Genomic DNA, 144,179 nt, shown 5'->3' with positions numbered 1-144,179 from the left:
CTCGCTACTAAATGCAATGGCCTGTTATTCTGCAGCTACACCTGTGTTTTATATGCATGCTCACCAGTGACTTAATTCCAAGTATTAAAGACAGAGCTTCAGAGACGTTTTCTCGCTACTAAATGCAATGGCCTGTTATTCTGCAGCTACACCTGTGTTTTATATGCATGCTCACCAGTGACTTTCTTTCAAGTATTAAATACAGAGCTTCGTAGACATTTTCTCGCTATAAATTCAATGGCCTGTTATTCTACATTTACACCTGTGTTTTATATGCATGCTCACCAGTGACTTAATTCCAAGTATTAAAGACAGAGCTTCAGAGACGTTTTCTCGCTACTAAATGCAATGGCCTGTTATTCTGCAGCTACACCTGTGTTTTATATGCATGCTCACCAGTGACTTTCTTCCAAGTATTAAAGACAGAGCTTCTGAGACGTTTTTTCGCAATTAAATGCAATGGCTTATTTTTCTGCAAGTACAACTGTATTTTATATGCATTCTAACCAGTCACTTTCTTCCAAGTATTAAAGACAGAGCTTCATAGAAGTTGTCTCGCTACTAAATGCAATGGCCTGTTATTCTACATCTACACCTGTGTTTTATATGCATGCTCACCAGTGACTTTCTTCCAAGTATTAAAGACAGAGCTTCAGAGACGTTTTTTCTATGCTAAATGCAATGGCCTGTTATTCTGCAGCTACATCTGTGTTTTATATGCATGCTCACCAGTGACTTTCTTCCAAGTATTAAAGACAGAGCTTCATAGAAGTTTTCTCGCTACTAAATGCAATGGCCTGTTATTCTGCAACTACACCTGTGTTTTATATGCATGCTCACCAGTGACTTTCTTCCAAGTATTAAAGACAGAGCTTCATAGAAGTATTCTCGCTACTAAATGCAATGGCCTGTTATTCTGCAGCTATACCTGTGTTTTATATGCCTGCTCACCAGTGACTTTCTTCCAAGTATTAAAGACAGAGCTTTAGAGACGTTTTCCCGCTACTAAATGCAATGGCCTGTTATTCTGCAGCTACACCTGTGTTTTATATGCATGCTCGCCACTGACTTTCTTCCAAATATTAAAGACAGAGCTTCATAGACGTTTTCTCACTATTAAGTGCAATGGCCTATTATTCTGCAGCTTCACCTGTGTTTTATATGCATGCTCACCAGTCACTTTCTTCCAAGTATTAAAGACAGAGCTACATAGACGTTCTGTCGCTACTAAATGCAATGGCCTCTTATTCTGCAGTCATGCTCACCGGTGATTTTCTTCCAAGTATTAAAGACAGAGCTTCAGAGATGTTTTCTCGCTACTAAATGCAATGGCCTGTTATTCTGCAGCTACTCCTGTGTTTTATATGCATGCTCACCAGTGACTTTCTTCCAAGTATTAAAGACAGAGCTTCATAGACATTACTCGCTACTAAATGCAATGGCCTGTTATTCTGCAGCTACTCCTGTGTTTTATATGCATGCTCACCAGTGACTTTCTTCCAAGTATTAAAGACAGAGCTTCATAGACATTTTCTCGCTACTAAATGCAATGGCGTGTTATTCTGCAGCTACTCCTGTGTTTTATATACATGCTCACCAGTCACTTTCTTCCAAGTATTAAAGACAGAGCTTCATAGACGTTTTCTCGCTATAAATTCAATGGCCTGTTATTCTGCAGCTCTACCTGTGTTTTATATACATGCTCACCAGTCACTTTCTTCCAAGTATAAAAGACAGAGCTTCATAGACGTTTTTTCACTACTAAATGCAATGGCCTGTTATTCTGCAGCTACTCCTGTGTTTTATATGCATGCTCACCAGTGACTTTCTTCCAAATATTAAAGACAGAGCTTCAGAGACGTTTTTTCTATACTAAATGCAATGGCCTGTTATTCTGCAGCTACATCTGTGTTTTATATGCATGCTCACCAGTGACTTTCTTCCAAGTATTAAAGACAGAGCTTCAGAGACGTTTTTTCTATACTAAATGCAATGGCCTGTTATTCTGCAGCTACATCTGTGTTTTATATGCATGCTCACCAGTGACTTTCTTCCAAGTATTAAAGACAGAGCTTCATAGAAGTTTTCTCGCTACTAAATGCAATGGCCTGTTATTCTGCAGCTACACCTGTGTTTTATATGCATGCTCACCAGTGACTTTCTTCCAAGTATTAAAGACAGAGCTTCATAGAAGTATTCTCGCTACTAAATGCAATGGCCTGTTATTCGGCAGCTACACCTGTGTTTTATATGCCTGCTCACCAGTGACTTTCTTCCAAGTATTAAAGACAGAGCTTCATAGACGTTTTCCCGCTACTAAATGCAATGGCCTCTTATTCTGCAGCTACACCTGTGTTTTATATGCATGCTCACCGGTGACTTTCTTCCAAGTATTAAAGACAGAGCTTTAGAGACGTTTTCCCGCTACTAAATGCAATGGCCTGTTATTCTGCAGCTACACCTGTGTTTTATATGCATGCTCGCCACTGACTTTCTTCCAAATATTAAAGACAGAGCTTCATAGACGTTTTCTCACTATTAAGTGCAATGGCCTATTATTCTGCAGCTTCACCTGTGTTTTATATGCATGCTCACCAGTCACTTTCTTCCAAGTATTAAAGACAGAGCTACATAGACGTTCTGTCGCTACTAAATGCAATGGCCTCTTATTCTGCAGTCATGCTCACCGGTGACTTTCTTCCAAGTATTAAAGACAGAGCTTCAGAGATGTTTTCTCGCTACTAAATGCAATGGCCTGTTATTCTGCAGCTACTCCTGTGTTTTATATGCATGCTCACCAGTGACTTTCTTCCAAGTATTAAAGACAGAGCTTCATAGACATTACTCGCTACTAAATGCAATGGCCTGTTATTCTGCAGCTACACCTATGTTTTATATGCATGCTCACCAGTGACTTTTTTCCAAGTATTAAAGACAGAGCTTCATAGACATTTTCTCGCTACTAAATGCAATGGCCTGTTATTCTGCAGCTACTCCTGTGTTTTATATACATGCTCACCAGTCACTTTCTTCCAAGTATTAAAGACAGAGCTTCATAGACGTTTTCTCGCTATAAATTCAATGGCCTGTTATTCTGCAGCTCTACCTGTGTTTTATATACATGCTCACCAGTCACTTTCTTCCAAGTATTAAAGACAGAGCTTCATAGACGTTTTCTCGCTATAAATTCAATGGCCTGTTATTCTGCAGCTACACCTGTGTTTTATATGCATGCTCACCAGTGACTTTCTTCGAAGTATTAAAGACAGAGCTTCCTAGACGTTTTCTCGCTACTAAATGCAATGGCCTGTTATTCTGCAGCTACACCTGTGTTTTATATGCATGCTCACCAGTGACTTTCTTCCAAGTATTAAAGACAGAGTTTCATAGACATTACTCGCTACTAAATGCAATGGCCTGTTATTCTGCAGCTACACCTATGTTTTATATGCATGCTCACCAGTGACTTTCTTCCAAATATTAAAGACAGAGCTTCATAGACATTTTCTCGCTACTAAATGCAATGGCCTGTTATTCTGCAGCTACTCCTGTGTTTTATATACATGCTCACCAGTCACTTTCTTCCAAGTATTAAAGACAGAGCTTCATAGACGTTTTCTCGCTATAAATTCAATGGCCTGTTATTCTGCAGCTACACCTGTGTTTTATATGCATGCTCACCAGTGACATTCTTCGAAGTATTAAAGACAGAGCTTCCTAGACGTTTTCTCGCTACTAAATGCAATGGCCTGTTATTCTGCAGCTACACCTGTGTTTTATATGCATGCTCACCAGTGACTTTCTTTCAAGTATTAAAGACAGAGTTTCATAGACGTTTTCCCGCTACTAAATGCAATGGGCTCTTATTCTGCAGCTACACCTGTGTTTTATATGCATGCTCACCGGTGACTTTCTTCCAAGTATTAAAGACAGAGCTTCATAGACGTTTTCTCGCTACTAAATGCAATGGCCTGTTATTCTGCAGCTAAACCTGTGTTCTATATGCATGCTCACCAGTGACTTTCTTCGAAGTATTAAAGACAGAGCTTCCTAGACGTTTTCTCGCTACTAAATGCAATGGCCTGTTATTCTGCAGCTACACCTGTGTTTTATATGCATGCTCACCAGTCACTTTCTTCCAAGTATTAAAGACAGAGCTTCATAGACGTTTTCTCGCTACTAAATGCAATGGCCTGTTATTCTGCAGCTACACCTGTGTTTTATATGCATGCTCACCAGTCACTTTCTTCCAAGTATTAAAGACAGAGCTTCCTAGACGTTTTCTCGCTACTAAATGCAATGGCCTGTTATTCTGCAGCTAAACCTGTGTTTTATATGCATGCTCACCAGTGACTTTCTTCCAAGTATTAAAGACAGAGTTTCATAGACGTTTTCCCGCTACTAAATGCAATGGGCTCTTATTCTGCAGCTACACCTGTGTTTTATATGCATGCTCACCGGTGACTTTCTTCCAAGTATTAAAGACAGAGCTTCATAGACGTTTTCTCGCTACTAAATGCAATGGCCTGTTATTCTGCAGCTAAACCTGTGTTTTATATGCATGCTCACCAGTGACTTTCTTTCAAGTATTAAAGACAGAGCTTCGTAGACATTTTCTCGCTATAAATTCAATGGCCTGTTATTCTGCAGCTCCACCTGTGTTTTATATACATGCTCACCAGTCACTTTCTTCCAAGTGTTAAAGGCTGAGCTTCAGAGACGTTTTCTCACTATTAAATGCAATGGTCTGTTATTCTGCAGCTATACCTGTGTTTTATATACATGCTCACCAGTCACTTTCTTCCAAGTATTAAAGACAGAGCTTCAGAGATATTTTTTCGATACTAAATGCAATGGCCTGTTATTCTGCAGCTACACCTGTGTTTTATATGCATGGTCACCAGTCACTTTCTTCCAAGTATTAAAGACAGAGCTTCAGAGACATTTTTTCGATACTAAATGCAATGGCCTGTTATTCTGCAGCTACACCTGTGTTTTATATACATGCTCACCAGTCACTTTCTTCCAAGTATTAAAGACAGAGCTTCATAGGCGATTTTTCACTATTAAATGCAATGGCCTGTTATTCTGCAGCTACACCTGTGTTTTATATGCATGCTCACCAGTGATTTTCTTTCAAGTATTAAAGACAGAGCTTCGTAGACATTTTCTCGCTATAAATGCAATGGCCTGTTATTGTACAGCTACACCTGTATTTTATATGCATGCTCACCAGTGACTTTCTTCCAAGTATAAAAGACAGAGCTTCATAGAAGTTTTCTCGCTACTAAATGCAATGGCCTATTATTCTGCAGCTACTCCTGTGTTTTATATGCATGCTCAGCAGTGACTTTCTTCCAAGTATTAAAGACAGAGCTTCATAGACGTTTTCTCACTGCTAAATGCAAAGGCCTGTTATTCTGCAGCTACACCTGTATTTTATAGGCATGCTCACCAGTGTCTTTCTTCCAAGTATTAAAGACAGAGCTTCCTAAACGTTTTCTCGCTACTAAATGCAATGGCCTGTTATTCTGCAGCTACACCTGTGTTTTATATGCATGCTCACCAGTCACTTTCTTCCAAGTATTAAAGGCAGAGCTTCCTAGACGTTTTCTCGCTACTAAATGCAATGGCCTGTTATTCTGCAGCTACACCTGTGTTTTATATGCATGCTCACCAGTGACTTTCTTCCAAGTATTAAAGACAGAGCTTCCTAGACGTTTTCTCGCTACTAAATGCAATGGCCTGTTATTCTGCAGCTACACCTGTGTTTTATATGCATGCTCACCAGTGACTTTCTTCCAAGTATTAAAGACAGAGTTTCCTAGACGTTTTCCCGCTACTAAATGCAATGGGCTCTTATTCTGCAGCTACACCTGTGTTTTATATGCATGCTCACCGGTGACTTTCTTCCATGTATTAAAGACAGAGCTTCCTAGATGTTTTCTCGCTACTAAATGCAATGGCCTGTTATTCTGCAGCTAAACCTGTGTTTTATATGCATGCTCACCAGTGACTTTCTTTCAAGTATTAAAGAGAGCTTTGCAGACATTTTCTCGCTACTAAATGCAATGGGCTCTTATTCTGCAGCTACACCTGTGTTTTATATGCATGCTCACCGGTGACTTTCTTCCAAGTATTAAAGACAGAGCTTCAGAGATGTTTTCTCACTACTAAATGCAATGGCCTGTTATTCTGCAGCTACACCTGTGTTTTATATGCATGCTCACCACTGACTTTCTTCTAAGTATTAAAGACAGAGCTTCATAGACGTTCTCTCACTACTAAATGCAATGGCCTGTTATTCTGCAGCTACACCTGTGTTTTATATGCATGCTCACCAGTGACTTTCTTCCAAGTATTAAAGACAGAGCTTCATAGACGTTTTCTCACTATTAAGTGCAATGGCCTATTATTCTGCAGCTACACCTGTGTTTTATATGCATGCCCACCAGTCACTTTCTTCCAAGTATTAAAGACAGAGTTTCATAGACGTTTTCCCGCTACTAAATGCAATGGCCTGTTATTCTGCAGCTACTCCTGTGTTTTATATACATGCTCACCAGTCACTTTCTTCCAAGTATTAAAGACAGAGCTTCATAGACGTTTTCTCGCTATAAATTCAATGGCCTGTTATTCTGCAGCTCTACCTGTGTTTTATATACATGCTCACCAGTCACTTTCTTCCAAGTATTAAAGACAGAGCTTCATAGACGTTTTTTCACTACTAAATGCAATGGCCTGTTATTCTGCAGCTACTCCTGTGTTTTATATGCATGCTCACCAGTGACTTTCTTCCAAATATTAAAGACAGAGCTTCAGAGACGTTTTTTCTATGCTAAATGCAATGGCCTGTTATTCTGCAGCTACATCTGTGTTTTATATGCATGCTCACCAGTGACTTTCTTCCAAGTATTAAAGACAGAGCTTCAGAGACGTTTTTTCTATACTAAATGCAATGGCCTGTTATTCTGCAGCTACATCTGTGTTTTATATGCATGCTCACCAGTGACTTTCTTCCAAGTATTAAAGACAGAGCTTCATAGAAGTTTTCTCGCTACTAAATGCAATGGCCTGTTATTCTGCAGCTACACCTGTGTTTTATATGCATGCTCACCAGTGACTTTCTTCCAAGTATTAAAGACAGAGCTTCATAGAAGTATTCTCGCTACTAAATGCAATGGCCTGTTATTCGGCAGCTACACCTGTGTTTTATATGCCTGCTCACCAGTGACTTTCTTCCAAGTATTAAAGACAGAGCTTCATAGACGTTTTCCCGCTACTAAATGCAATGGCCTCTTATTCTGCAGCTACACCTGTGTTTTATATGCATGCTCACCGGTGACTTTCTTCCAAGTATTAAAGACAGAGCTTTAGAGACGTTTTCCCGCTACTAAATGCAATGGCCTGTTATTCTGCAGCTACACCTGTGTTTTATATGCATGCTCGCCACTGACTTTCTTCCAAATATTAAAGACAGAGCTTCATAGACGTTTTCTCACTATTAAGTGCAATGGCCTATTATTCTGCAGCTTCACCTGTGTTTTATATGCATGCTCACCAGTCACTTTCTTCCAAGTATTAAAGACAGAGCTACATAGACGTTCTGTCGCTACTAAATGCAATGGCCTCTTATTCTGCAGTCATGCTCACCGGTGACTTTCTTCCAAGTATTAAAGACAGAGCTTCAGAGATGTTTTCTCGCTACTAAATGCAATGGCCTGTTATTCTGCAGCTACTCCTGTGTTTTATATGCATGCTCACCAGTGACTTTCTTCCAAGTATTAAAGACAGAGCTTCATAGACATTACTCGCTACTAAATGCAATGGCCTGTTATTCTGCAGCTACACCTATGTTTTATATGCATGCTCACCAGTGACTTTCTTCCAAGTATTAAAGACAGAGCTTCATAGACATTTTCTCGCTACTAAATGCAATGGCCTGTTATTCTGCAGCTACTCCTGTGTTTTATATACATGCTCACCAGTCACTTTCTTCCAAGTATTAAAGACAGAGCTTCATAGACGTTTTCTCGCTATAAATTCAATGGCCTGTTATTCTGCAGCTCTACCTGTGTTTTATATACATGCTCACCAGTCACTTTCTTCCAAGTATTAAAGACAGAGCTTCATAGACGTTTTCTCGCTATAAATTCAATGGCCTGTTATTCTGCAGCTACACCTGTGTTTTATATGCATGCTCACCAGTGACTTTCTTCGAAGTATTAAAGACAGAGCTTCCTAGACGTTTTCTCGCTACTAAATGCAATGGCCTGTTATTCTGCAGCTACACCTGTGTTTTATATGCATGCTCACCAGTGACTTTCTTCCAAGTATTAAAGACAGAGTTTCATAGACATTACTCGCTACTAAATGCAATGGCCTGTTATTCTGCAGCTACACCTATGTTTTATATGCATGCTCACCAGTGACTTTCTTCCAAATATTAAAGACAGAGCTTCATAGACATTTTCTCGCTACTAAATGCAATGGCCTGTTATTCTGCAGCTACTCCTGTGTTTTATATACATGCTCACCAGTCACTTTCTTCCAAGTATTAAAGACAGAGCTTCATAGACGTTTTCTCGCTATAAATTCAATGGCCTGTTATTCTGCAGCTACACCTGTGTTTTATATGCATGCTCACCAGTGACATTCTTCGAAGTATTAAAGACAGAGCTTCCTAGACGTTTTCTCGCTACTAAATGCAATGGCCTGTTATTCTGCAGCTACACCTGTGTTTTATATGCATGCTCACCAGTGACTTTCTTTCAAGTATTAAAGACAGAGTTTCATAGACGTTTTCCCGCTACTAAATGCAATGGGCTCTTATTCTGCAGCTACACCTGTGTTTTATATGCATGCTCACCGGTGACTTTCTTCCAAGTATTAAAGACAGAGCTTCATAGACGTTTTCTCGCTACTAAATGCAATGGCCTGTTATTCTGCAGCTAAACCTGTGTTCTATATGCATGCTCACCAGTGACTTTCTTCGAAGTATTAAAGACAGAGCTTCCTAGACGTTTTCTCGCTACTAAATGCAATGGCCTGTTATTCTGCAGCTACACCTGTGTTTTATATGCATGCTCACCAGTCACTTTCTTCCAAGTATTAAAGACAGAGCTTCATAGACGTTTTCTCGCTACTAAATGCAATGGCCTGTTATTCTGCAGCTACACCTGTGTTTTATATGCATGCTCACCAGTCACTTTCTTCCAAGTATTAAAGACAGAGCTTCCTAGACGTTTTCTCGCTACTAAATGCAATGGCCTGTTATTCTGCAGCTAAACCTGTGTTTTATATGCATGCTCACCAGTGACTTTCTTCCAAGTATTAAAGACAGAGTTTCATAGACGTTTTCCCGCTACTAAATGCAATGGGCTCTTATTCTGCAGCTACACCTGTGTTTTATATGCATGCTCACCGGTGACTTTCTTCCAAGTATTAAAGACAGAGCTTCATAGACGTTTTCTCGCTACTAAATGCAATGGCCTGTTATTCTGCAGCTAAACCTGTGTTTTATATGCATGCTCACCAGTGACTTTCTTTCAAGTATTAAAGACAGAGCTTCGTAGACATTTTCTCGCTATAAATTCAATGGCCTGTTATTCTGCAGCTCCACCTGTGTTTTATATACATGCTCACCAGTCACTTTCTTCCAAGTGTTAAAGGCTGAGCTTCAGAGACGTTTTCTCACTATTAAATGCAATGGTCTGTTATTCTGCAGCTATACCTGTGTTTTATATACATGCTCACCAGTCACTTTCTTCCAAGTATTAAAGACAGAGCTTCAGAGACATTTTTTCGATACTAAATGCAATGGCCTGTTATTCTGCAGCTACACCTGTGTTTTATATGCATGGTCACCAGTCACTTTCTTCCAAGTATTAAAGACAGAGCTTCAGAGACATTTTTTCGATACTAAATGCAATGGCCTGTTATTCTGCAGCTACACCTGTGTTTTATATACATGCTCACCAGTCACTTTCTTCCAAGTATTAAAGACAGAGCTTCATAGGCGATTTTTCACTATTAAATGCAATGGCCTGTTATTTTGCAGCTACACCTGTGTTTTATATGCATGCTCACCAGTGATTTTCTTTCAAGTATTAAAGACAGAGCTTCGTAGACATTTTCTCGCTATAAATGCAATGGCCTGTTATTGTACAGCTACACCTGTATTTTATATGCATGCTCACCAGTGACTTTCTTCCAAGTATAAAAGACAGAGCTTCATAGAAATTTTCTCGCTACTAAATGCAATGGCCTATTATTCTGCAGCTACTCCTGTGTTTTATATGCATGCTCAGCAGTGACTTTCTTCCAAGTATTAAAGACAGAGCTTCATAGACGTTTTCTCACTGCTAAATGCAAAGGCCTGTTATTCTGCAGCTACACCTGTATTTTATAGGCATGCTCACCAGTGTCTTTCTTCCAAGTATTAAAGACAGAGCTTCCTAAACGTTTTCTCGCTACTAAATGCAATGGCCTGTTATTCTGCAGCTACACCTGTGTTTTATATGCATGCTCACCAGTCACTTTCTTCCAAGTATTAAAGGCAGAGCTTCCTAGACGTTTTCTCGCTACTAAATGCAATGGCCTGTTATTCTGCAGCTACACCTGTGTTTTATATGCATGCTCACCAGTCACTTTCTTCCAAGTATTAAAGGCAGAGCTTCCTAGACGTTTTCTCGCTACTAAATGCAATGGCCTGTTATTCTGCAGCTACACCTGTATTTTATATGCATGCTCACCAGTGACTTTCTTCCAAGTATTAAAGACAGAGCTTCCTAGACGTTTTCTCGCTACTAAATGCAATGGCCTGTTATTCTGCAGCTACACCTGTGTTTTATATGCATGCTCACCAGTGACTTTCTTCCAAGTATTAAAGACAGAGTTTCCTAGACGTTTTCCCGCTACTAAATGCAATGGGCTCTTATTCTGCCGCTACACCTGTGTTTTATATGCATGCTCACCGGTGACTTTCTTCCATGTATTAAAGACAGAGCTTCCTAGACGTTTTCTCGCTACTAAATGCAATGGCCTGTTATTCTGCAGCTAAACCTGTGTTTTATATGCATGCTCACCAGTGACTTTCTTTCAAGTATTAAAGACAGAGCTTTGCAGACATTTTCTCGCTACTAAATGCAATGGGCTCTTATTCTGCAGCTACACCTGTGTTTTATATGCATGCTCACCGGTGACTTTCTTCCAAGTATTAAAGACAGAGCTTCAGAGATGTTTTCTCACTACTAAATGCAATGGCCTGTTATTCTGCAGCTACACCTGTGTTTTATATGCATGCTCACCACTGACTTTCTTCTAAGTATTAAAGACAGAGCTTCATAGACGTTCTCTCACTACTAAATGCAATGGCCTGTTATTCTGCAGCTACACCTGTGTTTTATATGCATGCTCACCAGTGACTTTCTTCCAAGTATTAAAGACAGAGCTTCATAGACGTTTTCTCACTATTAAGTGCAATGGCCTATTATTCTGCAGCTACACCTGTGTTTTATATGCATGCCCACCAGTCACTTTCTTCCAAGTATTAAAGACAGAGTTTCATAGACGTTTTCCCGCTACTAAATGCAATGGCCTGTTATTCTGCAGCTACACCTGTGTTTTATATGCATGCTCACCGGTGACTTTCTTCCAAGTATTAAAGACAGAGCTTCAGAGACGTTTTCTCGCTACTAAATGCAATGGCCTGTTATTCGGCAGCTACACCTGTGTTTTATATGCATGCTCACCAGTGACTTTCTTCCAAGTATAAAAGACAGAGCTTCATAGAAGTTGTCTCGCTACTAAATGCAATGGCCTGTTATTCTGCAGCTACACCTGTGTTTTATATGCATGCTCACCAGTGACTTTCTTCCAAGTATTAAAGACAGAGCTTCAGAGATGTTTTTTCTATACTAAATGCAATGGCCTATTATTCTGCAGCTACATCTGTATTTAATATGCATGCTCACCAGAGACTTTCTTCCAAGTATTAAAGACAGAGCTTCATAGACGTTTTCTCACTAATAAGTGCAATGGCCTCTTATTCTGCAGCTACACCTGTGTTCTATATGCATGCCCACCGTCACTTTCTTCCAAGTATTAAAGACAGAGTTTCATAGACGTTTTCCCGCTACTAAATGCAATGGCCTGTTATTCTGCAGCTACACCTGTGTTTTATATGCATGCTCACCGGTGACTTTCTTCCAAGTATTAAAGACAGAGCTTTAGAGACGTTTTCTCACTACTAAATGCAATGGCCTGTTATTCTGCAGCTACACCTGTGTTTTATATGCATGCTCACCAGTCACTTTCTTTCAAGTATTAAATACAGAGCTTCGTAGACTTTTTCTCGCTATAAATTCAATGGCCTGTTATTCTGCAGCTACTCCTGTGTTTTATATGCATGCTCACCAGTGACTTAATTCCAAGTATTAAAGACAGAGCTTCAGAGACGTTTTCTCGCTACTAAATGCAATGGCCTGTTATTCTGCAGCTACACCTGTGTTTTATATGCATGCTCACCAGTGACTTAATTCCAAGTATTAAAGACAGAGCTTCAGGGACGTTTTCTCGCTACTAAATGCAATGGCCTGTTATTCTGCAGCTACACCTGTGTTTTATATACATGCTCACCAGTCACTTTCTTTCAAGTATTAAATACAGAGCTTCGTAGACATTTTCTCGCTATAAATTCAATGGCCTGTTATTCTGCAGCTACACCTGTGTTTTATATGCATGCTCACCAGTGACTTAATTCCAAGTATTAAAGACAGAGCTTCAGAGACGTTTTCTCGCTACTAAATGCAATGGCCTGTTATTCTGCAGCTACACCTGTGTTTTATATGCATGCTCACCAGTGACTTAATTCCAAGTATTAAAGACAGAGCTTCAGAGACGTTTTCTCGCTACTAAATGCAATGGCCTGTTATTCTGCAGCTACACCTGTGTTTTATATGCATGCTCACCAGTGACTTTCTTTCAAGTATTAAATACAGAGCTTCGTAGACATTTTCTCGCTATAAATTCAATGGCCTGTTATTCTACATTTACACCTGTGTTTTATATGCATGCTCACCAGTGACTTAATTCCAAGTATTAAAGACAGAGCTTCAGAGACGTTTTCTCGCTACTAAATGCAATGGCCTGTTATTCTGCAGCTACACCTGTGTTTTATATGCATGCTCACCAGTGACTTTCTTCCAAGTATTAAAGACAGAGCTTCTGAGACGTTTTTTCGCAATTAAATGCAATGGCTTCTTTTTCTGCAAGTACAACTGTATTTTATATGCATTCTAACCAGTCACTTTCTTCCAAGTATTAAAGACAGAGCTTCATAGAAGTTGTCTCGCTACTAAATGCAATGGCCTGTTATTCTACATCTACACCTGTGTTTTATATGCATGCTCACCAGTGACTTTCTTCCAAGTATTAAAGACAGAGCTTCAGAGACGTTTTTTCTATGCTAAATGCAATGGCCTGTTATTCTGCAGCTACATCTGTGTTTTATATGCATGCTCACCAGTGACTTTCTTCCAAGTATTAAAGACAGAGCTTCATAGAAGTTTTCTCGCTACTAAATGCAATGGCCTGTTATTCTGCAACTACACCTGTGTTTTATATGCATGCTCACCAGTGACTTTCTTCCAAGTATTAAAGACAGAGCTTCATAGAAGTATTCTCGCTACTAAATGCAATGGCCTGTTATTCTGCAGCTATACCTGTGTTTTATATGCCTGCTCACCAGTGACTTTCTTCCAAGTATTAAAGACAGAGCTTTAGAGACGTTTTCCCGCTACTAAATGCAATGGCCTGTTATTCTGCAGCTACACCTGTGTTTTATATGCATGCTCGCCACTGACTTTCTTCCAAATATTAAAGACAGAGCTTCATAGACGTTTTCTCACTATTAAGTGCAATGGCCTATTATTCTGCAGCTTCACCTGTGTTTTATATGCATGCTCACCAGTCACTTTCTTCCAAGTATTAAAGACAGAGCTACATAGACGTTCTGTCGCTACTAAATGCAATGGCCTCTTATTCTGCAGTCATGCTCACCGGTGATTTTCTTCCAAGTATTAAAGACAGAGCTTCAGAGATGTTTTCTCGCTACTAAATGCAATGGCCTGTTATTCTGCAGCTACTCCTGTGTTTTATATGCATGCTCACCAGTGACTTTCTTCCAAGTATTAAAGACAGAGCTTCATAGACATTACTCGCTACTAAATGCAATGGCCTGTTATTCTGCAGCTACTCCTGTGTTTTATATGCATGCTCACCAGTGACTTTCTTCCAAGTATTAAAGACAGAGCTTCATAGACATTTTCTCGCTACTAAATGCAATGGCGTGTTATTCTGCAGCTACTCCTGTGTTTTATATACATGCTCACCAGTCACTTTCTTCCAAGTATTAAAGACAGAGCTTCATAGACGTTTTCTCGCTATAAATTCAATGGCCTGTTATTCTGCAGCTCTACCTGTGTTTTATATACATGCTCACCAGTCACTTTCTTCCAAGTATAAAAGACAGAGCTTCATAGACGTTTTTTCACTACTAAATGCAATGGCCTGTTATTCTGCAGCTACTCCTGTGTTTTATATGCATGCTCACCAGTGACTTTCTTCCAAATATTAAAGACAGAGCTTCAGAGACGTTTTTTCTATACTAAATGCAATGGCCTGTTATTCTGCAGCTACATCTGTGTTTTATATGCATGCTCACCAGTGACTTTCTTCCAAGTATTAAAGACAGAGCTTCAGAGACGTTTTTTCTATACTAAATGCAATGGCCTGTTATTCTGCAGCTACATCTGTGTTTTATATGCATGCTCACCAGTGACTTTCTTCCAAGTATTAAAGACAGAGCTTCATAGAAGTTTTCTCGCTACTAAATGCAATGGCCTGTTATTCTGCAGCTACACCTGTGTTTTATATGCATGCTCACCAGTGACTTTCTTCCAAGTATTAAAGACAGAGCTTCATAGAAGTATTCTCGCTACTAAATGCAATGGCCTGTTATTCGGCAGCTACACCTGTGTTTTATATGCCTGCTCACCAGTGACTTTCTTCCAAGTATTAAAGACAGAGCTTCATAGACGTTTTCCCGCTACTAAATGCAATGGCCTCTTATTCTGCAGCTACACCTGTGTTTTATATGCATGCTCACCGGTGACTTTCTTCCAAGTATTAAAGACAGAGCTTTAGAGACGTTTTCCCGCTACTAAATGCAATGGCCTGTTATTCTGCAGCTACACCTGTGTTTTATATGCATGCTCGCCACTGACTTTCTTCCAAATATTAAAGACAGAGCTTCATAGACGTTTTCTCACTATTAAGTGCAATGGCCTATTATTCTGCAGCTTCACCTGTGTTTTATATGCATGCTCACCAGTCACTTTCTTCCAAGTATTAAAGACAGAGCTACATAGACGTTCTGTCGCTACTAAATGCAATGGCCTCTTATTCTGCAGTCATGCTCACCGGTGACTTTCTTCCAAGTATTAAAGACAGAGCTTCAGAGATGTTTTCTCGCTACTAAATGCAATGGCCTGTTATTCTGCAGCTACTCCTGTGTTTTATATGCATGCTCACCAGTGACTTTCTTCCAAGTATTAAAGACAGAGCTTCATAGACATTACTCGCTACTAAATGCAATGGCCTGTTATTCTGCAGCTACACCTATGTTTTATATGCATGCTCACCAGTGACTTTTTTCCAAGTATTAAAGACAGAGCTTCATAGACATTTTCTCGCTACTAAATGCAATGGCCTGTTATTCTGCAGCTACTCCTGTGTTTTATATACATGCTCACCAGTCACTTTCTTCCAAGTATTAAAGACAGAGCTTCATAGACGTTTTCTCGCTATAAATTCAATGGCCTGTTATTCTGCAGCTCTACCTGTGTTTTATATACATGCTCACCAGTCACTTTCTTCCAAGTATTAAAGACAGAGCTTCATAGACGTTTTCTCGCTATAAATTCAATGGCCTGTTATTCTGCAGCTACACCTGTGTTTTATATGCATGCTCACCAGTGACTTTCTTCGAAGTATTAAAGACAGAGCTTCCTAGACGTTTTCTCGCTACTAAATGCAATGGCCTGTTATTCTGCAGCTACACCTGTGTTTTATATGCATGCTCACCAGTGACTTTCTTCCAAGTATTAAAGACAGAGTTTCATAGACATTACTCGCTACTAAATGCAATGGCCTGTTATTCTGCAGCTACACCTATGTTTTATATGCATGCTCACCAGTGACTTTCTTCCAAATATTAAAGACAGAGCTTCATAGACATTTTCTCGCTACTAAATGCAATGGCCTGTTATTCTGCAGCTACTCCTGTGTTTTATATACATGCTCACCAGTCACTTTCTTCCAAGTATTAAAGACAGAGCTTCATAGACGTTTTCTCGCTATAAATTCAATGGCCTGTTATTCTGCAGCTACACCTGTGTTTTATATGCATGCTCACCAGTGACATTCTTCGAAGTATTAAAGACAGAGCTTCCTAGACGTTTTCTCGCTACTAAATGCAATGGCCTGTTATTCTGCAGCTACACCTGTGTTTTATATGCATGCTCACCAGTGACTTTCTTTCAAGTATTAAAGACAGAGTTTCATAGACGTTTTCCCGCTACTAAATGCAATGGGCTCTTATTCTGCAGCTACACCTGTGTTTTATATGCATGCTCACCGGTGACTTTCTTCCAAGTATTAAAGACAGAGCTTCATAGACGTTTTCTCGCTACTAAATGCAATGGCCTGTTATTCTGCAGCTAAACCTGTGTTCTATATGCATGCTCACCAGTGACTTTCTTCGAAGTATTAAAGACAGAGCTTCCTAGACGTTTTCTCGCTACTAAATGCAATGGCCTGTTATTCTGCAGCTACACCTGTGTTTTATATGCATGCTCACCAGTCACTTTCTTCCAAGTATTAAAGACAGAGCTTCATAGACGTTTTCTCGCTACTAAATGCAATGGCCTGTTATTCTGCAGCTACACCTGTGTTTTATATGCATGCTCACCAGTCACTTTCTTCCAAGTATTAAAGACAGAGCTTCCTAGACGTTTTCTCGCTACTAAATGCAATGGCCTGTTATTCTGCAGCTAAACCTGTGTTTTATATGCATGCTCACCAGTGACTTTCTTCCAAGTATTAAAGACAGAGTTTCATAGACGTTTTCCCGCTACTAAATGCAATGGGCTCTTATTCTGCAGCTACACCTGTGTTTTATATGCATGCTCACCGGTGACTTTCTTCCAAGTATTAAAGACAGAGCTTCATAGACGTTTTCTCGCTACTAAATGCAATGGCCTGTTATTCTGCAGCTAAACCTGTGTTTTATATGCATGCTCACCAGTGACTTTCTTTCAAGTATTAAAGACAGAGCTTCGTAGACATTTTCTCGCTATAAATTCAATGGCCTGTTATTCTGCAGCTCCACCTGTGTTTTATATACATGCTCACCAGTCACTTTCTTCCAAGTGTTAAAGGCTGAGCTTCAGAGACGTTTTCTCACTATTAAATGCAATGGTCTGTTATTCTGCAGCTATACCTGTGTTTTATATACATGCTCACCAGTCACTTTCTTCCAAGTATTAAAGACAGAGCTTCAGAGATATTTTTTCGATACTAAATGCAATGGGCTCTTATTCTGCAGCTACACCTGTGTTTTATATGCATGCTCACCGGTGACTTTCTTCCATGTATTAAAGACAGAGCTTCCTAGACGTTTTCTCGCTACTAAATGCAATGGCCTGTTATTCTGCAGCTAAACCTGTGTTTTATATGCATGCTCGCCACTGACTTTCTTCCAAATATTAAAGACAGAGCTTCATAGACGTTTTCTCACTATTAAGTGCAATGGCCTATTATTCTGCAGCTTCACCTGTGTTTTATATGCATGCTCACCAGTCACTTTCTTCCAAGTATTAAAGACAGAGCTTCCTAGACGTTTTCTCGCTACTAAATGCAATGGCCTGTTATTCTGCAGCTACACCTGTGTTTTATATGCATGCTCACCAGTGACTTTCTTCCAAGTATTAAAGACAGAGTTTCATAGACATTACTCGCTACTAAATGCAATGGCCTGTTATTCTGCAGCTACACCTATGTTTTATATGCATGCTCACCAGTGACTTTCTTCCAAATATTAAAGACAGAGCTTCATAGACATTTTCTCGCTACTAAATGCAATGGCCTGTTATTCTGCAGCTACTCCTGTGTTTTATATACATGCTCACCAGTCACTTTCTTCCAAGTATTAAAGACAGAGCTTCATAGACGTTTTCTCGCTATAAATTCAATGGCCTGTTATTCTGCAGCTACACCTGTGTTTTATATGCATGCTCACCAGTGACATTCTTCGAAGTATTAAAGACAGAGCTTCCTAGACGTTTTCTCGCTACTAAATGCAATGGCCTGTTATTCTGCAGCTACACCTGTGTTTTATATGCATGCTCACCAGTGACTTTCTTTCAAGTATTAAAGACAGAGTTTCATAGACGTTTTCCCGCTACTAAATGCAATGGGCTCTTATTCTGCAGCTACACCTGTGTTTTATATGCATGCTCACCGGTGACTTTCTTCCAAGTATTAAAGACAGAGTTTCCTAGACGTTTTCCCGCTACTAAATGCAATGGGCTCTTATTCTGCAGCTACACCTGTGTTTTATATGCATGCTCACCGGTGACTTTCTTCCATGTATTAAAGACAGAGCTTCCTAGACGTTTTCTCGCTACTAAATGCAATGGCCTGTTATTCTGCAGCTAAACCTGTGTTTTATATGCATGCTCACCAGTGACTTTCTTTCAAGTATTAAAGAGAGCTTTGCAGACATTTTCTCGCTACTAAATGCAATGGGCTCTTATTCTGCAGCTACACCTGTGTTTTATATGCATGCTCACCGGTGACTTTCTTCCAAGTATTAAAGACAGAGCTTCAGAGATGTTTTCTCACTACTAAATGCAATGGCCTGTTATTCTGCAGCTACACCTGTGTTTTATATGCATGCTCACCACTGACTTTCTTCTAAGTATTAAAGACAGAGCTTCATAGACGTTCTCTCACTACTAAATGCAATGGCCTGTTATTCTGCAGCTACACCTGTGTTTTATATGCATGCTCACCAGTGACTTTCTTCCAAGTATTAAAGACAGAGCTTCATAGACGTTTTCTCACTATTAAGTGCAATGGCCTATTATTCTGCAGCTACACCTGTGTTTTATATGCATGCCCACCAGTCACTTTCTTCCAAGTATTAAAGACAGAGTTTCATAGACGTTTTCCCGCTACTAAATGCAATGGCCTGTTATTCTGCAGCTACTCCTGTGTTTTATATACATGCTCACCAGTCACTTTCTTCCAAGTATTAAAGACAGAGCTTCATAGACGTTTTCTCGCTATAAATTCAATGGCCTGTTATTCTGCAGCTCTACCTGTGTTTTATATACATGCTCACCAGTCACTTTCTTCCAAGTATTAAAGACAGAGCTTCATAGACGTTTTTTCACTACTAAATGCAATGGCCTGTTATTCTGCAGCTACTCCTGTGTTTTATATGCATGCTCACCAGTGACTTTCTTCCAAATATTAAAGACAGAGCTTCAGAGACGTTTTTTCTATGCTAAATGCAATGGCCTGTTATTCTGCAGCTACATCTGTGTTTTATATGCATGCTCACCAGTGACTTTCTTCCAAGTATTAAAGACAGAGCTTCAGAGACGTTTTTTCTATACTAAATGCAATGGCCTGTTATTCTGCAGCTACATCTGTGTTTTATATGCATGCTCACCAGTGACTTTCTTCCAAGTATTAAAGACAGAGCTTCATAGAAGTTTTCTCGCTACTAAATGCAATGGCCTGTTATTCTGCAGCTACACCTGTGTTTTATATGCATGCTCACCAGTGACTTTCTTCCAAGTATTAAAGACAGAGCTTCATAGAAGTATTCTCGCTACTAAATGCAATGGCCTGTTATTCGGCAGCTACACCTGTGTTTTATATGCCTGCTCACCAGTGACTTTCTTCCAAGTATTAAAGACAGAGCTTCATAGACGTTTTCCCGCTACTAAATGCAATGGCCTCTTATTCTGCAGCTACACCTGTGTTTTATATGCATGCTCACCGGTGACTTTCTTCCAAGTATTAAAGACAGAGCTTTAGAGACGTTTTCCCGCTACTAAATGCAATGGCCTGTTATTCTGCAGCTACACCTGTGTTTTATATGCATGCTCGCCACTGACTTTCTTCCAAATATTAAAGACAGAGCTTCATAGACGTTTTCTCACTATTAAGTGCAATGGCCTATTATTCTGCAGCTTCACCTGTGTTTTATATGCATGCTCACCAGTCACTTTCTTCCAAGTATTAAAGACAGAGCTACATAGACGTTCTGTCGCTACTAAATGCAATGGCCTCTTATTCTGCAGTCATGCTCACCGGTGACTTTCTTCCAAGTATTAAAGACAGAGCTTCAGAGATGTTTTCTCGCTACTAAATGCAATGGCCTGTTATTCTGCAGCTACTCCTGTGTTTTATATGCATGCTCACCAGTGACTTTCTTCCAAGTATTAAAGACAGAGCTTCATAGACATTACTCGCTACTAAATGCAATGGCCTGTTATTCTGCAGCTACACCTATGTTTTATATGCATGCTCACCAGTGACTTTCTTCCAAGTATTAAAGACAGAGCTTCATAGACATTTTCTCGCTACTAAATGCAATGGCCTGTTATTCTGCAGCTACTCCTGTGTTTTATATACATGCTCACCAGTCACTTTCTTCCAAGTATTAAAGACAGAGCTTCATAGACGTTTTCTCGCTATAAATTCAATGGCCTGTTATTCTGCAGCTCTACCTGTGTTTTATATACATGCTCACCAGTCACTTTCTTCCAAGTATTAAAGACAGAGCTTCATAGACGTTTTCTCGCTATAAATTCAATGGCCTGTTATTCTGCAGCTACACCTGTGTTTTATATGCATGCTCACCAGTGACTTTCTTCGAAGTATTAAAGACAGAGCTTCCTAGACGTTTTCTCGCTACTAAATGCAATGGCCTGTTATTCTGCAGCTACACCTGTGTTTTATATGCATGCTCACCAGTGACTTTCTTCCAAGTATTAAAGACAGAGTTTCATAGACATTACTCGCTACTAAATGCAATGGCCTGTTATTCTGCAGCTACACCTATGTTTTATATGCATGCTCACCAGTGACTTTCTTCCAAATATTAAAGACAGAGCTTCATAGACATTTTCTCGCTACTAAATGCAATGGCCTGTTATTCTGCAGCTACTCCTGTGTTTTATATACATGCTCACCAGTCACTTTCTTCCAAGTATTAAAGACAGAGCTTCATAGACGTTTTCTCGCTATAAATTCAATGGCCTGTTATTCTGCAGCTACACCTGTGTTTTATATGCATGCTCACCAGTGACATTCTTCGAAGTATTAAAGACAGAGCTTCCTAGACGTTTTCTCGCTACTAAATGCAATGGCCTGTTATTCTGCAGCTACACCTGTGTTTTATATGCATGCTCACCAGTGACTTTCTTTCAAGTATTAAAGACAGAGTTTCATAGACGTTTTCCCGCTACTAAATGCAATGGGCTCTTATTCTGCAGCTACACCTGTGTTTTATATGCATGCTCACCGGTGACTTTCTTCCAAGTATTAAAGACAGAGCTTCATAGACGTTTTCTCGCTACTAAATGCAATGGCCTGTTATTCTGCAGCTAAACCTGTGTTCTATATGCATGCTCACCAGTGACTTTCTTCGAAGTATTAAAGACAGAGCTTCCTAGACGTTTTCTCGCTACTAAATGCAATGGCCTGTTATTCTGCAGCTACACCTGTGTTTTATATGCATGCTCACCAGTCACTTTCTTCCAAGTATTAAAGACAGAGCTTCATAGACGTTTTCTCGCTACTAAATGCAATGGCCTGTTATTCTGCAGCTACACCTGTGTTTTATATGCATGCTCACCAGTCACTTTCTTCCAAGTATTAAAGACAGAGCTTCCTAGACGTTTTCTCGCTACTAAATGCAATGGCCTGTTATTCTGCAGCTAAACCTGTGTTTTATATGCATGCTCACCAGTGACTTTCTTCCAAGTATTAAAGACAGAGTTTCATAGACGTTTTCCCGCTACTAAATGCAATGGGCTCTTATTCTGCAGCTACACCTGTGTTTTATATGCATGCTCACCGGTGACTTTCTTCCAAGTATTAAAGACAGAGCTTCATAGACGTTTTCTCGCTACTAAATGCAATGGCCTGTTATTCTGCAGCTAAACCTGTGTTTTATATGCATGCTCACCAGTGACTTTCTTTCAAGTATTAAAGACAGAGCTTCGTAGACATTTTCTCGCTATAAATTCAATGGCCTGTTATTCTGCAGCTCCACCTGTGTTTTATATACATGCTCACCAGTCACTTTCTTCCAAGTGTTAAAGGCTGAGCTTCAGAGACGTTTTCTCACTATTAAATGCAATGGTCTGTTATTCTGCAGCTATACCTGTGTTTTATATACATGCTCACCAGTCACTTTCTTCCAAGTATTAAAGACAGAGCTTCAGAGACATTTTTTCGATACTAAATGCAATGGCCTGTTATTCTGCAGCTACACCTGTGTTTTATATGCATGGTCACCAGTCACTTTCTTCCAAGTATTAAAGACAGAGCTTCAGAGACATTTTTTCGATACTAAATGCAATGGCCTGTTATTCTGCAGCTACACCTGTGTTTTATATACATGCTCACCAGTCACTTTCTTCCAAGTATTAAAGACAGAGCTTCATAGGCGATTTTTCACTATTAAATGCAATGGCCTGTTATTTTGCAGCTACACCTGTGTTTTATATGCATGCTCACCAGTGATTTTCTTTCAAGTATTAAAGACAGAGCTTCGTAGACATTTTCTCGCTATAAATGCAATGGCCTGTTATTGTACAGCTACACCTGTATTTTATATGCATGCTCACCAGTGACTTTCTTCCAAGTATAAAAGACAGAGCTTCATAGAAGTTTTCTCGCTACTAAATGCAATGGCCTATTATTCTGCAGCTACTCCTGTGTTTTATATGCATGCTCAGCAGTGACTTTCTTCCAAGTATTAAAGACAGAGCTTCATAGACGTTTTCTCACTGCTAAATGCAAAGGCCTGTTATTCTGCAGCTACACCTGTATTTTATAGGCATGCTCACCAGTGTCTTTCTTCCAAGTATTAAAGACAGAGCTTCCTAAACGTTTTCTCGCTACTAAATGCAATGGCCTGTTATTCTGCAGCTACACCTGTGTTTTATATGCATGCTCACCAGTCACTTTCTTCCAAGTATTAAAGGCAGAGCTTCCTAGACGTTTTCTCGCTACTAAATGCAATGGCCTGTTATTCTGCAGCTACACCTGTGTTTTATATGCATGCTCACCAGTCACTTTCTTCCAAGTATTAAAGGCAGAGCTTCCTAGACGTTTTCTCGCTACTAAATGCAATGGCCTGTTATTCTGCAGCTACACCTGTATTTTATATGCATGCTCACCAGTGACTTTCTTCCAAGTATTAAAGACAGAGCTTCCTAGACGTTTTCTCGCTACTAAATGCAATGGCCTGTTATTCTGCAGCTACACCTGTGTTTTATATGCATGCTCACCAGTGACTTTCTTCCAAGTATTAAAGACAGAGTTTCCTAGACGTTTTCCCGCTACTAAATGCAATGGGCTCTTATTCTGCAGCTACACCTGTGTTTTATATGCATGCTCACCGGTGACTTTCTTCCATGTATTAAAGACAGAGCTTCCTAGACGTTTTCTCGCTACTAAATGCAATGGCCTGTTATTCTGCAGCTAAACCTGTGTTTTATATGCATGCTCACCAGTGACTTTCTTTCAAGTATTAAAGACAGAGCTTTGCAGACATTTTCTCGCTACTAAATGCAATGGGCTCTTATTCTGCAGCTACACCTGTGTTTTATATGCATTCTCACCGGTGACTTTCTTCCAAGTATTAAAGACAGAGCTTCAGAGATGTTTTCTCACTACTAAATGCAATGGCCTGTTATTCTGCAGCTACACCTGTGTTTTATATGCATGCTCACCACTGACTTTCTTCTAAGTATTAAAGACAGAGCTTCATAGACGTTCTCTCACTACTAAATGCAATGGCCTGTTATTCTGCAGCTACACCTGTGTTTTATATGCATGCTCACCAGTGACTTTCTTCCAAATATTAAAGACAGAGCTTCATAGACGTTTTCTCACTATTAAGTGCAATGGCCTATTATTCTGCAGCTACACCTGTGTTTTATATGCATGCCCACCAGTCACTTTCTTCCAAGTATTAAAGACAGAGTTTCATAGACGTTTTCCCGCTACTAAATGCAATGGCCTGTTATTCTGAAGCTACACCTGTGTTTTATATGCATGCTCACCAGTGACTTTCTTCCAAATATTAAAGACAGAGCTTCATAGACGTTTTCTCACTATTAAGTGCAATGGCCTATTATTCTGCAGCTACACCTGTGTTTTATATGCATGCCCACCAGTCACTTTCTTCCAAGTATTAAAGGCAGAGCTTCCTAGACGTTTTCTCGCTACTAAATGCAATGGCCTGTTATTCTGCAGCTACACCTGTGTTTTATATGCATGCTCACCAGTGACTTTCTTCCAAGTATTAAAGACAGAGCTTCCTAGACGTTTTCTCGCTACTAAATGCAATGGCCTGTTATTCTGCAGCTACACCTGTGTTTTATATGCATGCTCACCAGTGACTTTCTTCCAAGTATTAAAGACAGAGTTTCCTAGACGTTTTCCCGCTACTAAATGCAATGGGCTCTTATTCTGCAGCTACACCTGTGTTTTATATGCATGCTCACCGGTGACTTTCTTCCATGTATTAAAGACAGAGCTTCCTAGACGTTTTCTCGCTACTAAATGCAATGGCCTGTTATTCTGCAGCTAAACCTGTGTTTTATATGCATGCTCACCAGTGACTTTCTTTCAAGTATTAAAGACAGAGCTTTGCAGACATTTTCTCGCTACTAAATGCAATGGGCTCTTATTCTGCAGCTACACCTGTGTTTTATATGCATGCTCACCGGTGACTTTCTTCCAAGTATTAAAGACAGAGCTTCAGAGATGTTTTCTCACTACTAAATGCAATGGCCTGTTATTCTGCAGCTACACCTGTGTTTTATATGCATGCTCACCACTGACTTTCTTCTAAGTATTAAAGACAGAGCTTCATAGACGTTCTCTCACTACTAAATGCAATGGCCTGTTATTCTGCAGCTACACCTGTGTTTTATATGCATGCTCACCAGTGACTTTCTTCCAAATATTAAAGACAGAGCTTCATAGACGTTTTCTCACTATTAAGTGCAATGGCCTATTATTCTGCAGCTACACCTGTGTTTTATATGCATGCCCACCAGTCACTTTCTTCCAAGTATTAAAGACAGAGTTTCATAGACGTTTTCCCGCTACTAAATGCAATGGCCTGTTATTCTGCAGCTACACCTGTGTTTTATATGCATGCTCACCGGTGACTTTCTTCCAAGTATTAAAGACAGAGCTTCAGAGACGTTTTCTCGCTACTAAATGCAATGGCCTGTTATTCGGCAGCTACACCTGTGTTTTATATGCATGCTCACCAGTGACTTTCTTCCAAGTATAAAAGACAGAGCTTCATAGAAGTTGTCTCGCTACTAAATGCAATGGCCTGTTATTCTGCAGCTACACCTGTGTTTTATATGCATGCTCACCAGTGACTTTCTTCCAAGTATTAAAGACAGAGCTTCAGAGATGTTTTTTCTATACTAAATGCAATGGCCTGTTATTCTGCAGCTACACCTGTGTTTTATATGCATGCTCACCAGAGACTTTCTTCCAAGTATTAAAGACAGAGCTTCATAGACGTTTTCTCACTAATAAGTGCAATGGCCTCTTATTCTGCAGCTACACCTGTGTTCTATATGCATGCCCACCGTCACTTTCTTCCAAGTATTAAAGACAGAGTTTCATAGACGTTTTCCCGCTACTAAATGCAATGGCCTGTTATTCTGCAGCTACACCTGTGTTTTATATGCATGCTCACCGGTGACTTTCTTCCAAGTATTAAAGACAGAGCTTTAGAGACGTTTTCTCACTACTAAATGCAATGGCCTGTTATTCTGCAGCTACACCTGTGTTTTATATGCATGCTCACCAGTCACTTTCTTTCAAGTATTAAATACAGAGCTTCGTAGACATTTTCTCGCTATAAATTCAATGGCCTGTTATTCTGCAGCTACTCCTGTGTTTTATATGCATGCTCACCAGTGACTTAATTCCAAGTATTAAAGACAGAGCTTCAGAGACGTTTTCTCGCTACTAAATGCAATGGCCTGTTATTCTGCAGCTACACCTGTGTTTTATATGCATGCTCACCAGTGACTTAATTCCAAGTCTTAAAGACAGAGCTTCAGGGACGTTTTCTCGCTACTAAATGCAATGGCCTGTTATTCTGCAGCTACACCTGTGTTTTATATACATGCTCACCAGTCACTTTCTTTCAAGTATTAAATACAGAGCTTCGTAGACATTTTCTCGCTATAAATTCAATGGCCTGTTATTCTGCAGCTACACCTGTGTTTTATATGCATGCTCACCAGTGACTTAATTCCAAGTATTAAAGACAGAGCTTCAGAGACGTTTTCTCGCTACTAAATGCAATGGCCTGTTATTCTGCAGCTACACCTGTGTTTTATATGCATGCTCACCAGTGACTTAATTCCAAGTATTAAAGACAGAGCTTCAGAGACGTTTTCTCGCTACTAAATGCAATGGCCTGTTATTCTGCAGCTACACCTGTGTTTTATATGCATGCTCACCAGTGACTTTCTTTCAAGTATTAAATACAGAGCTTCGTAGACATTTTCTCGCTATAAATTCAATGGCCTGTTATTCTACATTTACACCTGTGTTTTATATGCATGCTCACCAGTGACTTAATTCCAAGTATTAAAGACAGAGCTTCAGAGACGTTTTCCCGCTACTAAATGCAATGGCCTGTTATTCTGCAGCTACACCTGTGTTTTATATGCATGCTCGCCACTGACTTTCTTCCAAATATTAAAGACAGAGCTTCATAGACGTTTTCTCACTATTAAGTGCAATGGCCTATTATTCTGCAGCTTCACCTGTGTTTTATATGCATGCTCACCAGTCACTTTCTTCCAAGTATTAAAGACAGAGCTACATAGACGTTCTGTCGCTACTAAATGCAATGGCCTCTTATTCTGCAGTCATGCTCACCGGTGACTTTCTTCCAAGTATTAAAGACAGAGCTTCAGAGATGTTTTCTCGCTACTAAATGCAATGGCCTGTTATTCTGCAGCTACTCCTGTGTTTTATATGCATGCTCACCAGTGACTTTCTTCCAAGTATTAAAGACAGAGCTTCATAGACATTACTCGCTACTAAATGCAATGGCCTGTTATTCTGCAGCTACACCTATGTTTTATATGCATGCTCACCAGTGACTTTCTTCCAAGTATTAAAGACAGAGCTTCATAGACATTTTCTCGCTACTAAATGCAATGGCCTGTTATTCTGCAGCTACTCCTGTGTTTTATATACATGCTCACCAGTCACTTTCTTCCAAGTATTAAAGACAGAGCTTCATAGACGTTTTCTCGCTATAAATTCAATGGCCTGTTATTCTGCAGCTCTACCTGTGTTTTATATACATGCTCACCAGTCACTTTCTTCCAAGTATTAAAGACAGAGCTTCATAGACGTTTTCTCGCTATAAATTCAATGGCCTGTTATTCTGCAGCTACACCTGTGTTTTATATGCATGCTCACCAGTCACTTTCTTCCAAGTATTAAAGACAGAGCTTTAGAGACGTTTTCCCGCTACTAAATGCAATGGCCTGTTATTCTGCAGCTACACCTGTGTTTTATATGCATGCTCACCAGTGACTTTCTTCCAAGTATTAAAGACAGAGCTTTAGAGACGTTTTCCCGCTACTAAATGCAATGGCCTGTTATTCTGCAGCTACACCTGTGTTTTATATGCATGCTCACCAGTCACTTTCTTCCAAGTATTAAAGACAGAGCTTTAGAGACGTTTTCCCGCTACTAAATGCAATGGCCTGTTATTCTGCAGCTACACCTGTGTTTTATATACATGCTCACCAGTGACTTTCTTCGAAGTATTAAAGACAGAGCTTCCTAGACGTTTTCTCGCTACTAAATGCAATGGCCTGTTATTCTGCAGCTACACCTGTGTTTTATATGCATGCTCACCAGTGACTTTCTTCCAAGTATTAAAGACAGAGCTTTAGAGACGTTTTCCCGCTACTAAATGCAATGGCCTGTTATTCTGCAGCTACACCTGTGTTTTATATGCATGCTCGCCACTGACTTTCTTCCAAATATTAAAGACAGAGCTTCATAGACGTTTTCTCACTATTAAGTGCAATGGCCTATTATTCTGCAGCTTCACTTGTGTTTTATATGCATGCTCACCAGTCACTTTCTTCCAAGTATTAAAGACAGAGCTACATAGACGTTCTGTCGCTACTAAATGCAATGGCCTCTTATTCTGCAGTCATGCTCACCGGTGACTTTCTTCCAAGTATTAAAGACAGAGCTTCAGAGATGTTTTCTCGCTACTAAATGCAATGGCCTGTTATTCTGCAGCTACTCCTGTGTTTTATATGCATGCTCACCAGTGACTTTCTTCCAAGTATTAAAGACAGAGCTTCATAGACATTACTCGCTACTAAATGCAATGGCCTGTTATTCTGCAGCTACACCTGTGTTTTATATGCATGCTCACCAGTGACTTTCTTCCAAGTATTAAAGACAGAGCTTCCTAGACGTTTTCTCGCTACTAAATGCAATGGCCTGTTATTCTGCAGCTACACCTGTGTTTTATATGCATGCTCACCAGTGACTTTCTTCCAAGTATTAAAGACAGAGTTTCCTAGACGTTTTCCCGCTACTAAATGCAATGGGCTCTTATTCTGCAGCTACACCTGTGTTTTATATGCATGCTCACCGGTGACTTTCTTCCATGTATTAAAGACAGAGCTTCCTAGACGTTTTCTCGCTACTAAATGCAATGGCCTGTTATTCTGCAGCTAAACCTGTGTTTTATATGCATGCTCACCAGTGACTTTCTTTCAAGTATTAAAGACAGAGCTTTGCAGACATTTTCTCGCTACTAAATGCAATGGGCTCTTATTCTGCAGCTACACCTGTGTTTTATATGCATGCTCACCGGTGACTTTCTTCCAAGTATTAAAGACAGAGCTTCAGAGATGTTTTCTCACTACTAAATGCAATGGCCTGTTATTCTGCAGCTACACCTGTGTTTTATATGCATGCTCACCACTGACTTTCTTCTAAGTATTAAAGACAGAGCTTCATAGACGTTCTCTCACTACTAAATGCAATGGCCTGTTATTCTGCAGCTACACCTGTGTTTTATATGCATGCTCACCAGTGACTTTCTTCCAAATATTAAAGACAGAGCTTCATAGACGTTTTCTCACTATTAAGTGCAATGGCCTATTATTCTGCAGCTACACCTGTGTTTTATATGCATGCCCACCAGTCACTTTCTTCCAAGTATTAAAGACAGAGTTTCATAGACGTTTTCCCGCTACTAAATGCAATGGCCTGTTATTCTGCAGCTACACCTGTGTTTTATATGCATGCTCACCGGTGACTTTCTTCCAAGTATTAAAGACAGAGCTTCAGAGACGTTTTCTCGCTACTAAATGCAATGGCCTGTTATTCGGCAGCTACACCTGTGTTTTATATGCATGCTCACCAGTGACTTTCTTCCAAGTATAAAAGACAGAGCTTCATAGAAGTTGTCTCGCTACTAAATGCAATGGCCTGTTATTCTGCAGCTACACCTGTGTTTTATATGCATGCTCACCAGTGACTTTCTTCCAAGTATTAAAGACAGAGCTTCAGAGATGTTTTTTCTATACTAAATGCAATGGCCTATTATTCTGCAGCTACATCTGTATTTAATATGCATGCTCACCAGAGACTTTCTTCCAAGTATTAAAGACAGAACTTCATAGACGTTTTCTCACTAATAAGTGCAATGGCCTCTTATTCTGCAGCTACACCTGTGTTCTATATGCATGCCCACCGTCACTTTCTTCCAAGTATTAAAGACAGAGTTTCATAGACGTTTTCCCGCTACTAAATGCAATGGCCTGTTATTCTGCAGCTACACCTGTGTTTTATATGCATGCTCACCGGTGACTTTCTTCCAAGTATTAAAGACAGAGCTTTAGAGACGTTTTCTCACTACTAAATGCAATGGCCTGTTATTCTGCAGCTACACCTGTGTTTTATATGCATGCTCACCAGTCACTTTTTTTCAAGTATTAAATACAGAGCTTCGTAGACATTTTCTCGCTATAAATTCAATGGCCTGTTATTCTGCAGCTACTCCTGTGTTTTATATGCATGCTTACCAGTGACTTAATTCCAAGTATTAAAGACAGAGCTTCAGAGACGTTTTCTCGCTACTAAATGCAATGGCCTGTTATTCTGCAGCTACACCTGTGTTTTATATGCATGCTCACCAGTGACTTAATTCCAAGTATTAAAGACAGAGCTTCAGGGACGTTTTCTCGCTACTAAATGCAATGGCCTGTTATTCTGCAGCTACACCTGTGTTTTATATACATGCTCACCAGTCACTTTCTTTCAAGTATTAAATACAGAGCTTCGTAGACATTTTTACTCGCTATAAATTCAATGGCCTGTTATTCTGCAGCTACACCTGTGTTTTATATGCATGCTCACCAGTGACTTAATTCCAAGTATTAAAGACAGAGCTTCAGAGACGTTTTCTCGCTACTAAATGCAATGGCCTGTTATTCTGCAGCTACACCTGTGTTTTATATGCATGCTCACCAGTGACTTAATTCCAAGTATTAAAGACAGAGCTTCAGAGACGTTTTCTCGCTACTAAATGCAATGGCCTGTTATTCTGCAGCTACACCTGTGTTTTATATGCATGCTCACCAGTGACTTTCTTTCAAGTATTAAATACAGAGCTTCGTAGACATTTTCTCGCTATAAATTCAATGGCCTGTTATTCTACATTTACACCTGTGTTTTATATGCATGCTCACCAGTGACTTAATTCCAAGTATTAAAGACAGAGCTTCAGAGACGTTTTCTCGCTACTAAATGCAATGGCCTGTTATTCTGCAGCTACACCTGTGTTTTATATGCATGCTCACCAGTGACTTTCTTCCAAGTATTAAAGACAGAGCTTCTGAGACGTTTTTTCGCAATTAAATGCAATGGCTTCTTTTTCTGCAAGTACAACTGTATTTTATATGCATTCTAACCAGTCACTTTCTTCCAAGTATTAAAGACAGAGCTTCATAGAAGTTTTCTCGCTACTAAATGCAATGGCCTGTTATTCTGCAGCTACACCTGTGTTTTATATGCATGCTCACCAGTGACTTTCTTCCAAGTATAAAAGACAGAGCTTCATAGAAGTTGTCTCGCTACTAAATGCAATGGCCTGTTATTCTACATCTACACCTGTGTTTTATATGCATGCTCACCAGTGACTTTCTTCCAAGTATTAAAGACAGAGCTTCAGAGACGTTTTTTCTATACTAAATGCAATGGCCTGTTATTCTGCAGCTACATCTGTGTTTTATATGCATGCTCACCAGTGACTTTCTTCCAAGTATTAAAGACAGAGCTTCATAGAAGTTTTCTCGCTACTAAATGCAATGGCCTCTTATTCTGCAGCTATACCTGTGTTTTATATGCCTGCTCACCAGTGACTTTCTTCCAAGTATTAAAGACAGAGCTTTAGAGACGTTTTCCCGCTACTAAATGCAATGGCCTGTTATTCTGCAGCTACACCTGTGTTTTATATGCATGCTCGCCACTGACTTTCTTCCAAATATTAAAGACAGAGCTTCATAGACGTTTTCTCACTATTAAGTGCAATGGCCTATTATTCTGCAGCTTCACCTGTGTTTTATATGCATGCTCACCAGTCACTTTCTTCCAAGTATTAAAGACAGAGCTACATAGACGTTCTGTCGCTACTAAATGCAATGGCCTCTTATTCTGCAGTCATGCTCACCGGTGATTTTCTTCCAAGTATTAAAGACAGAGCTTCAGAGATGTTTTCTCGCTACTAAATGCAATGGCCTGTTATTCTGCAGCTACTCCTGTGTTTTATATGCATGCTCACCAGTGACTTTCTTCCAAGTATTAAAGACAGAGCTTCATAGACATTACTCGCTACTAAATGCAATGGCCTGTTATTCTGCAGCTACTCCTGTGTTTTATATGCATGCTCACCAGTGACTTTCTTCCAAGTATTAAAGACAGAGCTTCATAGACATTTTCTCGCTACTAAATGCAATGGCGTGTTATTCTGCAGCTACTCCTGTGTTTTATATACATGCTCACCAGTCACTTTCTTCCAAGTATTAAAGACAGAGCTTCATAGACGTTTTCTCGCTATAAATTCAATGGCCTGTTATTCTGCAGCTCTACCTGTGTTTTATATACATGCTCACCAGTCACTTTCTTCCAAGTATTAAAGACAGAGCTTCATAGACGTTTTTTCACTACTAAATGCAATGGCCTGTTATTCTGCAGCTACTCCTGTGTTTTATATGCATGCTCACCAGTGACTTTCTTCCAAATATTAAAGACAGAGCTTCAGAGACGTTTTTTCTATACTAAATGCAATGGCCTGTTATTCTGCAGCTACATCTGTGTTTTATATGCATGCTCACCAGTGACTTTCTTCCAAGTATTAAAGACAGAGCTTCAGAGACGTTTTTTCTATACTAAATGCAATGGCCTGTTATTCTGCAGCTACATCTGTGTTTTATATGCATGCTCACCAGTGACTTTCTTCCAAGTATTAAAGACAGAGCTTCATAGAAGTTTTCTAGCTACTAAATGCAATGGCCTGTTATTCTGCAGCTACACCTGTGTTTTATATGCATGCTCACCAGTGACTTTCTTCCAAGTATTAAAGACAGAGCTTCATAGAAGTATTCTCGCTACTAAATGCAATGGCCTGTTATTCGGCAGCTACACCTGTGTTTTATATGCCTGCTCACCAGTGACTTTCTTCCAAGTATTAAAGACAGAGCTTCATAGACGTTTTCCCGCTACTAAATGCAATGGCCTCTTATTCTGCAGCTACACCTGTGTTTTATATGCATGCTCACCGGTGACTTTCTTCCAAGTATTAAAGACAGAGCTTTAGAGACGTTTTCCCGCTACTAAATGCAATGGCCTGTTATTCTGCAGCTACACCTGTGTTTTATATGCATGCTCGCCACTGACTTTCTTCCAAATATTAAAGACAGAGCTTCATAGACGTTTTCTCACTATTAAGTGCAATGGCCTATTATTCTGCAGCTTCACCTGTGTTTTATATGCATGCTCACCAGTCACTTTCTTCCAAGTATTAAAGACAGAGCTACATAGACGTTCTGTCGCTACTAAATGCAATGGCCTCTTATTCTGCAGTCATGCTCACCGGTGACTTTCTTCCAAGTATTAAAGACAGAGCTTCAGAGATGTTTTCTCGCTACTAAATGCAATGGCCTGTTATTCTGCAGCTACTCCTGTGTTTTATATGCATGCTCACCAGTGACTTTCTTCCAAGTATTAAAGACAGAGCTTCATAGACATTACTCGCTACTAAATGCAATGGCCTGTTATTCTGCAGCTACACCTATGTTTTATATGCATGCTCACCAGTGACTTTCTTCCAAGTATTAAAGACAGAGCTTCATAGACATTTTCTCGCTACTAAATGCAATGGCCTGTTATTCTGCAGCTACTCCTGTGTTTTATATACATGCTCACCAGTCACTTTCTTCCAAGTATTAAAGACAGAGCTTCATAGACGTTTTCTCGCTATAAATTCAATGGCCTGTTATTCTGCAGCTCTACCTGTGTTTTATATACATGCTCACCAGTCACTTTCTTCCAAGTATTAAAGACAGAGCTTCATAGACGTTTTCTCGCTATAAATTCAATGGCCTGTTATTCTGCAGCTACACCTGTGTTTTATATGCATGCTCACCAGTGACTTTCTTCGAAGTATTAAAGACAGAGCTTCCTAGACGTTTTCTCGCTACTAAATGCAATGGCCTGTTATTCTGCAGCTACACCTGTGTTTTATATGCATGCTCACCAGTGACTTTCTTCCAAGTATTAAAGACAGAGTTTCATAGACATTACTCGCTACTAAATGCAATGGCCTGTTATTCTGCAGCTACACCTATGTTTTATATGCATGCTCACCAGTGACTTTCTTCCAAATATTAAAGACAGAGCTTCATAGACATTTTCTCGCTACTAAATGCAATGGCCTGTTATTCTGCAGCTACTCCTGTGTTTTATATACATGCTCACCAGTCACTTTCTTCCAAGTATTAAAGACAGAGCTTCATAGACGTTTTCTCGCTATAAATTCAATGGCCTGTTATTCTGCAGCTACACCTGTGTTTTATATGCATGCTCACCAGTGACATTCTTCGAAGTATTAAAGACAGAGCTTCCTAGACGTTTTCTCGCTACTAAATGCAATGGCCTGTTATTCTGCAGCTACACCTGTGTTTTATATGCATGCTCACCAGTGACTTTCTTCCAAGTATTAAAGACAGAGTTTCATAGACGTTTTCCCGCTACTAAATGCAATGGGCTCTTATTCTGCAGCTACACCTGTGTTTTATATGCATGCTCACCGGTGACTTTCTTCCAAGTATTAAAGACAGAGCTTCATAGACGTTTTCTCGCTACTAAATGCAATGGCCTGTTATTCTGCAGCTAAACCTGTGTTCTATATGCATGCTCACCAGTGACTTTCTTCGAAGTATTAAAGACAGAGCTTCCTAGACGTTTTCTCGCTACTAAATGCAATGGCCTGTTATTCTGCAGCTACACCTGTGTTTTATATGCATGCTCACCAGTCACTTTCTTCCAAGTATTAAAGACAGAGCTTCATAGACGTTTTCTCGCTACTAAATGCAATGGCCTGTTATTCTGCAGCTACACCTGTGTTTTATATGCATGCTCACCAGTCACTTTCTTCCAAGTATTAAAGACAGAGCTTCCTAGACGTTTTCTCGCTACTAAATGCAATGGCCTGTTATTCTGCAGCTAAACCTGTGTTTTATATGCATGCTCACCAGTGACTTTCTTCCAAGTATTAAAGACAGAGTTTCATAGACGTTTTCCCGCTACTAAATGCAATGGGCTCTTATTCTGCAGCTACACCTGTGTTTTATATGCATGCTCACCGGTGACTTTCTTCCAAGTATTAAAGACAGAGCTTCATAGACGTTTTCTCGCTACTAAATGCAATGGCCTGTTATTCTGCAGCTAAACCTGTGTTTTATATGCATGCTCACCAGTGACTTTCTTTCAAGTATTAAAGACAGAGCTTCGTAGACATTTTCTCGCTATAAATTCAATGGCCTGTTATTCTGCAGCTCCACCTGTGTTTTATATACATGCTCACCAGTCACTTTCTTCCAAGTGTTAAAGGCTGAGCTTCAGAGACGTTTTCTCACTATTAAATGCAATGGTCTGTTATTCTGCAGCTATACCTGTGTTTTATATACATGCTCACCAGTCACTTTCTTCCAAGTATTAAAGACAGAGCTTCAGAGACATTTTTTCGATACTAAATGCAATGGCCTGTTATTCTGCAGCTACACCTATGTTTTATATGCATGGTCACCAGTCACTTTCTTCCAAGTATTAAAGACAGAGCTTCAGAGACATTTTTTCGATACTAAATGCAATGGCCTGTTATTCTGCAGCTACACCTGTGTTTTATATACATGCTCACCAGTCACTTTCTTCCAAGTATTAAAGACAGAGCTTCATAGGCGATTTTTCACTATTAAATGCAATGGCCTGTTATTCTGCAGCTACACCTGTGTTTTATATGCATGCTCACCAGTGATTTTCTTTCAAGTATTAAAGACAGAGCTTCGTAGACATTTTCTCGCTATAAATGCAATGGCCTGTTATTGTACAGCTACACCTGTATTTTATATGCATGCTCACCAGTGACTTTCTTCCAAGTATAAAAGACAGAGCTTCATAGAAGTTTTCTCGCTACTAAATGCAATGGCCTATTATTCTGCAGCTACTCCTGTGTTTTATATGCATGCTCAGCAGTGACTTTTTTCCAAGTATTAAAGACAGAGCTTCATAGAAGTTTTCTCGCTACTAAATGCAATGGCCTGTTATTCTGCAGCTATACCTGTATTTTATATGCATGCTCACCAGTCATTTTCTTCCAAGTATTAAAGACAGAGCTTCATAGACGTTTCTCACTATTAAGTGCAATGGCCTGTTATTCTGCAGCTATACCTGTGTTTTATATGCATGCTCACCAGTGATTTTCTTCCAAGTATTAAAGACAGAGCTTCATAGACGTTTTCCCGCTACTAAATGCAATGGCCTCTTATTCTGCAGCTACACCTGTGTTTTATATGCATGCTCTCCAGTGACTTTCTTCCAAGTATTAAAGACAGAGCTTCATAGACGTTTTCTCGCTACTAAGTGCAATGGCCTCTTATTCTGCAGTCATGCTCACCGGTGACTTTCTTCCAAGTATTAAAGACAGAGCTTCAGAGACGTTTTTTCTATACTAAATGCAATGGCCTGTTATTCTGCAGCTACATCTGTGTTTTATATGCATGCTCACCAGTGACTTTCTTCCATGTATTAAAGACAGAGCTTCAGAGACGTTTTTTCTATACTAAATGCAATGGCCTGTTATTCTGCAGCTACATCTGTGTTTTATATGCATGCTCACCAGTGACTTTCTTCCAAGTATTAAAGACAGAGCTTCATAGAAGTTTTCTCGCTACTAAATGCAATGGCCTGTTATTCTGCAGCTACACCTGTGTTTTATATGCATGCTCACCAGTGACTTTCTTCCAAGTATTAAAGACAGAGCTTCATAGAAGTATTCTCGCTACTAAATGCAATGGCCTGTTATTCGGCAGCTACACCTGTGTTTTATATGCCTGCTCACCAGTGACTTTCTTCCAAGTATTAAAGACAGAGCTTCATAGACGTTTTCCCGCTACTAAATGCAATGGCCTCTTATTCTGCAGCTACACCTGTGTTTTATATGCATGCTCACCGGTGACTTTCTTCCAAGTATTAAAGACAGAGCTTTAGAGACGTTTTCCCGCTACTAAATGCAATGGCCTGTTATTCTGCAGCTACACCTGTGTTTTATATGCATGCTCGCCACTGACTTTCTTCCAAATATTAAAGACAGAGCTTCATAGACGTTTTCTCACTATTAAGTGCAATGGCCTATTATTCTGCAGCTTCACCTGTGTTTTATATGCATGCTCACCAGTCACTTTCTTCCAAGTATTAAAGACAGAGCTACATAGACGTTCTGTCGCTACTAAATGCAATGGCCTCTTATTCTGCAGTCATGCTCACCGGTGACTTTCTTCCAAGTATTAAAGACAGAGCTTCAGAGATGTTTTCTCGCTACTAAATGCAATGGCCTGTTATTCTGCAGCTACTCCTGTGTTTTATATGCATGCTCACCAGTGACTTTCTTCCAAGTATTAAAGACAGAGCTTCATAGACATTACTCGCTACTAAATGCAATGGCCTGTTATTCTGCAGCTACACCTATGTTTTATATGCATGCTCACCAGTGACTTTCTTCCAAGTATTAAAGACAGAGCTTCATAGACATTTTCTCGCTACTAAATGCAATGGCCTGTTATTCTGCAGCTACTCCTGTGTTTTATATACATGCTCACCAGTCACTTTCTTCCAAGTATTAAAGACAGAGCTTCATAGACGTTTTCTCGCTATAAATTCAATGGCCTGTTATTCTGCAGCTCTACCTGTGTTTTATATACATGCTCACCAGTCACTTTCTTCCAAGTATTAAAGACAGAGCTTCATAGACGTTTTCTCGCTATAAATTCAATGGCCTGTTATTCTGCAGCTACACCTGTGTTTTATATGCATGCTCACCAGTGACTTTCTTCCAAGTATTAAAGACAGAGCTTCCTAGACGTTTTCTCGCTACTAAATGCAATGGCCTGTTATTCTGCAGCTACACCTGTGTTTTATATGCATGCTCACCAGTGACTTTCTTCCAAGTATTAAAGACAGAGTTTCATAGACATTACTCGCTACTAAATGCAATGGCCTGTTATTCTGCAGCTACACCTATGTTTTATATGCATGCTCACCAGTGACTTTCTTCCAAATATTAAAGACAGAGCTTCATAGACATTTTCTCGCTACTAAATGCAATGGCCTGTTATTCTGCAGCTACTCCTGTGTTTTATATACATGCTCACCAGTCACTTTCTTCCAAGTATTAAAGACAGAGCTTCATAGACGTTTTCTCGCTATAAATTCAATGGCCTGTTATTCTGCAGCTACACCTGTGTTTTATATGCATGCTCACCAGTGACTTTCTTCGAAGTATTAAAGACAGAGCTTCCTAGACGTTTTCTCGCTACTAAATGCAATGGCCTGTTATTCTGCAGCTACACCTGTGTTTTATATGCATGCTCACCAGTGACTTTCTTCCAAGTATTAAAGACAGAGTTTCATAGACGTTTTCCCGCTACTAAATGCAATGGGCTCTTATTCTGCTGCTACACCTGTGTTTTATATGCATGCTCACCGGTGACTTTCTTCCAAGTATTAAAGACAGAGCTTCATAGACGTTTTCTCGCTACTAAATGCAATGGCCTGTTATTCTGCAGCTAAACCTGTGTTCTATATGCATGCTCACCAGTGACTTTCTTCGAAGTATTAAAGACAGAGCTTCCTAGACGTTTTCTCGCTACTAAATGCAATGGCCTGTTATTCTGCAGCTACACCTGTGTTTTATATGCATGCTCACCAGTCACTTTCTTCCAAGTATTAAAGACAGAGCTTCCTAGACGTTTTCTCGCTACTAAATGCAATGGCCTGTTATTCTGCAGCTACACCTGTGTTTTATATGCATGCTCACCAGTCACTTTCTTCCAAGTATTAAAGACAGAGCTTCCTAGACGTTTTCTCGCTACTAAATGCAATGGCCTGTTATTCTGCAGCTAAACCTGTGTTTTATATGCATGCTCACCAGTGACTTTCTTCCAAGTATTAAAGACAGAGTTTCATAGACGTTTTCCCGCTATTAAATGCAATGGGCTCTTATTCTGCAGCTACACCTGTGTTTTATATGCATGCTCACCGGTGACTTTCTTCCAAGTATTAAAGACAGAGCTTCATAGACGTTTTCTCGCTACTAAATGCAATGGCCTGTTATTCTGCAGCTAAACCTGTGTTTTATATGCATGCTCACCAGTGACTTTCTTTCAAGTATTAAAGACAGAGCTTCGTAGACATTTTCTCGCTATAAATTCAATGGCCTGTTATTCTGCAGCTCCACCTGTGTTTTATATACATGCTCACCAGTCACTTTCTTCCAAGTGTTAAAGGCTGAGCTTCAGAGACGTTTTCTCACTATTAAATGCAATGGTCTGTTATTCTGCAGCTATACCTGTGTTTTATATACATGCTCACCAGTCACTTTCTTCCAAGTATTAAAGACAGAGCTTCAGAGACATTTTTTCGATACTAAATGCAATGGCCTGTTATTCTGCAGCTACTCCTGTGTTTTATATGCATGCTCACCAGTCACTTTCTTCCAAGTATTAAAGACAGAGCTTCATAGACGTTTTCCCGCTACTAAATGCAATGGCCTGTTATTCTGCAGCTACACCTGTGTTTTATATGCATGCTCACCAGTGACTTTCTTCCAAGTATTAAAGACAGAGCTTCATAGACGTTTTCTCGCTACTAAATGCAATGGCTTCTTATTCTGCAGTCATGCTCACCGGTGACTTTCTTCCAAGTATTAAAGACAGAGCTTAAGAGATGTTTTCTCACTATTAAATGCAATGGCCTGTTATTTGGCAGCTATTCCTGTGTTTTATATGCATGCTCACCAGTGACTTTCTTCCAAGTATTAAAGACAGAGCTTCAGAGATTTTTTTTGCTACTAAATGCAATGGCCTGTTATTCTGCAGCTACACCTGTGTTTTATATACATGCTCACCAGTCTCTTTCTTCCAAGTATTAAAGACAGAGCTTCATAGACGTTTTCCCGCAACTAAATGCAATGGCCTGTTATTCTGCAGCTACATCTGTGTTTTATATGCATGCTCACCACTGACTTTCTTCTAAGTATTAAAGACAGAGCTTCATAGACGTTCTCTCACTACTAAATGCAATGGCCTGTTATTCTGCAGCTACACCTGTGTTTTATATGCATGGTCACCAGTGACTTTCTTCCAAGTATTAAAGACAGAGCTTCATAGACGTTTTCTCACTATTAAGTGCAATGGCCTATTATTCTGCAGCTACACCTGTGTTTTATATGCATGCCCACCAGTCACTTTCTTCCAAGTATTAAAGACAGAGTTTCATAGACGTTTTCCCGCTACTAAATGCAATGGCCTCTTATTCTGCACTCATGCTCACCGGTGACTTTCTTCCAAGTATTAAAGACAGAGCTTCAGAGAATTTTTCTTACTATTAAATGCAATGGCCTGTTATTCTGCAGCTATACCTGTGTTTTATATGCATGCTCACCAGTGACTTTCTTCCAACTATTAAAGACAGAGCTTCATAGACGTTTTCCCGCTACTAAATGCAATGGCCTCTTATTCTGCAGCTACACCTGTGTTTTATATGCATGCTCACCGGTGACTTTCTTCCAAGTATTAAAGACAGAGCTTCAGAGACTTTTTTTTGCTCCTAAATGCAATGGCCTGTTATTCTGCAGCTACTCCTGTGTTTTATATACATGCTCACCAGTCACTTTCTTTCAAGTATTAAAGACAGAGCTTCATAGACGTTTTCTCGCTACTAAATGCAATGGCCTGTTATTCTGCAGCTATACCTATGTTTTATATACATGCTCACCAGTCACTTTCTTCCAAGTATTAAAGACAGAGCTTCATAGACGTTTTCTCACTATTAAGTGCAATGGCCTGTTATTCTGCAGCTACACCTGTATTTTATATGCATGCTCACCAGTGACTTTCTTCCAAGTATAAAAGACAGAGCTTCATAGAAGTTGTCTCGCTACTAAATGCAATGGCCTCTTATTCTGCAGCTACACCTGTGTTTTATATGCATGCTCACCAGTGACTTTCTTCCAAGTATTAAAGACAGAGCTTCATAGACGTTTTCTCGCTACTAAGTGCAATGGCCTCTTATTCTGCAGTCATGCTCACCGGTGACTTTCTTCCAAGTATTAAAGACAGAGCTTCAGAGAATTTTTCTTACTATTAAATGCAATGGCCTGTTATTCTGCAGCTATACCTGTGTTTTATATGCATGCTCACCAGTGACTTTCTTCCAAGTATTAAAGACAGAGCTTCATAGACGTTTTCCCGCTACTAAATGCAATGGCGTCTTATTCTGCAGCTACACCTGTGTTTTATATGCATGCTCACCGGTGACTTTCTTCCAAGTATTAAAGACAGAGCTTCAGAGACGTTTTCCCGCTACTAAATGCAATGGCCTGTTATTCTGCAGCTATACCTGTGTTCTATATACATGCACACCAGTCACTTTCTTCCAAGTATTAAGGACAGAGCTTCATCGTCGTTCTGTCGCTACTAAATGGAATGGCCTGTTATTCTGCAGTCATGCTCACCGGTGACTTTCTTCCAAGTATTAAAGACAGAGCTTCAGAGACGTTTTCTCACTATTAAATGCAATGGCCTGTTATTCTGCAGCTACTCCTGTGTTTTATATGCATGCTCACCAGTCACTTTCTTCCAAGTATAAAGACAGAGCTTCATAGACGTATTCTCACTATTAAGTGCAATGGCCTGTTATTCTGCAGCTATACCTGTGTTTTATATGCATGCTCACCAGTGACTTTCTTCCAAGTATTAAAGACAGAGCTTCATAGACGTTTTTTCACTACTAAATGCAATGGCCTATTATTCTGCAGCTACACCTGTGTTTTATATACATGCTCACTGGTGACTTTTTTCCAAGTATTAAATACAGAGCTTCATAGACATTTACTCGCTACTAAATGCAATGGCCTGTTATTCTGCAGCTACACCTATGTTTTATATGCATGCTCACCAGTGACTTTCTTCCGAGTATTAAGGACAGAGCTTCATAGACGTTTTCTCACTGCTAAATGCAAAGGCCTGTTATTCTGCAGCTACACCTGTATTTTATAGGCATGCTCACCAGTGACTTTCTTCCAAGTATTAAAGACAGAGCTTCATAGACATTTTCTCGCTACTAAATGCAATGGCCTGTTATTCTGCAGCTACACCTGTGTTTTATATGCATGCTCACCAGTCACTTTCTTCCAAGTATTAAAGTCAGAGCTTCCTAAACGTTTTCTCGCTACTAAATGCAATGGCCTGTTATTCTGCAGCTACACCTGTGTTTTATATGCATGCTCACCAGTGTCTTTCTTCCAAGTATTAAAGACAGAGCTTCATAGACATTTTCTCGCTACTAAATGCAATGGCCTGTTATTCTGCAGCTACACCTGTGTTTTATATGCATGCTCACCAGTCACTTTCTTCCAAGTATTAAAGTCAGAGCTTCCTAAACGTTTTCTCGCTACTAAATGCAATGGCCTGTTATTCTGCAGCTACACCTGTGTTTTATATGCATGCTCACCAGTCACTTTCTTCCAAGTATTAAAGGCAGAGCTTCCTAGACGTTTTCTCGCTACTAAATGCAATGGCCTGTTATTCTGCAGCTACACCTGTGTTTTATATGCATGCTCACCAGTGACTTTCTTCCAAGTATTAAAGACAGAGCTTCCTAGACGTTTTCTCGCTACTAAATGCAATGGCCTGTTATTCTGCAGCTACACCTGTGTTTTATATGCATGCTCACCAGTGACTTTCTTCCAAGTATTAAAGACAGAGTTTCATAGACGTTTTCCCGCTACTAAATGCAATGGGCTCTTATTCTGCAGCTACACCTGTGTTTTATATGCATGCTCACCGTTGACTTTCTTCCATGTATTAAAGACAGAGATTCCTAGACGTTTTCTCGCTACTAAATGCAATGGCCTGTTATTCTGCAGCTAAACCTGTGTTTTATATGCATGCTCACCAGTGACTTTCTTTCAAGTATTAAAGACAGAGCTTTGCAGACATTTTCTCGCTACTAAATGCAATGGGCTCTTATTCTGCAGCTACACCTGTGTTTTATATGCATGCTCACCGGTGACTTTCTTCCAAGTATTAAAGACAGAGCTTCAGAGACGTTTATTTGCTACTAAATGCAATGGCCTGTTATTCTGCAGCTACACCTGTGTTTTATATGCATGCTCACCAGTGACTTTCTTACAAGTATTAAAGACAGAGCTTCATAGACGTTTTCTCGCTATAAATTCAATGGCCTGTTATTCTGCAGCTCTACCTGTGTTTTATATACATGCTCACCGGTCACTTTCTTCCAAGTATTATAGGCAGAGCTTCATAGACGTTTTCTCGCTATAAATTCAATGGCCTGTTATTCTGCAGCTACACCTGTATTTTATATACATGCTCACCAGTCACTTTCTTCTAAGTATTAAAGACGGAGTTTCATAGACGTTTTTTCACTACTAAATGCAATGGCCTGTTATTCTGCAGCTACACCTGTGTTTTATATGCATGCTCACCAGTGACTTTCTTCCAAGTATTAAAGACAGAGCTGCATAGACATTTTCTCGCTACTAAATGCAATGGCCTGTTATTCTGCAGCTACACGTGTGTTTTATATGCATGCTCACCAGTGACTTTCTTCCAAGTATTAAAGACAGAGCTTCATAGACATTTTCTCGCTACTAAATGCAATGGCCTGTTATTCGGCAGCTACACCTGTGTTTTATATGCATGCTCACCAGTGACTTTCTTCCAAGTATAAAAGACAGAGCTTCATAGAAGTTGTCTCGCTACTAAATGCAATGGCCTGTTATTCTGCAGCTACACCTGTGTTTTATATGCATGCTCACCAGTGACTTTCTTCCAAGTATTAAAGACAGAGCTTCAGAGACGTTTTTTCTATACTAAATGCAATGGCCTATTATTCTGCAGCTACATCTGTATTTAATATGCATGCCCACCAGAGACTTTCTTCCAAGTATTAAAGACAGAGCTTCATAGACGTTTTCTCACTAATAAGTGCAATGGCCTGTTATTCTGCAGCTACACCTGTGTTCTATATGCATGCCCACCGTCACTTTCTTCCAAGTATTAAAGACAGAGTTTCATAGACGTTTTCCCGCTACTAAATGCAATGGCCTGTTATTCGGCTGCTACACCTGTGTTTTATATGCATGCTCACCAGTGACTTAATTCCAAGTATTAAAGACAGAGCTTCAGAGACGTTTTCTCGCTACTAAATGCAATGGCCTGTTATTCTGCAGCTACACCTGTGTTTTATATACATGCTCACCAGTGACTTTCTTCCAAGTATTAAAGACAGAGCTTCTGAGACGTTTTTTCGCAACTAAATGCAATGGCTTCTTTATCTGCAAGTACAACTGTATTTTATATGCATTCTCACCAGTCACTTTCTTCCAAGTATTAAAGACAGAGCTTCATAGAAGTATTCTCGCTACTAAATGCAATGGCCTGTTATTCGGCTGCTACACCTGTGTTTTATATGCATGCTCACCAGTGACTTAATTCCAAGTATTAAAGACAGAGCTTCAGAGACGTTTTCTCGCTACTAAATGCAATGGCCTGTTATTCTGCAGCTACACCTGTGTTTTATATGCATGCTCACCAGTGACTTTCTTCCAAGTATTAAAGACAGAGCTTCTGAGACGTTTTTTCGCAACTAAATGCAATGGCTTCTTTTTCTGCAAGTACAACTGTATTTTATATGCATTCTCACCAGTCACTTTCTTCCAAGTATTAAAGACAGAGCTTCATAGAAGTATTCTCGCTACTAAATGCAATGGCCTGTTATTCGGCTGCTACACCTGTGTTTTATATGCATACTCACCAGTGACTTTCTTCCAAGTATAAAAGACAGAGCTTCATAGAAGTTGTCTCGCTACTAAATGCAATGGCCTGTTATTCTACATCTACACCTGTGTTTTATATGCATGCTCACCAGTGACTTTCTTCCAAGTATTAAAGACAGAGCTTCAGAGATGTTTTTTCTATACTAAATGCAATGGCCTGTTATTCTGCAGCTACATCTGTGTTTTATATGCATGCTCACCAGTGACTTTCTTCCAAGTATTAAAGACAGAGCTTCATAGAAGTTTTCTCGCTACTAAATGCAATGGCCTGTTATTCTGCAGCTACACCTGTGTTTTATATGCATGCTCACCAGTGACTTTCTTCCAAGTATTAAAGACAGAGCTTCATAGAAGTATTCTCGCTACTAAATGCAATGGCCTGTTATTCGGCAGCTACACCTGTGTTTTATATGCATGCTCACCAGTGACTTCATAGACGTTTTCTCACTTTTAAGTGCAATGGCCTGTTATTCTGCAGCTATACCTGTGTTTTATATGCCTGCTCACCAGTGACTTTCTTCCAAGTATTAAAGACAGAGCTTCATAGACATTTTCCCGCTACTAAATGCAATGGCCTCTTATTCTGCAGCTACACCTGTGTTTTATATGCATGCTCACCGGTGACTTTCTTCCAAGTATTAAAGACAGAGCTTTAGAGACGTTTTCCCGCTTCTAAATGCAATGGCCTGTTATTCTGCAGCTACACCTGTGTTTTATATGCATGCTCGCCACTGACTTTCTTCCAAATATTAAAGACAGAGCTTCATAGACGTTTTCTCACTATTAAGTGCAATGGCCTATTATTCTGCAGCTTCACCTGTGTTTTATATGCATGCTCACCAGTCACTTTCTTCCAAGTATTAAAGACAGAGCTTCAGAGACGTTTTTTCGCTACTAAATGCAATGGCCTGTTATTCTGCAGCTACACCTGTGTTTTATATACATGCTCACCAGTGACTTTCTTCCAAGTATTAAAGACAGAGCTTCTGAGACGTTTTTTCGCAACTAAATGCAATGGCTTCTTTTTCTGCAAGTACAACTGTATTTTATATGCATTCTCACCAGTCACTTTCTTCCAAGTATTAAAGACAGAGCTTCATAGAAATATTCTCGCTACTAAATGCAATGGCCTGTTATTCGGCTGCTACACCTGTGTTTTATATGCATGCTCACCAGTGACTTAATTCCAAGTATTAAAGACAGAGCTTCAGAGACGTTTTCTCGCTACTAAATGCAATGGCCTGTTATTCTGCAGCTACACCTGTGTTTTATATGCATGCTCACCAGTGACTTTCTTCCAAGTATTAAAGACAGAGCTTCTGAGACGTTTTTTCGCAACTAAATGCAATGGCTTCTTTTTCTGCAAGTACAACTGTATTTTATATGCATTCTCACCAGTCACTTTCTTCCAAGTATTAAAGACAGAGCTTCATAGAAGTATTCTCGCTACTAAATGCAATGGCCTGTTATTCGGCTGCTACACCTGTGTTTTATATGCATACTCACCAGTGACTTTCTTCCAAGTATAAAAGACAGAGCTTCATAGAAGTTGTCTCGCTACTAAATGCAATGGCCTGTTATTCTACATCTACACCTGTGTTTTATATGCATGCTCACCAGTGACTTTCTTCCAAGTATTAAAGACAGAGCTTCAGAGATGTTTTTTCTATACTAAATGCAATGGCCTGTTATTCTGCAGCTACATCTGTGTTTTATATGCATGCTCGCCAGTGACTTTCTTCCAAGTATTAAAGACAGAGCTTCATAGAAGTTTTCTCGCTACTAAATGCAATGGCCTGTTATTCTGCAGCTACACCTGTGTTTTATATGCATGCTCACCAGTGACTTTCTTCCAAGTATTAAAGACAGAGCTTCATAGAAGTATTCTCGCTACTAAATGCAATGGCCTGTTATTCGGCAGCTACACCTGTGTTTTATATGCATGCTCACCAGTGACTTCATAGACGTTTTCTCACTTTTAAGTGCAATGGCCTGTTATTCTGCAGCTATACCTGTGTTTTATATGCCTGCTCACCAGTGACTTTCTTCCAAGTATTAAAGACAGAGCTTCATAGACATTTTCCCGCTACTAAATGCAATGGCCTCTTATTCTGCAGCTACACCTGTGTTTTATATGCATGCTCACCGGTGACTTTCTTCCAAGTATTAAAGACAGAGCTTTAGAGACGTTTTCCCGCTTCTAAATGCAATGGCCTGTTATTCTGCAGCTACACCTGTGTTTTATATGCATGCTCGCCACTGACTTTCTTCCAAATATTAAAGACAGAGCTTCATAGACGTTTTCTCACTATTAAGTGCAATGGCCTATTATTCTGCAGCTTCACCTGTGTTTTATATGCATGCTCACCAGTCACTTTCTTCCAAGTATTAAAGACCGCGCTACATAGACGTTCTGTCGCTACTAAAGGCAATGGCCTCTTATTCTGCAGTCATGCTCACCGGTGACTTTCTTCCAAGTATTAAAGACAGAGCTTCAGAGATGTTTTCTCGCTACTAAATGCAATGGCCTGTTATTCTGCAGCTACACCTATGTTTTATATGCATGCTCACCAGTGACTTTCTTCCAAGTATTAAAGACAGAGCTTCATAGACATTTTCTCGCTACTAAATGCAATGGCCTGTTATTCTGCAGCTACTCCTGTGTTTTATATACATGCTCACCAGTCACTTTCTTCCAAGTATTAAAGACAGAGCTTCATAGACGTTTTCTCGCTATAAATTCAATGGCCTGTTATTCTGCAGCTCTACCTGTGTTTTATATACATGCTCACCAGTCACTTTCTTCCAAGTATTAAAGACAGAGCTTCATAGACGTTTTTTCACTACTAAATGCAATGGCCTGTTATTCTGCAGCTACTCCTGTGTTTTATATGCATGCTCACCGGTGACTTTTTTCCAAGTATTAAAGACAGAGCTTCATAGACATTACTCGCTACTAAATGCAATGGCCTGTTATTCTGCAGCTACACCTATGTTTTATATGCATGCTCTCCAGTGACTTTCTTCCAAGTATTAAAGACAGAGCTTCATAGACGTTTTCTCGCTATAAATTCAATGGCCTGTTATTCTGCAGCTACACCTGTGTTTTATATGCATGCTCACCAGTGACTTTCTTCGAAGTATTAAAGACAGAGCTTCCTAGACGTTTTCTCGCTACTAAATGCAATGGCCTGTTATTCTGCAGCTACACCTGTGTTTTATATGCATGCTCACCAGTGACTTTCTTCCAAGTATTAAAGACAGAGTTTCATAGACGTTTTCCCGCTACTAAATGCAATGGGCTCTTATTCTGCAGCTACACCTGTGTTTTATATGCATGCTCACCGGTGACTTTCTTCCAAGTATTAAAGACCGAGCTTCATAGACGTTTTCTCGCTACTAAATGCAATGGCCTGTTATTCTGCAGCTAAACCTGTGTTCTATATGCATGCTCACCAGTGACTTTCTTCGAAGTATTAAAGACAGAGCTTCCTAGACGTTTTCTCGCTACTAAATGCAATGGCCTGTTATTCTGCAGCTACACCTGTGTTTTATATGCATGCTCACCAGTCACTTTCTTCCAAGTATTAAAGACAGAGCTTCCTAGACGTTTTCTCGCTACTAAATGCAATGGCCTGTTATTCTGCAGCTAAACCTGTGTTTTATATGCATGCTCACCAGTGACTTTCTTCCAAGTATTAAAGACAGAGTTTCATAGACGTTTTCCCGCTACTAAATGCAATGGGCTCTTATTCTGCAGCTACACCTGTGTTTTATATGCATGCTCACCGGTGACTTTCTTCCAAGTATTAAAGACAGAGCTTCATAGACGTTTTCTCGCTACTAAATGCAATGGCCTGTTATTCTGCAGCTAAACCTGTGTTTTATATGCATGCTCACCAGTGACTTTCTTTCAAGTATTAAAGACAGAGCTTCGTAGACATTTTCTCGCTATAAATTCAATGGCCTGTTATTCTGCAGCTCCACCTGTGTTTTATATACATGCTCACCAGTCACTTTCTTCCAAGTGTTAAAGGCTGAGCTTCAGAGACGTTTTCTCACTATTAAATGCAATGGTCTGTTATTCTGCAGCTATACCTGTGTTTTATATACATGCTCACCAGTCACTTTCTTCCAAGTATTAAAGACAGAGCTTCAGAGACATTTTTTCGATACTAAATGCAATGGCCTGTTATTCTGCAGCTACACCTGTGTTTTATATACATGCTCACCAGTCACTTTCTTCCAAGTATTAAAGACAGAGCTTCATAGGCGATTTTTCACTATTAAATGCAATGGCCTGTTATTCTGCAGCTGCACCTGTGTTTTATATGCATGCTCACCAGTGACTTTCTTTCAAGTATTAAAGACAGAGCTTCGTAGACATTTTCTCGCTATAAATGCAATGGCCTGTTATTGTACAGCTACACCTGTATTTTATATGCATGCTCACCAGTGACTTTCTTCCAAGTATAAAAGACAGAGCTTCATAGAAGTTTTCTCGCTACTAAATGCAATGGCCTATTATTCTGCAGCTACTCCTGTGTTTTATATGCATGCTCAGCAGTGACTTTCTTCCAAGTATTAAAGACAGAGCTTCATAGAAGTTTTCTCGCTACTAAATGCAATGGCCTGTTATTCTGCAGCTATACCTGTATTTTATATGCATGCTCACCAGTCATTTTCTTCCAAGTATTAAAGACAGAGCTTCATAGACGTTTCTCACTATTAAGTGCAATGGCCTGTTATTCTGCAGCTATACCTGTGTTTTATATGCATGCTCACCAGTGATTTTCTTCCAAGTATTAAAGACAGAGCTTCATAGACGTTTTCCCGTTACTAAATGCAATGGCCTCTTATTCTGCAGCTACACCTGTGTTTTATATGCATGCTCACCAGTGACTTTCTTCCAAGTATTAAAGACAGAGCTTCATAGACGTTTTCTCGCTACTAAGTGCAATGGCCTCTTATTCTGCAGTCATGCTCACCGGTGACTTTCTTCCAAGTATTAAAGACAGAGCTTCAGAGAATTTTTCTTACTATTAAATGCAATGGCCTGTTATTCTGCAGCTATACCTGTGTTTTATATGCATGCTCACCAGTGACTTTCTTCCAACTATTAAAGACAGAGCTTCATAGACGTTTTCCCGCTACTAAATGCAATGGCCTCTTATTCTGCAGCTACACCTGTGTTTTATATGCATGCTCACCGGTGACTTTCTTCCAAGTATTAAAGACAGAGCTTCAGAGACTTTTTTTTGCTCCTAAATGCAATGGCCTGTTATTCTGCAGCTACTCCTGTGTTTTATATACATGCTCACCAGTCACTTTCTTTCAAGTATTAAAGACAGAGCTTCATAGACGTTTTCTCGCTACTAAATGCAATGGCCTGTTATTCTGCAGCTACACCTATGTTTTATATACATGCTCACCAGTCACTTTCTTCCAAGTATTAAAGACAGAGCTTCATAGACGTTTTCTCACTATTAAGTGCAATGGCCTGTTATTCTGCAGCTACACCTGTATTTTATATGCATGCTCACCAGTGACTTTCTTCCAAGTATAAAAGACAGAGCTTCATAGAAGTTGTCTCGCTACTAAATGCAATGGCCTCTTATTCTGCAGCTACACCTGTGTTTTATATGCATGCTCACCAGTGACTTTCTTCCAAGTATTAAAGACAGAGCTTCATAGACGTTTTCTCGCTACTAAGTGCAATGGCCTCTTATTCTGCAGTCATGCTCACCGGTGACTTTCATCCAAGTATTAAAGACAGAGCTTCAGAGAATTTTTCTTACTATTAAATGCAATGGCCTGTTATTCTGTAGCTATACCTGTGTTTTATATGCATGCTCACCAGTGACTTTCTTCCAAGTATTAAAGACAGAGCTTCATAGACGTTTTCCCGCTACTAAATGCAATGGCCTCTTATTCTGCAGCTACACCTGTGTTTTATATGCATGCTCACCGGTGACTTTCTTCCAAGTATTAAAGACAGAGCTTCAGAGACGTTTTCCCGCTACTAAATGCAATGGCCTGTTATTCTGCAGCTATACCTGTGTTCTATATACATGCACACCAGTCACTTTCTTCCAAGTATTAAAGACAGAGCTTCATCGTCGTTCTGTCGCTACTAAATGGAATGGCCTGTTATTCTGCAGTCATGCTCACCGGTGACTTTCTTCCAAGTATTAAAGACAGAGCTTCAGAGACGTTTTCTCACTATTAAATGCAATGGCCTGTTATTCTGCAGCTACTCCTGTGTTTTATATGCATGCTCACCAGTCACTTTCTTCCAAGTGTTAAAGACAGAGCTTCATAGACGTATTCTCACTATTAAGTGCAATGGCCTGTTATTCTGCAGCTATACCTGTGTTTTATATGCATGCTCACCAGTGACTTTCTTCCAAGTATTAAAGACAGAGCTTCATAGACGTTTTTTCACTACTAAATGCAATGGCCTATTATTCTGCAGCTACACCTGTGTTTTATATGCATGCTCACTGGTGACTTTTTTCCAAGTATTAAATACAGAGCTTCATAGACATTTACTCGCTACTAAATGCAATGGCCTGTTATTCTGCAGCTACACCTATGTTTTATATGCATGCTCACCAGTGACTTTCTTCCGAGTATTAAGGACAGAGCTTCATAGACGTTTTCTCACTGCTAAATGCAAAGGCCTGTTATTCTGCAGCTACACCTGTATTTTATAGGCATGCTCACCGGTGTCTTTCTTCCAAGTATTAAAGACAGAGCTTCATAGACATTTTCTCGCTACTAAATGCAATGGCCTGTTATTCTGCAGCTACACCTGTGTTTTATATGCATGCTCACCAGTCACTTTCTTCCAAGTATTAAAGTCAGAGCTTCCTAAACGTTTTCTCGCTACTAAATGCAATGGCCTGTTATTCTGCAGCTACACCTGTGTTTTATATGCATGCTCACCAGTCACTTTCTTCCAAGTATTAAAGGCAGAGCTTCCTAGACGTTTTCTCGCTACTAAATGCAATGGCCTGTTATTCTGCAGCTACACCTGTGTTTTATATGCATGCTCACCAGTGACTTTCTTCCAAGTATTAAAGACAGAGCTTCCTAGACGTTTTCTCGCTACTAAATGCAATGGCCTGTTATTCTGCAGCTACACCTGTGTTTTATATGCATGCTCACCAGTGACTTTCTTCCAAGTATTAAAGACAGAGTTTCATAGACGTTTTCCCGCTACTAAATGCAATGGGCTCTTATTCTGCAGCTACACCTGTGTTTTATATGCATGCTCACCGATGACTTTCTTCCATGTATTAAAGACAGAGCTTCCTAGACGTTTTCTCGCTACTAAATGCAATGGCCTGTTATTCTGCAGCTAAACCTGTGTTTTATATGCATGCTCACCAGTGACTTTCTTTCAAGTATTAAAGACAGAGCTTTGCAGACATTTTCTCGCTACTAAATGCAATGGGCTCTTATTCTGCAGCTACACCTGTGTTTTATATGCATGCTCACCGGTTACTTTCTTCCAAGTATTAAAGACAGAGCTTCAGAGATGTTTTCTCACTACTAAATGCAATGGCCTGTTATTCTGCAGCTACACCTGTGTTTTATATGCATGCTCACCACTGACTTTCTTCTAAGTATTAAAGACAGAGCTTCATAGACGTTCTCTCACTACTAAATGCAATGGCCTGTTATTCTGCAGCTACACCTGTGTTTTATATGCATGCTCACCAGTGACTTTCTTCCAAGTATTAAAGACAGAGCTTCATAGACGTTTTCTCACTATTAAGTGCAATGGCCTATTATTCTGCAGCTACACCTGTGTTTTATATGCATGCCCACCAGTCACTTTCTTCCAAGTATTAAAGACACAGTTTCATAGACGTTTTCCCGCTACTAAATGCAATGGCCTGTTATTCTGCAGCTACACCTGTGTTTTATATGCATGCTCACCGGTGACTTTCTTCCAAGTATTAAAGACAGAGCTTCAGAGACGTTTTCTCACTACTAAATGCAATGGCCTGTTATTCTGCAGCTACACCTGTGTTTTATATGCATGCTCACCAGTGACTTTCTTCCAAGTATTAAAGACAGAGCTTCATAGACGTTTTCTCACTATTAAGTGCAATGGCCTATTATTCTGCAGCTATACCTGTGTTCTATATGCATGCCCACCAGTCACTTTCTTCCAAGTATTAAAGACAGAGCTTCATAGACGTTTTCCCGCTACTAAATGCAATGGCCTGTTATTCTGCAGCTACATCTGTATTTAATATGCATGCTCACCAGTGACTTTCTTCCAAGTATTAAAGACAGAGCTTCAGAGACGTTTTCTCGCTACTAAATGCAATGGCCTGTTATTCTGCAGCTACACCTGTGTTTTATATGCATGCTCACCAGTGACTTCAAGTATTAAAGACAGAGCTTCATAGACGTTTTCTCACTGCTAAATTCAATGGCCTGTTATTCTGCAGCTACACCTGTATTTTATAGGCATGCTCACCAGTGACTTTCTTCCAAGTATTAAAGACAGAGCTTCATAGACATTTTCTCGCTACTAAATGCAATGGCCTGTTATTCTGCAGCTACACCTGTGTTTTATATGCATGCTCACCGGTGACTTTCTTCCAAGTATTAAAGACAGAGCTTCAGAGACGTTTATTTGCTACTAAATGCAATGGCCTGTTATTCTGCAGCTACACCTGTGTTTTATATGCATGCTCACCAGTGACTTTCTTACAAGTATTAAAGACAGAGCTTCATAGACGTTTTCTCGCTATAAATTCAATGGCCTGTTATTCTGCAGCTACACCTGTATTTTATATACATGCTCACCAGTCACTTTCTTCTAAGTATTAAAGACGGAGTTTCATAGACGTTTTTTCACTACTAAATGCAATGGCCTGTTATTCGGCAGCTACACCTGTGTTTTATATGCATGCTCACCAGTGACTTTCTTCCAAGTATAAAAGACAGAGCTTCATAGAAGTTGTCTCGCTACTAAATGCAATGGCCTGTTATTCTGCAGCTACACCTGTGTTTTATATGCATGCTCACCAGTGACTTTCTTCCAAGTATTAAAGACAGAGCTTCAGAGACGTTTTTTCTATACTAAATGCAATGGCCTATTATTCTGCAGCTACATCTGTATTTAATATGCATGCCCACCAGAGACTTTCTGCCAAGTATTAAAGACAGAGCTTCATAGACGTTTTCTCACTAATAAGTGCAATGGCCTGTTATTCTGCAGCTACACCTGTGTTCTATATGCATGCCCACCGTCACTTTCTTCCAAGTATTAAAGACAGAGTTTCATAGACGTTTTCCCGCTACTAAATGCAATGGCCTGTTATTCGGCTGCTACACCTGTGTTTTATATGCATGCTCACCAGTGACTTAATTCCAAGTATTAAAGACAGAGCTTCAGAGACGTTTTCTCGCTACTAAATGCAATGGCCTGTTATTCTGCAGCTACACCTGTGTTTTATATACATGCTCACCAGTGACTTTCTTCCAAGTATTAAAGACAGAGCTTCTGAGACGTTTTTTCGCAACTAAATGCAATGGCTTCTTTTTCTGCAAGTACAACTGTATTTTATATGCATTCTCACCAGTCACTTTCTTCCAAGTATTAAAGACAGAGCTTCATAGAAGTATTCTCGCTACTAAATGCAATGGCCTGTTATTCGGCTGCTACACCTGTGTTTTATATGCATGCTCACCAGTGACTTAATTCCAAGTATTAAAGACAGAGCTTCAGAGACGTTTTCTCGCTACTAAATGCAATGGCCTGTTATTCTGCAGCTACACCTGTGTTTTATATGCATGCTCACCAGTGACTTTCTTCCAAGTATTAAAGACAGAGCTTCTGATACGTTTTTTCGCAACTAAATGCAATGGCTTCTTTTTCTGCAAGTACAACTGTATTTTATATGCATTCTCACCAGTCACTTTCTTCCAAGTATTAAAGACAGAGCTTCATAGAAGTATTCTCGCTACTAAATGCAATGGCCTGTTATTCGGCTGCTACACCTGTGTTTTATATGCATACTCACCAGTGACTTTCTTCCAATTATAAAAGACAGAGCTTCATAGAAGTTGTCTCGCTACTAAATGCAATGGCCTGTTATTCTACATCTACACCTGTGTTTTATATGCATGCTCACCAGTGACTTTCTTCCAAGTATTAAAGACAGAGCTTCAGAGACGTTTTTTCTATACTAAATGCAATGGCCTGTTATTCTGCAGCTACATCTGTGTTTTATATGCATGCTCACCAGTGACTTTCTTCCAAGTATTAAAGACAGAGCTTCATAGAAGTTTTCTCGCTACTAAATGCAATGGCCTGTTATTCTGCAGCTACACCTGTGTTTTATATGCATGCTCACCAGTGACTTTCTTCCAAGTATTAAAGACAGAGCTTCATAGAAGTATTCTCGCTACTAAATGCAATGGCCTGTTATTCGGCAGCTACACCTGTGTTTTATATGCATGCTCACCAGTGACTTCATAGACGTTTTCTCACTTTTAAGTGCAATGGCCTGTTATTCTGCAGCTATACCTGTGTTTTATATGCCTGCTCACCAGTGACTTTCTTCCAAGTATTAAAGACAGAGCTTCATAGACATTTTCCCGCTACTAAATGCAATGGCCTCTTATTCTGCAGCTACACCTGTGTTTTATATGCATGCTCACCGGTGACTTTCTTCCAAGTATTAAAGACAGAGCTTTAGAGACGTTTTCCCGCTACTAAATGCAATGGCCTGTTATTCTGCAGCTACACCTGTGTTTTATATGCATGCTCGCCACTGACTTTCTTCCAAGTATTAAAGACAGAGCTTCAGAGATGTTTTCTCGCTACTAAATGCAATGGCCTGTTATTCTGCAGCTACTCCTGTGTTTTATATGCATGCTCACCAGTGACTTTCTTCCAAGTATTAAAGACAGAGCTTCATAGACATTACTCGCTACTAAATGCAATGGCCTGTTATTCTGCAGCTACACCTATGTTTTATATGCATGCTCACCGGTGACTTTCTTCCAAGTATTAAAGACAGAGCTTCAGAGACGTTTATTTGCTACTAAATGCAATGGCCTGTTATTCTGCAGCTACACCTGTGTTTTATATGCATGCTCACCAGTGACTTTCTTACAAGTATTAAAGACAGAGCTTCATAGACGTTTTCTCGCTATAAATTCAATGGCCTGTTATTCTGCAGCTACACCTGTATTTTATATACATGCTCACCAGTCACTTTCTTCTAAGTATTAAAGACGGAGTTTCATAGACGTTTTTTCACTACTAAATGCAATGGCCTGTTATTCGGCAGCTACACCTGTGTTTTATATGCATGCTCACCAGTGACTTTCTTCCAAGTATAAAAGACAGAGCTTCATAGAAGTTGTCTCGCTACTAAATGCAATGGCCTGTTATTCTGCAGCTACACCTGTGTTTTATATGCATGCTCACCAGTGACTTTCTTCCAAGTATTAAAGACAGAGCTTCAGAGACGTTTTTTCTATACTAAATGCAATGGCCTATTATTCTGCAGCTACATCTGTATTTAATATGCATGCCCACCAGAGACTTTCTTCCAAGTATTAAAGACAGAGCTTCATAGACGTTTTCTCACTAATAAGTGCAATGGCCTGTTATTCTGCAGCTACACCTGTGTTCTATATGCATGCCCACCGTCACTTTCTTCCAAGTATTAAAGACAGAGTTTCATAGACGTTTTCCCGCTACTAAATGCAATGGCCTGTTATTCGGCTGCTACACCTGTGTTTTATATGCATGCTCACCAGTGACTTTCTTCCAAGTATTAAAGACAGAGCTTCTGAGACGTTTTTTCGCAACTAAATGCAATGGCTTCTTTTTCTGCAAGTACAACTGTATTTTATATGCATTCTCACCAGTCACTTTCTTCCAAGTATTAAAGACAGAGCTTCATAGAAGTATTCTCGCTACTAAATGCAATGGCCTGTTATTCGGCTGCTACACCTGTGTTTTATATGCATGCTCACCAGTGACTTAATTCCAAGTATTAAAGACAGAGCTTCAGAGACGTTTTCTCGCTACTAAATGCAATGGCCTGTTATTCTGCAGCTACACCTGTGTTTTATATGCATGCTCACCAGTGACTTTCTTCCAAGTATTAAAGACAGAGCTTCAGAGACGTTTTCTCACTATTAAATGCAATGGCCTGTTATTCTGCAGCTACTCCTGTGTTTTATATGCATGCTCACCAGTCACTTTCTTCCAAGTATTAAAGACAGAGCTTCATAGACGTATTCTCACTATTAAGTGCAATGGCCTGTTATTCTGCAGCTATACCTGTGTTTTATATGCATGCTCACCAGTGACTTTCTTCCAAGTATTAAAGACAGAGCTTCATAGACGTTTTTTCACTACTAAATGCAATGGCCTATTATTCTGCAGCTACACCTGTGTTTTATATGCATGCTCACTGGTGACTTTTTTCCAAGTATTAAATACAGAGCTTCATAGACATTTACTCGCTACTAAATGCAATGGCCTGTTATTCTGCAGCTACACCTATGTTTTATATGCATGCTCACCAGTGACTTTCTTCCGAGTATTAAGGACAGAGCTTCATAGACGTTTTCTCACTGCTAAATGCAAAGGCCTGTTATTCTGCAGCTACACCTGTATTTTATAGGCATGCTCACCAGTGTCTTTCTTCCAAGTATTAAAGACAGAGCTTCATAGACATTTTCTCGCTACTAAATGCAATGGCCTGTTATTCTGCAGCTACACCTGTGTTTTATATGCATGCTCACCAGTCACTTTCTTCCAAGTATTAAAGTCAGAGCTTCCTAAACGTTTTCTCGCTACTAAATGCAATGGCCTGTTATTCTGCAGCTACACCTGTGTTTTATATGCATGCTCACCAGTCACTTTCTTCCAAGTATTAAAGGCAGAGCTTCCTAGACGTTTTCTCGCTACTAAATGCAATGGCCTGTTATTCTGCAGCTACACCTGTGTTTTATATGCATGCTCACCAGTGACTTTCTTCCAAGTATTAAAGACAGAGCTTCCTAGACGTTTTCTCGCTACTAAATGCAATGGCCTGTTATTCTGCAGCTACACCTGTGTTTTATATGCATGCTCACCAGTGACTTTCTTCCAAGTATTAAAGACAGAGTTTCATAGACGTTTTCCCGCTACTAAATGCAATGGGCTCTTATTCTGCAGCTACACCTGTGTTTTATATGCATGCTCACTGATGACTTTCTTCCATGTATTAAAGACAGAGCTTCCTAGACGTTTTCTCGCTACTAAATGCAATGGCCTGTTATTCTGCAGCTAAACCTGTGTTTTATATGCATGCTCACCAGTGACTTTCTTTCAAGTATTAAAGACAGAGCTTTGCAGACATTTTCTCGCTACTAAATGCAATGGGCTCTTATTCTGCAGCTACACCTGTGTTTTATATGCATGCTCACCGGTTACTTTCTTCCAAGTATTAAAGACAGAGCTTCAGAGATGTTTTCTCACTACTAAATGCAATGGCCTGTTATTCTGCAGCTACACCTGTGTTTTATATGCATGCTCACCACTGACTTTCTTCTAAGTATTAAAGACAGAGCTTCATAGACGTTCTCTCACTACTAAATGCAATGGCCTGTTATTCTGCAGCTACACCTGTGTTTTATATGCATGCTCACCAGTGACTTTCTTCCAAGTATTAAAGACAGAGCTTCATAGACGTTTTCTCACTATTAAGTGCAATGGCCTATTATTCTGCAGCTACACCTGTGTTTTATATGCATGCCCACCAGTCACTTTCTTCCAAGTATTAAAGACACAGTTTCATAGACGTTTTCCCGCTACTAAATGCAATGGCCTGTTATTCTGCAGCTACACCTGTGTTTTATATGCATGCTCACCGGTGACTTTCTTCCAAGTATTAAAGACAGAGCTTCAGAGACGTTTTCTCACTACTAAATGCAATGGCCTGTTATTCTGCAGCTACACCTGTGTTTTATATGCATGCTCACCAGTGACTTTCTTCCAAGTATTAAAGACAGAGCTTCATAGACGTTTTCTCACTATTAAGTGCAATGGCCTATTATTCTGCAGCTATACCTGTGTTCTATATGCATGCCCACCAGTCACTTTCTTCCAAGTATTAAAGACAGAGCTTCATAGACGTTTTCCCGCTACTAAATGCAATGGCCTGTTATTCTGCAGCTACATCTGTATTTAATATGCATGCTCACCAGTGACTTTCTTCCAAGTATTAAAGACAGAGCTTCAGAGACGTTTTCTCGCTACTAAATGCAATGGCCTGTTATTCTGCAGCTACACCTGTGTTTTATATGCATGCTCACCAGTGACTTCAAGTATTAAAGACAGAGCTTCATAGACGTTTTCTCACTGCTAAATTCAATGGCCTGTTATTCTGCAGCTACACCTGTGTTTTATATGCATGCTCACCAGTGACTTTCTTCCAAGTATTAAAGACAGAGCTTCAGAGACGTTTTTTCTATACTAAATGCAATGGCCTATTATTCTGCAGCTACATCTGTATTTAATATGCATGCCCACCAGAGACTTTCTTCCAAGTATTAAAGACAGAGCTTCATAGACGTTTTCTCACTACTAAATGCAATGGCCTGTTATTCTGCAGCTACACCTGTGTTTTATATGCATTCTCACCAGTCACTTTCTTCCAAGTATTAAAGACAGAGCTTCATAGAAGTATTCTCGCTACTAAATGCAATGGCCTGTTATTCGGCTGCTACACCTGTGTTTTATATGCATGCTCACCAGTGACTTAATTCCAAGTATTAAAGACAGAGCTTCAGAGACGTTTTCTCGCTACTAAATGCAATGGCCTGTTATTCTGCAGCTACACCTGTGTTTTATATACATGCTCACCAGTGACTTTCTTCCAAGTATTAAAGACAGAGCTTCAGAGACGTTTATTTGCTACTAAATGCAATGGCCTGTTATTCTGCAGCTACACCTGTGTTTTATATGCATGCTCACCAGTGACTTTCTTACAAGTATTAAAGACAGAGCTTCATAGACGTTTTCTCGCTATAAATTCAATGGCCTGTTATTCTGCAGCTACACCTGTATTTTATATACATGCTCACCAGTCACTTTCTTCTCAGTATTAAAGACGGAGTTTCATAGACGTTTTTTCACTACTAAATGGAATGGCCTGTTATTCGGCAGCTACACCTGTGTTTTATATGCATGCTCACCAGTGACTTTCTTCCAAGTATAAAAGACAGAGCTTCATAGAAGTTGTCTCGCTACTAAATGCAATGGCCTGTTATTCTGCAGCTACACCTGTGTTTTATATGCATGCTCACCAGTCACTTTCTTCCAAGTATTAAAGACAGAGCTTCAGAGACGTTTTTTCTATACTAAATGCAATGGCCTATTATTCTGCAGCTACATCTGTATTTAATATGCATGCCCACCAGAGACTTTCTTCCAAGTATTAAAGACAGAGCTTCATAGACGTTTTCTCACTAATAAGTGCAATGGCCTGTTATTCTGCAGCTACACCTGTGTTCTATATGCATGCCCACCGTCACTTTCTTCCAAGTATTAAAGACAGAGTTTCATAGACGTTTTCCCGCTACTAAATGCAATGGCCTGTTATTCGGCTGCTACACCTGTGTTTTATATGCATGCTCACCAGTGACTTAATTCCAAGTATTAAAGACAGAGCTTCATAGACGTTTTCTCGCTACTAAATGCAATGGCCTGTTATTCTGCAGCTACACCTGTGTTTTATATACATGCTCACCAGTGACTTTCTTCCAAGTATTAAAGACAGAGCTTCTGAGACGTTTTTTCGCAACTAAATGCAATGGCTTCTTTTTCTGCAAGTACAACTGTATTTTATATGCATTCTCACCAGTCACTTTCTTCCAAGTATTAAAGACAGAGCTTCATAGAAGTATTCTCGCTACTAAATGCAATGGCCTGTTATTCGGCTGCTACACCTGTGTTTTATATGCATGCTCACCAGTGACTTAATTCCAAGTATTAAAGACAGAGCTTCAGAGACGTTTTCTCGCTACTAAATGCAATGGCCTGTTATTCTGCAGCTACACCTGTGTTTTATATGCATGCTCACCAGTGACTTTCTTCCAAGTATTAAAGACAGAGCTTCTGAGACGTTTTTTCGCAACTAAATGCAATGGCTTCTTTTTCTGCAAGTACAACTGTATTTTATATGCATTCTCACCAGTCACTTTCTTCCAAGTATTAAAGACAGAGCTTCATAGAAGTATTCTCGCTACTAAATGCAATGGCCTGTTATTCGGCTGCTACACCTGTGTTTTATATGCATACTCACCAGTGACTTTCTTCCAATTATAAAAGACAGAGCTTCATAGAAGTTGTCTCGCTACTAAATGCAATGGCCTGTTATTCTACATCTACACCTGTGTTTTATATGCATGCTCACCAGTGACTTTCTTCCAAGTATTAAAGACAGAGCTTCAGAGACGTTTTTTCTATACTAAATGCAATGGCCTGTTATTCTGCAGCTACATCTGTGTTTTATATGCATGCTCACCAGTGACTTTCTTCCAAGTATTAAAGACAGAGCTTCATAGAAGTTTTCTCGCTACTAAATGCAATGGCCTGTTATTCTGCAGCTACACCTGTGTTTTATATGCATGCTCACCAGTGACTTTCTTCCAAGTATTAAAGACAGAGCTTCATAGAAGTATTCTCGCTACTAAATGCAATGGCCTGTTATTCGGCAGCTACACCTGTGTTTTATATGCATGCTCACCAGTGACTTCATAGACGTTTTCTCACTTTTAAGTGCAATGGCCTGTTATTCTGCAGCTATACCTGTGTTTTATATGCCTGCTCACCAGTGACTTTCTTCCAAGTATTAAAGACAGAGCTTCATAGACATTTTCCCGCTACTAAATGCAATGGCCTCTTATTCTGCAGCTACACCTGTGTTTTATATGCATGCTCACCGGTGACTTTCTTCCAAGTATTAAAGACAGAGCTTTAGAGACGTTTTCCCGCTACTAAATGCAATGGCCTGTTATTCTGCAGCTACAACTGTGTTTTATATGCATGCTCGCCACTGACTTTCTTCCAAATATTAAAGACAGAGCTTCATAGACGTTTTCTCACTATTAAGTGCAATGGCCTATTATTCTGCAGCTTCACCTGTGTTTTATATGCATGCTCACCTGTCACTTTCTTCCAAGTATTAAAGACAGAGCTACATAGACGTTCTGTCGCTACTAAATGCAATGGCCTCTTATTCTGCAGTCATGCTCACCAGTCACTTTCTTCCAAGTATTAAAGACAGAGCTTCATAGACGTTTTTTCACTACTAAATGCAATGGCCTGTTATTCTGCAGCTACTCCTGTGTTTTATATGCATGCTCACCGGTGACTTTTTTCCAAGTATTAAAGACAGAGCTTCATAGACATTACTCGCTACTAAATGCAATGGCCTGTTATTCTGCAGCTACACCTATGTTTTATATGCATGCTCTCCAGTGACTTTCTTCCAAGTATTAAAGACAGAGCTTCATAGACGTTTTCTCGCTATAAATTCAATGGCCTGTTATTCTGCAGCTACACCTGTGTTTTATATGCATGCTCACCAGTGACTTTCTTCGAAGTATTAAAGACAGAGCTTCATAGACGTTTTCCCGCTACTAAATGCAATGGCCTCTTATTCTGCAGCTACACCTGTGTTTTATATGCATGCTCACCGGTGACTTTCTTCCAAGTATTAAAGACAGAGCTTCAGAGACGTTTTCCCGCTACTAAATGCAATGGCCTGTTATTCTGCAGCTATACCTGTGTTCTATATACATGCACACCAGTCACTTTCTTCCAAGTATTAAAGACAGAGCTTCATCGTCGTTCTGTCGCTACTAAATGGAATGGCCTGTTATTCTGCAGTCATGCTCACCGGTGACTTTCTTCCAAGTATTAAAGACAGAGCTTCAGAGACGTTTTCTCACTATTAAATGCAATGGCCTGTTATTCTGCAGCTACTCCTGTGTTTTATATGCATGCTCACCAGTCACTTTCTTCCAAGTATTAAAGACAGAGCTTCATAGACGTATTCTCACTATTAAGTGCAATGGCCTGTTATTCTGCAGCTATACCTGTGTTTTATATGCATGCTCACCAGTGACTTTCTTCCAAGTATTAAAGACAGAGCTTCATAGACGTTTTTTCACTACTAAATGCAATGGCCTATTATTCTGCAGCTACACCTGTGTTTTATATGCATGCTCACTGGTGACTTTTTTCCAAGTATTAAATACAGAGCTTCATAGACATTTACTCGCTACTAAATGCAATGGCCTGTTATTCTGCAGCTACACCTATGTTTTATATGCATGCTCACCAGTGACTTTCTTCCGAGTATTAAGGACAGAGCTTCATAGACGTTTTCTCACTGCTAAATTCAAAGGCCTGTTATTCTGCAGCTACACCTGTATTTTATAGGCATGCTCACCAGTGTCTTTCTTCCAAGTATTAAAGACAGAGCTTCATAGACATTTTCTCGCTACTAAATGCAATGGCCTGTTATTCTGCAGCTACACCTGTGTTTTATATGCATGCTCACCAGTCACTTTCTTCCAAGTATTAAAGTCAGAGCTTCCTAAACGTTTTCTCGCTACTAAATGCAATGGCCTGTTATTCTGCAGCTACACCTGTGTTTTATATGCATGCTCACCAGTCACTTTCTTCCAAGTATTAAAGGCAGAGCTTCCTAGACGTTTTCTCGCTACTAAATGCAATGGCCTGTTATTCTGCAGCTACACCTGTGTTTTATATGCATGCTCACCAGTGACTTTCTTCCAAGTATTAAAGACAGAGCTTCCTAGACGTTTTCTCGCTACTAAATGCAATGGCCTGTTATTCTGCAGCTACACCTGTGTTTTATATGCATGCTCACCAGTGACTTTCTTCCAAGTATTAAAGACAGAGTTTCATAGACGTTTTCCCGCTACTAAATGCAATGGGCTCTTATTCTGCAGCTACACCTGTGTTTTATATGCATGCTCACCGGTGACTTTCTTCCATGTATTAAAGACAGAGCTTCCTAGACGTTTTCTCGCTACTAAATGCAATGGCCTGTTATTCTGCAGCTAAACCTGTGTTTTATATGCATGCTCACCAGTCACTTTCTTCCAAGTATTAAAGTCACAGTTTCATAGACGTTTTCCCGCTACTAAATGCAATGGCCTGTTATTCTGCAGCTACACCTGTGTTTTATATGCATGCTCACCGGTTACTTTCTTCCAAGTATTAAAGACAGAGCTTCAGATATGTTTTCTCACTACTAAATGCAATGGCCTGTTATTCTGCAGCTACACCTGTGTTTTATATGCATGCTCACCACTGACTTTCTTCTAAGTATTAAAGACAGAGCTTCATAGACGTTCTCTCACTACTAAATGCAATGGCCTGTTATTCTGCAGCTACACCTGTGTTTTATATGCATGCTCACCAGTGACTTTCTTCCAAGTATTAAAGACAGAGCTTCATAGACGTTTTCTCACTATTAAGTGCAATGGCCTATTATTCTGCAGCTACACCTGTGTTTTATATGCATGCCCACCAGTCACTTTCTTCCAAGTATTAAAGACACAGTTTCATAGACGTTTTCCCGCTACTAAATGCAATGGCCTGTTATTCTGCAGCTACACCTGTGTTTTATATGCATGCCCACCAGTCACTTTCTTCCAAGTATTAAAGACACAGTTTCATAGACGTTTTCCCGCTACTAAATGCAATGACCTGTTATTCTGCAGCTACACCTGTGTTTTATATGCATGCTCACCAGTGACTTTCTTCCAAGTATTAAAGACAGAGCTTCATAGACGTTTTCTCACTAATAAGTGCAATGGCCTATTATTCTGCAGCTATACCTGTGTTCTATATGCATGCCCACCAGTCACTTTCTTCCAAGTATTAAAGACAGAGCTTCATAGACGTTTTCCCGCTACTAAATGCAATGGCCTGTTATTCTGCAGCTACATCTGTATTTAATATGCATGCTCACCAGTGACTTTCTTCCAAGTATTAAAGACAGAGCTTCAGAGACGTTTTCTCGCTACTAAATGCAATGGCCTGTTATTCTGCAGCTACACCTGTGTTTTATATGCATGCTCACCAGTGACTTTCTTCCAAGTATTAAAGACAGAGCTTCAGAGACGTTTTTTCGCTACTAAATGCAATGGCCTGTTATTCTGCAGCTACACCTGTGTTTTATATGCATGCTCACCAGTCACTTTCTTCCAAGTATTAAAGACAGAGCTTCATAGAAGTTTTCTCGCTACTAAATGCAATGGCCTGTTATTCGGCAGCTACACCTGTGTTTTATATGCATGCTCACCAGTGACTTTCTTCCAAGTATAAAAGACAGAGCTTCATAGAAGTTGTCTCGCTACTAAATGCAATGGCCTGTTATTCTGCAGCTACACCTGTGTTTTATATGCATGCTCACCAGTGACTTTCTTCCAAGTATAAAAGACAGAGCTTCATAGAAGTTGTCTCGCTACTAAATGCAATGGCCTGTTATTCTGCAGCTACACCTGTGTTTTATATGCATGCTCACCAGTGACTTTCTTCCAAGTATTAAAGACAGAGCTTCAGAGACGTTTTCTCTATACTAAATGCAATGGCCTATTATTCTGCAGCTACATCTGTATTTAATATGCATGCTCACCAGTGACTTTCTTCCAAGTATTAAAGACAGAGCTTCATAGACGTTTTCCCGCTACTAAATGCAATGGACTCTTATTCTGCAGCTACACCTGTGTTTTATATGCATGCTCACCAGTGACTTTCTTCCAAGTATTAAAGACAGAGCTTCATAGACGTTTTCTCGCTACTAAGTGCAATGGCCTCTTATTCTGCAGTCATGCTCACCGGTGACTTTCTTCCAAGTATTAAAGACAGAGCTTCAGAGAATTTTTCTTACTATTAAATGCAATGGCCTGTTATTCTGCAGCTATACCTGTGTTTTATATGCATGCTCACCAGTGACTTTCTTCCAACTATTAAAGACAGAGCTTCATAGACGTTTTCCCGCTACTAAATGCAATGGCCTCTTATTCTGCAGCTACACCTGTGTTTTATATGCATGCTCACCGGTGACTTTCTTCCAAGTATTAAAGACAGAGCTTCAGAGACTTTTTTTTGCTCCTAAATGCAATGGCCTGTTATTCTGCAGCTACTCCTGTGTTTTATATACATGCTCACCAGTCACTTTCTTTCAAGTATTAAAGACAGAGCTTCATAGACGTTTTCTCGCTACTAAATGCAATGGCCTGTTATTCTGCAGCTACACCTATGTTTTATATGCATGCTCACCAGTCACTTTCTTCCAAGTATTAAAGACAGAGCTTCATAGACGTTTTCTCACTATTAAGTGCAATGGCCTGTTATTCTGCAGCTACACCTGTATTTTATATGCATGCTCACCAGTGACTTTCTTCCAAGTATAAAAGACAGAGCTTCATAGAAGTTGTCTCGCTACTAAATGAAATGGCCTCTTATTCTGCAGCTACACCTGTGTTTTATATGCATGCTCACCAGTGACTTTCTTCCAAGTATTAAAGACAGAGCTTCATAGACGTTTTCTCGCTACTAAGTGCAATGGCCTCTTATTCTGCAGTCATGCTCACCGGTGACTTTCTTCCAAGTATTAAAGACAGAGCTTCAGAGAATTTTTCTTACTATTAAATGCAATGGCCTGTTATTCTGCAGCTATACCTGTGTTTTATATGCATGCTCACCAGTGACTTTCTTCCAAGTATTAAAGACAGAGCTTCATAGACGTTTTCCCGCTACTAAATGCAATGGCCTCTTATTCTGCAGCTACACCTGTGTTTTATATGCATGCTCACCTGTGACTTTCTTCCAAGTATTAAAGACAGAGCTTCATCGTCGTTCTGTCGCTACTAAATGGAATGGCCTGTTATTCTGCAGTCATGCTCACCGGTGACTTTCTTCCAAGTATTAAAGACAGAGCTTCAGAGACGTTTTCTCACTATTAAATGCAATGGCCTGTTATTCTGCAGCTACTCCTGTGTTTTATATGCATGCTCACCAGTCACTTTCTTCCAAGTATTAAAGACAGAGCTTCATAGACGTATTCTCACTATTAAGTGCAATGGCCTGTTATTCTGCAGCTATACCTGTGTTTTATATGCATGCTCACCAGTGACTTTCTTCCAAGTATTAAAGACAGAGCTTCATAGACGTTTTTTCACTACTAAATGCAATGGCCTATTATTCTGCAGCTACACCTGTGTTTTATATGCATGCTCACTGGTGACTTTTTTTCCAAGTATTAAATACAGAGCTTCATAGACATTTACTCGCTACTAAATGCAATGGCCTGTTATTCTGCAGCTACACCTATGTTTTATATGCATGCTCACCAGTGACTTTCTTCCGAGTATTAAGGACAGAGCTTCATAGACGTTTTCTCACTGCTAAATGCAAAGGCCTGTTATTCTGCAGCTACACCTGTATTTTATAGGCATGCTCACCAGTGTCTTTCTTCCAAGTATTAAAGACAGAGCTTCATAGACATTTTCTCGCTACTAAATGCAATGGCCTGTTATTCTGCAGCTACACCTCTGTTTTATATGCATGCTCACCAGTCACTTTATTCCAAGTATTAAAGTCAGAGCTTCCTAAACGTTTTCTCGCTACTAAATGCAATGGCCCGTTATTCTGCAGCTACACCTGTGTTTTATATGCATGCTCACCAGTCACTTTCTTCCAAGTATTAAAGGCAGAGCTTCCTTGACGTTGTCTCGCTACTAAATGCAATGGCCTGTTATTCTGCAGCTACACCTGTGTTTTATATGCATGCTCACCACTGACTTTCTTCCAACTATTAAAGACAGAGCTTCATAGACGTTCTCTCACTACTAAATGCAATGGCCTGTTATTCTGCAGCTACACCTGTGTTTTATATGCATGCTCCCCAGTGACTTTCTTCCAAGTATTAAAGACAGAGCTTCATAGACGTTTTCTCACTATTAAGTGCAATGGCCTGTTATTCTGCAGCTATACCTGTGTTCTATATGCATGCTCACCTGTCACTTTCTTCCAAGTATTAAAGACAGAGCTTCATAGACGTTCTCTCGCTACTAAATGCAATGGCCTCTTATTCTGCAGCTATACCTGTGTTCTATATGCATGCTCACCAGTCACTTTCTTCCAAGTATTAAAGACAGAGGTTCATAGACGTTTTCTCACTATTAAGTGCAATGGCCTGTTATTCTGCAGCTCCACCTGTGTTTTATATGCATGCTCACCAGTGACTTTCTTCCAAGTATTAAAGACAGAGCTTCATAGACGTTTTTTCACTACTAAATGCAATGGCCTGTTATTCTGCAGCTAGACCTGTGTTTTATATGCATGCTCACTGGTGACTTTTTTCAAAGTATTAAAGACAGAGCTTCATAGACATTTACTCGCTACTAAATGCAATGGCCTGTTATTCTGCAGCTACACCTGTGTTTTATATGCATGCTCACCAGTGACTTTCTTCCGAGTATTAAAGACAGAGCTTCATAGACGTTTTCTCACTATTAAGTGCAATGGCCTGTTATTCTGCAGCTCTACCTGTGTTTTATATACATGCTCACCAGTCACTTTCTTCCAAGTATTATAGGCAGAGCTTCATAGACGTTTTCTCGCTATAAATTCAATGGCCTGTTATTCTGCAGCTACACCTGTATTTTATATACATGCTCACCAGTCACTTTCTTCTAAGCATTAAAGACGGAGTTTCATAGACGTTTTTTCAGTACTAAATGCAATGGCCTGTTATTCTGCAGCTACAACTGTATTTTATATGCATGCTCACCAGTCACTTTCTTCCAAGTATCAAAGACAGAGCTTCATAGAAGTTTTCTCGCTACTAAATGCAATGGCCTGTTATTCTGCAGCTACACCTGTGTTTTATATGCATGCTCACCAGTGACTTTCTTACAAGTATTAAAGACAGAGCTTCATAGAAGTTTTCTCGCTACTAAATGCAATGGCCTGTTATTCTGCAGCTACTCCTGTGTTTTATATGCATGCTCACCAGTCACTTTCTTCCAAATATTAAAGACAGAGCTTCATAGACGTTTTCCCGCTACTAAATGCAATGGCCTGTTATTCTGCAGCTACACCTGTGTTTTATATGCATGCTCACCACTGACTTTCTTCCAACTATTAAAGACAGAGCTTCATAGACGTTCTCTCACTACTAAATGCAATTGCCTGTTATTCTGCAGCTACACCTGTGTTTTATATGAATGCTCACCACTGACGTTCTTCCAACTATTAAAGACAGAGCTTCATAGACGTTCTCTCACTACTAAATGCAATGGCCTCTTATTCTACAGCTATACCTGTGTTCTATATGCATGCTCACCAGTCACTTTCTTCCGAGTATTAAAGACAGAGCTTCATAGACGTTTTCTCACTGCTAAATGCAAAGGCCTGTTATTCTGCAGCTACACCTGTATTTTATAGGCATGCTCACCAGTGACTTTCTTCCAAGTATTAAAGACAGAGCTTCAGAGACGTTTATTTGCTACTAAATGCAATGGCCTGTTATTCTGCAGCTACACCTGTGTTTTATATGCATGCTCACCAGTGACTTTCTTACAAGTATTAAAGACAGAGCTTCATAGACGTTTTCTCGCTATAAATTCAATGGCCTGTTATTCTGCAGCTACCCCTGTATTTTATATACATGCTCACCAGTCACTTTCTTCCAAGTATTATAGGCAGAGCTTCATAGACGTTTTCTCGCTATAAATTCAATGGCCTGTTATTCTGCAGCTACACCTGTATTTTATATACATGCTCACCAGTCACTTTCTTCTAAGTATTAAAGACGGAGTTTCATAGACGTTTTTTCACTACTAAATGCAATGGCCTGTTATTCTGCAGCTACACCTGTGTTTTATATGCATGCTCACCAGTGACTTTCTTCCAAGTATTAAAGACAGAGCTTCATAGACATTTTCTCGCTACTAAATGCAATGGCCTGTTATTCTGCAGCTACACCTGTGTTTTATATGCATGCTCCCCAGTGACTTTCTTCCAAGTATTAAAGACAGAGCTTCATAGACATTTTCTCGCTACTAAATGCAATGGCCTGTTATTCTGCAGCTACACCTGTGTTTTATATGCATGCTCACCAGTGACTTTCTTCCAAGTATTAAAGACAGAGCTTCCTAGACGTTTTCTCGCTACTAAATGCAATGGCCTGTTATTCTGCAGCTACACCTGTGTTTTATATGCATGCTCACCAGTGACTTTCTTCCAAGTATTAAAGACAGAGCTTCATAGACGTTTTCTCGCCACTAAATGCAATGGCCTGGTATTCTGCAGCTAAACCTGTGTTTTATATGCATGCTCACCAGTGACTTTCTTCCAAGTATTAGAGACAGAGCTTCATAGACGTTTTCTCTCTACTAAATGCAATGGCCTGTTATTCTGCAGCTACTCCTGTGTTTTACATACATGCTCACCAGTCGCTTTCTTCCAAGTTTTAAAGACAGAGCTTCATAGACGATTTTTCACTATTAAATGCAATGGCCTGTTATTCTGCAGCTACACCTGTGTTTTATATGCATGCTCCCCAGTGACTTTCTTCCAAGTATTAAAGACAGAGCTTCAGAGACGTTTTTTCGCTACTAAATGCAATGGCTTCTTTTTCTGCAGCTGCAACTGTATTTTATATGCATGCTCACCAGTCACTTTCTTCCAAGTATTAAAGACAGAGCTTCATAGACGTTCTCTCGCTACTAAATGCAATGGCCTCTTATTCTGCAGTCATGCTCACCGGTGACTTTCTTCCAAGTATTAAAGACAGAGCTTCAGAGACGTTTTCTCACTATTAAATGCAATGGCCTGTTATTCTGCAGCTACTCCTGTGTTTTATATGCATGCTCACCAGTGACTTTCTTCCAAGTCTTAAAGACAGAGCTTCATAGACGTTTTCCTGCTACTAAATGCAATGGCCTGTTATTCTGCAGCTACACCTGTGTTTTATATGCATGCTCACCAGTGACTTTCTTCCAAGTATTAAAGACAGAGCTTCAGAGACGTTTTCTCGCTACTAAATGCAATGGCCTCTTATTCTGCAGTCATGCTCACCGGTGACTTTCTTCCAAGTATTAAAGACAGAGCTTCAGAGACGTTTTCTCACTATTACATGCAATGGCCTGTTATTCTGCAGCTATACCTGTGTTTTATATGCATGCTCACCAGTCACTTTCTTCCAAGTATTAAAGACAGAGCTTCATAGACGTTTTCCCGCTACTAAATGCAATGGCCTGTTATTCTGCAGCTACACCTGTGTTTTATATGCATGCTCACCAGTGACTTTCTTCCAAGTATTAAAGACAGAGCTTCATAGACGTTTTCTCGCTACTAAATGCAATGGCCTCTTATTATGCAGTCATGCTCACCGGTGACTTTCTTCCAAGTATTAAAGACAGACCTTAAGAGATGTTTTCTCACTATTAAATGAAATGGCCTGTTATTTGGCAGCTATTCCTGTGTTTTATATGCATGCTCACCAGTGACTTTCTTCCAAGTATTAAAGACAGAGCTTCAGAGACGTTTTTTCGCTACTAAATGCAATGGCCTGTTATTCTGCAGCTACAACTGTATTTTATATGCATGCTCACCAGTGACTTTCTTCCAAGTATTAAAGACAGAGCTTCATAGACGTTTTCCCGCTACTAAATGCAATGGCCTGTTATTCTGCAGCTACACCTGTGTTTTATATGCATGCTCACCAGTGACTTTCTTCCAAGTATTAAAGACAGAGCTTCATAGACGTTTTCTCGCTACTAAGTGCAATGGCCTCTTATTCTGCAGTCATGCTCACCGGTGACTTTCTTCCAAGTATTAAAGACAGAGCTTCAGAGAATTTTTCTTACTATTAAATGCAATGGCCTGTTATTCTGCAGCTATACCTGTGTTTTATATGCATGCTCACCAGTGACTTTCTTCCAACTATTAAAGACAGAGCTTCATAGACGTTTTCCCGCTACTAAATGCAATGGCCTCTTATTCTGCAGCTACACCTGTGTTTTATATGCATGCTCACCGGTGACTTTCTTCCAAGTATTAAAGACAGAGCTTCAGAGACTTTTTTTTGCTCTTAAATGCAATGGCCTGTTATTCTGCAGCTACTCCTGTGTTTTATATACATGCTCACCAGTCACTTTCTTTCAAGTATTAAAGACAGAGCTTCATAGACGTTTTCTCGCTACTAAATGCAATGGCCTGTTATTCTGCAGCTACACCTATGTTTTATATACATGCTCACCAGTCACTTTCTTCCAAGTATTAAAGACAGAGCTTCATAGACGTTTTCTCACTATTAAGTGCAATGGCCTGTTATTCTGCAGCTACACCTGTATTTTATATGCATGCTCACCAGTGACTTTCTTCCAAGTATAAAAGACAGAGCTTCATAGAAGTTGTCTCGCTACTAAATGAAATGGCCTCTTATTCTGCAGCTACACCTGTGTTTTATATGCATGCTCACCAGTGACTTTCTTCCAAGTATTAAAGACAGAGCTTCATAGACGTTTTCTCGCTACTAAGTGCAATGGCCTCTTATTCTGCAGTCATGCTCACCGGTGACTTTCTTCCAAGTATTAAAGACAGAGCTTCAGAGAATTTTTCTTTCTATTAAATGCAATGGCCTGTTATTCTGCAGCTATACCTGTGTTTTATATGCATGCTCACCAGTGACTTTCTTCCAAGTATTAAAGACAGAGCTTCATAGACGTTTTCCCGCTACTAAATGCAATGGCCTCTTATTCTGCAGCTACACCTGTGTTTTATATGCATGCTCACCTGTGACTTTCTTCCAAGTATTAAAGACAGAGCTTCATCGTCGTTCTGTCGCTACTAAATGGAATGGCCTGTTATTCTGCAGTCATGCTCACCGGTGACTTTCTTCCAAGTATTAAAGACAGAGCTTCAGAGACGTTTTCTCACTATTAAATGCAATGGCCTGTTATTCTGCAGCTACTCCTGTGTTTTATATGCATGCTCACCAGTCACTTTCTTCCAAGTATTAAAGACAGAGCTTCATAGACGTATTCTCACTATTAAGTGCAATGGCCTGTTATTCTGCAGCTATACCTGTGTTTTATATGCATGCTCACCAGTGACTTTCTTCCAAGTATTATAGGCAGAGCTTCATAGACGTTTTCTCGCTATAAATTCAATGGCCTGTTATTCTGCAGCTACACCTGTATTTTATATACATGCTCACCAGTCACTTTCTTCTAAGTATTAAAGACGGAGTTTCATAGACGTTTTTTCACTACTAAATGCAATGGCCTGTTATTCTGCAGCTACACCTGTGTTTTATATGCATGCTCACCAGTGACTTTCTTCCAAGTATTAAAGACAGAGCTTCATAGACATTTTCTCGCTACTAAATGCAATGGCCTGTTATTCTGCAGCTACACCTGTGTTTTATATGCATGCTCCCCAGTGACTTTCTTCCAAGTATTAAAGACAGAGCTTCATAGACATTTTCTCGCTACTAAATGCAATGGCCTGTTATTCTGCAGCTACACCTGTGTTTTATATGCATGCTCACCAGTGACTTTCTTCCAAGTATTAAAGACAGAGCTTCCTAGACGTTTTCTCGCTACTAAATGCAATGGCCTGTTATTCTGCAGCTACACCTGTGTTTTATATGCATGCTCACCAGTGACTTTCTTCCAAGTATTAAAGACAGAGCTTCATAGACGTTTTCTCGCCACTAAATGCAATGGCCTGGTATTCTGCAGCTAAACCTGTGTTTTATATGCATGCTCACCAGTGACTTTCTTCCAAGTATTAGAGACAGAGCTTCATAGACGTTTTCTCTCTACTAAATGCAATGGCCTGTTATTCTGCAGCTACTCCTGTGTTTTACATACATGCTCACCAGTCGCTTTCTTCCAAGTTTTAAAGACAGAGCTTCATAGACGATTTTTCACTATTAAATGCAATGGCCTGTTATTCTGCAGCTACACCTGTGTTTTATATGCATGCTCCCCAGTGACTTTCTTCCAAGTATTAAAGACAGAGCTTCAGAGACGTTTTTTCGCTACTAAATGCAATGGCTTCTTTTTCTGCAGCTGCAACTGTATTTTATATGCATGCTCACCAGTCACTTTCTTCCAAGTATTAAAGACAGAGCTTCATAGACGTTCTCTCGCTACTAAATGCAATGGCCTCTTATTCTGCAGTCATGCTCACCGGTGACTTTCTTCCAAGTATTAAAGACAGAGCTTCAGAGACGTTTTCTCACTATTAAATGCAATGGCCTGTTATTCTGCAGCTACTCCTGTGTTTTATATGCATGCTCACCAGTGACTTTCTTCCAAGTCTTAAAGACAGAGCTTCATAGACGTTTTCCTGCTACTAAATGCAATGGCCTGTTATTCTGCAGCTACACCTGTGTTTTATATGCATGCTCACCAGTGACTTTCTTCCAAGTATTAAAGACAGAGCTTCAGAGACGTTTTCTCGCTACTAAATGCAATGGCCTCTTATTCTGCAGTCATGCTCACCGGTGACTTTCTTCCAAGTATTAAAGACAGAGCTTCAGAGACGTTTTCTCACTATTACATGCAATGGCCTGTTATTCTGCAGCTATACCTGTGTTTTATATGCATGCTCACCAGTCACTTTCTTCCAAGTATTAAAGACAGAGCTTCATAGACGTTTTCCCGCTACTAAATGCAATGGCCTGTTATTCTGCAGCTACACCTGTGTTTTATATGCATGCTCACCAGTGACTTTCTTCCAAGTATTAAAGACAGAGCTTCATAGACGTTTTCTCGCTACTAAATGCAATGGCCTCTTATTATGCAGTCATGCTCACCGGTGACTTTCTTCCAAGTATTAAAGACAGACCTTAAGAGATGTTTTCTCACTATTAAATGCAATGGCCTGTTATTTGGCAGCTATTCCTGTGTTTTATATGCATGCTCACCAGTGACTTTCTTCCAAGTATTAAAGACAGAGCTTCAGAGACGTTTTTTCGCTACTAAATGCAATGGCCTGTTATTCTGCAGCTACAACTGTATTTTATATGCATGCTCACCAGTCACTTTCTTCCAAGTATCAAAGACAGAGCTTCATAGAAGTTTTCTCGCTACTAAATGCAATGGCCTGTTATTCTGCAGCTACACCTGTGTTTTATATGCATGCTCACCAGTGACTTTCTTCCAAGTATTAAAGACAGAGCTTCATAGACGTTTTCTCGCTACTAAATGCAATGGCCTGTTATTCTGCAGCTACTCCTGTGTTTTATATGCATGCTCACCAGTCACTTTCTTCCAAGTATTAAAGACAGAGCTTCATAGACGTTTTCTCACTATTAAGTGCAATGGCCTATTATTCTGCAGCTATACCTGTGTTCTATATGCATGCCCACCGTCACTTTCTTCCAAGTATTAAAGACAGAGCTTCATAGACGTTTTTTCACTACTAAATGCAATGGCCTGTTATTCTGCAGCTAGACCTGTGTTTTATATGCATGCTCACCGGTGACTTTCTCCCAAGTATTAAAGACAGAGCTTCATAGACATTTTCTCGCTACTAAATGCAATGGCCTGTTATTCTGTAGCTACTCCTGTGTTTTATATGCATGCTCACCAGTGACTTTCTTCCAAGTATTAAAGACAGAGCTTCATAGACATTTTCTCGCTACTAAATGCAATGGCCTGTTATTCTGCAGCTACACCTGTGTTTTATATGCATGCTCACCAGTGACTTTCTTCCAAGTATTAAAGACAGAGCTTCATAGACATTTTCTCGCTACTAAATGCAATGGCCTGTTATTCTGCAGCTACTCCTGTGTTTTATATACATGCTCACCAGTCACTTTCTTCCAAGTATTAAATACAGAGCTTCCTAGACGTTTTCTCGCTACTAAATGCAATGGCCTGTTATTCTGCAGCTACACCTGTGTTTTATATGCATGCTCACCAGTGACTTTCTTCCAAGTATTAAAGACAGAGCTTCATAGACGTTTTCTCGCCACTAAATGCAATGACCTGGTATTCTGCAGCTAAACCTGTGTTTTATATGCATGCTCACCAGTGACTTTCTTCCAAGTATTAAAGACCGAGTTTCATAGACGTTTTCCAGCTACTAAATGCAATGGCCTCTTATTCTGCAGCTACACCTGTGTTTTATATGCATGCTCACCAGTGACTTTCTTCCAAGTATTAAAGACAGAGCTTCATAGACGTTTTCTCTCTACTAAATGCAATGGCCTGTTATTCTGCAGCTACTCCTGTGTTTTACATACATGCTCACCAGTCGCTTTCTTCCAAGTTTTAAAGACAGAGCTTCATAGACGATTTTTCACTATTAAATGCAATGGCCAGTTATTCTGCAGCTACACCTGTGTTTTATATGCATGCTCACCAGTGACTTTCTTCCAAGTATTAATGACAGAGCTTCAGAGACGTTTTCTCACTACTAAATGCAATGGCCTGTTATTCTGCAGCTACACCTGTGTTTTATATGCATGCTCACCAGTCACTTTCTTCCAAGTATTAAAGACAGAGCTTCAGAGATGTTTTCTCACTACTAAATGCAATGGCCTGTTATTCTGCAGCTACACCTATGTTTTATATGCATGCTCACCGGTGACTTTCTTCCAAGTATTAAAGACAGAGCTTCAGAGACGTTTTTTCGCTACTAAATGCAATGGCTTCTTTTTCTGCAGCTGCAACTGTATTTTATATGCATGCTCACCAGTCACTTTCTTCCAAGTATTAAAGACAGAGCTTCATAGACGTTCTCTCGCTACTAAATGCAATGGCCTCTTATTCTGCAGTCATGCTCACCGGTGACTTTCTTCCAAGTATTAAAGACAGAGCTTCAGAGACGTTTTCTCACTATTAAATGCAATGGCCTGTTATTCTGCAGCTACTCCTGTGTTTTATATGCATGCTCACCAGTCACTTTCTTCCAAGTATTAAAGACAGAACTTCATAGACGTTTTCCTGCTACTAAATGCAATGGCCTGTTATTCTGCAGCTACACCTGTGTTTTATATGCATGCTCACCAGTGACTTTCTTCCAAGTATTAAAGACAGAGCTTCAGAGACGTTTTCTCGCTACTAAATGCAATGGCCTCTTATTCTGCAGTCATTCTCACCGGTGACTTTCTTCCAAGTATTAAAGACAGAGCTTCAGAGACGTTTTCTCACTATTACATGCAATGGCCTGTTATTCTGCAGCTATACCTGTGTTTTATATGCATGCTCACCAGTGACTTTCTTCCAAGTATTAAAGACAGAGCTTCAGAGACGTTTTCTCGCTACTAAATGCAATGGCCTGTTATTCTGCAGCTACACCTGTGTTTTATATGCATGCTCACCAGTGACTTTCTTCCAAGTATTAAAGACAGAGCTTCATAGACGTTTTCCCGCTACTAAATGCAATGGCCTGTTATTCTGCAGCTACACCTGTGTTTTATATGCATGCTCACCAGTGACTTTCTTCCAAGTATTAAAGACAGAGCTTCATAGACGTTTTCTCGCCACTAAATGCAATGGCCTGGTATTCTGCAGCTAAACCTGTGTTTTATATGCATGCTCACCAGTGACTTTCTTCCAAGTATTAAAGACCGAGTTTCATAGACGTTTTCCAGCTACTAAATGCAATGGCCTCTTATTCTGCAGCTACTCCTGTGTTTTATATGCATGCTCACCAGTGACTTTCTTCCAAGTATTAAAGACAGAGCTTCATAGACGTTTTCTCTCTACTAAATGCAATGGCCTGTTATTCTGCAGCTACTCCTGTGTTTTACATACATGCTCACCAGTCGCTTTCTTCCAAGTTTTAAAGACAGAGCTTCATAGACGATTTTTCACTATTAAATGCAATGGCCTGTTATTCTGCAGCTACACCTGTGTTTTATATGCATGCTCACCAGTGACTTTCTTCCAAGTATTAATGACAGAGCTTCAGAGACGTTTTCTCACTACTAAATGCAATGGCCTGTTATTCTGCAGCTACACCTGTGTTTTATATGCATGCTCACCAGTCACTTTCTTCCAAGTATTAAAGACAGAGCTTCAGAGATGTTTTCTCACTACTAAATGCAATGGCCTGTTATTCTGCAGCTACACCTATGTTTTATATGCATGCTCACCGGTGACTTTCTTCCAAGTATTAAAGACAGAGCTTCAGAGACGTTTTTTCGCTACTAAATGCAATGGCTTCTTTTTCTGCAGCTGCAACTGTATTTTATATGCATGCTCACCAGTCACTTTCTTCCAAGTATTAAAGACAGAGCTTCAGAGACTTTTTCTCACTACTAAATGCAATGGCCTGTTATTCTGCAGCTACACCTGTGTTATATATGCATGCTCACAGGTGACTTTCTTCCAAGTATTAAAGACAGAGCTTCAGAGACGTTTTCTCACTACTAAATGCAATGGCCTGTTATTTTGCAGCTACACCTGTGTTTTATATGCATGCTCACCAGTGACTTTCTTCCAAGTATTAAAGACAGAGCTTCATAGACGTTTTCTCACTATTAAGTGCAATGGCCTATTATTCTGCAGCTATACCTGTGTTCTATATGCATGCCCACCAGTCACTTTCTTCCAAGTATTAAAGACAGAGCTTCAGAGACGTTTTTTCGCTACTAAATGCAATGGCTTCTTTTTCTGCAGCTACAACTGTATTTTATATGCATGCTCACCAGTCACTTTCTTCCAAGTATTAAAGACAGAGCTTCATAGAAGTTTTCTTGCTACTAAATGCAATGGCCTGTTATTCGGCAGCTACACCTGTGTTTTATATGCATGCTCACCAGTGACTTTCTTCCAAGTATAAAAGACAGAGCTTCATAGAAGTTGTCTCGCAACTAAATGCAATGGCCTGTTATTCTGCAGCTACATCTGTATTTAATATGCATGCTCACCAGTGACTTTCTTTCAAGTATTAAATACAGAGCTTCATAGACGTTTTCTCACTAATAAGTGCAATGGCCTGTTATTCTGCAGCTATACCTGTGTTCTATATGCATGCCCACCGTCACTTTCTTCCAAGTATTAAAGACAGAGTTTCATAGACGTTTTCCCGCTACTAAATGCAATGGCCTGTTATTCTGCAGCTACACCTGTGTTTTATATCCATGCTCACTAGTGACTTTCTTTCAAGTGTTAAATACAGAGCTTCGTAGACATTTTCTCGCTATAAATTCAATGGCCTGTTATTCTACATTTACACCTGTGTTTTATATGCATGCTCACCAGTGACTTAATTCCAAGTATTAAAGACAGAGCTTCAGAGACGTTTTCTCGCTACTAAATGCAATGGCCTGTTATTCTGCAGCTACACCTGTGTTTTATATGCATGCTCACCAGTGACTTTCTTCCAAGTATTAAAGACAGAGCTTCAGAGACGTTTTTTCGCTACTAAATGCAATGGCTTCTTTTTCTGCAGCTACAAATGTATTTTATATGCATGCTCACCAGTCACTTTCTTCCAAGTATAAAAGACAGAGCTTCATAGAAGTTGTCTCGCTACTAAATACAATGGCCTGTTATTCTGCAGCTACACCTGTGTTTTATATGCATGCTCACCAGTGACTTTCTTCCAAGTATTAAAGACAGAGCTTCAGAGACGTTTTTTCTATACTAAATGCAATGGCCTGTTATTCTGCAGCTACATCTGTGTTTTATATGTATGCTCACCAGTGACTTTCTTCAAAGTATTAAAGACAGAGCTTCATAGAAGTTTTCTCGCTACTAAATGCAATGGCCTGTTATTCGGCAGCTACACCTGTGTTTTATATGCATGCTCACCAGTGACTTCATAGACGTTTTCTCACTTTTAAGTGCAATGGCCTGTTATTCTGCAGCTATACCTGTGTTTTATATGCATGCTCACCAGTGACTTTCTTCCAAGTATTAAAGACAGAGCTTCATAGACGTTTTCCCGCTACTAAATGCAATGGCCTCTTATTCTGCAGCTACACCTGTGTTTTATATGCATGCTCACCTGTGACTTTCTTCCAAGTATTAAAGACAGAGCTTTAGAGACGTTTTCCCGCTACTAAATGCAATGGCCTGTTATTCTGCAGCTACACCTGTGTTTTATATGCATGCTCGCCACTGACTTTCTTCCAAATATTAAAGACAGAGCTTCATAGACGTTTTCTCACTATTAAGTGCAATGGCCTATTATTCTGCAGCTTCACCTGTGTTTTATATGCATGCTCACCAGTCACTTTCTTCCAAGTATTAAAGACAGAGCTACATAGACGTTCTGTCGCTACTAAATGCAATGGCCTCTTATTCTGCAGTCATGCTCACCGGTGACTTTCTTCCAAGTATTAAAGACAGAGCTTCAGAGATGTTTTCTCGCTACTAAATGCAATGGCCTGTTATTCTGCAGCTACTCCTGTGTTTTATATGCATGCTCACCAGTGACTTTCTTCCAAGTTTTAAAGACAGAGCTTCATAGACATTACTCGCTACTAAATGCAATGGCCTGTTATTCTGCAGCTACACCTATGTTTTATATGCATGCTCACCAGTGACTTTCTTCCAAGTATTAAAGACAGAGCTTCATAGACATTTTCTCGCTACTAAATGCAATGGCCTGTTATTCTGCAGCTACTCCTGTGTTTTATATACATGCTCACCAGTCACTTTCTTCCAAGTATTAAAGACAGAGCTTCATAGACGTTTTCTCGCTATAAATTCAATGGCTTGTTATTCTGCAGCTCTACCTGTGTTTTATATACATGCTCACCAGTCACTTTCTTCCAAGTATTAAAGACAGAGCTTCATAGACGTTTTTTCACTACTAAATGCAATGGCCTGTTATTCTGCAGCTACTCCTGTGTTTTATATGCATGCTCACCGGTGACTTTTTTCCAAGTATTAAAGACAGAGCTTCATAGACATTACTCGCTACTAAATGCAATGGCCTGTTATTCTGCAGCTACACCTATGTTTTATATGCATGCTCACCAGTGACTTTCTTCCAAGTATTAAAGACAGAGCTTCATAGACATTTTCTCGCTACTAAATGCAATGGCCTGTTATTCTGCAGCTACTCCTGTGTTTTATATACATGCTCACCAGTCACTTTCTTCCAGGTATTAAAGACATAGCTTCATAGACGTTTTCTCGCTATAAATTCAATGGCCTGTTATTCTGCAGCTACACCTGTGTTTTATATGCATGCTCACCAGTGACTTTCTTCGAAGTATTAAAGACAGAGCTTCCTAGACGTTTTCTCGCTACTAAATGCAATGGCCTGTTATTCTGCAGCTACACCTGTGTTTTATATGCATGCTCACCAGTGACTTTCTTCCAAGTATTAAAGACAGAGCTTCATAGACGTTTTCTCGCGACTAAATGCAATGGCCTGTTATTCTGCAGCTAAACCTGTGTTCTATATGCATGCTCACCAGTGACTTTCTTCGAAGTATTAAAGACAGAGCTTCCTAGACGTTTTCTCGCTACTAAATGCAATGGCCTGTTATTCTGCAGCTACACCTGTGTTTTATATGCATGCTCACCAGTCACTTTCTTCCAAGTATTAAAGACAGAGCTTCCTAGACGTTTTCTCGCTACTAAATGCAATGGCCTGTTATTCTGCAGCTAAACCTGTGTTTTATATGCATGCTCACCAGTGACTTTCTTCCAAGTATTAAAGACAGAGTTTCATAGACGTTTTCCCGCTACTAAATGCAATGGGCTCTTATTCTGCAGCTACACCTGTGTTTTATATGCATGCTCACCGGTGACTTTCTTCCAAGTATTAAAGAGAGCTTCGTAGACATTTTCTCGCTATAAAGTCAACGGCCTGTTATTCTGCAGCTCCACCTGTGTTTTATATACATGCTCACCAGTCACTTTCTTCCAAGTGTTAAAGGCTGAGCTTCAGAGATGTTTTCTCACTATTAAATGCAATGGTCTGTTATTCTGCAGCTATACCTGTGTTTTATATACATGCTCACCAGTCACTTTCTTCCAAGTATTAAAGACAGAGCTTCAGAGACATTTTTTCGATACTAAATGCAATGGCCTGTTATTCTGCAGCTACACCTGTGTTTTATATGCATGGTCACCAGTCACTTTCTTCCAAGTATTAAAGACAGAGCTTCAGAGACATTTTTTTCGATACTAAATGCAATGGCCTGTTATTCTGCAGCTACACCTGTGTTTTATATACATGCTCACCAGTCACTTTCTTCCAAGTATTAAAGACAGAGCTTCATAGGCGATTTTTCACTATTAAATGCAATGGCCTGTTATTCTGCAGCTACACCTGTGTTTTATATGCATGCTCACCAGTGACTTTCTTCCAAGTATTAAAGACAGAGCTTCATAGAAATTTTCTCGCTACTAAATGCAATGGCCTGTTATTCTGCAGCTACACCTGTGTTTTATATGCATGCTCCCCAGTGACTTTCTTCCAAGTATTAAAGACAGAGCTTCATAGACATTTTCTCGCTACTAAATGCAATGGCCTGTTATTCTGCAGCTACACCTGTGTTTTATATGCATGCTCACCAGTGACTTTCTTCCAAGTATTAAAGACAGAGCTTCCTAGACGTTTTCTCGCTACTAAATGCAATGGCCTGTTATTCTGCAGCTACACCTGTGTTTTATATGCATGCTCACCAGTGACTTTCTTCCAAGTATTAAAGACAGAGCTTCATAGACGTTTTCTCGCCACTAAATGCAATGGCCTGGTATTCTGCAGCTAAACCTGTGTTTTATATGCATGCTCACCAGTGACTTTCTTCCAAGTATTAGAGACAGAGCTTCATAGACGTTTTCTCTCTACTAAATGCAATGGCCTGTTATTCTGCAGCTACTCCTGTGTTTTACATACATGCTCACCAGTCGCTTTCTTCCAAGTTTTAAAGACAGAGCTTCATAGACGATTTTTCACTATTAAATGCAATGGCCTGTTATTCTGCAGCTACACCTGTGTTTTATATGCATGCTCCCCAGTGACTTTCTTCCAAGTATTAAAGACAGAGCTTCAGAGTCGTTTTTTCGCTACTAAATGCAATGGCTTCTTTTTCTGCAGCTGCAACTGTATTTTATATGCATGCTCACCAGTCACTTTCTTCCAAGTATTAAAGACAGAGCTTCATAGACGTTCTCTCGCTACTAAATGCAATGGCCTCTTATTCTGCAGTCATGCTCACCGGTGACTTTCTTCCAAGTATTAAAGACAGAGCTTCAGAGACGTTTTCTCACTATTAAATGCAATGGCCTGTTATTCTGCAGCTACTCCTGTGTTTTATATGCATGCTCACCAGTGACTTTCTTCCAAGTCTTAAAGACAGAGCTTCATAGACGTTTTCCTGCTACTAAATGCAATGGCCTGTTATTCTGCAGCTACACCTGTGTTTTATATGCATGCTCACCAGTGACTTTCTTCCAAGTATTAAAGACAGAGCTTCAGAGACGTTTTCTCGCTACTAAATGCAATGGCCTCTTATTCTGCAGTCATGCTCACCGGTGACTTTCTTCCAAGTATTAAAGACAGAGCTTCAGAGACGTTTTCTCACTATTACATGCAATGGCCTGTTATTCTGCAGCTATACCTGTGTTTTATATGCATGCTCACCAGTCACTTTCTTCCAAGTATTAAAGACAGAGCTTCATAGACGTTTTCCCGCTACTAAATGCAATGGCCTGTTATTCTGCAGCTACACCTGTGTTTTATATGCATGCTCACCAGTGACTTTCTTCCAAGTATTAAAGACAGAGCTTCATAGACGTTTTCTCGCTACTAAATGCAATGGCCTCTTATTATGCAGTCATGCTCACCGGTGACTTTCTTCCAAGTATTAAAGACAGACCTTAAGAGATGTTTTCTCACTATTAAATGCAATGGCCTGTTATTTGGCAGCTATTCCTGTGTTTTATATGCATGCTCACCAGTGACTTTCTTCCAAGTATTAAAGACAGAGCTTCAGAGACGTTTTTTCGCTACTAAATGCAATGGCCTGTTATTCTGCAGCTACAACTGTATTTTATATGCATGCTCACCAGTCACTTTCTTCCAAGTATCAAAGACAGAGCTTCATAGAAGTTTTCTCGCTACTAAATGCAATGGCCTGTTATTCTGCAGCTACACCTGTGTTTTATATGCATGCTCACCAGTGACTTTCTTCCAAGTATTAAAGACAGAGCTTCATAGACGTTTTCTCGCTACTAAATGCAATGGCCTGTTATTCTGCAGCTACTCCTGTGTTTTATATGCATGCTCACCAGTCACTTTCTTCCAAGTATTAAAGACAGAGCTTCATAGACGTTTTCTCACTATTAAGTGCAATGGCCTATTATTCTGCAGCTATACCTGTGTTCTATATGCATGCCCACCGTCACTTTCTTCCAAGTATTAAAGACAGAGCTTCATAGACATTTTCTCGCTACTAAATGCAATGGCCTGTTATTCTGTAGCTACTCCTGTGTTTTATATGCATGCTCACCAGTGACTTTCTTCCAAGTATTAAAGACAGAGCTTCATAGACATTTTCTCGCTACTAAATGCAATGGCCTGTTATTCTGCAGCTACACCTGTGTTTTATATGCATGCTCACCAGTGACTTTCTTCCAAGTATTAAAGACAGAGCTTCATAGACATTTTCTCGCTACTAAATGCAATGGCCTGTTATTCTGCAGCTACTCCTGTGTTTTATATACATGCTCACCAGTCACTTTCTTCCAAGTATTAAATACAGAGCTTCCTAGACGTTTTCTCGCTACTAAATGCAATGGCCTGTTATTCTGCAGCTACACCTGTGTTTTATATGCATGCTCACCAGTGACTTTCTTCCAAGTATTAAAGACAGAGCTTCATAGACGTTTTCTCGCCACTAAATGCAATGACCTGGTATTCTGCAGCTAAACCTGTGTTTTATATGCATGCTCACCAGTGACTTTCTTCCAAGTATTAAAGACCGAGTTTCATAGACGTTTTCCAGCTACTAAATGCAATGGCCTCTTATTCTGCAGCTACACCTGTGTTTTATATGCATGCTCACCAGTGACTTTCTTCCAAGTATTAAAGACAGAGCTTCATAGACGTTTTCTCTCTACTAAATGCAATGGCCTGTTATTCTGCAGCTACTCCTGTGTTTTACATACATGCTCACCAGTCGCTTTCTTCCAAGTTTTAAAGACAGAGCTTCATAGACGATTTTTCACTATTAAATGCAATGGCCAGTTATTCTGCAGCTACACCTGTGTTTTATATGCATGCTCACCAGTGACTTTCTTCCAAGTATTAATGACAGAGCTTCAGAGACGTTTTCTCACTACTAAATGCAATGGCCTGTTATTCTGCAGCTACACCTGTGTTTTATATGCATGCTCACCGGTGACTTTCTTCCAAGTATTAAAGACAGAGCTTCAGAGACGTTTTTTCGCTACTAAATGCAATGGCTTCTTTTTCTGCAGCTGCAACTGTATTTTATATGCATGCTTACCAGTCACTTTCTTCCAAGTATTAAAGACAGAGCTTCATAGACGTTCTCTCGCTACTAAATGCAATGGCCTCTTATTCTGCAGTCATGCTCACCGGTGACTTTCTTCCAAGTATTAAAGACAGAGCTTCAGAGACGTTTTCTCACTATTAAATGCAATGGCCTGTTATTCTGCAGCTACTCCTGTGTTTTATATGCATGCTCACCAGTCACTTTCTTCCAAGTATTAAAGACAGAGCTTCATAGACGTTTTCCTGCTACTAAATGCAATGGCCTGTTATTCTGCAGCTACACCTGTGTTTTATATGCATGCTCACCAGTGACTTTCTTCCAAGTATTAAAGACAGAGCTTCAGAGACGTTTTCTCGCTACTAAATGCAATGGCCTCTTATTCTGCAGTCATTCTCACCGGTGACTTTCTTCCAAGTATTAAAGACAGAGCTTCAGAGACGTTTTCTCACTATTACATGCAATGGCCTGTTATTCTGCAGCTATACCTGTGTTTTATATGCATGCTCACCAGTGACTTTCTTCCAAGTATTAAAGACAGAGCTTCAGAGACGTTTTCTCGCTACTAAATGCAATGGCCTGTTATTCTGCAGCTACACCTGTGTTTTATATGCATGCTCACCAGTCACTTTCTTCCAAGTATTAAAGACAGAGCTTCATAGACGTTTTCTCGCTACGAAATGCAATGGCCTGTTATTCTGCAGCTACTCCTGTGTTTTATATGCATGCTCACCAGTCACTTTCTTCCAAGTATTAAAGACAGAGCTTCATAGACGTTTTCCCGCTACTAAATGCAATGGCCTGTTATTCTGCAGCTACACCTGTGTTTTATATGCATGCTCACCAGTGACTTTCTTCCAAGTATTAAAGACAGAGCTTCATAGACGTTTTCTCGCCACTAAATGCAATGGCCTGGTATTCTGCAGCTAAACCTGTGTTTTATATGCATGCTCACCAGTGACTTTCTTCCAAGTATTAAAGACCGAGTTTCATAGACGTTTTCCAGCTACTAAATGCAATGGCCTCTTATTCTGCAGCTACACCTGTGTTTTATATGCATGCTCACCAGTGACTTTCTTCCAAGTATTAAAGACAGAGCTTCATAGACGTTTTCTCTCTACTAAATGCAATGGCCTGTTATTCTGCAGCTACTCCTGTGTTTTACATACATGCTCACCAGTCGCTTTCTTCCAAGTTTTAAAGACAGAGCTTCATAGACGATTTTTCACTATTAAATGCAATGGCCTGTTATTCTGCAGCTACACCTGTGTTTTATATGCATGCTCACCAGTGACTTTCTTCCAAGTATTAATGACAGAGCTTCAGAGACGTTTTCTCACTACTAAATGCAATGGCCTGTTATTCTGCAGCTACACCTGTGTTTTATATGCATGCTCAACAGTCACTTTCTTCCAAGTATTAAAGACAGAGCTTCAGAGATGTTTTCTCACTACTAAATGCAATGGCCTGTTATTCTGCAGCTACACCTATGTTTTATATGCATGCTCACCGGTGACTTTCTTCCAAGTATTAAAGACAGAGCTTCAGAGACGTTTTTTCGCTACTAAATGCAATGGCTTCTTTTTCTGCAGCTGCAACTGTATTTTATATGCATGCTCACCAGTCACTTTCTTCCAAGTATTAAAGACAGAGCTTCAGAGACTTTTTCTCACTACTAAATGCAATGGCCTGTTATTCTGCAGCTACACCTGTGTTTTATATGCATGCTCACCGGTGACTTTCTTCCAAGTATTAAAGACAGAGCTTCAGAGACGTTTTCTCACTACTAAATGCAATGGCCTGTTATTCTGCAGCTACACCTGTGTTTTATATGCATGCTCACCAGTGACTTTCTTCCAAGTATTAAAGACAGAGCTTCATAGACGTTTTCTCACTATTAAGTGCAATGGCCTATTATTCTGCAGCTATACCTGTGTTCTATATGCATGCCCACCAGTCACTTTCTTCCAAGTATTAAAGACAGAGCTTCAGAGACGTTTTTTCGCTACTAAATGCAATGGCTTCTTTTTCTGCAGCTACAACTGTATTTTATATGCATGCTCACCAGTCACTTTCTTCCAAGTATTAAAGACAGAGCTTCATAGAAGTTTTCTTGCTACTAAATGCAATGGCCTGTTATTCGGCAGCTACACCTGTGTTTTATATGCATGCTCACCAGTGACTTTCTTCCAAGTATAAAAGACAGAGCTTCATAGAAGTTGTCTCGCTACTAAATGCAATGGCCTGTTATTCTGCAGCTACATCTGTATTTAATATGCATGCTCACCAGTGACTTTCTTTCAAGTATTAAATACAGAGCTTCATAGACGTTTTCTCACTAATAAGTGCAATGGCCTGTTATTCTGCAGCTATACCTGTGTTCTATATGCATGCCCACCGTCACTTTCTTCCAAGTATTAAAGACAGAGTTTCATAGACGTTTTCCCGCTACTAAATGCAATGGCCTGTTATTCTGCAGCTACACCTGTGTTTTATATGCATGCTCACTAGTGACTTTCTTTCAAGTATTAAATTCAGAGCTTCGTAGACATTTTCTCGCTATAAATTCAATGGCCTGTTATTCTACATTTACACCTGTGTTTTATATGCATGCTCACCAGTGACTTAATTCCAAGTATTAAAGACAGAGCTTCAGAGACGTTTTCTCGCTACTAAATGCAATGGCCTGTTATTCTGCAGCTACACCTGTGTTTTATATGCATGCTCACCAGTGACTTTCTTCCAAGTATTAAAGACAGAGCTTCAGAGACGTTTTTTCGCTACTAAATGCAATGGCTTCTTTTTCTGCAGCTACAAATGTATTTTATATGCATGCTCACCAGTCACTTTCTTCCAAGTATAAAAGACAGAGCTTCATAGAAGTTGTCTCGCTACTAAATACAATGGCCTGTTATTCTGCAGCTACACCTGTGTTTTATATGCATGCTCACCAGTGACTTTCTTCCAAGTATTAAAGACAGAGCTTCAGAGACGTTTTTTCTATACTAAATGCAATGGCCTGTTATTCTGCAGCTACATCTGTGTTTTATATGTATGCTCACCAGTGACTTTCTTCAAAGTATTAAAGACAGAGCTTCATAGAAGTTTTCTCGCTACTAAATGCAATGGCCTGTTATTCGGCAGCTACACCTGTGTTTTATATGCATGCTCACCAGTGACTTCATAGACGTTTTCTCACTTTTAAGTGCAATGGCCTGTTATTCTGCAGCTATACCTGTGTTTTATATGCATGCTCACCAGTGACTTTCTTCCAAGTATTAAAGACAGAGCTTCATAGACGTTTTCCCGCTACTAAATGCAATGGCCTCTTATTCTGCAGCTACACCTGTGTTTTATATGCATGCTCACCTGTGACTTTCTTCCAAGTATTAAAGACAGAGCTTTAGAGACGTTTTCCCGCTACTAAATGCAATGGCCTGTTATTCTGCAGCTACACCTGTGTTTTATATGCATGCTCGCCACTGACTTTCTTCCAAATATTAAAGACAGAGCTTCATAGACGTTTTCTCACTATTAAGTGCAATGGCCTATTATTCTGCAGCTTCACCTGTGTTTTATATGCATGCTCACCAGTCACTTTCTTCCAAGTATTAAAGACAGAGCTACATAGACGTTCTGTCGCTACTAAATGCAATGGCCTCTTATTCTGCAGTCATGCTCACCGGTGACTTTCTTCCAAGTATTAAAGACAGAGCTTCAGAGATGTTTTCTCGCTACTAAATGCAATGGCCTGTTATTCTGCAGCTACTCCTGTGTTTTATATGCATGCTCACCAGTGACTTTCTTCCAAGTATTAAAGACAGTGCTTCATAGACATTACTCGCTACTAAATGCAATGGCCTGTTATTCTGCAGCTACACCTATGTTTTATATGCATGCTCACCAGTGACTTTCTTCCAAGTATTAAAGACAGAGCTTCATAGACATTTTCTCGCTACTAAATGCAATGGCCTGTTATTCTGCAGCTACTCCTGTGTTTTATATACATGCTCACCAGTCACTTTCTTCCAAGTATTAAAGACAGAGCTTCATAGACGTTTTCTCGCTATAAATTCAATGGCCTGTTATTCTGCAGCTCTACCTGTGTTTTATATACATGCTCACCAGTCACTTTCTTCCAAGTATTAAAGACAGAGCTTCATAGACGTTTTTTCACTACTAATTGCAATGGCCTGTTATTCTGCAGCTACTCCTGTGTTTTATATGCATGCTCACCAGTGACTTTTTTCCAAGTATTAAAGACAGAGCTTCATAGACATTACTCGCTACTAAATGCAATGGCCTGTTATTCTGCAGCTACACCTATGTTTTATATGCATGCTCACCAGTGACTTTCTTCCAAGTATTAAAGACAGAGCTTCATAGACATTTTCTCGCTACTAAATGCAATGGCCTGTTATTCTGCAGCTACTCCTGTGTTTTATATACATGCTCACCAGTCACTTTCTTCCAAGTATTAAAGACAGAGCTTCATAGACGTTTTCTCGCTATAAATTCAATGGCCTGTTATTCTGCAGCTACACCTGTGTTTTATATGCATGCTCACCAGTGACTTTCTTCGAAGTATTAAAGACAGAGCTTCCTAGACGTTTTCTCGCTACTAAATGCAATGGCCTGTTATTCTGCAGCTACACCTGTGTTTTATATGCATGCTCACCAGTGACTTTCTTCCAAGTATTAAAGACAGAGCTTCCTAGACGTTTTCTCGCTACTAAATGCAATGGCCTGTTATTCTGCAGCTACACCTGTGTTTTATATGCATGCTCACCAGTGACTTTCTTCCAAGTATTAAAGACAGAGCTTCATAGACGTTTTCTCGCCACTAAATGCAATGGCCTGGTATTCTGCAGCTAAACCTGTGTTTTATATGCATGCTCACCAGTGACTTTCTTCCAAGTATTAGAGACAGAGCTTCCTAGACGTTTTCTCTCTACTAAATGCAATGGCCTGTTATTCTGCAGCTACTCCTGTGTTTTACATACATGCTCACCAGTCGCTTTCTTCCAAGTTTTGAAGACAGAGCTTCATAGACGATTTTTCACTATTAAATGCAATGGCCTGTTATTCTGCAGCTACACCTGTGTTTTATATGCATGCTCCCCAGTGACTTTCTTCCAAGTATTAAAGACAGAGCTTCAGAGTCGTTTTTTCGCTACTAAATGCAATGGCTTCTTTTTCTGCAGCTGCAACTGTATTTTATATGCATGCTCACCAGTCACTTTCTTCCAAGTATTAAAGACAGAGCTTCATAGACGTTCTCTCGCTACTAAATGCAATGGCCTCTTATTCTGCAGTCATGCTCACCGGTGACTTTCTTCCAAGTATTAAAGACAGAGCTTCAGAGACGTTTTCTCACTATTAAATGCAATGGCCTGTTATTCTGCAGCTACTCCTGTGTTTTATATGCATGCTCACCAGTGACTTTCTTCCAAGTCTTAAAGACAGAGCTTCATAGACGTTTTCCTGCTACTAAATGCAATGGCCTGTTATTCTGCAGCTACACCTGTGTTTTATATGCATGCTCACCAGTGACTTTCTTCCAAGTATTAAAGACAGAGCTTCAGAGACGTTTTCTCGCTACTAAATGCAATGGCCTCTTATTCTGCAGTCATGCTCACCGGTGACTTTCTTCCAAGTATTAAAGACAGAGCTTCAGAGACGTTTTCTCACTATTACATGCAATGGCCTGTTATTCTGCAGCTATACCTGTGTTTTATATGCATGCTCACCAGTCACTTTCTTCCAAGTATTAAAGACAGAGCTTCATAGACGTTTTCCCGCTACTAAATGCAATGGCCTGTTATTCTGCAGCTACACCTGTGTTTTATATGCATGCTCACCAGTGACTTTCTTCCAAGTATTAAAGACAGAGCTTCATAGACGTTTTCTCGCTACTAAATGCAATGGCCTCTTATTATGCAGTCATGCTCACCGGTGACTTTCTTCCAAGTATTAAAGACAGACCTTAAGAGATGTTTTCTCACTATTAAATGCAATGGCCTGTTATTTGGCAGCTATTCCTGTGTTTTATATGCATGCTCACCAGTGACTTTCTTCCAAGTATTAAAGACAGAGCTTCAGAGACGTTTTTTCGCTACTAAATGCAATGGCCTGTTATTCTGCAGCTACAACTGTATTTTATATGCATGCTCACCAGTCACTTTCTTCCAAGTATCAAAGACAGAGCTTCATAGAAGTTTTCTCGCTACTAAATGCAATGGCCTGTTATTCTGCAGCTACACCTGTGTTTTATATGCATGCTCACCAGTGACTTTCTTCCAAGTATTAAAGACAGAGCTTCATAGACGTTTTCTCGCTACTAAATGCAATGGCCTGTTATTCTGCAGCTACTCCTGTGTTTTATATGCATGCTCACCAGTCACTTTCTTCCAAGTATTAAAGACAGAGTTTCATAGACGTTTTCTCACTATTAAGTGCAATGGCCTATTATTCTGCAGCTATACCTGTGTTCTATATGCATGCCCACCGTCACTTTCTTCCAAGTATTAAAGACAGAGCTTCATAGACGTTTTTTCACTACTAAATGCAATGGCCTGTTATTCTGCAGCTAGACCTGTGTTTTATATGCATGCTCACCGGTGACTTTCTCCCAAGTATTAAAGACAGAGCTTCATAGACATTTTCTCGCTACTAAATGCAATGGCCTGTTATTCTGTAGCTACTCCTGTGTTTTATATGCATGCTCACCAGTGACTTTCTTCCAAGTATTAAAGACAGAGCTTCATAGACATTTTCTCGCTACTAAATGCAATGGCCTGTTATTCTGCAGCTACACCTGTGTTTTATATGCATGCTCACCAGTGACTTTCTTCCAAGTATTAAAGACAGAGCTTCATAGACATTTTCTCGTTACTAAATGCAATGGCCTGTTATTCTGCAGCTACTCCTGTGTTTTATATACATGCTCACCAGTCACTTTCTTCCAATTATTAAATACAGAGCTTCCTAGACGTTTTCTCGCTACTAAATGCAATGGCCTGTTATTCTGCAGCTACACCTGTCTTTTATATGCATGCTCACCAGTGACTTTCTTCCAAGTATTAAAGACAGAGCTTCATAGACGTTTTCTCGCCACTAAATGCAATGACCTGGTATTCTGCAGCTAAACCTGTGTTTTATATGCATGCTCACCAGTGACTTTCTTCCAAGTATTAAAGACCGAGTTTCATAGACGTTTTCCAGCTACTAAATGCAATGGCCTCTTATTCTGCAGCTACACCTGTGTTTTATATGCATGCTCACCAGTGACTTTCTTCCAAGTATTAAAGACAGAGCTTCATAGACGTTTTCTCTCTACTAAATGCAATGGCCTGTTATTCTGCAGCTACTCCTGTGTTTTACATACATGCTCACCAGTCGCTTTCTTCCAAGTTTTAAAGACAGAGCTTCATAGACGATTTTTCACTATTAAATGCAATGGCCAGTTATTCTGCAGCTACACCTGTGTTTTATATGCATGCTCACCAGTGACTTTCTTCCAAGTATTAATGACAGAGCTTCAGAGACGTTTTCTCACTACTAAATGCAATGGCCTGTTATTCTGCAGCTACACCTGTGTTTTATATGCATGCTCACCGGTGACTTTCTTCCAAGTATTAAAGACAGAGCTTCAGAGACGTTTTTTCGCTACTAAATGCAATGGCTTCTTTTTCTGCAGCTGCAACTGTATTTTATATGCATGCTCACCAGTCACTTTCTTCCAAGTATTAAAGACAGAGCTTCATAGACGTTCTCTCGCTACTAAATGCAATGGCCTCTTATTCTGCAGTCATGCTCACCGGTGACTTTCTTCCAAGTATTAAAGACAGAGCTTCAGAGACGTTTTCTCACTATTAAATGCAATGGCCTGTTATTCTGCAGCTACTCCTGTGTTTTATATGCATGCTCACCAGTCACTTTCTTCCAAGTATTAAAGACAGAGCTTCATAGACGTTTTCCTGCTACTAAATGCAATGGCCTGTTATTCTGCAGCTACACCTGTGTTTTATATGCATGCTCACCAGTGACTTTCTTCCAAGTATTAAAGACAGAGCTTCAGAGACGTTTTCTCGCTACTAAATGCAATGGCCTCTTATTCTGCAGTCATTCTCACCGGTGACTTTCTTCCAAGTATTAAAGACAGAGCTTCAGAGACGTTTTCTCACTATTACATGCAATGGCCTGTTATTCTGCAGCTATACCTGTGTTTTATATGCATGCTCACCAGTGACTTTCTTCCAAGTATTAAAGACAGAGCTTCAGAGACGTTTTCTCGCTACTAAATGCAATGGCCTGTTATTCTGCAGCTACACCTGTGTTTTATATGCATGCTCACCAGTGACTTTCTTCCAAGTATTAAAGACAGAGCTTCATAGACGTTTTCTCGCTACGAAATGCAATGGCCTGTTATTCTGCAGCTACTCCTGTGTTTTATATGCATGCTCACCAGTCACTTTCTTCCAAGTATTAAAGACAGAGCTTCATAGACGTTTTCCCGCTACTAAATGCAATGGCCTGTTATTCTGCAGCTACACCTGTGTTTTATATGCATGCTCACCAGTGACTTTCTTCCAAGTATTAAAGACAGAGCTTCATAGACGTTTTCTCGCCACTAAATGCAATGGCCTGGTATTCTGCAGCTAAACCTGTGTTTTATATGCATGCTCACCAGTGACTTTCTTCCAAGTATTAAAGACCGAGTTTCATAGACGTTTTCCAGCTACTAAATGCAATGGCCTCTTATTCTGCAGCTACACCTGTGTTTTATATGCATGCTCACCAGTGACTTTCTTCCAAGTATTAAAGACAGAGCTTCATAGACGTTTTCTCTCTACTAAATGCAATGGCCTGTTATTCTGCAGCTACTCCTGTGTTTTACATACATGCTCACCAGTCGCTTTCTTCCAAGTTTTAAAGACAGAGCTTCATAGACGATTTTTCACTATTAAATGCAATGGCCTGTTATTCTGCAGCTACACCTGTGTTTTATATGCATGCTCACCAGTGACTTTCTTCCAAGTATTAATGACAGAGCTTCAGAGACGTTTTCTCACTACTAAATGCAATGGCCTGTTATTCTGCAGCTACACCTGTGTTTTATATGCATGCTCACCAGTCACTTTCTTCCAAGTATTAAAGACAGAGCTTCATAGACGTTTTCCCGCTACTAAATGCAATGGCCTGTTATTCTGCAGCTACACCTGTGTTTTATATGCATGCTCACCAGTGACTTTCTTCCAAGTATTAAAGACAGAGCTTCATAGACGTTTTCTCGCTACTAAATGCAATGGCCTCTTATTATGCAGTCATGCTCACCGGTGACTTTCTTCCAAGTATTAAAGACAGACCTTAAGAGATGTTTTCTCACTATTAAATGCAATGGCCTGTTATTTGGCAGCTATTCCTGTGTTTTATATGCATGCTCACCAGTGACTTTCTTCCAAGTATTAAAGACAGAGCTTCAGAGACGTTTTTTCGCTACTAAATGCAATGGCCTGTTATTCTGCAGCTACAACTGTATTTTATATGCATGCTCACCAGTCACTTTCTTCCAAGTATCAAAGACAGAGCTTCATAGAAGTTTTCTCGCTACTAAATGCAATGGCCTGTTATTCTGCAGCTACACCTGTGTTTTATATGCATGCTCACCAGTGACTTTCTTCCAAGTATTAAAGACAGAGCTTCATAGACGTTTTCTCGCTACTAAATGCAATGGCCTGTTATTCTGCAGCTACTCCTGTGTTTTATATGCATGCTCACCAGTCACTTTCTTCCAAGTATTAAAGACAGAGCTTCATAGACGTTTTCTCACTATTAAGTGCAATGGCCTATTATTCTGCAGCTATACCTGTGTTCTATATGCATGCCCACCGTCACTTTCTTCCAAGTATTAAAGACAGAGCTTCATAGACGTTTTTTCACTACTAAATGCAATGGCCTGTTATTCTGCAGCTAGACCTGTGTTTTATATGCATGCTCACCGGTGACTTTCTCCCAAGTATTAAAGACAGAGCTTCATAGACATTTTCTCGCTACTAAATGCAATGGCCTGTTATTCTGTAGCTACTCCTGTGTTTTATATGCATGCTCACCAGTGACTTTCTTCCAAGTATTAAAGAAAGAGCTTCATAGACATTTTCTCGCTACTAAATGCAATGGCCTGTTATTCTGCAGCTACACCTGTGTTTTATATGCATGCTCACCAGTGACTTTCTTCCAAGTATTAAAGACAGAGCTTCATAGACATTTTCTCGCTACTAAATGCAATGGCCTGTTATTCTGCAGCTACTCCTGTGTTTTATATACATGCTCACCAGTCACTTTCTTCCAAGTATTAAATACAGAGCTTCCTAGACGTTTTCTCGCTACTAAATGCAATGGCCTGTTATTCTGCAGCTACACCTGTCTTTTATATGCATGCTCACCAGTGACTTTCTTCCAAGTATTAAAGACAGAGCTTCATAGACGTTTTCTCGCCACTAAATGCAATGGCCTGTTATTCTGCAGCTACTCCTGTGTTTTATATGCATGCTCACCAGTCACTTTCTTCCAAGTATTAAAGACAGAGCTTCATAGACGTTTTCCTGCTACTAAATGCAATGGCCTGTTATTCTGCAGCTACACCTGTGTTTTATATGCATGCTCACCAGTGACTTTCTTCCAAGTATTAAAGACAGAGCTTCAGAGACGTTTTCTCGCTACTAAATGCAATGGCCTCTTATTCTGCAGTCATTCTCACCGGTGACTTTCTTCCAAGTATTAAAGACAGAGCTTCAGAGACGTTTTCTCACTATTACATGCAATGGCCTGTTATTCTGCAGCTATACCTGTGTTTTATATGCATGCTCACCAGTGACTTTCTTCCAAGTATTAAAGACAGAGCTTCAGAGACGTTTTCTCGCTACTAAATGCAATGGCCTGTTATTCTGCAGCTACACCTGTGTTTTATATGCATGCTCACCAGTGACTTTCTTCCAAGTATTAAAGACAGAGCTTCATAGACGTTTTCTCGCTACGAAATGCAATGGCCTGTTATTCTGCAGCTACTCCTGTGTTTTATATGCATGCTCACCAGTCACTTTCTTCCAAGTATTAAAGACAGAGCTTCATAGACGTTTTCCCGCTACTAAATGCAATGGCCTGTTATTCTGCAGCTACACCTGTGTTTTATATGCATGCTCACCAGTGACTTTCTTCCAAGTATTAAAGACAGAGCTTCATAGACGTTTTCTCGCCACTAAATGCAATGGCCTGGTATTCTGCAGCTAAACCTGTGTTTTATATGTATGCTCACCAGTGACTTTCTTCCAAGTATTAAAGACCGAGTTTCATAGACGTTTTCCAGCTACTAAATGCAATGGCCTCTTATTCTGCAGCTACACCTGTGTTTTATATGCATGCTCACCAGTGACTTTCTTCCAAGTATTAAAGACAGAGCTTCATAGACGTTTTCTCTCTACTAAATGCAATGGCCTGTTATTCTGCAGCTACTCCTGTGTTTTACATACATGCTCACCAGTCGCTTTCTTCCAAGTTTTAAAGACAGAGCTTCATAGACGATTTTTCACTATTAAATGCAATGGCCTGTTATTCTGCAGCTACACCTGTGTTTTATATGCATGCTCACCAGTGACTTTCTTCCAAGTATTAATGACAGAGCTTCAGAGACGTTTTCTCACTACTAAATGCAATGGCCTGTTATTCTGCAGCTACACCTGTGTTTTATATGCATGCTCACCAGTCACTTTCTTCCAAGTATTAAAGACAGAGCTTCATAGACGTTTTCCCGCTACTAAATGCAATGGCCTGTTATTCTGCAGCTACACCTGTGTTTTATATGCATGCTCACCAGTGACTTTCTTCCAAGTATTAAAGACAGAGCTTCATAGACGTTTTCTCGCTACTAAATGCAATGGCCTCTTATTATGCAGTCATGCTCACCGGTGACTTTCTTCCAAGTATTAAAGACAGACCTTAAGAGATGTTTTCTCACTATTAAATGCAATGGCCTGTTATTTGGCAGCTATTCCTGTGTTTTATATGCATGCTCACCAGTGACTTTCTTCCAAGTATTAAAGACAGAGCTTCAGAGACGTTTTTTCGCTACTAAATGCAATGGCCTGTTATTCTGCAGCTACAACTGTATTTTATATGCATGCTCACCAGTCACTTTCTTCCAAGTATCAAAGACAGAGCTTCATAGAAGTTTTCTCGCTACTAAATGCAATGGCCTGTTATTCTGCAGCTACACCTGTGTTTTATATGCATGCTCACCAGTGACTTTCTTCCAAGTATTAAAGACAGAGCTTCATAGACGTTTTCTCGCTACTAAATGCAATGGCCTGTTATTCTGCAGCTACTCCTGTGTTTTATATGCATGCTCACCAGTCACTTTCTTCCAAGTATTAAAGACAGAGCTTCATAGACGTTTTCTCACTATTAAGTGCAATGGCCTATTATTCTGCAGCTATACCTGTGTTCTATATGCATGCCCACCGTCACTTTCTTCCAAGTATTAAAGACAGAGCTTCATAGACGTTTTTTCACTACTAAATGCAATGGCCTGTTATTCTGCAGCTAGACCTGTGTTTTATATGCATGCTCACCGGTGACTTTCTCCCAAGTATTAAAGACAGAGCTTCATAGACATTTTCTCGCTACTAAATGCAATGGCCTGTTATTCTGTAGCTACTCCTGTGTTTTATATGCATGCTCACCAGTGACTTTCTTCCAAGTATTAAAGACAGAGCTTCATAGACATTTTCTCGCTACTAAATGCAATGGCCTGTTATTCTGCAGCTACACCTGTGTTTTATATGCATGCTCACCAGTGACTTTCTTCCAAGTATTAAAGACAGAGCTTCATAGACATTTTCTCGCTACTAAATGCAATGGCCTGTTATTCTGCAGCTACTCCTGTGTTTTATATACATGCTCACCAGTCACTTTCTTCCAAGTATTAAATACAGAGCTTCCTAGACGTTTTCTCGCTACTAAATGCAATGGCCTGTTATTCTGCAGCTACACCTGTCTTTTATATGCATGCTCACCAGTGACTTTCTTCCAAGTATTAAAGACAGAGCTTCATAGACGTTTTCTCGCCACTAAATGCAATGACCTGGTATTCTGCAGCTAAACCTGTGTTTTATATGCATGCTCACCAGTGACTTTCTTCCAAGTATTAAAGACCGAGTTTCATAGACGTTTTCCAGCTACTAAATGCAATGGCCTCTTATTCTGCAGCTACACCTGTGTTTTATATGCATGCTCACCAGTGACTTTCTTCCAAGTATTAAAGACAGAGCTTCATAGACGTTTTCTCTCTACTAAATGCAATGGCCTGTTATTCTGCAGCTACTCCTGTGTTTTACATACATGCTCACCAGTCGCTTTCTTCCAAGTTTTAAAGACAGAGCTTCATAGACGATTTTTCACTATTAAATGCAATGGCCAGTTATTCTGCAGCTACACCTGTGTTTTATATGCATGCTCACCAGTGACTTTCTTCCAAGTATTAATGACAGAGCTTCAGAGACGTTTTCTCACTACTAAATGCAATGGCCTGTTATTCTGCAGCTACACCTGTGTTTTATATGCATGCTCACCGGTGACTTTCTTCCAAGTATTAAAGACAGAGCTTCAGAGACGTTTTTTCGCTACTAAATGCAATGGCTTCTTTTTCTGCAGCTGCAACTGTATTTTATATGCATGCTCACCAGTCACTTTCTTCCAAGTATTAAAGACAGAGCTTCATAGACGTTCTCTCGCTACTAAATGCAATGGCCTCTTATTCTGCAGTCATGCTCACCGGTGACTTTCTTCCAAGTATTAAAGACAGAGCTTCAGAGACGTTTTCTCACTATTAAATGCAATGGCCTGTTATTCTGCAGCTACTCCTGTGTTTTATATGCATGCTCACCAGTCACTTTCTTCCAAGTATTAAAGACAGAGCTTCATAGACGTTTTCCTGCTACTAAATGCAATGGCCTGTTATTCTGCAGCTACACCTGTGTTTTATATGCATGCTCACCAGTGACTTTCTTCCAAGTATTAAAGACAGAGCTTCAGAGACGTTTTCTCGCTACTAAATGCAATGGCCTCTTATTCTGCAGTCATTCTCACCGGTGACTTTCTTCCAAGTATTAAAGACAGAGCTTCAGAGACGTTTTCTCACTATTACATGCAATGGCCTGTTATTCTGCAGCTATACCTGTGTTTTATATGCATGCTCACCAGTGACTTTCTTCCAAGTATTAAAGACAGAGCTTCAGAGACGTTTTCTCGCTACTAAATGCAATGGCCTGTTATTCTGCAGCTACACCTGTGTTTTATATGCATGCTCACCAGTGACTTTCTTCCAAGTATTAAAGACAGAGCTTCATAGACGTTTTCTCGCTACGAAATGCAATGGCCTGTTATTCTGCAGCTACTCCTGTGTTTTATATGCATGCTCACCAGTCACTTTCTTCCAAGTATTAAAGACAGAGCTTCATAGACGTTTTCCCGCTACTAAATGCAATGGCCTGTTATTCTGCAGCTACACCTGTGTTTTATATGCATGCTCACCAGTGACTTTCTTCCAAGTATTAAAGACAGAGCTTCATAGACGTTTTCTCGCCACTAAATGCAATGGCCTGGTATTCTGCAGCTAAACCTGTGTTTTATATGCATGCTCACCAGTGACTTTCTTCCAAGTATTAAAGACCGAGTTTCATAGACGTTTTCCAGCTACTAAATGCAATGGCCTCTTATTCTGCAGCTACACCTGTGTTTTATATGCATGCTCACCAGTGACTTTCTTCCAAGTATTAAAGACAGAGCTTCATAGACGTTTTCTCTCTACTAAATGCAATGGCCTGTTATTCTGCAGCTACTCCTGTGTTTTACATACATGCTCACCAGTCGCTTTCTTCCAAGTTTTAAAGACAGAGCTTCATAGACGATTTTTCACTATTAAATGCAATGGCCTGTTATTCTGCAGCTACACCTGTGTTTTATATGCATGCTCACCAGTGACTTTCTTCCAAGTATTAATGACAGAGCTTCAGAGACGTTTTCTCACTACTAAATGCAATGGCCTGTTATTCTGCAGCTACACCTGTGTTTTATATGCATGCTCACCAGTCACTTTCTTCCAAGTATTAAAGACAGAGCTTCAGAGATGTTTTCTCACTACTAAATGCAATGGCCTGTTATTCTGCAGCTACACCTATGTTTTATATGCATGCTCACCGGTGACTTTCTTCCAAGTATTAAAGACAGAGCTTCAGAGACGTTTTTTCGCTACTAAATGCAATGGCTTCTTTTTCTGCAGCTGCAACTGTATTTTATATGCATGCTCACCAGTCACTTTCTTCCAAGTATTAAAGACAGAGCTTCAGAGACTTTTTCTCACTACTAAATGCAATGGCCTGTTATTCTGCAGCTACACCTGTGTTTTATATGCATGCTCACCGGTGACTTTCTTCCAAGTATTAAAGACAGAGCTTCAGAGAAGTTTTCTCACTACTAAATGCAATGGCCTGTTATTCTGCAGCTACACCTGTGTTTTATATGCATGCTCACCAGTGACTTTCTTCCAAGTATTAAAGACAGAGCTTCATAGACGTTTTCTCACTATTAAGTGCAATGGCCTATTATTCTGCAGCTATACCTGTGTTCTATATGCATGCCCACCAGTCACTTTCTTCCAAGTATTAAAGACAGAGCTTCAGAGACGTTTTTTCGCTACTAAATGCAATGGCTTCTTTTTCTGCAGCTACAACTGTATTTTATATGCATGCTCACCAGTCACTTTCTTCCAAGTATTAAAGACAGAGCTTCATAGAAGTTTTCTTGCTACTAAATGCAATGGCCTGTTATTCGGCAGCTACACCTGTGTTTTATATGCATGCTCACCAGTGACTTTCTTCCAAGTATAAAAGACAGAGCTTCATAGAAGTTGTCTCGCTACTAAATGCAATGGCCTGTTATTCTGCAGCTACATCTGTATTTAATATGCATGCTCACCAGTGACTTTCTTTCAAGTATTAAATACAGAGCTTCATAGACGTTTTCTCACTAATAAGTGCAATGGCCTGTTATTCTGCAGCTATACCTGTGTTCTATATGCATGCCCACCGTCACTTTCTTCCAAGTATTAAAGACAGAGTTTCATAGACGTTTTCCCGCTACTAAATACAATGGCCTGTTATTCTGCAGCTACACCTGTGTTTTATATGCATGCTCACTAGTGAGTTTCTTTCAAGTATTAAATACAGAGCTTCGTAGACATTTTCTCGCTATAAATTCAATGGCCTGTTATTCTACATTTACACCTGTGTTTTATATGCATGCTCACCAGTGACTTAATTCCAAGTATTAAAGACAGAGCTTCAGAGACGTTTTCTCGCTACTAAATGCAATGGCCTGTTATTCTGCAGCTACACCTGTGTTTTATATGCATGCTCACCAGTGACTTTCTTCCAAGTATTAAAGACAGAGCTTCAGAGACGTTTTTTCGCTACTAAATGCAATGGCTTCTTTTTCTGCAGCTACAAATGTATTTTATATGCATGCTCACCAGTCACTTTCTTCCAAGTATAAAAGACAGAGCTTCATAGAAGTTGTCTCGCTACTAAATACAATGGCCTGTTATTCTGCAGCTACACCTGTGTTTTATATGCATGCTCACCAGTGACTTTCTTCCAAGTATTAAAGACAGAGCTTCAGAGACATTTTTTCTATACTAAATGCAATGGCCTGTTATTCTGCAGCTACATCTGTGTTTTATATGTATGCTCACCAGTGACTTTCTTCAAAGTATTAAAGACAGAGCTTCATAGAAGTTTTCTCGCTACTAAATGCAATGGCCTGTTATTCGGCAGCTACACCTGTGTTTTATATGCATGCTCACCAGTGACTTCATAGACGTTTTCTCACTTTTAAGTGCAATGGCCTGTTATTCTGCAGCTATACCTGTGTTTTATATGCATGCTCACCAGTGACTTTCTTCCAAGTATTAAAGACAGAGCTTCATAGACGTTTTCCCGCTACTAAATACAATGGCCTGTTATTCTGCAGCTACACCTGTGTTTTATATGCATGCTCACTAGTGACTTTCTTTCAAGTATTAAATACAGAGCTTCGTAGACATTTTCTCGCTATAAATTCAATGGCCTGTTATTCTACATTTACACCTGTGTTTTATATGCATGCTCACCAGTGACTTAATTCCAAGTATTAAAGACAGAGCTTCAGAGACGTTTTCTCGCTACTAAATGCAATGGCCTGTTATTCTGCAGCTACACCTGTGTTTTATATGCATGCTCACCAGTGACTTTCTTCCAAGTATTAAAGACAGAGCTTCAGAGACGTTTTTTCGCTACTAAATGCAATGGCTTCTTTTTCTGCAGCTACAAATGTATTTTATATGCATGCTCACCAGTCACTTTCTTCCAAGTATAAAAGACAGAGCTTCATAGAAGTTGTCTCGCTACTAAATACAATGGCCTGTTATTCTGCAGCTACACCTGTGTTTTATATGCATGCTCACCAGTGACTTTCTTCCAAGTATTAAAGACAGAGCTTCAGAGACATTTTTTCTATACTAAATGCAATGGCCTGTTATTCTGCAGCTACATCTGTGTTTTATATGTATGCTCACCAGTGACTTTCTTCAAAGTATTAAAGACAGAGCTTCATAGAAGTTTTCTCGCTACTAAATGCAATGGCCTGTTATTCGGCAGCTACACCTGTGTTTTATATGCATGCTCACCAGTGACTTCATAGACGTTTTCTCACTTTTAAGTGCAATGGCCTGTTATTCTGCAGCTATACCTGTGTTTTATATGCATGCTCACCAGTGACTTTCTTCCAAGTATTAAAGACAGAGCTTCATAGACGTTTTCCCGCTACTAAATGCAATGGCCTCTTATTCTGCAGCTACACCTGTGTTTTATATGCATGCTCACCTGTGACTTTCTTCCAAGTATTAAAGACAGAGCTTTAGAGACGTTTTCCCGCTACTAAATGCAATGGCCTGTTATTCTGCAGCTACACCTGTGTTTTATATGCATGCTCGCCACTGACTTTCTTCCAAATATTAAAGACAGAGCTTCATAGACGTTTTCTCACTATTAAGTGCAATGGCCTATTATTCTGCAGCTTCACCTGTGTTTTATATGCATGCTCACCAGTCACTTTCTTCCAAGTATTAAAGACAGAGCTACATAGACGTTCTGTCGCTACTAAATGCAATGGCCTCTTATTCTGCAGTCATGCTCACCGGTGACTTTCTTCCAAGTATTAAAGACAGAGCTTCAGAGATGTTTTCTCGCTACTAAATGCAATGGCCTGTTATTCTGCAGCTACTCCTGTGTTTTATATGCATGCTCACCAGTGACTTTCTTCCAAGTATTAAAGACAGTGCTTCATAGACATTACTCGCTACTAAATGCAATGGCCTGTTATTCTGCAGCTACACCTATGTTTTATATGCATGCTCACCAGTGACTTTCTTCCAAGTATTAAAGACAGAGCTTCATAGACATTTTCTCGCTACTAAATGCAATGGCCTGTTATTCTGCAGCTACTCCTGTGTTTTATATACATGCTCACCAGTCACTTTCTTCCAAGTATTAAAGACAGAGCTTCATAGACGTTTTCTCGCTATAAATTCAATGGCCTGTTATTCTGCAGCTCTACCTGTGTTTTATATACATGCTCACCAGTCACTTTCTTCCAAGTATTAAAGACAGAGCTTCATAGACGTTTTTTCACTACTAAATGCAATGGCCTGTTATTCTGCAGCTACTCCTGTGTTTTATATGCATGCTCACCGGTGACTTTTTTCCAAGTATTAAAGACAGAGCTTCATAGACATTACTCGCTACTAAATGCAATGGCCTGTTATTCTGCAGCTACACCTATGTTTTATATGCATGCTCACCAGTGACTTTCTTCCAAGTATTAAAGACAGAGCTTCATAGACATTTTCTCGCTACTAAATGCAATGGCCTGTTATTCTGCAGCTACTCCTGTGTTTTATATACATGCTCACCAGTCACTTTCTTCCAAGTATTAAAGACAGAGCTTCATAGACGTTTTCTCGCTATAAATTCAATAGCCTGTTATTCTGCAGCTACACCTGTGTTTTATATGCATGCTCACCAGTGACTTTCTTCGAAGTATTAAAGACAGAGCTTCCTAGACGTTTTCTCGCTACTAAATGCAATGGCCTGTTATTCTGCAGCTACACCTGTGTTTTATATGCATGCTCACCAGTGACTTTCTTCCAAGTATTAAAGACAGAGCTTCATAGACGTTTTCTCGCGACTAAATGCAATGGCCTGTTATTCTGCAGCTAAACCTGTGTTCTATATGCATGCTCACCAGTGACTTTCTTCGAAGTATTAAAGACAGAGCTTCCTAGACGTTTTCTCGCTACTAAATGCAATGGCCTGTTATTCTGCAGCTACACCTGTGTTTTATATGCATGCTCACCAGTCACTTTCTTCCAAGTATTAAAGACAGAGCTTCCTAGACATTTTCTCGCTACTAAATGCAATGGCCTGTTATTCTGCAGCTAAACCTGTGTTTTATATGCATGCTCACCAGTGACTTTCTTCCAAGTATTAAAGACAGAGTCTCATAGACATTTTCTCGCTATAAATTCAACGGCCTGTTATTCTGCAGCTCCACCTGTGTTTTATATACATGCTCACCAGTCACTTTCTTCCAAGTGTTAAAGGCTGAGCTTCAGAGATGTTTTCTCACTATTAAATGCAATGGTCTGTTATTCTGCAGCTATACCTGTGTTTTATATACATGCTCACCAGTCACTTTCTTCCAAGTATTAAAGACAGAGCTTCAGAGACATTTTTTCAATACTAAATGCAATGGCCTGTTATTCTGCAGCTACACCTGTGTTTTATATGCATGGTCACCAGTCACTTTCTTTCAAGTATTAAAGACAGAGCTTCAGAGACATTTTTTCGATACTAAATGCAATGGCCTGTTATTCTGCAGCTACACCTGTGTTTTATATACATGCTCACCAGTCACTTTCTTCCAAGTATTAAAGACAGAGCTTCATAGGCGATTTTTCACTATTAAATGCAATGGCCTGTTATTCTGCAGCTACACCTGTGTTTTATATGCATGCTCAGCAGTGACTTTCTTCCAAGTATTAAAGACAGACCTTCATAGAAGTTTTCTCGCTACTAAATGCAATGGCCTATTATTCTGCAGCTACTCCTGTGTTTTATATGCATGCTCAGCAGTCATTTTCTTCCAAGTATTAAAGACAGAGCTTCATAGACGTTTCTCACTATTAAGTGCAATGGCCTGTTATTCTGCAGCTATACCTGTGTTTTATATGCATGCTCACCAGTGACTTTCTTCCAAGTATTAAAGACAGAGCTTCATAGACGTTTTCCCGCTACTAAATGCAATGACCTGTTATTCTGCAGCTCTACCTGTGTTTTATATACATGCTCACCAGTCACTTTCTTCCAAGTATTAAAGACAGAGCTTCATAGACGTTTTTTCACTACTAAATGCAATGGCCTGTTATTCTGCAGCTACTCCTGTGTTTTATATGCATGCTCACCGGTGACTTTTTTCCAAGTATTAAAGACAGAGCTTCATAGACATTACTCGCTACTAAATGCAATGGCCTGTTATTCTGCAGCTACACCTATGTTTTATATGCATGCTCACTAGTGACTTTCTTCCAAGTATTAAAGACAGAGCTTCATAGACATTTTCTCGCTACTAAATGCAATGGCCTGTTATTCTGAAGCTACTCCTGTGTTTTATATACATGCTCACCAGTCACTTTCTTCCAAGTATTAAAGACAGAGCTTCATAGACGTTTTCTCGCTACTAAATGCAATGGCCTGTTATTCTGCAGCTAAACCTGTGTTTTATATGCATGCTCACCAGTGACTTTCTTCCAAGTATTAAAGACAGAGTTTCATAGACGTTTTCCCGCTACTAAATGCAATGGGCTCTTATTCTGCAGCTACACCTGTGTTTTATATGCATGCTCACCGGTGACTTTCTTCCAAGTATTAAAGACAGAGCTTCATAGACGTTTTCTCGCTACTAAATGCAATGGCCTGTTATTCTGCAGCTAAACCTGTGTTTTATATGCATGCTCACCAGTGACTTTCTTTCAAGTATTAAAGACAGAGCTTCGTAGACATTTTCTCGCTATAAATTCAAAGGCCTGTTATTCTGCAGCTCCACCTGTGTTTTATATACATGCTCACCAGTCACTTTCTTCCAAGTGTTAAAGGCTGAGCTTCAAAGACGTTTTCTCACTATTAAATGCAATGGTCTGTTATTCTGCAGCTATACCTGTGTTTTATATACATGCTCACCAGTCACTTTCTTCCAAGTATTAAAGACAGAGCTTCAGAGACATTTTTTCGATACTAAATGCAATGGCCTGTTATTCTGCAGCTACACCTGTGTTTTATATGCATGGTCACCAGTCACTTTCTTCCAAGTATTAAAGACAGAGCTTCAGAGACATTTTTTCGATACTAAATGCAATGGCCTGTTATTCTGCAGCTACACCTGTGTTTTATATACATGCTCACCAGTCACTTTCTTCCAAGTATTAAAGACAGAGCTTCATAGGCGATTTTTCACTATTAAATGCAATGGCCTGTTATTCTGCAGCTGCACCTGTGTTTTATATGCATGCTCACCAGTGACTTTCTTCCAAGTATAAAAGACAGAGCTTCATAGAAGTTTTCTCGCTACTAAATGCAATGGCCTATTATTCTGCAGCTACTCCTGTGTTTTATATGCATGCTCAGCAGTGACTTTCTTCCAAGTATTAAAGACAGACCTTCATAGAAGTTTTCTCGCTACTAAATGCAATGGCCTATTATTCTGCAGCTACTCCTGTGTTTTATATGCATGCTCAGCAGTCATTTTCTTCCAAGTATTAAAGACAGAGCTTCATAGACGTTTCTCACTATTACGTGCAATGGCCTGTTATTCTGCAGCTATACCTGTGTTTTATATGCATGCTCACCAGTGATTTTCTTCCAAGTATTAAAGACAGAGCTTCATAGACGTTTTCCCGCTACTAAATGCAATGGCCTCTTATTCTGCAGCTACACCTGTGTTTTATATGCATGCTCACCAGTGACTTTCTTCCAAGTATTAAAGACAGAGCTTCATAGACGTTTTCTCGCTACTAAGTGCAATGGCCTCTTATTCTGCAGTCATGCTCACCGGTGACTTTCTTCCAAGTATTAAAGACAGAGCTTCAGAGAATTTTTCTTACTATTAAATGCAATGGCCTGTTATTCTGCAGCTATACCTGTGTTTTATATGCATGCTCACCAGTGACTTTCTTCCAACTATTAAAGACAGAGCTTCATAGACGTTTTCCCGCTACTAAATGCAATGGCCTCTTATTCTGCAGCTACACCTGTGTTTTATATGCATGCTCACCGGTGACTTTCTTCCAAGTATTAAAGACAGAGCTTCAGAGACGTTTTTTCGCTACTAAATGCAATGGCTTCTTTTTCTGCAGCTGCAACTGTATTTTATATGCATGCTCACCAGTCACTTTCTTCCAAGTATTAAAGACAGAGCTTCATAGACGTTCTCTCGCTACTAAATGCAATGGCCTCTTATTCTGCAGTCATGCTCACCGGTGACTTTCTTCCAAGTATTAAAGACAGAGCTTCAGAGACGTTTTCTCACTATTAAATGCAATGGCCTGTTATTCTGCAGCTACTCCTGTGTTTTATATGCATGCTCACCAGTCACTTTCTTCCAAGTATTAAAGACAGAGCTTCATAGACGTTTTCCTGCTACTAAATGCAATGGCCTGTTATTCTGCAGCTACACCTGTGTTTTATATGCATGCTCACCAGTGACTTTCTTCCAAGTATTAAAGACAGAGCTTCATAGACGTTTTCTCGCTACTAAGTGCAATGGCCTCTTATTCTGCAGTCATGCTCACCGGTGACTTTCTTCCAAGTATTAAAGACAGAGCTTCAGAGAATTTTTCTTACTATTAAATGCAATGGCCTGTTATTCTGCAGCTATACCTGTGTTTTATATGCATGCTCACCAGTGACTTTCTTCCAACTATTAAAGACAGAGCTTCATAGACGTTTTCCCGCTACTAAATGCAATGGCCTCTTATTCTGCAGCTACACCTGTGTTTTATATGCATGCTCACCGGTGACTTTCTTCCAAGTATTAAAGACAGAGCTTCAGAGACGTTTTTTCGCTACGAAATGCAATGGCCTGTTATTCTGCAGCTACTCCTGTGTTTTATATGCATGCTCACCAGTCACTTTCTTCCAAGTATTAAAGACAGAGCTTCATAGACGTTTTCCCGCTACTAAATGCAATGGCCTGTTATTCTGCAGCTACACCTGTGTTTTATATGCATGCTCACCAGTGACTTTCTTCCAAGTATTAAAGACAGAGCTTCATAGACGTTTTCTCGCCACTAAATGCAATGGCCTGGTATTCTGCAGCTAAACCTGTGTTTTATATGCATGCTCACCAGTGACTTTCTTCCAAGTATTAAAGACCGAGTTTCATAGACGTTTTCCAGCTACTAAATGCAATGGCCTCTTATTCTGCAGCTACACCTGTGTTTTATATGCATGCTCACCAGTGACTTTCTTCCAAGTATTAAAGACAGAGCTTCATAGACGTTTTCTCTCTACTAAATGCAATGGCCTGTTATTCTGCAGCTACTCCTGTGTTTTACATACATGCACACCAGTCGCTTTCTTCCAAGTTTTAAAGACAGAGCTTCATAGACGATTTTTCACTATTAAATGCAATGGCCTGTTATTCTGCAGCTACACCTGTGTTTTATATGCATGCTCACCAGTGACTTTCTTCCAAGTATTAATGACAGAGCTTCAGAGACGTTTTCTCACTACTAAATGCAATGGCCTGTTATTCTGCAGCTACACCTGTGTTTTATATGCATGCTCACCAGTCACTTTCTTCCAAGTATTAAAGACAGAGCTTCAGAGATGTTTTCTCACTACTAAATGCAATGGCCTGTTATTCTGCAGCTACACCTATGTTTTATATGCATGCTCACCAGTGACTTTCTTCCAAGTATTAAAGACAGAGCTTCAGAGACGTTTTTTCGCTACTAAATGCAATGGCTTCTTTTTCTGCAGCTGCAACTGTATTTTATATGCATGCTCACCAGTCACTTTCTTCCAAGTATTAAAGACAGAGCTTCAGAGACTTTTTCTCACTACTAAATGCAATGGCCTGTTATTCTGCAGCTACACCTGTGTTTTATATGCATGCTCACCGGTGACTTTCTTCCAAGTATTAAAGACAGAGCTTCAGAGACGTTTTCTCACTACTAAATGCAATGGCCTGTTATTCTGCAGCTACACCTGTGTTTTATATGCATGCTCACCAGTGACTTTCTTCCAAGTATTAAAGACAGAGCTTCATAGACGTTTTCTCACTATTAAGTGCAATGGCCTATTATTCTGCAGCTATACCTGTGTTCTATATGCATGCCCACCAGTCACTTTCTTCCAAGTATTAAAGACAGAGCTTCAGAGACGTTTTTTCGCTACTAAATGCAATGGCTTCTTTTTCTGCAGCTACAACTGTATTTTATATGCATGCTCACCAGTCACTTTCTTCTAAGTATTAAAGACAGAGCTTCATAGAAGTTTTCTTGCTACTAAATGCAATGGCCTGTTATTCGGCAGCTACACCTGTGTTTTATATGCATGCTCACCAGTGACTTTCTTCCAAGTATAAAAGACAGAGCTTCATAGAAGTTGTCTCGCTACTAAATGCAATGGCCTGTTATTCTGCAGCTACATCTGTATTTAATATGCATGCTCACCAGTGACTTTCTTTCAAGTATTAAATACAGAGCTTCATAGACGTTTTCTCACTAATAAGTGCAATGGCCTGTTATTCTGCAGCTATACCTGTGTTCTATATGCATGCCCACCGTCACTTTCTTCCAAGTATTAAAGACAGAGTTTCATAGACGTTTTCCCGCTACTAAATGCAATGGCCTGTTATTCTGCAGCTACACCTGTGTTTTATATGCATGCTCACTAGTGACTTTCTTTCAAGTATTAAATACAGAGCTTCGTAGACATTTTCTCGCTATAAATTCAATGGCCTGTTATTCTACATTTAAACCTGTGTTTTATATGCATGCTCACCAGTGACTTAATTCCAAGTATTAAAGACAGAGCTTCAGAGACGTTTTCTCGCTACTAAATGCAATGGCCTGTTATTCTGCAGCTACACCTGTGTTTTATATGCATGCTCACCAGTGACTTTCTTCCAAGTATTAAAGACAGAGCTTCAGAGACGTTTTTTCGCTACTAAATGCAATGGCTTCTTTTTCTGCAGCTACAAATGTATTTTATATGCATGCTCACCAGTCACTTTCTTCCAAGTATAAAAGACAGAGCTTCATAGAAGTTGTCTCGCTACTAAATACAATGGCCTGTTATTCTGCAGCTACACCTGTGTTTTATATGCATGCTCACCAGTGACTTTCTTCCAAGTATTAAAGACAGAGCTTCAGAGACGTTTTTTCTATACTAAATGCAATGGCCTGTTATTCTGCAGCTACATCTGTGTTTTATATGTATGCTCACCAGTGACTTTCTTCAAAGTATTAAAGACAGAGCTTCATAGAAGTTTTCTCGCTACTAAATGCAATGGCCTGTTATTCGGCAGCTACACCTGTGTTTTATATGCATGCTCACCAGTGACTTCATAGACGTTTTCTCACTTTTAAGTGCAATGGCCTGTTATTCTGCAGCTATACCTGTGTTTTATATGCATGCTCACCAGTGACTTTCTTCCAAGTATTAAAGACAGAGCTTCATAGACGTTTTCCCGCTACTAAATGCAATGGCCTCTTATTCTGCAGCTACACCTGTGTTTTATATGCATGCTCACCTGTGACTTTCTTCCAAGTATTAAAGACAGAGCTTTAGAGACGTTTTCCCGCTACTAAATGCAATGGCCTGTTATTCTGCAGCTACACCTGTGTTTTATATGCATGCTCGCCACTGACTTTCTTCCAAATATTAAAGACAGAGCTTCATAGACGTTTTCTCACTATTAAGTGCAATGGCCTATTATTCTGCAGCTTCACCTGTGTTTTATATGCATGCTCACCAGTCACTTTCTTCCAAGTATTAAAGACAGAGCTACATAGACGTTCTGTCGCTACTAAATGCAATGGCCTCTTATTCTGCAGTCATGCTCACCGGTGACTTTCTTCCAAGTATTAAAGACAGAGCTTCAGAGATGTTTTCTCGCTACTAAATGCAATGGCCTGTTATTCTGCAGCTACTCCTGTGTTTTATATGCATGCTCACCAGTGACTTTCTTCCAAGTATTAAAGACAGTGCTTCATAGACATTACTCGCTACTAAATGCAATGGCCTGTTATTCTGCAGCTACACCTATGTTTTATATGCATGCTCACCAGTGACTTTCTTCCAAGTATTAAAGACAGAGCTTCATAGACATTTTCTCGCTACTAAATGCAATGGCCTGTTATTCTGCAGCTACTCCTGTGTTTTATATACATGCTCACCAGTCACTTTCTTCCAAGTATTAAAGACAGAGCTTCATAGACGTTTTCTCGCTATAAATTCAATGGCCTGTTATTCTGCAGCTCTACCTGTGTTTTATATACATGCTCACCAGTCACTTTCTTCCAAGTATTAAAGACAGAGCTTCATAGACGTTTTTTCACTACTAAATGCAATGGCCTGTTATTCTGCAGCTACTCCTGTGTTTTATATGCATGCTCACCGGTGACTTTTTTCCAAGTATTAAAGACAGAGCTTCATAGACATTACTCGCTACTAAATGCAATGGCCTGTTATTCTGCAGCTACACCTATGTTTTATATGCATGCTCACCAGTGACTTTCTTCCAAGTATTAAAGACAGAGCTTCATAGACATTTTCTCGCTACTAAATGCAATGGCCTGTTATTCTGCAGCTACTCCTGTGTTTTATATACATGCTCACCAGTCACTTTCTTCCAAGTATTAAAGACAGAGCTTCATAGACGTTTTCTCGCTATAAATTCAATGGCCTGTTATTCGGCAGCTACACCTGTGTTTTATATGCATACTCACCAGTGACTTTCTTCGAAGTATTAAAGACAGAGCTTCCTAGACGTTTTCTCGCTACTAAATGCAATGGCCTGTTATTCTGCAGCTACACCTGTGTTTTATATGCATGCTCACCAGTGACTTTCTTCCAAGTATTAAAGACAGAGCTTCATAGACGTTTTCTCGCGACTAAATGCAATGGCCTGTTATTCTGCAGCTAAACCTGTGTTCTATATGCATGCTCACCAGTGACTTTCTTCGAAGTATTAAAGACAGAGCTTCCTAGACGTTTTCTCGCTACTAAATGCAATGGCCTGTTATTCTGCAGCTACACCTGTGTTTTATATGCATGCTCACCAGTCACTTTCTTCCAAGTATTAAAGACAGAGCTTCCTAGACGTTTTCTCGCTACTAAATGCAATGGCCTGTTATTCTGCAGCTAAACCTGTGTTTTATATGCATGCTCACCAGTGACTTTCTTCCAAGTATTAAAGACAGAGTTTCATAGACGTTTTCCCGCTACTAAATGCAATGGGCTCTTATTCTGCAGCTACACCTGTGTTTTATATGCATGCTCACCGGTGACTTTCTTCCAAGTATTAAAGACAGAGCTTCGTAGACATTTTCTCGCTATAAATTCAACGGCCTGTTATTCTGCAGCTCCACCTGTGTTTTATATACATGCTCACCAGTCACTTTCTTCCAAGTGTTAAAGGCTGAGCTTCAGAGATGTTTTCTCACTATTAAATGCAATGGTCTGTTATTCTGCAGCTATACCTGTGTTTTATATACATGCTCACCAGTCACTTTCTTCCAAGTATTAAAGACAGAGCTTCAGAGACATTTTTTCGATACTAAATGCAATGGCCTGTTATTCTGCAGCTACACCTGTGTTTTATATGCATGGTCACCAGTCACTTTCTTCCAAGTATTAAAGACAGAGCTTCAGAGACATTTTTTCGATACTAAATGCAATGGCCTGTTATTCTGCAGCTACACCTGTGTTTTATATACATGGTCACCAGTCACTTTCTTCCAAGTATTAAAGACAGAGCTTCATAGGCGATTTTTCACTATTAAATGCAATGGCCTGTTATTCTGCAGCTGCACCTGTGTTTTATATGCATGCTCACCAGTGACTTTCTTCCAAGTATAAAAGACAGAGCTTCATAGAAGTTTTCTCGCTACTAAATGCAATGGCCTATTATTCTGCAGCTACACCTGTGTTTTATATGCATGCTCAGCAGTGACTTTCTTCCAAGTATTAAAGACAGACCTTCATAGAAGTTTTCTCGCTACTAAATGCAATGGCCTATTATTCTGCAGCTACTCCTGTGTTTTATATGCATGCTCAGCAGTCATTTTCTTCCAAGTATTAAAGACAGAGCTTCATAGACGTTTCTCACTATTAAGTGCAATGGCCTGTTATTCTGCAGCTATACCTGTGTTTTATATGCATGCTCACCAGTGATTTTCTTCCAAGTATTAAAGACATAGCTTCATAGACGTTTTCCCGCTACTAAATGCAATGGCCTGTTATTCTGCAGCTCTACCTGTGTTTTATATACATGCTCACCAGTCACTTTCTTCCAAGTATTAAAGACAGAGCTTCATAGACGTTTTTTCACTACTAAATGCAATGGCCTGTTATTCTGCAGCTACTCCTGTGTTTTATATGCATGCTCACCGGTGACTTTTTTCCAAGTATTAAAGACAGAGCTTCATAGACATTACTCGCTACTAAATGCAATGGCCTGTTATTCTGCAGCTACACCTATGTTTTATATGCATGCTCACTAGTGACTTTCTTCCAAGTATTAAAGACAGAGCTTCATAGACATTTTCTCGCTACTAAATGCAATGGCCTGTTATTCTGCAGCTACTCCTGTGTTTTATATACATGCTCACCAGTCACTTTCTTCCAAGTATTAAAGACAGAGCTTCATAGACGTTTTCTCGCTACTAAATGCAATGGCCTGTTATTCTGCAGCTAAACCTGTGTTTTATATGCATGCTCACCAGTGACTTTCTTCCAAGTATTAAAGACAGAGTTTCATAGACGTTTTCCCGCTACTAAATGCAATGGGCTCTTATTCTGCAGCTACACCTGTGTTTTATATGCATGCTCACCGGTGACTTTCTTCCAAGTATTAAAGACAGAGCTTCATAGACGTTTTCTCGCTACTAAATGCAATGGCCTGTTATTCTGCAGCTAAACCTGTGTTTTATATGCATGCTCACCAGTGACTTTCTTTCAAGTATTAAAGACAGAGCTTCGTAGACATTTTCTCGCTATAAATTCAAGGGCCTGTTATTCTGCAGCTCCACCTGTGTTTTATATACATGCTCACCAGTCACTTTCTTCCAAGTGTTAAAGGCTGAGCTTCAAAGACGTTTTCTCACTATTAAATGCAATGGTCTGTTATTCTGCAGCTATACCTGTGTTTTATATACATGCTCACCAGTCACTTTCTTCCAAGTATTAAAGACAGAGCTTCAGAGACATTTTTTCGATACTAAATGCAATGGCCTGTTATTCTGCAGCTACACCTGTGTTTTATATGCATGGTCACCAGTCACTTTCTTCCAAGTATTAAAGACAGAGCTTCAGAGACATTTTTTCGATACTAAATGCAATGGCCTGTTATTCTGCAGCTACACCTGTGTTTTATATACATGCTCACCAGTCACTTTCTTCCAAGTATTAAAGACAGAGCTTCATAGGCGATTTTTCACTATTAAATGCAATGGCCTGTTATTCTGCAGCTGCACCTGTGTTTTATATGCATGCTCACCAGTGACTTTCTTCCAAGTATAAAAGACAGAGCTTCATAGAAGTTTTCTCGCTACTAAATGCAATGGCCTATTATTCTGCAGCTACTCCTGTGTTTTATATGCATGCTCAGCAGTGACTTTCTTCCAAGTATTAAAGACAGACCTTCATAGAAGTTTTCTCGCTACTAAATGCAATGGCCTATTATTCTGCAGCTACTCCTGTGTTTTATATGCATGCTCAGCAGTCATTTTCTTCCAAGTATTAAAGACAGAGCTTCATAGACGTTTCTCACTATTACGTGCAATGGCCTGTTATTCTGCAGCTATACCTGTGTTTTATATGCATGCTCACCAGTGATTTTCTTCCAAGTATTAAAGACAGAGCTTCATAGACGTTTTCCCGCTACTAATTGCAATGGCCTCTTATTCTGCAGCTACACCTGTGTTTTATATGCATGCTCACCAGTGACTTTCTTCCAAGTATTAAAGACAGAGCTTCATAGACGTTTTCTCGCTACTAAGTGCAATGGCCTCTTATTCTGCAGTCATGCTCACCGGTGACTTTCTTCCAAGTATTAAAGACAGAGCTTCAGAGACTTTTTTTTGCTCCTAAATGCAATGGCCTGTTTTTTTGCACCTACTCCTGTGTTTTATATACATGCTCACCAGTCACTTTCTTTCAAGTATTAAAGACAGAGCTTCATAGACGTTTTCTCGCTACTAAATGCAATGGCCTGTTATTCTGCAGCTACACCTATGTTTTATATACATGCTCACCAGTCACTTTCTTCCAAGTATTAAAGACAGAGCTTCATAGACGTTTTCTCACTATTAAGTGCAATGGCCTGTTATTCTGCAGCTACACCTGTATTTTATATTCATGCTCACCAGTGACTTTCTACCAAGTATAAAAGACAGAGCTTCATAGAAGTTGTCTCGCTACTAAATGCAATGGCCTCTTATTCTGCAGCTACACCTGTATTTTATATGCATGCTCACCAGTGACTTTCTTCCAAGTATTAAAGACAGAGCTTCATAGACATTTTCTCGCTACTAAATGCAATGGCCTGTTATTCTGCAGCTACACCTGTGTTTTATATGCATGCTCACCAGTGACTTTCTTCCAAGTATTAAAGACAGAGCTTCATAGACATTACTCGCTACTAAATGCAATGGCCTGTTATTCTGCAGCTACACCTATGTTTTATATGCATGCTCACTAGTGACTTTCTTCCAAGTATTAAAGACAGAGCTTCATAGACATTTTCTCGCTACTAAATGCAATGGCCTGTTATTCTGCAGCTACTCCTGTGTTTTATATACATGCTCACCAGTCACTTTCTTCCAAGTATTAAAGACAGAGCTTCATAGACGTTTTCTCGCTACTAAATGCAATGGCCTGTTATTCTGCAGCTAAACCTGTGTTTTATATGCATGCTCACCAGTGACTTTCTTCCAAGTATTAAAGACAGAGTTTCATAGACGTTTTCCCGCTACTAAATGCAATGGGCTCTTATTCTGCAGCTACACCTGTGTTTTATATGCATGCTCACCGGTGACTTTCTTCCAAGTATTAAAGACAGAGCTTCATAGACGTTTTCTCGCTACTAAATGCAATGGCCTGTTATTCTGCAGCTAAACCTGTGTTTTATATGCATGCTCACCAGTGACTTTCTTTCAAGTATTAAAGACAGAGCTTCGTAGACATTTTCTCGCTATAAATTCAAGGGCCTGTTATTCTGCAGCTCCACCTGTGTTTTATATACATGCTCACCAGTCACTTTCTTCCAAGTGTTAAAGGCTGAGCTTCAAAGACGTTTTCTCACTATTAAATGCAATGGTCTGTTATTCTGCAGCTATACCTGTGTTTTATATACATGCTCACCAGTCACTTTCTTCCAAGTATTAAAGACAGAGCTTCAGAGACATTTTTTCGATACTAAATGCAATGGCCTGTTATTCTGCAGCTACACCTGTGTTTTATATGCATGGTCACCAGTCACTTTCTTCCAAGTATTAAAGACAGAGCTTCAGAGACATTTTTTCGATACTAAATGCAATGGCCTGTTATTCTGCAGCTACACCTGTGTTTTATATACATGCTCACCAGTCACTTTCTTCCAAGTATTAAAGACAGAGCTTCATAGGCGATTTTTCACTATTAAATGCAATGGCCTGTTATTCTGCAGCTGCACCTGTGTTTTATATGCATGCTCACCAGTGACTTTCTTCCAAGTATAAAAGACAGAGCTTCATAGAAGTTTTCTCGCTACTAAATGCAATGGCCTATTATTCTGCAGCTACTCCTGTGTTTTATATGCATGCTCAGCAGTGACTTTCTTCCAAGTATTAAAGACAGACCTTCATAGAAGTTTTCTCGCTACTAAATGCAATGGCCTATTATTCTGCAGCTACTCCTGTGTTTTATATGCATGCTCAGCAGTCATTTTCTTCCAAGTATTAAAGACAGAGCTTCATAGACGTTTCTCACTATTACGTGCAATGGCCTGTTATTCTGCAGCTATACCTGTGTTTTATATGCATGCTCACCAGTGATTTTCTTCCAAGTATTAAAGACAGAGCTTCATAGACGTTTTCCCGCTACTAATTGCAATGGCCTCTTATTCTGCAGCTACACCTGTGTTTTATATGCATGCTCACCAGTGACTTTCTTCCAAGTATTAAAGACAGAGCTTCATAGACGTTTTCTCGCTACTAAGTGCAATGGCCTCTTATTCTGCAGTCATGCTCACCGGTGACTTTCTTCCAAGTATTAAAGACAGAGCTTCAGAGACTTTTTTTTGCTCCTAAATGCAATGGCCTGTTTTTTTGCAGCTACTCCTGTGTTTTATATACATGCTCACCAGTCACTTTCTTTCAAGTATTAAAGACAGAGCTTCATAGACGTTTTCTCGCTACTAAATGCAATGGCCTGTTATTCTGCAGCTACACCTATGTTTTATATACATGCTCACCAGTCACTTTCTTCCAAGTATTAAAGACAGAGCTTCATAGACGTTTTCTCACTATTAAGTGCAATGGCCTGTTATTCTGCAGCTACACCTGTATTTTATATTCATGCTCACCAGTGACTTTCTACCAAGTATAAAAGACAGAGCTTCATAGAAGTTGTCTCGCTACTAAATGCAATGGCCTCTTATTCTGCAGCTACACCTGTATTTTATATGCATGCTCACCAGTGACTTTCTTCCAAGTATTAAAGACAGAGCTTCATAGACATTTTCTCGCTACTAAATGCAATGGCCTGTTATTCTGCAGCTACACCTGTGTTTTATATGCATGCTCACCAGTGACTTTCTTCCAAGTATTAAAGACAGAGCTTCATAGACATTTTCTCGCTACTAAATGCAATGGCCTGTTATTCTGCAGCTACACCTGTGTTTTATATGCATGCTCACCAGTGACTTTCTTCCAAGTATTAAAGACAGAGGTTCATAGACATTTTCTCGCTACTAAATGCAATGGCCTGTTATTCTGCAGCTACTCCTGTGTTTTATATACATGCTCACCAGTCACTTTCTTCCAAGTATTAAAGACAGAGCTTCCTAGACGTTTTCTCGCTACTAAATGCAATGGCCTGTTATTCTGCAGCTACACCTGTGTTTTATATGCATGCTCACCAGTGACTTTCTTCCAAGTATTAAAGACAGAGCTTCATAGACGGTTTCTCGCCACTAAATGCAATGGCCTGGTATTCTGCAGCTAAACCTGTGTTTTATATGCATGCTCTCCAGTGACTTTCTTCCAAGTATTAGAGACAGAGCTTCATAGACGTTTTCTCTCTACTAAATGCAATGGCCTGTTATTCTGCAGCTACTCCTGTGTTTTACATACATGCTCACCAGTCGCTTTCTTCCAAGTTTTAAAGACAGAGCTTCATAGACGATTTTTCACTATTAAATGCAATGGCCTGTTATTCTGCAGCTACACCTGTGTTTTATATGCATGCTCACCAGTGACTTTCTTCCAAGTATTAATGACAGAGCTTCAGAGACGTTTTCTCACTACTAAATGCAATGGCCTGTTATTCTGCAGCTACACCTGTGTTTTATATGCATGCTCACCAGTCACTTTCTTCCAAGTATTAAAGACAGAGCTTCAGAGACGTTTTCTCACTACTAAATGCAATGGCCTGTTATTCTGCAGCTACACCTATGTTTTATATGCATGCTCACCGGTGACTTTTTTTCCAAGTATTAAAGACAGAGCTTCAGAGACGTTTTTTCGCTACTAAATGCAATGGCTTCTTTTTCTGCAGCTGCAACTGTATTTTATATGCATGCTCACCAGTCACTTTCTTCCAAGTATTAAAGACAGAGCTTCATAGACGTTCTCTCGCTACTAAATGCAATGGCCTCTTATTCTGCAGTCATGCTCACCGGTGACTTTCTTCCAAGTATTAAAGACAGAGCTTCAGAGACGTTTTCTCACTATTAAATGCAATGGCCTGTTATTCTGCAGCTACTCCTGTGTTTTATATGCATGCTCACCAGTGACTTTCTTCCAAGTCTTAAAGACAGAGCTTCATAGACGTTTTCCTGCTACTAAATGCAATGGCCTATTATTCTGCAGCTACACCTGTGTTTTATATGCATGCTCACTAGTGACTTTCTTTCAAGTATTAAATACAGAGCTTCGTAGACATTTTCTCGCTATAAATTCAATGGCCTGTTATTCTACATTTACACCTGTGTTTTATATGCATGCTCACCAGTGACTTAATTCCAAGTATTAAAGACAGAGCTTCAGAGACGTTTTCTCGCTACTAAATGCAATGGCCTGTTATTCTGCAGCTACACCTGTGTTTTATATGCATGCTCACCAGTGACTTTCTTCCAAGTATTAAAGACAGAGCTTCAGAGACGTTTTTTCGCTACTAAATGCAATGGCTTCTTTTTCTGCAGCTACAAATGTATTTTATATGCATGCTCACCAGTCACTTTCTTCCAAGTATAAAAGACAGAGCTTCATAGAAGTTGTCTCGCTACTAAATACAATGGCCTGTTATTCTGCAGCTACACCTGTGTTTTATATGCATGCTCACCAGTGACTTTCTTCCAAGTATTAAAGACAGAGCTTCAGAGACGTTTTTTCTATACTAAATGCAATGGCCTGTTATTCTGCAGCTACATCTGTGTTTTATATGTATGCTCACCAGTGACTTTCTTCAAAGTATTAAAGACAGAGCTTCATAGAAGTTTTCTCGCTACTAAATGCAATGGCCTGTTATTCGGCAGCTACACCTGTGTTTTATATGCATGCTCACCAGTGACTTCATAGACGTTTTCTCACTTTTAAGTGCAATGGCCTGTTATTCTGCAGCTATACCTGTGTTTTATATGCATGCTCACCAGTGACTTTCTTCCAAGTATTAAAGACAGAGCTTCATAGACGTTTTCCCGCTACTAAATGCAATGGCCTCTTATTCTGCAGCTACACCTGTGTTTTATATGCATGCTCACCTGTGACTTTCTTCCAAGTATTAAAGACAGAGCTTTAGAGACGTTTTCCCGCTACTAAATGCAATGGCCTGTTATTCTGCAGCTACACCTGTGTTTTATATGCATGCTCGCCACTGACTTTCTTCCAAATATTAAAGACAGAGCTTCATAGACGTTTTCTCACTATTAAGTGCAATGGCCTATTATTCTGCAGCTTCACCTGTGTTTTATATGCATGCTCACCAGTCACTTTCTTCCAAGTATTAAAGACAGAGCTACATAGACGTTCTGTCGCTACTAAATGCAATGGCCTCTTATTCTGCAGTCATGCTCACCGGTGACTTTCTTCCAAGTATTAAAGACAGAGCTTCAGAGATGTTTTCTCGCTACTAAATGCAATGGCCTGTTATTCTGCAGCTACTCCTGTGTTTTATATGCATGCTCACCAGTGACTTTCTTCCAAGTATTAAAGACAGTGCTTCATAGACATTACTCGCTACTAAATGCAATGGCCTGTTATTCTGCAGCTACACCTATGTTTTATATGCATGCTCACCAGTGACTTTCTTCCAAGTATTAAAGACAGAGCTTCATAGACATTTTCTCGCTACTAAATGCAATGGCCTGTTATTCTGCAGCTACTCCTGTGTTTTATATACATGCTCACCAGTCACTTTCTTCCAAGTATTAAAGACAGAGCTTCATAGACGTTTTCTCGCTATAAATTCAATGGCCTGTTATTCTGCAGCTCTACCTGTGTTTTATATACATGCTCACCAGTCACTTTCTTCCAAGTATTAAAGACAGAGCTTCATAGACGTTTTTTCACTACTAAATGCAATGGCCTGTTATTCTGCAGCTACTCCTGTGTTTTATATGCATGCTCACCGGTGACTTTTTTCCAAGTATTAAAGACAGAGCTTCATAGACATTACTCGCTACTAAATGCAATGGCCTGTTATTCTGCAGCTACACCTATGTTTTATATGCATGCTCACCAGTGACTTTCTTCCAAGTATTAAAGACAGAGCTTCATAGACATTTTCTCGCTACTAAATGCAATGGCCTGTTATTCTGCAGCTACTCCTGTGTTTTATATACATGCTCACCAGTCACTTTCTTCCAAGTATTAAAGACAGAGCTTCATAGACGTTTTCTCGCTATAAATTCAATGGCCTGTTATTCTGCAGCTACACCTGTGTTTTATATGCATACTCACCAGTGACTTTCTTCGAAGTATTAAAGACAGAGCTTCCTAGACGTTTTCTCGCTACTAAATGCAATGGCCTGTTATTCTGCAGCTACACCTGTGTTTTATATGCATGCTCACCAGTGACTTTCTTCCAAGTATTAAAGACAGAGCTTCATAGACGTTTTCTCGCGACTAAATGCAATGGCCTGTTATTCTGCAGCTAAACCTGTGTTCTATATGCATGCTCACCAGTGACTTTCTTCGAAGTATTAAAGACAGAGCTTCCTAGACGTTTTCTCGCTACTAAATGCAATGGCCTGTTATTCTGCAGCTACACCTGTGTTTTATATGCATGCTCACCAGTCACTTTCTTCCAAGTATTAAAGACAGAGCTTCCTAGACGTTTTCTCGCTACTAAATGCAATGGCCTGTTATTCTGCAGCTAAACCTGTGTTTTATATGCATGCTCACCAGTGACTTTCTTCCAAGTATTAAAGACAGAGTTTCATAGACGTTTTCCCGCTACTAAATGCAATGGGCTCTTATTCTGCAGCTACACCTGTGTTTTATATGCATGCTCACCGGTGACTTTCTTCCAAGTATTAAAGACAGAGCTTCGTAGACATTTTCTCGCTATAAATTCAACGGCCTGTTATTCTGCAGCTCCACCTGTGTTTTATATACATGCTCACCAGTCACTTTCTTCCAAGTGTTAAAGGCTGAGCTTCAGAGATGTTTTCTCACTATTAAATGCAATGGTCTGTTATTCTGCAGCTATACCTGTGTTTTATATACATGCTCACCAGTCACTTTCTTCCAAGTATTAAAGACAGAGCTTCAGAGACATTTTTTCGATACTAAATGCAATGGCCTGTTATTCTGCAGCTACACCTGTGTTTTATATGCATGGTCACCAGTCACTTTCTTCCAAGTATTAAAGACAGAGCTTCAGAGACATTTTTTCGATACTAAATGCAATGGCCTGTTATTCTGCAGCTACACCTGTGTTTTATATACATGCTCACCAGTCACTTTCTTCCAAGTATTAAAGACAGAGCTTCATAGGCGATTTTTCACTATTAAATGCAATGGCCTGTTATTCTGCAGCTGCACCTGTGTTTTATATGCATGCTCACCAGTGACTTTCTTCCAAGTATAAAAGACAGAGCTTCATAGAAGTTTTCTCGCTACTAAATGCAATGGCCTATTATTCTGCAGCTACACCTGTGTTTTATATGCATGCTCAGCAGTGACTTTCTTCCAAGTATTAAAGACAGACCTTCATAGAAGTTTTCTCGCTACTAAATGCAATGGCCTATTATTCTGCAGCTACTCCTGTGTTTTATATGCATGCTCAGCAGTCATTTTCTTCCAAGTATTAAAGACAGAGCTTCATAGACGTTTCTCACTATTAAGTGCAATGGCCTGTTATTCTGCAGCTATACCTGTGTTTTATATGCATGCTCACCAGTGATTTTCTTCCAAGTATTAAAGACAGAGCTTCATAGACGTTTTCCCGCTACTAAATGCAATGGCCTGTTATTCTGCAGCTCTACCTGTGTTTTATATACATGCTCACCAGTCACTTTCTTCCAAGTATTAAAGACAGAGCTTCATAGACGTTTTTTCACTACTAAATGCAATGGCCTGTTATTCTGCAGCTACTCCTGTGTTTTATATGCATGCTCACCGGTGACTTTTTTCCAAGTATTAAAGACAGAGCTTCATAGACATTACTCGCTACTAAATGCAATGGCCTGTTATTCTGCAGCTACACCTATGTTTTATATGCATGCTCACTAGTGACTTTCTTCCAAGTATTAAAGACAGAGCTTCATAGACATTTTCTCGCTACTAAATGCAATGGCCTGTTATTCTGCAGCTACTCCTGTGTTTTATATACATGCTCACCAGTCACTTTCTTCCAAGTATTAAAGACAGAGCTTCATAGACGTTTTCTCGCTACTAAATGCAATGGCCTGTTATTCTGCAGCTAAACCTGTGTTTTATATGCATGCTCACCAGTGACTTTCTTCCAAGTATTAAAGACAGAGTTTCATAGACGTTTTCCCGCTACTAAATGCAATGGGCTCTTATTCTGCAGCTACACCTGTGTTTTATATGCATGCTCACCGGTGACTTTCTTCCAAGTATTAAAGACAGAGCTTCATAGACGTTTTCTCGCTACTAAATGCAATGGCCTGTTATTCTGCAGCTAAACCTGTGTTTTATATGCATGCTCACCAGTGACTTTCTTTCAAGTATTAAAGACAGAGCTTCGTAGACATTTTCTCGCTATAAATTCAAGGGCCTGTTATTCTGCAGCTCCACCTGTGTTTTATATACATGCTCACCAGTCACTTTCTTCCAAGTGTTAAAGGCTGAGCTTCAAAGACGTTTTCTCACTATTAAATGCAATGGTCTGTTATTCTGCAGCTATACCTGTGTTTTATATACATGCTCACCAGTCACTTTCTTCCAAGTATTAAAGACAGAGCTTCAGAGACATTTTTTCGATACTAAATGCAATGGCCTGTTATTCTGCAGCTACACCTGTGTTTTATATGCATGGTCACCAGTCACTTTCTTCCAAGTATTAAAGACAGAGCTTCAGAGACATTTTTTCGATACTAAATGCAATGGCCTGTTATTCTGCAGCTACACCTGTGTTTTATATACATGCTCACCAGTCACTTTCTTCCAAGTATTAAAGACAGAGCTTCATAGGCGATTTTTCACTATTAAATGCAATGGCCTGTTATTCTGCAGCTGCACCTGTGTTTTATATGCATGCTCACCAGTGACTTTCTTCCAAGTATAAAAGACAGAGCTTCATAGAAGTTTTCTCGCTACTAAATGCAATGGCCTATTATTCTGCAGCTACTCCTGTGTTTTATATGCATGCTCAGCAGTGACTTTCTTCCAAGTATTAAAGACAGACCTTCATAGAAGTTTTCTCGCTACTAAATGCAATGGCCTATTATTCTGCAGCTACTCCTGTGTTTTATATGCATGCTCAGCAGTCATTTTCTTCCAAGTATTAAAGACAGAGCTTCATAGACGTTTCTCACTATTACGTGCAATGGCCTGTTATTCTGCAGCTATACCTGTGTTTTATATGCATGCTCACCAGTGATTTTCTTCCAAGTATTAAAGACAGAGCTTCATAGACGTTTTCCCGCTACTAATTGCAATGGCCTCTTATTCTGCAGCTACACCTGTGTTTTATATGCATGCTCACCAGTGACTTTCTTCCAAGTATTAAAGACAGAGCTTCATAGACGTTTTCTCGCTACTAAGTGCAATGGCCTCTTATTCTGCAGTCATGCTCACCGGTGACTTTCTTCCAAGTATTAAAGACAGAGCTTCAGAGACTTTTTTTTGCTCCTAAATGCAATGGCCTGTTTTTCTGCAGCTACTCCTGTGTTTTATATACATGCTCACCAGTCACTTTCTTTCAAGTATTAAAGACAGAGCTTCATAGACGTTTTCTCGCTACTAAATGCAATGGCCTGTTATTCTGCAGCTACACCTATGTTTTATATACATGCTCACCAGTCACTTTCTTCCAAGTATTAAAGACAGAGCTTCATAGACGTTTTCTCACTATTAAGTGCAATGGCCTGTTATTCTGCAGCTACACCTGTATTTTATATTCATGCTCACCAGTGACTTTCTACCAAGTATAAAAGACAGAGCTTCATAGAAGTTGTCTCGCTACTAAATGCAATGGCCTCTTATTCTGCAGCTACACCTGTATTTTATATGCATGCTCACCAGTGACTTTCTTCCAAGTATTAAAGACAGAGCTTCATAGACATTTTCTCGCTACTAAATGTAATGGCCTGTTATTCTGCAGCTACACCTGTGTTTTATATGCATGCTCACCAGTGACTTTCTTCCAAGTATTAAAGACAGAGCTTCATAGACATTTTCTCGCTACTAAATGCAATGGCCTGTTATTCTGCAGCTACACCTGTGTTTTATATGCATGCTCACCAGTGACTTTCTTCCAAGTATTAAAGACAGAGGTTCATAGACATTTTCTCGCTACTAAATGCAATGGCCTGTTATTCTGCAGCTACTCCTGTGTTTTATATACATGCTCACCAGTCACTTTCTTCCAAGTATTAAAGACAGAGCTTCCTAGACGTTTTCTCGCTACTAAATGCAATGGCCTGTTATTCTGCAGCTACACCTGTGTTTTATATGCATGCTCACCAGTGACTTTCTTCCAAGTATTAAAGACAGAGCTTCATAGACGTTTTCTCGCCACTAAATGCAATGGCCTGGTATTCTGCAGCTAAACCTGTGTTTTATATGCATGCTCTCCAGTGACTTTCTTCCAAGTATTAGAGACAGAGCTTCATAGACGTTTTCTCTCTACTAAATGCAATGGCCTGTTATTCTGCAGCTACTCCTGTGTTTTACATACATGCTCACCAGTCGCTTTCTTCCAAGTTTTAAAGACAGAGCTTCATAGACGATTTTTCACTATTAAATGCAATGGCCTGTTATTCTGCAGCTACACCTGTGTTTTATATGCATGCTCACCAGTGACTTTCTTCCAAGTATTAATGACAGAGCTTCAGAGACGTTTTCTCACTACTAAATGCAATGGCCTGTTATTCTGCAGCTACACCTGTGTTTTATATGCATGCTCACCAGTCACTTTCTTCCAAGTATTAAAGACAGAGCTTCAGAGACGTTTTCTCACTACTAAATGCAATGGCCTGTTATTCTGCAGCTACACCTATGTTTTATATGCATGCTCACCGGTGACTTTTTTTCCAAGTATTAAAGACAGAGCTTCAGAGACGTTTTTTCGCTACTAAATGCAATGGCTTCTTTTTCTGCAGCTGCAACTGTATTTTATATGCATGCTCACCAGTCACTTTCTTCCAAGTATTAAAGACAGAGCTTCATAGACGTTCTCTCGCTACTAAATGCAATGGCCTCTTATTCTGCAGTCATGCTCACCGGTGACTTTCTTCCAAGTATTAAAGACAGAGCTTCAGAGACGTTTTCTCACTATTAAATGCAATGGCCTGTTATTCTGCAGCTACTCCTGTGTTTTATATGCATGCTCACCAGTGACTTTCTTCCAAGTCTTAAAGACAGAGCTTCATAGACGTTTTCCTGCTACTAAATGCAATGGCCTATTATTCTGCAGCTACACCTGTGTTTTATATGCATGCTCACCAGTGACTTTCTTCCAAGTATTAAAGACAGAGCTTCAGAGACGTTTTCTCGCTACTAAATGCAATGGCCTCTTATTCTGCAGTCATGCTCACCGGTGACTTTCTTCCAAGTATTAAAGACAGAGCTTCAGAGACGTTTTCTCACTATTACATGCAATGGCCTGTTATTCTGCAGCTATACCTGTGTTTTATATGCATGCTCACCAGTCACTTTCTTCCAAGTATTAAAGACAGAGCTTCATAGAAGTTTTCTCGCTACTAAATGCAATGGCCTATTATTCTGCAGCTACTCCTGTGTTTTATATGCATGCTCAGCAGTGACTTTCTTCCAAGTATTAAAGACAGACCTTCATAGAAGTTTTCTCGCTACTAAATGCAATGGCCTATTATTCTGCAGCTACTCCTGTGTTTTATATGCATGCTCAGCAGTCATTTTCTTCCAAGTATTAAAGACAGAGCTTCATAGACGTTTCTCACTATTACGTGCAATGGCCTGTTATTCTGCAGCTATACCTGTGTTTTATATGCATGCTCACCAGTGATTTTCTTCCAAGTATTAAAGACAGAGCTTCATAGACGTTTTCCCGCTACTAAATGCAATGGCCTCTTATTCTGCAGCTACACCTGTGTTTTATATGCATGCTCACCAGTGACTTTCTTCCAAGTATTAAAGACAGAGCTTCATAGACGTTTTCTCGCTACTAAGTGCAATGGCCTCTTATTCTGCAGTCATGCTCACCGGTGACTTTCTTCCAAGTATTAAAGACAGAGCTTCAGAGAATTTTTCTTACTATTAAATGCAGTGGCCTGTTATTCTGCAGCTATACCTGTGTTTTATATGCATGCTCACCAGTGACTTTCTTCCAACTATTAAAGACAGAGCTTCATAGACGTTTTCCCGCTACTAAATGCAATGGCCTCTTATTCTGCAGCTACACCTGTGTTTTATATGCATGCTCACCGGTGACTTTCTTCCAAGTATTAAAGACAGAGCTTCAGAGACTTTTTTTTGCTCCTAAATGCAATGGCCTGTTTTTCTGCAGCTACTCCTGTGTTTTATATACATGCTCACCAGTCACTTTCTTTCAAGTATTAAAGACAGAGCTTCATAGACGTTTTCTCGCTACTAAATGCAATGGCCTGTTATTCTGCAGCTACACCTATGTTTTATATACATGCTCACCAGTCACTTTCTTCCAAGTATTAAAGACAGAGCTTCATAGACGTTTTCTCACTATTAAGTGCAATGGCCTGTTATTCTGCAGCTACACCTGTATTTTATATGCATGCTCACCAGTGACTTTCTTCCAAGTATAAAAGACAGAGCTTCATAGAAGTTGTCTCGCTACTAAATGCAATGGCCTCTTATTCTGCAGCTACACCTGTATTTTATATGCATGCTCACCAGTGACTTTCTTCCAAGTATTAAAGACAGAGCTTCATAGACATTTTCTCGCTACTAAATGCAATGGCCTGTTATTCTGCAGCTACACCTGTGTTTTATATGCATGCTCACCAGTGACTTTCTTCCAAGTATTAAAGACAGAGCTTCATAGACATTTTCTCGCTACTAAATGCAATGGCCTGTTATTCTGCAGCTACACCTGTGTTTTATATGCATGCTCACCAGTGACTTTCTTCCAAGTATTAAAGACAGAGGTTCATAGACATTTTCTCGCTACTAAATGCAATGGCCTGTTATTCTGCAGCTACTCCTGTGTTTTATATACATGCTCACCAGTCACTTTCTTCCAAGTATTAAAGACAGAGCTTCCTAGACGTTTTCTCGCTACTAAATGCAATGGCCTGTTATTCTGCAGCTACACCTGTGTTTTATATGCATGCTCACCAGTGACTTTCTTCCAAGTATTAAAGACAGAGCTTCATAGACGTTTTCTCGCCACTAAATGCAATGGCCTGGTATTCTGCAGCTAAACCTGTGTTTTATATGCATGCTCTCCAGTGACTTTCTTCCAAGTATTAGAGACAGAGCTTCATAGACGTTTTCTCTCTACTAAATGCAATGGCCTGTTATTCTGCAGCTACTCCTGTGTTTTACATACATGCTCACCAGTCGCTTTCTTCCAAGTTTTAAAGACAGAGCTTCATAGACGATTTTTCACTATTAAATGCAATGGCCTGTTATTCTGCAGCTACACCTGTGTTTTATATGCATGCTCACCAGTGACTTTCTTCCAAGTATTAATGACAGAGCTTCAGAGACGTTTTCTCACTACTAAATGCAATGGCCTGTTATTCTGCAGCTACACCTGTGTTTTATATGCATGCTCACCAGTCACTTTCTTCCAAGTATTAAAGACAGAGCTTCAGAGACGTTTTCTCACTACTAAATGCAATGGCCTGTTATTCTGCAGCTACACCTATGTTTTATATGCATGCTCACCGGTGACTTTTTTTCCAAGTATTAAAGACAGAGCTTCAGAGACGTTTTTTCGCTACTAAATGCAATGGCTTCTTTTTCTGCAGCTGCAACTGTATTTTATATGCATGCTCACCAGTCACTTTCTTCCAAGTATTAAAGACAGAGCTTCATAGACGTTCTCTCGCTACTAAATGCAATGGCCTCTTATTCTGCAGTCATGCTCACCGGTGACTTTCTTCCAAGTATTAAAGACAGAGCTTCAGAGACGTTTTCTCACTATTAAATGCAATGGCCTGTTATTCTGCAGCTACTCCTGTGTTTTATATGCATGCTCACCAGTGACTTTCTTCCAAGTCTTAAAGACAGAGCTTCATAGACGTTTTCCTGCTACTAAATGCAATGGCCTATTATTCTGCAGCTACACCTGTGTTTTATATGCATGCTCACCAGTGACTTTCTTCCAAGTATTAAAGACAGAGCTTCAGAGACGTTTTCTCGCTACTAAATGCAATGGCCTCTTATTCTGCAGTCATGCTCACCGGTGACTTTCTTCCAAGTATTAAAGACAGAGCTTCAGAGACGTTTTCTCACTATTACATGCAATGGCCTGTTATTCTGCAGCTATACCTGTGTTTTATATGCATGCTCACCAGTCACTTTCTTCCAAGTATTAAAGACAGAGCTTCATAGACGTTTTCCCGCTACTAAATGCAATGGCCTGTTATTCTGCAGCTACACCTGTGTTTTATATGCATGCTCACCAGTGACTTTCTTCCAAGTATTAAAGACAGAGCTTCATAGACGTTTTCTCGCTACTAAATGCAATGGCCTCTTATTATGCAGTCATGCTCACCGGTGACTTTCTTCCAAGTATTAAAGACAGACCTTAAGAGATGTTTTCTCACTATTAAATGCAATGGCCTGTTATTTGGCAGCTATTCCTGTGTTTTATATGCATGCTCACCAGTGACTTTCTTCCAAGTATTAAAGACAGAGCTTCAGAGACGTTTTTTCGCTACTAAATGCAATGGCCTGTTATTCTGCAGCTACAACTGTATTTTATATGCATGCTCACCAGTCACTTTCTTCCAAGTATCAAAGACAGAGCTTCATAGAAGTTTTCTCGCTACTAAATGCAATGGCCTGTTATTCTGCAGCTACACCTGTGTTTTATATGCATGCTCACCAGTGACTTTCTTCCAAGTATTAAAGACAGAGCTTCATAGACGTTTTCTCGCTACTAAATGCAATGGCCTGTTATTTTGCAGCTACTCCTGTGTTTTATATGCATGCTCAATAGTCGATTTCTTCCAAGTTTTAAAGACAGAGCTTCATAGACGTTTTCTCACTATTAAGTGCAATGGCCTATTATTCTGCAGCTATACCTGTGTTCTATATGCATGCCCACCGTCACTTTCTTCCAAGTATTAAAGACAGAGCTTCATAGACGTTTTCTCGCTATAAATTCAATGGCCTGTTATTCTGCAGCTACACCTGTATTTTATATACATGCTCACCAGTCACTTTCTTCCAAGTATTAAAGACAGAGCTTCATAGACGTTTTTTCACTACTAAATGCAATGGCCTGTTATTCTGCAGCTAGACCTGTGTTTTATATGCATGCTCACTGGTGACTTTCTTCCAAGTATTAAAGACAGAGCTTCATAGACATTTTCTCGCTTCTAAATGCAATGGCCTGTTATTCTGCAGCTACTCCTGTGTTTTATATGCATGCTCACCAGTGACTTTCTTCCAAGTATTAAAGACAGAGCTTCATAGACATTTTCTCGCTAATAAATGCAATGGCCTGTTATTCTGCAGCTACACCTGTGTTTTATATGCATGCTCACCAGTGACTTTCTTCCAAGTATTAAAGACAGAGCTTCATAGACATTTTCTCGCTACTAAATGCAATGGCCTGTTATTCTGCAGCTACTCCTGTGTTTTATATACATGCTCACCAGTCACTTTCTTCCAAGTATTAAAGACAGAGCTTCATAGAAGTTTTCTCGCTACTAAATGCAATGGCCTGTTATTCTGCAGCTACACCTGTGTTTTATATGCATGCTCACCAGTGACTTTCTTCCAAGTATTAAAGACAGAGCTTCATAGACGTTTTCTCGCCACTAAATGCAATGGCCTGGTATTCTGCAGCTAAACCTGTGTTTTATATGCATGCTCACCAGTGACTTTCTTCCAAGTATTAAAGACCGAGTTTCATAGACGTTTTCCAGCTACTAAATGCAATGGCCTCTTATTCTGCAGCTACACCTGTGTTTTATATGCATGCTCACCAGTGACTTTCTTCCAAGTATTAAAGACAGAGCTTCATAGACGTTTTCTCTCTACTAAATGCAATGGCCTGTTATTCTGCAGCTACTCCTGTGTTTTACATACATGCTCACCAGTCGCTTTCTTCCAAGTTTTAAAGACAGAGCTTCATAGACGATTTTTCACTATTAAATGCAATGGCCTGTTATTCTGCAGCTACACCTGTGTTTTATATGCATGCTCACCAGTGACTTTCTTCCAAGTATTAATGACAGAGCTTCAGAGACGTTTTCTCACTACTAAATGCAATGGCCTGTTATTCTGCAGCTACACCTGTGTTTTATATGCATGCTCACCAGTCACTTTCTTCCAAGTATTAAAGACAGAGCTTCAGAGATGTTTTCTCACTACTAAATGCAATGGCCTGTTATTCTGCAGCTACACCTATGTTTTATATGCATGCTCACCGGTGACTTTCTTCCAAGTATTAAAGACAGAGCTTCAGAGACGTTTTTTCGCTACTAAATGCAATGGCTTCTTTTTCTGCAGCTGCAACTGTATTTTATATGCATGCTCACCAGTCACTTTCTTCCATGTATTAAAGACAGAGCTTCATAGACGTTCTCTCGCTACTAAATGCAATGGCCTCTTATTCTGCAGTCATGCTCACCGGTGACTTTCTTCCAAGTATTAAAGACAGAGCTTCAGAGACGTTTTCTCACTATTAAATGCAATGGCCTGTTATTCTGCAGCTTCTCCTGTGTTTTATATGCATGCTCACCAGTCACTTTCTTCCAAGTATTAAAGACAGAGCTTCATAGACGTTTTCCTGCTACTAAATGCAATGGCCTGTTATTCTGCAGCTACACCTGTGTTTTATATGCATGCTCACCAGTGACTTTCTTCCAAGTATTAAAGACAGAGCTTCAGAGACGTTTTCTCGCTACTAAATGCAATGGCCTCTTATTCTGCAGTCATGCTCACCGGTGACTTTCTTCCAAGTATTAAAGACAGAGCTTCAGAGACGTTTTCTCACTATTACATGCAATGGCCTGTTATTCTGCAGCTATACCTGTGTTTTATATGCATGCTCACCAGTGACTTTCTTCCAAGTATTAAAGACAGAGCTTCAGAGACGTTTTCTCGCTAGTAAATGCAATGGCCTGTTATTCTGCAGCTACACCTGTGTTTTATATGCATGCTCACCAGTGACTTTCTTCCAAGTATTAAAGACAGAGCTTCAGAGACGTTTTTTCGCTACTAAATGCAATGGCCTGTTATTCTGCAGCTACACCTGTGTTTTATATGCATGCTCACCAGTCACTTTCTTCCAAGTATTAAAGACAGAGCTTCATAGACGTTTTCTCACTATTACATGCAATGGCCTGTTATTCTGCAGCTACTCCTGTGTTTTATATGCATGCTCACCAGTCACTTTCTTCCAAGTATTAAAGACAGAGCTTCAGAGACGTTTTCTCGCTACGAAATGCAATGGCCTGTTATTCTGCAGCTACTCCTGTGTTTTATATGCATGCTCACCAGTCACTTTCTTCCAAGTATTAAAGACAGAGCTTCATAGACGTTTTCCCGCTACTAAATGCAATGGCCTGTTATTCTGCAGCTACACCTGTGTTTTATATGCATGCTCACCAGTGACTTTCTTCCAAGTATTAAAGACAGAGCTTCATAGACGTTTTCTCGCTACTAAATGCAATGGCCTCTTATTCTGCAGTCATGCTCACCGGTGACTTTCTTCCAAGTATTAAAGACAGAGCTTAAGAGATGTTTTCTCACTATTAAATGCAATGGCCTGTTATTTGGCAGCTATTCCTGTGTTTTATATGCATGCTCACCAGTGACTTTCTTCCAAGTATTAAAGACAGAGCTTCAGAGATGTTTTTTTGCTACTAAATGCAATGGCCTGTTATTCTGCAGCTACACCTGTGTTTTATATACATGCTCACCAGTCTCTTTCTTCCAAGTATTAAAGACAGAGCTTCATAGACGTTTTCCCGCAACTAAATGCAATGGCCTGTTATTCTGCAGCTACACCTGTGTTTTATATGCATGCTCACCACTGACTTTCTTCTAAGTATTAAAGACAGAGCTTCATAGACGTTCTCTCACTACTAAATGCAATGGCCTGTTATTCTGCAGCTACACCTGTGTTTTATATGCATGCTCACCAGTGACTTTCTTCCAAGTATTAAAGACAGAGCTTCATAGACGTTTTCTCACTATTAAGTGCAATGGCCTATTATTCTGCAGCTACACCTGTGTTTTATATGCATGCCCACCAGTCACTTTCTTCCAAGTATTAAAGACAGAGTTTCATAGACGTTTTCCCGCTACTAAATGCAATGGCCTGTTATTCTGCAGCTACACCTGTGTTTTATATGCATGCTCACCGGTGACTTTCTTCCAAGTATTAAAGACAGAGCTTCAGAGACGTTTTCTCACTACTAAATGCAATGGCCTGTTATTCTGCAGCTACACCTGTGTTTTATATGCATGCTCACCAGTGACTTTCTTCCAAGTATTAAAGACAGAGCTTCATAGACGTTTTCTCACTATTAAGTGCAATGGCCTATTATTCTGCAGCTATACCTGTGTTCTATATGCATGCCCACCAGTCACTTTCTTCCAAGTATTAAAGACAGAGTTTCATAGACGTTTTCCCGCTACTAAATGCAATGGCCTGTTATTCTGCAGCTACATCTGTATTTAATATGCATGCTCACCAGTGACTTTCTTCCAAGTATTAAAGACAGAGCTTCAGAGACGTTTTCTCGCTACTAAATGCAATGGCCTGTTATTCTGCAGCTACACCTGTGTTTTATATGCATGCTCACCAGTGACTTTCTTCCAAGTATTAAAGACAGAGCTTCAGAGACGTTTTTTCGCTACTAAATGCAATGGCTTCTTTTTCTGCAGCTACAACTGTATTTTATATGCATGCTCACCAGTCACTTTCTTCCAAGTATTAAAGACAGAGCTTCATAGAAGTTTTCTCGCTACTAAATGCAATGGCCTGTTATTCGGCAGCTACACCTGTGTTTTATATGCATGCTCACCAGTGACTTTCTTCCAAGTATAAAAGACAGAGCTTCATAGAAGTTGTCTCGCTACTAAATGCAATGGCCTGTTATTCTGCAGCTACACCTGTGTTTTATATGCATGCTCACCAGTGACTTTCTTCCAAGTATTAAAGACAGAGCTTCAGAGACGTTTTTTCTATACTAAATGCAATGGCCTGTTATTCTGCAGCTACTCCTGTGTTTTATATGCATGCTCACCAGAGACTTTCTTCCAAGTATTAAAGACAGAGCTTCATAGACGTTTTCTCACTATTAAGTGCAATGGCCTATTATTCTGCAGCTATACCTGTGTTCTATATGCATGCCCACCAGTCACTTTCTTCCAAGTATTAAAGACAGAGTTTCATAGACGTTTTCCGGCTACTAAATGCAATGGCCTGTTATTCTGCAGCTACACCTGTGTTTTATATGCATGCTCACCAGTGACTTAATTCCAAGTATTAAAGACAGAGCTTCAGAGACGTTTTCTCGCTACTAAATGCAATGGCCTGTTATTCTGCAGCTACACCTGTGTTTTATATGCATGCTCACCAGTGACTTTCTTCCAAGTATTAAAGACAGAGCTTCTGAGACGTTTTTTCGCAACTAAATGCAATGGCTTCTTTTTCTGCAAGTACAACTGTATTTTATATGCATTCTCACCAGTCACTTTCTTCCAAGTATTAAAGACAGAGCTTCATAGAAGTATTCTCGCTACTAAATGCAATGGCCTGTTATTCGGCTGCTACACCTGTGTTTTATATGCATACTCACCAGTGACTTTCTTCCAAGTATTAAAGACAGAGCTTCAGAGACGTTTTTTCGCTACTAAATGCAATGGCTTCTTTTTCTGCAGCTACAAATGTATTTTATATGCATGCTCACCAGTCACTTTCTTCCAAGTATCAAAGACAGAGCTTCATAGAAGTTTTCTCGCTACTAAATGCAATGGCCTGTTATTCTGCAGCTACACCTGTGTTTTATATGCATGCTCACCAGTGACTTTCTTCCAAGTATAAAAGACAGAGCTTCATAGAAGTTGTCTCGCTACTAAATGCATTGGCCTGTTATTCTGCAGCTACACCTGTGTTTTATATGCATGCTCACCAGTGACTTTCTTCCAAGTATTAAAGACAGAGCTTCATAGAAGTATTCTCGCTACTAAATGCAATGGCCTGTTATTCTGCAGCTACACCTGTGTTTTATATGCATGCTCACCAGTGACTTTCTTCCAAGTATTAAAGACAGAGCTTCAGAGACGTTTTTTCTATACTAAATGCAATGGCCTGTTATTCTGCAGCTACATCTGTGTTTTATATGCATGCTCACCAGTGACTTTCTTCCAAGTATTAAAGACAGAGCTTCATAGAAGTTTTCTCGCTACTAAATGCATTGGCCTGTTATTCTGCAGCTACACCTGTGTTTTATATGCATGCTCACCAGTGACTTTCTTCCAAGTATTAAAGACAGAGCTTCATAGAAGTATTCTCGCTACTAAATGCAATGGCCTGTTATTCGGCAGCTACACCTGTGTTTTATATGCATGCTCACCAGTGACTTCATAGACGTTTTCTCACTTTTAAGTGCAATGGCCTGTTATTCTGCAGCTATACCTGTGTTTTATATGCCTGCTCACCAGTGACTTTCTTCCAAGTATTAAAGACAGAGCTTCATAGACGTTTTCCCGCTACTAAATGCAATGGCCTCTTATTCTGCAGCTACACCTGTGTTTTATATGCATGCTCACCGGTGACTTTCTTCCAAGTATTAAAGACAGAGCTTTAGAGACGTTTTCCCGCTACTAAATGCAATGGCCTGTTATTCTGCAGCTACACCTGTGTTTTATATGCATGCTCACCAGTCACTTTCTTCCAAATATTAAAGACAGAGCTTCATAGACGTTTTCTCACTATTAAGTGCAATGGCCTATTATTCTGCAGCTTCACCTGTGTTTTATATGCATGCTCACCAGTCACTTTCTTCCAAGTATTAAAGACAGAGCTACATAGACGTTCTGTCGCTACTAAATGCAATGGCCTCTTATTCTGCAGTCATGCTCACCGGTGACTTTCTTCCAAGTATTAAAGACAGAGCTTCAGAGATGTTTTCTCGCTACTAAATGCAATGGCCTGTTATTCTGCAGCTACTCCTGTGTTTTATATGCATGCTCACCAGTGACTTTCTTCCAAGTATTAAAGACAGAGCTTCATAGACATTACTCGCTACTAAATGCAATGGCCTGTTATTCTGCAGCTACACCTATGTTTCATATGCATGCTCACCAGTGACTTTCTTCCAAGTATTAAATACAGAGCTTCATAGACATTTTCTCGCTACTAAATGCAATGGCCTGTTATTCTGCAGCTACTCCTGTGTTTTATATACATGCTCACCAGTCACTTTCTTCCAAGTATTAAAGACAGAGCTTCATAGACGTTTTCTCGCTATAAATTCAATGACCTGTTATTCTGCAGCTCTACCTGTGTTTTATATACATGCTCACCAGTCACTTTCTTCCAAGTATTAAAGACAGAGCTTCATAGACGTTTTTTCACTACTAAATGCAATGGCCTATTATTCTGCAGCTACACCTGTGTTTTATATGCATGCTCACCGGTGACTTTTTTCCAAGTATTAAAGACAGAGCTTCATAGACATTACTCGCTACTAAATGCAATGGCCTGTTATTCTGCAGCTACACCTATGTTTTATATGCATGCTCACCAGTGACTTTCTTCCAAGTATTAAAGACAGAGCTTCATAGACATTTTCTCGCTACTAAATGCAATGGCCTGTTATTCTGCAGCTACTCCTGTGTTTTATATACATGCTCACCAGTCACTTTCTTCCAAGTATTAAAGACAGAGCTTCATAGACGTTTTCTCGCTATAAATTCAATGGCCTGTTATTCTGCAGCTACACCTGTATTTTATATACATGCTCACCAGTGACTTTCTTCGAAGTATTAAAGACAGAGCTTCATAGACGTTTTCTCGCTACTAAATGCAATGGCCTGTTATTCTGCAGCTAAACCTGTGTTCTATATGCATGCTCACCAGTGACTTTCTTCGAAGTATTAAAGACAGAGCTTCCTAGACGTTTTCTCGCTACTAAATGCAATGGCCTGTTATTCTGCAGCTACACCTGTGTTTTATATGCATGCTCACCAGTCACTTTCTTCCAAGTATTAAAGACAGAGCTTCCTAGACGTTTTCTCGCTACTAAATGCAATGGCCTGTTATTCTGCAGCTAAACCTGTGTTTTATATGCATGCTCACCAGTGACTTTCTTCCAAGTATTAAAGACAGAGTTTCATAGACGTTTTCCCGCTACTAAATGCAATGGGCTCTTATTCTGCAGCTACACCTGTGTTTTATATGCATGCTCACCGGTGACTTTCTTCCAAGTATTAAAGACAGAGTTTCATAGACGTTTTCTCGCTACTAAATGCAATGGCCTGTTATTCTGCAGCTAAACCTGTGTTTTATATGCATGCTCACCAGTGACTTTCTTTCAAGTATTAAAGACAGAGCTTCGTAGACATTTTCTCGCTATAAATTCAATGGCCTGTTATTCTGCAGCTCCACCTGTGTTTTATATACATGCTCACCAGTCACTTTCTTCCAAGTGTTAAAGGCTGAGCTTCAGAGACGTTTTCTCACTATTAAATGCAATGGTCTGTTATTCTGCAGCTATACCTGTGTTTTATATGCATGCTCACCAGTCACTTTCTTCCAAGTATTAAAGACAGAGCTTCAGAGACATTTTTTCGATACTAAATGCAATGGCCTGTTATTCTGCAGCTACACCTGTGTTTTATATACATGCTCACCAGTCACTTTCTTCCAAGTATTAAAGACAGAGCTTCATAGGCGATTTTTCACTATTAAATGCAATGGCCTGTTATTCTGCAGCTATACCTGTGTTTTATATACATGCTCACCAGTGACTTTCTTTCAAGTATTAAAGACAGAGCTTCGTAGACATTTTCTCGCTATAAATGCAATGGCCTGTTATTGTACAGCTACACCTGTATTTTATATGCATGCTCACCAGTGACTTTCTTCCAAGTATAAAAGACAGAGCTTCATAGACGTTTTCTCGCTACTAAATGCAATGGCCTATTATTCTGCAGCTACTCCTGTGTTTTATATGCATGCTCAGCAGTGACTTTCTTCCAAGTATTAAAGACAGAGCTTCATAGAAGTTTTCTCGCTACTAAATGCAATGGCCTGTTATTCTGCAGCTATACCTGTATTTTATATGCATGCTCACCAGTCATTTTCTTCCAAGTATTAAAGACAGAGCTTCATAGACGTTTCTCACTATTAAGTGCAATGGCCTCTTATTCTGCAGCTACACCTGTGTTTTATATGCATGCTCACCAGTGACTTTCTTCCAAGTATTAAAGACAGAGCTTCATAGACGTTTTCTCGCTACTAAGTGCAATGGCCTCTTATTCTGCAGTCATGCTCACCGGTGACTTTCTTCCAAGTATTAAAGACAGAGCTTCAGAGAATTTTTCTCACTATTAAGTGCAATGGCCTGTTATTCTGCAGCTATACCTGTGTTTTATATGCATGCTCACCAGTGACTTTCTTCCAACTATTAAAGACAGAGCTTCATAGACGTTTTCCCGCTACTAAATGCAATGGCCTCTTATTCTGCAGCTACACCTGTGTTTTATATGCATGCTCACCGGTGACTTTCTTCCAAGTATTAAAGACAGAGCTTCAGAGACTTTTTTTTGCTCCTAAATGCAATGGCCTGTTATTCTGCAGTTACTCCTGTGTTTTATATACATGCTCACCAGTCACTTTCTTTCAAGTATTAAAGACAGAGCTTCATAGACGTTTTCTCGCTACTAAATGCAATGGCCTGTTATTCTGCAGCTACACCTATGTTTTATATACATGCTCACCAGTCACTTTCTTCCAAGTATTAAAGACAGAGCTTCATAGACGTTTTCTCACTATTAAGTGCAATGGCCTGTTATTCTGCAGCTACACCTGTATTTTATATGCATGCTCACCAGTGACTTTCTTCCAAGTATAAAAGACAGAGCTTCATAGAAGTTGTCTCGCTACTAAATGCAATGGCCTCTTATTCTGCAGCTACATCTGTGTTTTATATGCATGCTCACCAGTGACTTTCTTCCAAGTATTAAAGACAGAGCTTCATAGACGTTTTCTCGCTACTAAGTGCAATGGCCTCTTATTCTGCAGTCATGCTCACCGGTGACTTTCTTCCAAGTATTAAAGACAGAGCTTCAGAGAATTTTTCTTACTATTAAATGCAATGGCCTGTTATTCTGCAGCTATACCTGTGTTTTATATGCATGCTCACCAGTGACTTTCTTCCAAGTATTAAAGACAGAGCTTCATAGACGTTTTCCCGCTACTAAATGCAATGGCCTCTTATTCTGCAGCTACACCTGTGTTTTATATGCATGCTCACCGGTGACTTTCTTCCAAGTATTAAAGACAGAGCTTCAGAGACGTTTTCCCGCTACTAAATGCAATGGCCTGTTATTCTGCAGCTATACCTGTGTTCTATATGCATGCTCACCAGTCACTTTCTTCCAAGTATTAAAGACAGAGCTTCATCGTCGTTCTGTCGCTACTAAATGGAATGGCCTGTTATTCTGCAGTCATGCTCACCGGTGACTTTCTTCCAAGTATTAAAGACAGAGCTTCAGAGACGTTTTCTCACTATTAAATGCAATGGCCTGTTATTCTGCAGCTACTCCTGTGTTTTATATGCATGCTCACCAGTCACTTTCTTCCAAGTATTAAAGACAGAGCTTCATAGACGTATTCTCACTATTAAGTGCAATGGCCTGTTATTCTGCAGCTATACCTGTGTTTTATATGCATGCTCACCAGTGACTTTCTTCCAAGTATTAAAGACAGAGCTTCATAGACGTTTTTTCACTACTAAATGCAATGGCCTATTATTCTGCAGCTACACCTGTGTTTTATATGCATGCTCACTGGTGACTTTTTTCCAAGTATTAAATACAGAGCTTCATAGACATTTACTCGCTACTAAATGCAATGGCCTGTTATTCTGCAGCTACACCTATGTTTTATATGCATGCTCACCAGTGACTTTCTTCCGAGTATTAAGGACAGAGCTTCATAGACGTTTTCTCACTGCTAAATGCAAAGGCCTGTTATTCTGCAGCTACACCTGTATTTTATAGGCATGCTCACCAGTGTCTTTCTTCCAAGTATTAAAGACAGAGCTTCATAGACATTTTCTCGCTACTAAATGCAATGGCCTGTTATTCTGCAGCTACACCTGTGTTTTATATGCATGCTCACCAGTCACTTTCTTCCAAGTATTAAAGTCAGAGCTTCCTAAACGTTTTCTCGCTACTAAATGCAATGGCCTGTTATTCTGCAGATACACCTGTGTTTTATATGCATGCTCACCAGTCACTTTCTTCCAAGTATTAAAGGCAGAGCTTCCTAGACGTTTTCTCGCTACTAAATGCAATGGCCTGTTATTCTGCAGCTACACCTGTGTTTTATATGCATGCTCACCAGTGACTTTCTTCCAAGTATTAAAGACAGAGTTTCATAGACGTTTTCGCGCTACTAAATGCAATGGGCTCTTATTCTGCAGCTACACCTGTGTTTTATATGCATGCTCACCGGTGACTTTCTTCCATGTATTAAAGACAGAGCTTCCTAGACGTTTTCTCGCTACTAAATGCAATGGCCTGTTATTCTGCAGCTAAACCTGTGTTTTATATGCATGCTCACCAGTGACTTTCTTTCAAGTATTAAAGACAGAGCTTTGCAGACATTTTCTCGCTACTAAATGCAATGGGCTCTTATTCTGCAGCTACACCTGTGTTTTATATGCATGCTCACCGGTTACTTTCTTCCAAGTATTAAAGACAGAGCTTCAGAGATGTTTTCTCACTACTAAATGCAATGGCCTGTTATTCTGCAGCTACACCTGTGTTTTATATGCATGCTCACCACTGACTTTCTTCTAAGTATTAAAGACAGAGCTTCATAGACGTTCTCTCACTACTAAATGCAATGGCCTGTTATTCTGCAGCTACACCTGTGTTTTATATGCATGCCCACCAGTCACTTTCTTCCAAGTATTAAAGACAGAGTTTCATAGACGTTTTCCCGCTACTAAATGCAATGGCCTGTTATTCTGCAGCTACACCTGTGTTTTATATGCATGCTCACCGGTGACTTTCTTCCAAGTATTAAAGACAGAGCTTCAGAGACGTTTTCTCACTACTAAATGCAATGGCCTGTTATTCTGCAGCTACACCTGTGTTTTATATGCATGCTCACCAGTGACTTTCTTCCAAGTATTAAAGACAGAGCTTCATAGACGTTTTCTCACTATTAAGTGCAATGGCCTATTATTCTTCAGCTATACCTGTGTTCTATATGCATGCCCACCAGTCACTTTCTTCCAAGTATTAAAGACAGAGCTTCATAGACGTTTTCCCGCTACTAAATGCAATGGCCTGTTATTCTGCAGCTACATCTGTATTTAATATGCATGCTCACCAGTGACTTTCTTCCAAGTATTAAAGACAGAGCTTCAGAGACGTTTTCTCGCTACTAAATGCAATGGCCTGTTATTCTGCAGCTACACCTGTGTTTTATATGCATGCTCACCAGTGACTTTCTTCCAAGTATTAAAGACAGAGCTTCAGAGACGTTTTTTCGCTACTAAATGCAATGGCCTGTTATTCTGCAGCTACACCTGTGTTTTATATGCATGCTCACCAGTCACTTTCTTCCAAGTATTAAAGACAGAGCTTCATAGAAGTTTTCTCGCTACTAAATGCAATGGCCTGTTATTCGGCAGCTACACCTGTGTTTTTTATGCATGCTCACCAGTGACTTTCTTCCAAGTATAAAAGACAGAGCTTCATAGAAGTTGTCTCGCTACTAAATGCAATGGCCTGTTATTCTGCAGCTACACCTGTGTTTTATATGCATGCTCACCAGTGACTTTCTTCCAAGTATTAAAGACAGAGCTTCATAGACGTTTTCCCGCTACTAAATGCAATGGCCTCTTATTCTGCAGCTACACCTGTGTTTTATATGCATGCTCACCAGTGACTTTCTTCCAAGTATTAAAGACAGAGCTTCATAGACGTTTTCTCGCTACTAAGTGCAATGGCCTCTTATTCTGCAGTCATGCTCACCGGTGACTTTCTTCCAAGTATTAAAGACAGAGCTTCAGAGAATTTTTCTTACTATTAAATGCAATGGCCTGTTATTCTGCAGCTATACCTGTGTTTTATATGCATGCTCACCAGTGACTTTCTTCCAACTATTAAAGACAGAGCTTCATAGACGTTTTCCCGCTACTAAGTGCAATGGCCTCTTATTCTGCAGCTACACCTGTGTTTTATATGCATGCTCACCGGTGACTTTCTTCCAAGTATTAAAGACAGAGCTTCAGAGACTTTTTTTTGCTCCTAAATGCAATGGCCTGTTATTCTGCAGCTACTCCTGTGTTTTATATACATGCTCACCAGTCACTTTCTTTCAAGTATTAAAGACAGAGCTTCATAGACGTTTTCTCGCTACTAAATGCAATGGCCTGTTATTCTGCAGCTACACCTATGTTTTATATACATGCTCACCAGTCACTTTCTTCCAAGTATTAAAGACAGAGCTTCATAGACGTTTTCTCACTATTAAGTGCAATGGCCTGTTATTCTGCAGCTACACCTGTATTTTATATGCATGCTCACCAGTGACTTTCTTCCAAGTATAAAAGACAGAGCTTCATAGAAGTTGTCTCGCTACTAAATGCAATGGCCTCTTATTCTGCAGCTACACCTGTGTTTTATATGCATGCTCACCAGTGACTTTCTTCCAAGTATTAAAGACAGAGCTTCATAGACGTTTTCTCGCTACTAAGTGCAATGGCCTCTTATTCTGCAGTCATGCTCACCGGTGACTTTCTTCCAAGTATTAAAGACAGAGCTTCAGAGAATTTTTCTTACTATTAAATGCAATGGCCTGTTATTCTGCAGC

Source organism: Taudactylus pleione, unplaced genomic scaffold, assembly GCF_031769625.1.
Source record: "Taudactylus pleione unplaced genomic scaffold, aTauple2 ptg000039l, whole genome shotgun sequence".
NCBI lineage: Eukaryota > Metazoa > Chordata > Amphibia > Anura > Myobatrachidae > Taudactylus > Taudactylus pleione.
Note: the sequence above shows the minus strand (reverse complement) of the source record.